Genomic DNA, 107349 nt, shown 5'->3' with positions numbered 1-107349 from the left:
GAACCAAGTTCCGTTTTCTCTGTATGTCTGGTTGCTTGGTCACTGTTCATATCTCACTTAAACCCCCACTGGCTTTAAGGCTAGAGAAGGCTAGTCCCACCCAGCAGACATCTTTTGCTGGTTAATACCTATTTTTTACATTTTTAAATGGCCTAAAAGCTAAATACTTTCTTTTATGTCTTATCAGTTGACAGAAGGACAGTCAAATAATTTTTGTTCAGTTTTGGCACTGAGCAGAATAAACATGGGCTAGGAAGATCTAACAGAGAGCAGACCAAAGTCCAACAACCTGAGTCCTAGAACACAGTGCCCATTTGTACCACGTGTCACGGTCCAAGTTGGAGACCTTAACAAGCTAACATATAACAGAGAATATTAATTACATATAGAATCATATATAATACACAATAAAGCACTTCTCTAGAAATAAAAATGTACTAGCCTCAGTCAATTTTATTTATGATTATAATATCATGTAATTTTTATTAATCATTTACTGTCAGAGTTTTTGCTAGACATTTTTTCAACAACCTAATGAAATTCTCATGATGCTAAGATCTTAATTATAACCATTTTGAGAACAGTCTTATTTATTTTACAAATAATTTATTAGCAACTGTTATGAAATAGTAGAAATGTATAAGTGCCATTCTTGAAGGTATAAAACTGAGACAGGTGAATATCTACTTACATTGAAAAGTATCCAAGCTGGGCAGTGGTGGCATGTGTCTTTAATCCCAGCACTTGGGAGGCAGAGGCAGGTGGACGTCTGTGAGTTTGAGGCCAGCGAGGACTACAAAGTGAGTTCCAGGACAGCCAGAATTGTTACACAGAGAAACCCTGTCTCCAAAAAGAAAGAAAAAAAAGAAAGAAAGAAAGAAAGAAAGAAGAAAGAAAGAAAGAAAGAAAGAAAGAAAGAAAGAAGGAAGGAAGGAAGGAAGGAAGGAAGGAAGGAAAGAAGAAAGAAAGAAAGAAAGAAAGAAAGAAAGAAAGAAAGAAAGAAAGAAAGAAAGAAAAGAAAGATCCAGGAGACATTTTAATTTGGAAAACAAAAAAGCTGTTGCTTAAGAGTTTTACTCCTAAAATTTTAGACATCTTCAAGGAATGATCTCTCTCTTCCCCAATCCCCTTTTTTATGGGCAGAGAAAATGTTAACCTACTCTTTATGGGGGAAAATATCTTTATATATAATGATTTGTTCATTAAATCGTTAAGGATGGATTTTCATGTACTTTATTCAAGCCTTTATGATTGTGATTTATTTTAATTATAAATACTACAGTCATTTTTATGATGTTCTTTAAACTTTTATTTTTTAATTTTTTTATTTTTTTGGTTTTCAAGACAGGGTTTCTCTGTGTAGCTTTGCACCTTTTCCTGGAACTCACTTGGTAGCCCAGGCTGGCCTCAAACTCACAGAGATCATCCTGGCTCTGCCTTCCGAGTGCTGGGATTAAAGGCGTGTGCCACCACCGCCCGGCATCTTTAAACTTTTATAATTTACTTATTGGGGTTTGTGTGCATGTGCCATGGTACACATGTGGAGGTCAGAGGACACCTTGAGAGAGTGAGTTCTTCCCTTCCAGCAAGTGGGTTCCTGGGATTGAGCTCAGCTTGTGCAGCCTGGCATCAATTGCTGCCACCTGCTAATCCATTGCTCCAGCCTTAGTAGTGACCATATTAAGGTAAGAGTAAATGAACGAAAGATGTCACAGTCTCATCAGGTTCTAACAATTTTCTTTGCACTGCTCAAAAGAGTGTCTTAGCTTTAAAGCTGATCAATGTAACGACACGCCTACAGGCATTCATGATTGATTAAAGCTAACCAAACCCTGAAAAAGTAAAGAAATCTGTATCCAATTTTCATTAAGTAGATTGATCACAGCAGATCACTGGCAGCTGGCCAACTACCAGCACCAATTTAATGAGGACAAGCAACATTTATACAGTGATTCTCAGATTCACAGATTAAAAAGTATGTCCGCTTACAGTTGTCACTTGACTCTGACAGTGACCTCTGAAGGTAATACTTCATGCTGGGTAACAGCAGCCATGTACGAAGCACCTGCATTTCTGTGTGCCAGACACAACAGGAAGTATTCTGCCTATGCTGGCCTGTTTAATTCTCAAAACTGTATTATGGATTACACACGTGTAGGCTTGAGTAAGTGAGTTACAAGAATAAATATCAGTAAGCAATCGAAGACAAAGGAAACTGTTTTTCTCTGAGAGCCCTGGTAGGTGGCCTAGGACTTTTGCATGGATTCTGTTCATGAGAGGCTCAGGCCTCTTCTCTTTCTGGTGTCCCATTTGCACCTTATAGCTCATGGTGGCTGCTCCAGCTCTACCTACAGGTCTGGATTGTGGCCACCAAAGAGGAAAGCACAGAAGAAATGGCACCCTCCCTTCTGTTCTAAGGCCACTTCTCAGACATTGCAGACACATTTCTATCATTTACTCTGTTGACTCCAAATCAACTCCGCAATGCACTGAGCTGCAAGGGAGTCCAGGGATGGAATTTCATTCTGGGCAGCATCTGGGCCTAGCTAGTTTGGGGGATTTTTTTTTATATATATATTGACAGAGAACAGGAAAAAATATATTTAGATTTAAATAAACAGTTGTGTTCACAATGTTATGGCTCCTGTTCTATAAATATGAAATTAATAAATATATTTAATGTTACTAGTAAGTAACAGAGTTTGTTTGATTAAAACTCATGGTTTCTCCACAATAGTCCACTCTCTGGACTCTTAATCAATTTTTTAAGATACTTGCAACTCAAGTAATCATACATAAAACATTTTTTAACCCAAAAGACAACTAACAAAGATTTGATTTTGGTCTAAACATTTGTTTCTTGCATTAACTATTCTACTTGACCCAGAGAAAACCAATACTCAATTTATTTATATTTGCAATCAGTGTGCGCTTAAAAAATGGGAGTTCCTAGGATAGATGTATTTCCACCTAATAGCTATAAAGTGACATTCAATAGAGAATAATAAGAAAAGCCTTAAAGACAGATGCAGTCATGATATCCCCTATGCCCACCAAGGTTAGCTCTCACCCCAGTATTAGGAACTATGACATGTAGGGTTGCATTAAATCAGACATGAGAACACAATAACAGTAGTCTAATGATGCCTCAGAGAACAAAGTAACACAGCTCACTGCTATATACTATGTACTGAGTGTTATATTCTATGATTGAAGTAGAGGAGATATGTGTATGGCTACCTGTGTACTGTCTACTGAGCACCTGATATATAGCTAGCCAAAACAGAGATATGCTAAAAGTATAAAATACATGTAAGATTCGAAGGACTGTGTGAAATTAATACTGTAAATGAATTTGTGAAATTTTGATTGAATTTTGAAATGGGAACTTGGATATACTGGACTAAATAAAATATATAATTAACTATTTTCACCAATTTCTGTTAACTTTTAAAATCCAGATACTAGAAAAATATAAACTTTATATATACTTGTATATAAGTATCAGATTATATTTTCTTTCACAAGCAACAAATGAAATTATATTGTATATTTCACAAGCAACAAATGAAAAACAAAACAAAAACAAAAAAACAAAGAAGGGGGAGCAGGGTCTTCAACCATTGCCCAAGGGAAAACAAACCAAACAAAAATAAAAACCTAGCTGTTTTTAGTCTCCGGCATCTCCCAGTGACAAATGAAAGGTGGCTTCTTCCTGGGTGTTTTCTAACAAGTTGTTAAAACTCTCTGGACACCCTCACCACTCACTTTTAAAGGACTCCACACCCAACTGGCTCAGAAGCATAATTTCTGATTACTGATAGAGTTTCCTAGATCTTTTAGTATGGTGGGGGATTGTCTAGGGGAAGAGACAAGCATATTGTGGTTATTGGAAAGAAAAATGCCCCACTCGAAGTAACTCCATCGATCTTGAATCAATTATAGTGCATTTAGCTGCAAATAACAGAAAGACAGACTTAAGCTCTAAGCTATAAGGCGTATTTTCTTACCACTAAGTCCAGCAATAATGGAAGCTTCTGCTTGACCCTCTGCGTGCTCATCAGGCTCCGCTTTCCCGGGCACGTTGGCTTTATGTTCAGATGGTACTTAAATCGTAATGAATTGGTTGCTACATGTCGTTTTATCATTATGTTTAATTACTACCCTCTCCTCATTAAAACTTCCCCAGTATCATCCCATGAATTGTTTCACAAGCTCTTGCTGTGCCGCCATCTATCTACACAGTCATTTAGTGACTGTATTTACCATCTATACTGTGGTGTCAGTCACAGCACGATCATCCTCCGTTCTTTCTCTTAGTGTGAGTTTCTGGTTTTTCACACAGTAGAGGAAACTGACAAATAAATGTACAGTAGTCACAACATCAAGTCTGTCAAACTGGTCAGACTTCCCACACTAGGCTTCAAAGTTTTCCATTCGCAAAACATGCCTTGAAAGTTTTCGTCTCTGAGATTCGGGAACTACATGGATAAGAAAGCGAGTCCGCCAGAGTTAGGCATTCCTGACATAAAGTCTTGTGTTGCCATCTTTTCTGTTTCTCAATAATTTGGATCCCAGCAAAACCAAGGCTCAGGACATTTCTTATCAAATGTTCTTATCAAAAGAGAAGGCCAGGCTTTGATTCTCTGTGAAATTCTGTGTTTCCTCCTGGCCAGCAGACACATTAAGGGGCTCTCTGGAGCACGACCCCAGGAAGAAGACTGATTGCTTTACCTGCAACAGCACCATTTCTCAAAACACATCTCACAGCCCCGAGGGGCCAGGTGTCTAGCAAATCAAATTCTCCTTTGAACCAATGAAGATTTTGTACCACAATATCAAACAGCATGTGGGTCCTTTGCACTGAACCAGCAGGTCTTTGCTTCAAGCTCCTACCTTAGCAATCTGAGACATTTCCTTTCAGGTAGAGTGATCGGGGTCTTCATAGAAGTTACTTCTTTAATATTTTGCAAAGTGGATTTTGTTTCATTTTTTAAATGTTCATTTGAAACCTGAGAAAAATGAAGCTCAGAGAGGGACTGACACTTGTCCCCGCAACTCTTAACAACCATGGGGAACTCTGTGACCTTGAGCTCCAGTTACTTCTTCCTGACATCTAGAGCCTGTCCATCTAGCACACAGTGAGTGTCCACACCTTGACTAGGGAACTCACTGAATAAGGAGACGTGGGTTTCTTTTTCTATTTCTCAGCCACAGGCATTGGGCTGTTACATGCCTTTGCTGGTTCAAGCCTCAGTAAGGCACAAGAGTGCTGTACCATCTAGGGCCAGTCATCAAACCCCACAGAAGGGATCCATGAATGAATGGGCTCAAGTTTTCTCATCATGGATCTTGCTAAGAAGTTCTCAGAATCTTTACAGAGCAGTCTCATAAAGAATAGTCAGATGGTATGATGAAGTTTTATGTACAGTTACTTTTCAGTAGCCACAGGCTGCTGTGGAATAATCCTTCTGTGCACTGTGAATATGTATTATTCTCATTGGTTAATAAAGAACTGACTGGCTTATAGCTGGGCAGGAAAAGATTAGGTGGAGAATCAAACTGAGAATGCTGGGAAGGAGAAGGACAGAGTCATGAGCAGAGAGAAGCAAGATGGGCATTCCTATACTGAGAAAAGGTACCAAACCACATGACAAAACATAGATGAGAAATATGGTTTAATTTAAATGTTAGTAACAAGCCTGAGGTATTGGCTAAGCATTTATAATTAATATTAAGCCTTTGTGTGGTTACTTGGGAGCAGCTTGTGGGATGAAACTTCTGCCTACAGTAGGCCATTAGTTCTAGAACCACTCAGATACTCGAGTCCCTGGATGATGATGACCTTTATATCTAATGGCACAGAATCTGCATATAACCTATGTCCTCCTGAATACTTTAAATCATCTCTACATTACTTATAATCCCAAATACAATGGACATGTATGAAAATATTTGTTACACTATATTATTTAGGGAATAATAATAATAATAATATATGTACAAGTTCAGACATAATTCTTCAAAAATATTCTGGAACTGTGGTTGTTTGACTCCAGGGATAAAGAGGTTATTGGTAAGGAGTGACAATTTCATTGGGTTTCATTCTAAAGTCCTTATTAAATTTTGTTACCATTACTCTGCAGGAGATACATTCATCCCAAGATCAAGAGAACACAAAATGTCTTAAGTACTGCTCAGTTTCCCCACATTATGATCAAGACATAAGAAAGAAAACAAGTGCTCTTGTGGTATGATTGAACATTCCTTGGGTATATGCCCAAGAGTGGTATAGATGGATCTTGGGGAAGACTGATTCCCAATTTTCTAAGAAAGCACCATAAGAAAACAAAATATAGCAAGAATAACCAGACCCTCTTAGTTAGTTCTTCTTAGGAAGAACCAAGGCATTTCCTGCATGTGGAAAACTGTTTTAATGTTGGGCTCTTCATGGGTAAGTGAACAGTGGAGAATTGTACATGGGTGTGTGGACATAGGTCTAAAGGTGCTGAATTTTGGGTGCATACTCAAATATTTGAATCCCACAACTGGGAATGGGTACATTATTAGAGGCAGATCCTTTGTTAATCATGAAGATTATGATTCTCTTGGCATACTATAATGGTGAATATATGACACACATATACACTTATTGCCAAGACATGGTGACACACATGCATGCATGTACATGGAGACTGGAGACTACAGTGAATGACTTCCCAGTTTAGCACTTAGAACAATCTAGACTCTCCAACAATTTTCCCATAGTATTCCTGATCCAGGAATGGAATCATCACAAAGCAAGTTGCCAAGAGAATAAGATTTTCTTTTCTCTAGCTGGTCTACCCAACATTCTGTCATCCTATCCCTGCTCTTTGCTGTGAAAAGGAGAAAAACACAGTCTCTAAAAATATTTTTCTGGAAACTGGAGAGATAGTTCAAGGGTTAAGAGCACCAGTTGCTCTTCCAGAGCACCCAGGTTTAATTAGTAGCACCCATATAGCAGCCCACAACTCTCTGTAACTCCAGTTTCAGAGGATCGTGTGCTCCCTTCTGCCCTTTTGGTCACTGCATACATGTGATACACAGGTGTACATGTAGGCAAAACATCTATATGCACATGAAATAAAAATGAATAAATCTCAATTTTAAAAGATATATTTTCCAATGATTAAAATCCCCTAGAAGTGGCACATATCCCATTAATATAATATGTTAATTCTTAACGGTGTGGGATAACCATGAAAAGAAGTCAATGTTTTGATCTGACTCTTTTAGCTTTTTAGAGTGAAGGAGAAAAATATAAAGATCATGGATATGATAAATGGGCTCTCTCAGTAGCACTGGTGATAAATAGGACTTCAACAGGGCTTTCCCCAATCTGTGATGTTTTGAAAAATGGTCCCCATAGCTCATAGGGAGTGGCACTATTAGGAGATGTGGCTTTGTTGGAGTAGGTGTGGTCTTGTTGGAGGAAGTGTGTCACTAGGGGAGTGCTTAGAGGTCTCAGATGCTTAAATCAGAGCCAGAGTGGCATTCTCTTCCTGCTGCCTCCAGATCCAGACACTCTAACTAAGATAGCCTCCTTACTGAACGTTTTAAGTAGTGTTAACACTAAGCTTTTATTCTTTTGTTGTGGCTACTGAGGAATATACAGGTGTTACATAATCGCATAAGCCACTTGGATTAGCACCTGCTACCATGGAACTTTGTGGAAACTTCACTGATCTAAATTCTGTACTCTCAGCCTAATTATTATAATATGTACAGCATGAGGATTTCACAAGAAAGTTTTGGAGTGAGATGCTGGTCGTACATAAGCTTTACCACTTGACAGTATAAATCTCAACTCTCAGACTCATATTTTCTGTTAAAATTAATTTTAGGGGGATAAAGAGATGGCTTCATGGGTAAAGCTCTTGTTGTACAAGCATGAGGACCTGAGCTTAGATCCCTATCACCCATTGAAAAAGCTGGGTGTGGTAACCCCAGTACTGGGGATTCCGAGAATAGTGAATCCCAGGGCTTGCTGGCCAGCTGGCTGATCCAAAACCTCAAGCTCCAGATTCAGTGATGGACTCCACCTTAAAAAATCTTTTAAAACATTAAAATGGAGAAATAATTGAGGAAGACATCCTGACATTGGCCTCTGGCCTCCTCATTCACACTTGTATGGAAGAGTATAACCCCCCATCCCCCCATCCTCCCATCCCCCCATCCTCCCATCCCCCCCCCACAAACACACAGAAACATACACAATTAATTAATATGTACTTTACAGTATTGCACAGAGCATAAGATAATGTGTATAGCTATTGAAAACAATGCAGATTGCCTAAGTAATAAACATAACAGTAATGATGATGACAAATGTAATGTCCACTAATGCTGCTAAAGGCATTGAAACACAAACCCTTGGGCTTCTTCTCAGTGAAAGCCCGTCAAAAGCAACCCATTGTCTCAACCACCTTCTGTAGCCTGAGAGCTTCTTGAATACCTCCTGGGCACTCTTCTAGTAGGTGCTCTATTTCCATCTCTAATTCATCTCGGACTTCCATATTACCAACTCCCAGTGAGTCCTTGCTCTGAGTCCACTGATGCTCCCTCCATCTGTTGTCTCCTCTGTGTATTCTCCTCGACCAAGTATAACTTCCTTCAGATCTGGGTTCAGGAATGAGTCCTCTAGAAACCCACCTTCTCACATGTGGCTAAGGACTTCCTCTTGTGAGCTCTTACCATACTGCATTACACAATTTCTTTAATGCGACTGCCATGTCATATACACTTAATGTATATTTAGAATACAGTGAGTGGTACTTCTGTCTCTCCTGCTTATATTCACACCCACATATTCTGCTTTCATATTGAGTATACCTCACACCATCTAATTGACTTACCAATGTTCAATGCACCTCTAGAGTTTCACTTATCCCCTGCTTTCTTCTCTAGTGGAATTAACTATTCTCTAATACAGAAAATACATTATTATACTTAATGTGGTTTTTTTTTTTTTTTTTTTTTTTTTGGTTTTTCGAGACAGGGTTTCTCTGTGTAGCTTTGCGCCTTTCCTGGAACTCACTTGGTAGTCCAGGCTGGCCTCGAACTCACAGGGATCCGCCTGGCTCTGCCTCCCAAGTGCTGGGATTAAAGGCGTGCGCCACCACCGCCCGGCTTCTACTTAATGTGTTTTATCATTCAGTACTAACAAGTTGAAATGTGATCTCTTTGTGGAAAAAGTAACTGAATTTTCTTAAATATTAGGACTTCTAATATAAAAGATAAAATAATCTGTTTAATTCTCAAGAGATGATCTACAAAAGTCAAGCCAAAGGTCATCTTGGTTAAGTGATTTATCCTCTTGAGGCACCAGCTTCTTCTGTTGCAAATATCAGGGATTATATCAGATACAGGTTCCACTTCTGGTTCCTTAGCAGAGAGCACAGAGTGAGCGGCTCTCAGGTCTGTGAATAGATGACAGGTGGTGGAAACACCCAGTAACCCTTCAGGCCATGCTCGAAGCCTTGGAGCACTCGCAGACTTGCGGTACATCAAGCTGTGCTCTTCCACAAAAGTTGGAAATTTGTTGACTCCCTGTTTAGGGCAATCAACCATCGTGCTTTGTTCAGGATTCCGGGAGATCTTGGAAATTCTACACTTGTGCAAGACAGAAGGCTTGCCACCCTACTTCTTATCCTTTTAATGCATTGGTTTCTCCTAATGTACAGAGGGATATAGACACATCCATGCAACATTTTGTCAATGTGACGTACATAATCTGAGAAGAGTGCTTAACAGTGATTTCACTGTGAAAGCCATTGTTAGTGAGCTTAGCCCAATCTAGTTTTAGGTTTTAGTATCTCCAATTGAGCTCAAACTTACCTTTTTCTTATCTTTTTTTTGTGGAAACTCATGGAAACTCTCAAAGAATGCAATTGATGCCTCTCAAAAATCACTGACTTTGCTGTATCAGTAATAGTTAATCAATGAGTATCATTTGATACCATCTAGCATTTGTGGGTCTGTAATGAAGGCAATAGCTGTGTTTCAGTGATTTTTAAAAGGGTGGTCCCAAGGCAATAGCAGCAGCAGCACCTGCAACCTTTCATGAAATGTAACTGCTCAGTCTCTAACCTAGATTTTCCTGTATCAAAAGCTGGTGGGAGCCAGACATCTGTGTCTCTTCGAGTTCTCCAGGGAATTCTGCTGTGTGGGAAAAGCTAAGCACCACAGCTCTCTTTGGAGCTTTGATCCACCACAGTCCACAGCCAAGTTCTCCTCCACACGCAGGTAATCCAATGAAACAGCAGCTATATTAGTATGGAGACAGAATACAATTTGTAAGGTATGAATCATATTTACCAAACAAATTTTCTGTAGTAGCTAGACTTTCCTCATCTTCCCTTTCTTAAACACAGCACTTAACTGCTGATATATCAATGAGCAGCCTGTGAATAATGTTGATAGTAGTTTCAATAAATAATCAATAAATATCTCCCACATAATTTACAAAGTACTTCACCATGCTCACTGTAACATTGTATAATTGGAACAGGTAAAATTTTCCATGCTAACCGACTATTATATTCATCTTAAACTAAGAGTTTTGAACATGTCAGGTAAATCAAGAGTAAAATTGCCAGTGAGTATAGCTGAAATTGCCAGTTACATTGTGAACGGCTGATAACATGATTTACAGTCCCTTAAGTGTCCCAGTTTGGATGCTTAGTTACTTTGTCCCCCATTTGAGCTCCTTGACCACTTTGCTTTTTTTTTTCCTTCTTTCCTCAAACTGATGACTTCTGTGAGTGAGGATTAATCTCATCTTCAGTGGTGAAAATAAAGCCAGCAATGTAATGTAAACAGTGTCTGCTGACTTGAAATAAATCTATCTTAGACACAAAGTCTCTGTCAAGATGTTCAAAGTCCAAAATTATCCTTCCCAGTGCGGCAGTTAGGCAATCGTTCAAACATGGAGGCCTTTAACAATCCTGCTGCATGTCATTAATGCAAAATTATCTGCTTCAAAAAGTCAAGCCTTCGTGAGTGTGGTCATGTCTTGTCACAGGATGAGGAGGAGTACTGTGAAATCCAGTCTCCTGGACCTGACATAGTCATCTAACTTGTGAGTCATACCAGGTGGAGTTACCTGCATAATGCACAAGATCAATCAAGCCAGCTAAAATTCTGGCACAGGATGATGTAGATGATAGCCACACCTTACCACTTATCAAAGAGCTATTGGTGCTGAGGCAGGGAAAATTACTTGTAGAATTCTCATGCTCCAGCGATGGCCCCACATTCATGAACATATGGGTAGCTTTAATTAGACTTGGGTTATTAAAAAAAAAAAAAAAAAGGATATGACGTTGGAAGAGAGGACATGCTGAGAGGAATGTGGGAAGAGTGGGAGAGGAATGTGGAGGGCTAGACATGATCATATTTCATTGTATACACATATGAAATTCTTAAGAATAAAAAAAATCTCTGTTTTAAAGGAATTACTTCAAGAGAGCTTCTTTGAAACTCTGTTTCTTTGCTCTTAAAATACTCTTGAGTTTATAAGGTTCTGTCTTTCCTAAAATTCTAACATAGGAGTCTAAAGTATCCTGACAGCATCCAATCAGCTTTTAGTTCCTTATCTTTAAATAAGAACACAGAACTGAAGATCACCAGTATTTAACATTGAAAAAAGTGTGAAACTAACAAAAAAACTCACAGGAAGTGCATTCGGTGTGACAAATATCATCAAGGCTTACTCTTTCCCTTTTCCCAGGTAGTGTGATGGTACACGTGAATTTCTCATGTATCCCCCAATATTTTATACAGTGATGACCGCTGTTCCATTTCACTGAGAAAAACAAAAGTCAGACCACTTGCCCAAAGTTAATGGCAGAAGACAATGCTGGTGCTAGCTTCTGAATGGCCCACAGAATCTGAGATCTTGACATTACATCAGACACTAGGATCCCTTCAGAGAGCAACAGGACAAATACCTGGAAGCAATGATTTCCGAGGCAAAAGTAGAGAATTTATCCATGAAAAACAACAGTATCCTTTCTGGAAAGAGCATTCAGAAAAACAGAGGCCTCTAAATCCAAAAAGAAAAAGAAAGAAAGAAAGAAAGAAAGAAAGAAAGAAAGAAAGAAAGAAAGAAAGAAAGAAAGGAAGGAAGGAAGGAAGGAAGAAAGAAAGAAAGAAAGAAAGAAAGAAAGAAAAAAGGAAGAAAAGAAAATACAGTAGTACTAAAAAGCTAGAAGAATTAAATATAAGAGTTGAGAAAACTTTCTGATAAATATAATTAAAAATAGAAACGTAAAATATGAAAAGAACAGACTTTGTGTCTAAGATAGTCTGTAAGTCAAGATGGACCAGACCTGTGACTTGAGAGATCCAATTAGCTGTTCAGAAACTAGACATCATCCTTGTCAGTAATAGTTCCACAAGAAAGAGCTAAAATGGAGGGAGCAGCATTTTCAAAGAACAAAGAGAAACTGTAAAATGCAACTGAAGGACACATTTACAAAATGGAAAGGCTGATGATCAGGAGCGTGTGAGGAAAGACCCAGACTGACTCATCATCCGAAAGCAGCTAGAGATAAAAGAACAACTCAAAACATGTTATCTCCTAGAATCAGGATCAGATTACACCGATCTCCTTCAAGAGCAACCCAGATCACATTCCTGCTAGAGCACTGCCTTTGGGATACTGGGGGAATGTGACTTCTAACCCGGAGTTTCTGGACCTGCCAAACCACAGCCAAGCTTAAGGGGAAATGCAGGTGCTTTTTGACAGGTAATTCCTCAAACAGGTTTGCTGCTTAGCTCCCCACAGTCAGAGACTGCTCAATAATTTGTTTCTTCAAAATGGTGAAGTGAATAAAAAAGAGGTGTGTGAAATCTGAACCACGAAAGGCTGATTACAGATAAGGAAAAGTGGAATATTTAGAATAAGAGCTGACGCCATTTACTGGAGTACAGCAAAATAGAAAGAATGAAAAGAAGGCCAGACAACTTTCAGGAAGATGGTCTTGGGAGAATGGGTAGCAGGGATAGTTCGCTGAAGTGGATCTGATCTTACCATCAGTTTAACAGGAGCATCGGAAAATCTGAGAGAAACTGACTGAAGGGTAGATAAAATAAGGAGACAAGACTACTTTAGAGTTATAACACACACACACACACACACACACACACAATACAATGCAATATTAATTACAAGACAGTATGGTTCAGGTGTAACTGATAGGCATAGGTATAACAATGGCAATTAGAATTTGACTTAACCCCCAAGTGTGCTGCTATAGAGAATGAGAAAGTCAGAAAAGCGTCTTCTATTTGTGTGTGGCAGGAAGAGTGTGGCAGGCTCCTGGATATATACATTGTTGCTGCTGTTCTCAACCATTCATAATGATGCCCCAAACTGGAAAATCAGTAGAATGAACAGGTAGTCGAGGCGTCTGGGGCTGAATATAAACAAATCAAGTGTTGGAGATCTTGCCTTTGGCTTGGGACACTGGAGCTGGGAAGTGATTTTCTTAAGAGTCTTCAAGTATTGGTTTAGTTTTTTGAAGCTTGCATGTGTGCATTGTGTTGATAAAAACAAACACACACACAAACGAACCTCAAATGGGAGTATTCACCACTGTATTCAGCAACGTTCATGACTGTGAGTAGGAGCCAAGTTTCCTTACAATTGTGGGCTTAACAGAACCACCTAGGCAGGCCTTCCTTCGTTGAGCTGGACAGCATAAGTTCTGTCTGACTCTTGGACCCTGCCTGGAAGTTCTGCCTGTGGGCACATACACAGACTGGAGAAAAGGACCTATGGTGTCACACTAGTGTCCTTGGGAATGGTGGGTCCCTGGGAAACAGTGCATAGTGGTGGGAAATAGTATCCACGGGGCTACATTTTTATTTACATCTTGACCAGGGGCTTATTTTGTAAAATAGCTGAATTACCTCTGTGATTTTAGCCATTGAACTAATACCTCTCGATTTAAATATCTATAGACTGTAAGAATTACTGTAATTCACTGTGGAAAGATGTCAAAACTTCTAAGTGTATTTGGTTTGAAAAGATACTGGTCAAACAGATCTAAGCCAGCAGGTCCTGGTCTAAATAAATAAACAAGGGAGAAGGAAAAAAGAAGAAGGAGTTGTTTTAAACTGTAGCAAAAAAGGGGGCTCTTATTTTCAGCCTATTGAGAAACTAGTAATATTGAAAGGAGATTTAGGCATGATCTTTTGCTATTTTATCCATTCTCCTGAACAAAACTGCTCAGCTACACTCACTCGTGCCAAAACTTCGAGGTTTTTCTCCAGCAGGCAACCAAACTCAGGGGTGTGCTCAACCACGGTTTTGACTTCCTGCAGCACACCACTTTTCTTTGTTGTATTTCTTAGTCTCAGCAGTTTGACTGTTTTTCTGATTTCTCTTTAAGTAGACACACCATCATCCTCATGTCTCCTCGCTGCTTCTTCCAACGAAAATGACTGTCTGAGTAACTTCGGTGTGAAATAATGAACCACTCTTTAATGATCTTAACATTTTAAAGTTGACAATCCACTGTAGACACCTTAAATATCTATAGCAAGTAACTTGTAGAAATGAAACCCAAAGAAGTGATCAGAAAAATGCACTTAGATGTTTGCAGTTGTGTTACCGAAGAACTGAATCAGAATTACTTAAATGATTGCCTACAGTAGTCAGTATAAGTGGGGAAGTGGAAATCAACAGCCAGTCTCTTTCTCTGATGGGCACGGTCTTCACTGAAAGAGCATGGCCCTGTAGTGTGGGCTAAGGGTCTAGTAGGAGCAGTAAGTTATAGGAAGGTGCTGAAGAAAAAAAAAAAAGAGAAACTGGGCTATAGCAGTGGATTTGGAAGGGAGCCCCTGCAGTCTCTGGAGGTCAGGACTTTGTTCTCCTTCTCATCAAAATGGTGTAGTCTATTTTTAAATAGAAAGGGGGAGGCCAGAAACCTCTCCCCACCCCTGCTGCTTCTCAAGTGATCTCACCTCAGAATAATCAACACACCAAAGGACAGCATGTCTCAGACTCCTTGTGGAGGGTCCTGTTTGTCTGGCAATGCTTTCCTAAGGTCTGCCATGCTGCTCTCTGTAGGAATACACTGGGGAATTTTAGCAGTAGTTTTCTTTGGGGGCTTAAGAATACAGGTAGGATATGGATCTGTTTTCAGTTAAATGCATATAAAATATATATTAGGAAAATTTTATATTGTTTTAAATTCCTTATACATTTTCCTTATTAAATTATTTCTTCGATATGTCAGTATATCAGACACAACAATTGGAGAGATCAGCTAAGCTAAATTTGAATTCTAAAACAACAATTGCAATTAAAAAAAAAAAACAGACTAACTAAAACCAGGTATAATGGCTCATGTCTGTAATCTTACCACTCAAGAAGCTGAAATCGAAGGATTGCTACAAGTTCCAAGCCAGGTTGGGCTATATAGTGAGTTCCAGACCAGCCTGGGATATCAAGTGAGAACTGAGCCCTTTTGTCACCCCCCAGACAGTGATAATAATTATGTTAAATGAGTTCATGCATATTCTATGGGAATCATTTAGGAACACCACTGAAAGTGTAATGAAGAGGTCCATCAAGAATCTTAACCAGAGCACCAACACTCTTTGAGAGAGACCATGCTTACTTCTCATAAACAGAGGGAGAATCACCCTCAGGTTTTGATACGTGGGCACCATGGAATCGAAAAGCTTGCTGCTCTGTGCACCAAGTGTGAATTAGTGAGTGATCAGCAGGAGCCCTAGAAACACAGCTGTGACTTTTAGGTTTCTTCCTCACATAGGGCTCTGTGCAAAACTTGTGCCTGGGTCACAAATGCTCTCTGCTTATTAGCAGAAGGCTGCACAGCTTGAGAAAGAGCATTACCCACAGAATCATCTGGAACATGAAGGAAGTGTCCACTGACCGGAGAAACTCAACGTCCCCAAAATGGGAATGTGACAGGCCCCAGGCCTCATGGAGTCCTGTGTCAGTTTCTAATTTTAAACACAGCTCCTTTGCCAGCAGCTCATAAGACTACCTCTATAAACTGTTGCATATATATATTTTTAACACTTTGGAGTAATCATTGCCGATTATTAATAAGAACAAGTAGCTCGGTTTAGGACCAATCTAAGATCTGTGGAAACTAGTTTGGTTTCCTTGCAGAATAAGCCAACGAAAATAACTGGCTCCATTCATTTATTAGTCCAGATAGACAAAGCCAGTTTTATTCTAGGCATAATGCTTATCTGTGTGCCTGACCTGAGCTGAAGCAGAGGGGAAGACAGACAGAGACCGTGAAAGGCAGAAACTAAAAACGCTGGCCTGTTGCCCCAAAAGCGAACTGTGCTCCAGAGCAAAGAGAAATATTACCCTCGTGAGCTGTAATGAAGAGCAGGGGGCTCTCCTGTGCTTCGGGCCTTTGAATATAGGGGAATTAAAGCAATTATACTGTGCTATAAAATACCCGTTGTTTTTATAGTTCCTGCTCAGTCTCTCTCTTTCCCCAAAGTGAAAGAAACATGTTTCCTTTGAAAACTAAGTTATCATTTAAGATGTTTTGTTATTTTTGAGATATTAGGAAATGGCCTTTTCACAAAACAAATGCTGAGAAATGTTGCTTTATTAATATGAACATCATGTCAAAGTTGCCTGTATTGAGTCTTCTATTGGCCACAGTGGAAATGACTCCAAAATGGCTTTTCTCCATTTGCTATGTTATTGCTTTAATTAAACATTTTAATAAAAAGACATTAGCGTGGTGAAAGTAGCAGGGTTATAAGGCTGGGAAGCTGCCTTAGCTGCATGCCCACCCATGAAGTGTGCACTTCCTTCCTATCTTCCCAGAAATTTCCTGGGCAAACACGGCCTTTAAAATGCAATGAATGCACATATGAAATGCCCAATGTAAGTATGTATATGTCTCACAAACCTTATGCCAATTTTCTTTTATTGTGCGGTTTTGTCCATTTGAATATCTGTCCAAGCTGTCATTTGCAATAAAACTACTCGAAGCCAAACCGTACAGTCTACTAAGTACCTTGTAATGATCTGTGTAGCTATGCCATAGTTTATTATATTAGTTCTGCACTGGAGGGTAGTTGGGCCATTTCTATGTCTCCTTTGTTTCAACAGCAACTCCTCAGTTAGCAGCAAACATGAGGATGTATGTTTGCACACACATGTGAGTGTGTGCCGTAGGATAAAGTTCTACAAATGAAACTGAAGTAGAAACTCTCCCTGGTTAGGCGATTTGACAAAACATTCTTCTCTGAATAATTTTATAATGAAAATATGAAGGGTCAGGATGTTCACTACATTAAATGTAAGTAGAGATGAGCATTGATTTAGAGTGAATAGAACATGCATTTTAATTTTTTTAGCGCATTAAAATATTAGCATACATTTGCTTTCCCACCATAAAAAAGGATCTTCACAAGTTTATGCTCCTTCAGAATAACATCACCTTACAGTATCTGGAAAAATTTGCCTGCATCATGATAGTTTTTAGAACACTGAAGTTCACAAGAAGACTCAGTTCACGTCTGTATTTATTGCTGTCTACCCTTCATCATGCTCACATGAGTTGAAAACAAGAACCCAGTGCTTCTAAGGACAGGGGGGTGAGAGAAGACAGCGGCACAGATGCTGTGTTTAATAAAATGGCCCACTTGGAGCCTAATTATACCTTAAGAAACATTAACAACATCATCTCACATGACAAAGTTGTATCGTGTGAGATGGGAAATGAAAGGAGTTCTCTTACGTCACTTTTCTCACAACAAAGCTGTGTCACATAGAAATGATGTAAGTGAAAGCACGTTTCTCTAGTGCATTGTAGCTCATAATGATTATGTTTTCCAGGAAGAAAGGAGAGAGGAAAGATAGAGAAGGCAAGCAGTACAAGACATTACAAACAAGTCTTTTGCAAGCCTCATCTAACAAGATTTCTTTCAGGTCTTATTCATCATTGTATCTCTGTCTGTCATGTGATGGCCACAAGAAGGCATCTTATGAGCTGGCTTTTTTGAATGAGTCACTTTCTTTGCTACACACACACACACACACACACACACACACACACACACACACGGAAAGAGAGGGAGAGAGAGACTGCTCATGCTTGTCTTGGACCCACTGTCAGTTTTGTCTGAGTCACCTTCCCTCTCTCAGTCCACCCAGCACTGGCCAACCTGTCCCCACACTGACTCAGGGTAGTTAATGATCTTGCCCAGAAGATGCCCAGTCCTTCCTCCAGAGTCCCATACCCAAGGGTGTGTCCAGTATAACTTTCATTATTTCTTGTTTTTCTGAACTACCAAAGGGCCAATATTTGTTCTTTCCTGCATATTTTATCACACATCACCTTTATTATGATTATGTGTTAATATTTCTTATGACTAGGCTATATGTTTTTATACTTCTTTAAAATGTAAGTTTATATTTCTCATAATTTTTAGCACAGTACTCTATAGTGAGTAAAACAAAAACTTACTGTGCCTCCACTCCTCATGTGCAACCTTTAATATTACATATTATATCATTAAATAATAGGATACTGTTGAAGGGATTACCAGGAACAGGCACTACTAAGTATTTTATTGAATGAACATGTTCTCCCAGCAACCATAAGAAATCAACTTGTGCTGTCATTTCCACTATCAGCTGGGGAAGCTGAGGCATGAACAATTCCAATAATTCTCCCCAGTTAATCAGTGTTGGCGTTAGGCTTCTTTGCTGGGCTTGAGCAGAGATGCTCATCAACACCGTGTGCTGATCTCTGATTCCTACTGCAGCCACAAGACTCAGAAGGAAAAATGAGTGTCCGAGGTCACATAACTGCTGGAAAAGGAATAGCTTCAAACCCATATTTAACTTGCCAAATCTACCCATTTTCTACAACCTAACTTGAATGCAAGTCTTCTCCCTTCCCAGGTCATGACTCTAGACTCTATTTGTACTTTGCTGTGGATGTTGCCTTCCCAGAACTCCATATTCCACAGCACACTTTTACTCTCTCTCTCTCTTCTCTCTCTCTCTCTCTCTCTCTCTCTCTCTCTCTCTCTCTCTCTCTCTCTCTCTCTCTCTTTCTTTCTCGGCAATACAAGACTTTGGTGGCCCTGGTCTTTAATTGTTTTTCCTCTAGAACATCTGAAGTTCCTGGAACAGGAATTTTCTCCTTCTACTCCTCCTTCCTCATGCATGATGCATAGTAGAACTGAGAATATTCATTGAGTAGATTTTACTTAAATAAAATTTAAGTAAAAACAAAATGCAATGAAGTAGATGTACGTGGCGCATGCTTAGTCAATATTTATGCAATGAATTGTTTGTGGACTAACAGAGCAAATACAATGGAACACGCTGATGTGTTAGAGTGTCAGGAGATGGAGAAAGGAGGAACATGTGTCCCCCTCATTCACTTGCTCATACTGGTAAAAGACAAGAGGATTTGAGCTGCTGGAGGGTCAGCTCTAATGTTAGAGCCCATGCCAGCTGTCTGAGTGTTGGCTAACATATTAGTCATCAGAGTCATGGCACTGACACATTCCACATCTTCCTGTCAGAAAAAAAAAGTCTACATAGAGGGAAAGAACTTAGAATACCTACCTCTGAGACAAAAGATACCTATCCCTAAGCAATGTTGGACTAGGAAGAATTAACACTCGTACAGTTTCTAAAAGTAAAGTGCAATTTCTATATTCACCTATCCTCTACTCTTCTAAAAACACATTTTAAAAAAAGGAAATAAAATTTAAGTAAAAACAAAATGCAATGAAGTTCTGTGAAACTACAATTTTTCCGTTTACGAAGTACTAGGACAGTGAGATGGCTTGTCAAGTCAAAGTCCCTCAAGGCACAAGCCTGACATCATGAGTTTGATCCCTAGGATCAAGAGTGGAATGAGAGAACTGCCTCCTGAAAGATGTCCTCTCTTCTTCTCATACATGCACACAGAAAACAACAAAGAAAACAATTTTTAACTAATTCAAATGTCAATTTCCTCTAGCGGTGTTAGGAGCTTTCTCCGTGGTGTCCTAAGCATCTACTTAGTGTTTCTCTTGGATACTGTGTCCTGCCCCTAAGGAGAAAGGCAGCTGGGTTGCAAGAGCTGTGCCCCGCCTGAGAGGGAGCCTCTTCATATTTCCCCTGGAGCGGCACAGTGACCTCAAGTGCAGCTTGCTTGTCTCATGGCTTCCCCTAGTCACTTCTTCATGTACTTGCTTGTTTGTGTCTGGGGGGTGGGGTGCATGTGTGTGAAAAAAACCAACCCACTCCTCATGTCTGTTACCTATCCCAACATTATCCTAAGGTTTTTTGTTTGTTCGTTTGTTTTTGTCAAGGAAATTATTCTAGTTAGCTGCAACACAAAAATATTCTATAAAGTTTCCTGTGACAGATCCATTTGTAATGTCGTAGCACATTGCCTATTATAACAAGATCAAAATGGACACATGGACCAAAGGAAAAATAAAAGGAGGAAGTTAGACAAGATACAAATCATTTAATTGCTGTTCTTAGTGCCACACTCTAGATCTTGTTTTTGACTTAGGGCAAAATGATTACAATGAGTTATTCTCCAGACTGCTATATTTTTTTTACTAGGCTCAGGCATGGAATTGTAGGCAAGTTGGGTGATAAGTACAGGGAGGGTGACAGGATCATAGAGGAAGTATTTGCCAGGAGTGACTCTAGCATAGGTTTGCATTACCTCATTACATAGATCTTGATACTTCTCTTATTATTTCTTACACAATTTTCCCATCGTCTGCTCCTCTCGATGAAAAAGACAGTATGAGAACCATGCCTTAAAAGAAACTAGTCCATTGAGAGTTTTAACAATGGCTGGTGTTTCCTCAGTACTGCCTGGACACCTCTTTATATCTAGTACAATATGTGATAGGCACCAATGCCAAACTAAATTTACCAAGGAGGAAATGGAAGCATAGGGTTGAAAAACCCTTGACCAAGGCTGCACAGCCCTGGTATAGCTAATAGTCTCAATAACAAATAACAGTGCCATTTAAGAACCCAAGAAAAAGCAATGGCTAAGTGAAGGCTCTTGCTCTTGGAATGAAAAGTTCCAGACGTAAGTTTCAAATTCTATGAAATGTTTTGAAATTAATTTCATCAGGCTAATTATGGGTACCATGGTTCATCTTGATCCCCAACTAGAGTATGTCTTGAACCAACTAAGAGATATGCCTCTGGCTGGGTCTGTGAGAGTATTTCCAGGAAGAGTTAACTGAGAGAGTTTGACTTTTTTTTCCCCCAGAGTGAGCAGCACTTAGGGGCAGTGCTGGGCTAACCAGAAGTCCAAGAGTGAAGCAGTGCTGGTTGCTGGCCCATCTCCCGTTCTTGCTGGTGAACCACCCCACTGTTTTTCCTACCGTCCTTTGCTGTCATCAGAACCCAGGTTCCTCAGCCTTCCAATGTGGACTGAAGACCAGATGCTCTCCAGGAACCCCCCAGGCCTCCAGTGCCAGATTGGTACTGCTGAGGAAATCAGCTTTGTGGACAGAGTAGTTGCAGGGCTCTCTGTCCACCCAGCATGAAAAAGTCACTGTTGACTACTGTGGTGGTGTGAATTGAAAATAACCCCAATAGGTTCATAGGGAGTGGCAGTATTGAGAGATTTGGCCTTTTTGGAGGAAGTGTGTCACTGGGGGTAGGCTTTGTGGTTTCAGAAACTCAAGCCAGGCCCCCAGTGGCACTCTCTCTTCCTTCTGCCTGCTGATCCATATGAGAACTCTAGGATACTTCTCCAGCGCCAAGTCTGCCTGCATGCCACCATGCTTCCTGCCATGACAATAATGGACTAAACCTCTGAACTGTAAGCCAGCCCCAATTAAATGTTTACCTTTATAAGAATTGCCATGGTCATGGTAGCTCTTCACAGCAATAGAAACCCTAAGACAGAAGTTGGTACCAGGGACTGGGGCATTGCTATGATAGGCCTGATCATGCTTTTGTTTGGAGGAATGCAGACTTTGGGACTTTGGATTAGAAAAGCAGTTGAATGATTTAAGTAAGGCTTAATAAGCCAAAGAAGTAGAAGCATGGAAGACAGCGGTGCTGAGTGTAAATTGAACTGTAGGGATCTGGCTCAAGAGGTTTCAGAGAAGAAGCATTTTAGTATGTGTCCTACGGACCCTTCTTGTGATATTTTTGTGAAGAATGTGGCTGTTTTCTGCCCTTTTCAAAAAAAAATCTGTCTGCAGCTAAATTGAAGAGTTATGGATTAACAGCCTCTGCAGATGAGATTTCAGAAGCGGCTAGCATTGACTGTCATGTGGTTATTGGTGGCCAGTCTTACTCAGATCTATAATGAAAAGGAGCAAGCTGAGCAAAGAAAACACAGTTTGAGGAGAAAAGGACACCAGGAAGTTTAATGGAGTTAAATCCTGTGTTCAAGGAGATAAAAAGATTAGAGAAAAGTTTGATGCTAGATGGGATAAAGGGAGTGGTGACCTGAAGGCAAGACCCTACCCAGCTAAGCTTCTAACTTGTGAAAAGGAACTAAAAAATGCTCAGGGCTGGACATGGTGGCACCCTTCTTTAATCCCAGCACTGGGAAAGCAGAGACAGGTAGATTTTAGAGTTCAAGGCCAGCCTGGTCTACAGAGTAAGTTCCAGGACAGCCAAGGTTAGGCAGTGAAGGAATCCATCAAAAACATAAAACTGGTGGCAATGTATTTAAATGAGGAGACCATGTTCCAGCCCCAGCAAGCAGCAGAACTTGACAGCTTCAGCCAAGTGGTTTTGGCTTAAAAGTTGAGGATACAAGAAAGGGGTTAAGGAATTTCTTCTGAGACTAAGGAAAGCTGCTGAGGCCAGGCATATGTCAGGGGTGTCCCTGCATAGAGGCCTAGGGAAGCCATTGCCTGAAGCTGTAAATGTAAATCCTGGATTGCCTTGGAGACCCCAAGATGCTGGAGATGCCAGAGTCATGGGATACCTGCTGAGGAAAGCTGCTAACAATGAGTGGTGCCAGCCCAAGAGAAAGAAGTGTGTTGCAGTCAACAAAGCTGAAAGGAGTTGGCGATATGAAGACTGTTTTGACATCAGACATGGAGATGTAGTTTGGAGTCTGCCCAGCTGGTTTTCTGTCTTGCTTTGGTCCGATATTTCCACACTATGTTCCCTTTCATCTCTTATGGAATGCTCATGTATATCCTGTCCCATTATATAGGGATTTCAGTTAAGAGATTGCCAAGAGCCTCAGAAGAGACTTCAGACTTTTAAACAGAATTGAGATGATAAATTATGGGGACTTTTGAAGTTGGACTGAATGCTTTTTGCATTTGATAGTGCTATAAAGCTATGGGGGCCAGGGAGTGGAATGTGGCAGTTTGAATGAAAATGGTCCCCATGGGGACATACAGAGTGGCACTATTGGGATGTGTGGCCTCATTGGAGTAGATTTGGCCTTGTTGGAAGAAGTATGTCATAGAGGGTAGGCTTTGAGGTTTCAAAAGCCCAAGCCAGGACTAATATTCATCCCTCTTCCTGCTGTCTGCTGTTTGGGACTCTCAGCCACCTCTCCAGCACCACGTCTGCTTGCATGCTGCCATGCTTCCCAACATAATGATGATGAACTAAACTTCTGAACTGTAAGCAAGCCCCAATTAAATGTTTCCTTTTGTAAGAGTTGCCGTGGTATCTTACAGCAATAAAACCCTAAGATAACTACCCAGTCCATGCCCTAATAAGCCAGTATAATAAATCTCCTTTTGTAATATATATTCATTCTGTCAGTTCTGTTCACCCGGGAAACTCTAATAAATGCAGTGGGTTATTGTGAAATGAAGATAGTATTTACTTCTGTACATGTACACACAGTACATAAACCCACTGTAATTCTGCCTCACAGAAGAACCAGGAAGGGTAGAGAATAGAAATTGAATGAATGCAGACTTTGCATGTAAGAAGAAAGATAGCTATGTGCTAAGGTATTCTGATATCTGTGAAGGAAAAGCAGACAGAGGAGGAAGTACCCCAGATGCTTTCTAGAAAGACTAAAGAAGAAAGACTAGATGAAGGATGGGTGGTTGGCATGGCGTGAGAATGTCTAGACAAGAGGAAGAGACAGGCCGGGCAGTGGGGGCGCACGCCTTTAATCCCAGCACTCAAGAGACAGAGGCAGGCGGATCTCTGTGAGCTCGAGGCCCACCTGGGCTACAGAGTGAGTTCCAGGAAAGGCACAAAGCTACACAGAGGAAGAGAAAAATGGAGAGGAGCAGGAAGCAGAGGAGGAGGCAGAGGAAGAAACAGAGGAGACAGTCTAAGCCAACTCAAAACTAGAGCAGAATCAGGGACATAGGGAAGTGGATTTCTCTTTGGCCACCAGATTGCCAATCTTTCTCTTGTAGCTGCTAAAGACAAAGGCTGACCCACTAAAGAAGAGAAACCTACATGCTTATTTTTCAGCATGCTTATTTTCAGTGCTTGAGGAATAATTTTTCTTATAATTTTCTTTCCTTGAAGGGAAGCTCATAAAGTCAAATTTGACGGTTTTTTTAATTTTAATTTTTTTTTTTGTCAAATATCTCAGGTCAGTGGTCTTCAAATTTAGGAAGATTAGAATCCCTAGGATTGGTCCACCAGATTTAGCAATTAAACTACAGCACTTGCTTATGTTTAAATGTCACATAAACAACGAATCATTTCTCACTATGTTCAAATATTGCATGGGACATAATAAATGTCATTTGTTGATTATCTAAAATTCAAATTAATCTGCAAGTCTTCTATTTTATCTGGCAATCCTATCTAGGGAACTTATTAAAATGTGTGATCAGCTTAGGTACTACTCATCAATGGCTGAATGGATAAAAAGAATGTAACATATACACAGTGAAGTTTTATTCACCATAAGGAAGAGTGAAATTAAGTTATTGGCGGGGAAATAGAAGTGAAAATCACCATGGTGAATGAAATAAGTTTATTTCACAAAGACAAGCATGTCACATGTTTTCTCTCATATTCAGAACGAGCAAAGGAAACAGGGACATGAAATTAAAAGTGTAGAGATTAGGATGTGGAAGGGAAATGAGTGGGATAGGGAGGAATAGCAGATGGGGAGTCAATAGGACCACAGTAAACGTATGAACATGTTCTAATGAAACCTCTTACTCTGTACAGTTAGTACATGCTTTACCAGTTCCACATTCTGACTCTGTTCTTGAAATGAGAGAGTACTGGGGTGGAGGCAGGGGGCGGGGCTAAGAACCTCCAGCTGATTGTGGTACATCTTATTCTCCGAAAATACTCAGAGATGCTGGGTAAGCTTGGATAATGCTGATGGCAGTGGGATTTCAGGAGAGCAGAATACCTGAAGGAGAAAGTCCACCTAGCTGCGAGAAACCTAAAGGAGTGCTAGAAAGTTTGATTTTCACTTGAAAGTAAAGAGAACTCTAGACCCCACACTGAAACAGAGAACACATTTGCCGAGTCCCATTGTCATTTAGTCCTTTCAATGAAGCCAGATAAAGACAACTCTCAGCTCTGTCTCCCTATGTACGGAAACTATTACTGTTACTCTCATTATAAGTTGAGATGGAGTAAGGTATGGTAAACCTTCCAGTGGTAAACTATGCTTCTCGCTAAGCATTCCTGTGGTGACCTGGGGTCTTTTTGCTTCCATATAAATTTTAGTATCATTTCCTTATTGCTGTGAAGAATGGCACAGGGATTTCGATTGGGATTGTCCTGAATCTGTAAATTGCTTTTGTTAAGATAGCCATTTTCACAATATTAATTCTTTCAACCCATAAGATTGGAAGTCTTTCTCAAGTTCTTTCTTCAGAGATTTCAAGTTTGCATTGCAGAGGGCTCTTGCCTCCTTAGTAAGAGTTATTCCTATTTGTTATTGTTTTATTTATTTTAGGTCTATTGTGAGTGGGGTCTATTGTGAGAAGTGAGAAGTTTCCCTGACTTCTTTCTCAACGTGTTTGTTATTGGTATACAGAAATTAAAGCAGAGGGGTTAATTGGCTTCTCTGAGGTCATATAGGTAACATTTAGAAGAATTAGGGTTTGAGATAAGACCATTCACTTTCAAAGCCCACATTCTCAATTAGTCCTATGCAATAAGAGAGTTAACATTTTTTCAATAAAATTTTTTCTATTCATAGCCATCTTTAAGTTGACAAATGAATGAAAACAGTCAGGGAATCTGACATAGGCCCTCCGGAAGTGTTCAAAGACCTCTAAATTCTGATGTGTGTAATAATAGGCAAAGAGACTGTAAGTTTGTGAGCACCATGACCATATGAGCTGCTGGGGAATTGGATGATGTACTAGGTAACATTACTTCTGGAAAGCCTTTTAATCTAGAAGACTGGTCCCAGCAAAAAAAGCCAACACCCTAAAACAACTATGTTAAGAGATAGCCTACTTTGGAGAACAAACCTGTCTTGTCCCCATGCACTAACTCAAAACAACTAGAAAGTGTATGAGGTAAAACCACTAAACACAGAGAATAAAGGTCTATAGAGGAAGAAGAGTCTCTTAGCTTAGAGGAGAGGGCTCAAAAAACAAAACAAAACAAAACAAAAACCAAAAACAAACAAAAAAGAACCCACAAAAAACATGGCTGGTGAGATTTCTTAATATTTTTAGAGTTGGTAAAAAGGTAATGGGTAGAAACCACAGGTTGAATATAGTTCAGTGAGAATTTTGGCTCGATAAAGGGGTTGAAGATTATGCTGTTCAAAACATCCTTGGTCTTTCTCTGGATTGCCCTGCCTCCTTTCTAGACTTCCTAGTGGCAGGATTCCATGTGTCTTGTGTTGGCCAATGAAAGATGGAAACTTAAATGGCCAGTATGTGACTTCTTAGTTACCTGACCTGCGACTGTGTATGTTCTGGAGAGGGACTTTCTACTCAGTCAGGATCATAGACCAGAGCCAATTGTATCTGTAATAGGCACATAACATTGCAAGAAAGCAGCTTTTCATTTTAGGTCACTGACATTTGAAGAACATTTGTTACTACAGAATGCCTGAACTAGCCTGAGTGGTCATTCGGAAAGGACTCGATAAATGTCAGAATGTACAGGGATGGAGAATAGTCTGAATCAGAGCTCGGAAACCAATTTAGGTCACGACTGTTTTTTTCTTTGTTTTAAGTGTGGAAGAAAAGTGGATTGAAATCATGTATGTTTGGACCTTACACTTTTTTCTATATAAGAGATTCTGTGCCATATAACAGGACCTGCATGTAGATACAAAATAAATTCAACTTTGAACATCTGTGCTTTATATTCACTGCAAGAGGAACAAGAGTGAAATTACAGTACATTCATCTCAGCCTGCTGTTTAAACTGAGAGTATTAACAACACCTGTTTGAAAGCAGGCTTCTGAACCACAACTCCGAGTTAAATATTTATATGGTTTGAGATTAACAACCAAAGGCCTTCAGGGCAGGATTAGAATGCAAGAACAGCTTGGAAAAGTAATTCAGTCACTGTTGTGACTCCCGGGGACTCTGCTAACTGTGATGGACTGTGGCAAACCACTTCCTTGGCTAGACACCAGAGATGACAGAGTCACAGCACAGGATGGTACTGTGCCAAAGGGTCCAGGGTACTGGAGACACACCACATGATCCTCCCTTCTTGTCTTTTCTGTCTCTTATTTTTAGTCTTCGATTTTTTTCCTTCTACTCTTTTATCTTAATCATCCTTCTCCATAACCTCACATGGATGTAAGCAGCACTTCAACTCCAGAACCATCACACACACACACACACACACACACACACGCACGCACGCACGCACGCACGCACACGCACACGCACACGCACACACACAAAGAAAAAGAAAAAAGCTTATTTTCTCTCTCAAGAATCTAATCTAATTTTGTTTCCTTCTACCCACTTACCAAAACCACCAGAGAGAAATCTAGGGATGGCGGGGTTAAAGTGAAGCAGGTATGTAAAATGCCCCCACAAACTGAATCCGTGAGTCTGTAGTAGTATGTGCTGTGTGTGAAAACATGAGTCATATTGAACACAGAGAAGTTCTAGTCCAAACTGGAGCTCTACTTTACTTGGTTTTGGCTTTTTCTCACTCTAGCTCAGGCTGGTTTGGGACTCACCATATAATACATATTGACCATGAACTCTGGCAATTCCTCTGCCTTGGCCTCCTAATGCTGAGACTCAGCTTTCAATTTTCTTATTCATAAAATAAGGATCAGCAGGGTGGTAGTGGCACCTTTAATCCCAGCACTAGGGAGGCAGAGGCAGGCAGATCTCTGTGAGTTCAAGGCCAGCCTGGGCTACAGAGTGAGTTCCAGGACAGGCACAAAGCTACACAGAGAAACCCTGTCTTGAAAAACCGGAAAAAAAACAAAAACAAAAACAAAAAACATATGGCTCATGGCTGGGTGAGTTGTTGGGAAAATTCAATAAAGTGGGTCATGTTGTCAGCATGTAAGAGTCATCAGATAAGAGATTAACAGCATGCAGATTGCATAAAAGTTCAGCACATCTTGAGTTGTAGCTACTTCTTCATCTCCACTTAAATTGCATTAAAATGAAAACCATTGTTTTCTGTTGTTATTTTTCCTGCATCTACAGCTTTGTTGCACACTGATAGATATGAGACACAGAACCCAAATGCACTCATGTATTTCCACAGCATTTTTCAGACATTCTACATTATGAACTATGGGTGGGGGTCTCTGGGAATTGATAAGGTTTAAACAATGAAATGAGATTGGAAACCCCATTACAGGGTTATTTTCTTTATAAAATGAGGAAGAGTATTATTCTTTCCAGGTCTGTGAAGAATTGTGTTGGTATTTTGATGGGGATTGCATTGAATCTGTAGATTGCTTTTGGTAAGATTGCCATTTTTACTATGTTAGTTCTGCCTATCCATGAGCATGGGAGATCTTTCCATTTTCTGACATCTTCTTCAATTTCTTTTTTCAGGGACTTAAAGTTCTTGTCATATAGGTCCTTCACTTGCTTGGTTAGTATTACCCCAAGGTATTTTATGTCATTTGTGGCTATAGTAAAGGGTGATGTATCTCTGATTTCCTTCTCCGCTTTTTTGTCCATTGTATATAGGAGGGCTACTGATTTTTTGGAGTTGATCTTGTATCCTGCTATGTTGCTGAAGGTGTTTATAAGTTGTATCAGTTCCTTGGTGAAATCTTTGGGGTTGCTCAAGTATACTATCATGTCATCTGCAAATAGGGAAAGCTTGACTTCATATCAGCGTTGTTTGTAATAGCCAGAACATGGAAACAACCTAGATGCCCTTCAACTGAAGAATGGATAAACAAAATGTGGTACATATACACAATGGAATACTACTCAGCAGAGAAAAACAATGACATCATGAGGTTTGCAGACAAATGGATGGATCTAGAAAAAATCATCCTGAGTGAGGTATCCCAGACTCAGAAAGACAAACATGGTATGTACTCACTCATAACAGGATACTAGATGTGGAACAAGGATGACTGGACTGCTACTCACATCACCAGGCAGGCTACCTGGAAAACAGGACCCCAAGAAAGACACAGGGATCGCCCAACGACAGAGAAATGGAATGAGATCTACATGAACAGCCTGGACATGAGTGGGGGTAGTGAAGGGCGAGGGTCGAGGGAAAGAGAGCTTGGGTGAGTGGGAGATCCCAGCTGGATCAACAACAGAGAGGGAGAACAAGGAATAGGAGACCATGGTAAATGAAGACCACATGAGAATAGGAAGAAACAAAGTGCTAGAGAGGCCCACAGAAATCCACAAAGATACCCCCACAACAGACTGCTGGCAATGGTCGAGAGACAGTCCGAACTGACCTACTCTGGTGATGGGATGGCCAAACACCCTAATTGTCGTGCTAGAAACCTCATCCAACTACTGAGGGATCTGGATGCAGAGATCCATGACTAGGCCCCAGGTGGATCTCTGGGAGTCCAATTAGCGAGAATGAGGAGGGTTTATATGAGCGAGAATTGTTGAGACCAAGGTTGGGTAAAGCACAGAGACAAATAGCCAAACAAACGGAAACACATGAAATATGAACCAATGGCTGAGGGGTCACCAACTGGATCAGGCCCTCTGAGTGGGTGAGACAGTTGATTGGCCTGATCTGTTTGGGAGGCATCCAGGCAGTGGGACCGGGTCCTGTGCTCATTGCATGAGTTGGCTGTTTGAAACCTGGGGCCTATGCAGGGTCCCTTGGCTCGGCATGGGAGGAGGGGACTGGACCTACCTGGACTGAGTCCACCAGGTTGATCTCAGTCTGTGGGGAAGGCTTTGCCCTGGAGGAGATTGGAATGGGGGGCGGGCTGGGGGGAAGGTGAGGGGGGTGGGAGGGGGGAGAACAAGGGAATCTGTGGCTGATATGTAGAATTGAATTATATTGCAAAATAAAAATTAAAAAAAAATAAAAAAAAAAAAATAAAAAAAAAAAAGAAAAGCCCATGGGGGGCGGGGAAAATGAGGAAGAGACATCAGATTACATTCTGCACCTTGTGTGAAAATAGTGGGAAGCATGATGCCAATCCAGACAAGGGCACCCATCAAAACCTGAAACTGCCTCTGGAATCTTGAAGTAAGTTTTGCTGTTCAAGTTATACAACCATGATGAGCTGAGTAATAATGAAAATATGTATAAAGATCTATCTATCTATCTATCTATCTATCTATCTATCTATCTATCTATCTATCATCTATCATTTATCTATCTGTCATCTATCTATCATCTACCTGTCTCTCTGTCATTTTCATCTATCTTTCTGTCTTTCTATCTATCTATCTGTCTGTCTGTCTGTCTGTCTGTCTGTCTATCTATCTATATCTATCTATCTATCTATCTATCTATCTATCTATCTATCTATCTATCCATCATCTATCATCTCTCTATCTGTAGCCATATAGAACCTCTCACATTTATATAACTGGGTGAAATTTGGGAATATTTCTCTGGTTACTACTCCAGTCCTGTATGTAAGAGAATAAACGCAATCCCAATCTTTAAAAAATATACACTTGTGAGGCAGAGGAAGGTAGATCTCTGAGTTTGAAGCCAGGTCTATAGAGCAAGTTCCAGGACAGCCAGGGCTTCACATAGAAACATTCTCCTCTCCGCTCCACCCCCACAAAAAAATTTTTTTTATTTTTATTTTTAATTGTTTGTTAAGTTAGTAAGTTACCACACCAAGCAATGGATTTCATCATACCATCCTCATAATTGTGACTTTATGCTTTGCTCTCATTCACACTCTACCCTCCCCCTCCTCCCTTGTGTGTCCTGTCCCCTCCATCTCGTTCTTTCCTATCTCCAGTTCGTCCTGTCTTCTGCTTTCCTATTGCATGTTACAGATCCTAGTAACATCTCTCTTTCTCCTCCTCTCTTTATAGTTTTGTCACACACACATATGTATATATTTAAATTTGGGTTCTGCGTATGAAAGAAAATAAACTTTCTGGGTCTTGTTTATTTCTTTTAACAAAATGCTTTCTTGCTGCATCTATTTTCCTGAAAATGCCATGATTTGACATTTTTTTAAAAAGACTGCACAGATTTTCATTGTGTATATGTGCCACGTCCTGACCCATATATCTGCTGATGGGCACGCAAACTGGAGAAACTTGTTTCTGCTTCCATAGTCTTTTCTGACGTTTGTGGTGGCCTTAGCGTAAGGATATCACTGAGGGAAAGTGGGAAGTGTTTTGTATTTATGGAATTAAAAGACAGAAGTGGCTAACAGCTTGACTACGCAGCTTCCCCTTGCTTAACAAGCAAGTATTGCTGCCTGCATTCTGTGTTTCTGATATGACAACCGGGGGCTGGAGATGTGGTCAGTGGTAGAATAGTTACAGAACACGCAGAAGGTTCTTGTTCAAGCCTCAGCGTGAGGAATTAAAGATGTCCCATACGACAAACATCTGGTAGGAAAACCAGAAGCACTATTAACAAAGATGGAAATACAGAAAATGAAAAGGATACAGCTCATACTGACACTGCCTAGTAACTGAACCAATGGCAGCGGCTACCTATTTCAGACTCCTTACATGAGAAAATGAACTTCTAGTTACGTTAATATTTGTACTCATTTTTTTTTCAAGTTGCAACCAAATACACTCTTAACAAACCCCAGGTAACAGAGTCACTAGAGCAGTGACATTTCAGAATTAAAAGGCACAGGGGGTAGGATATCACCGACATGGAGACAATAGAAAAGAGGGAGTTTCTCTCAGAAGGATTTTCTGATAAAAACAGAATTTATTTTATCCAATAAAACCCTCACAAAGGCAGCTGCAGGGCTGTTTACAGGAAAGAATCTTGACCATCTAGAATTCGCTTTTTGAGACAGGGTGTTACTACATAGACCATGGAGATAGATCTGCCTGCCTCTGCCTCTGTCTCCTGATTACTGAGATTAAATGTGTGCCACCACCATGGCCAGCTCAAAAGAACATACATTAGAAAACATAAAATCCTGTATTTTGATTTTAAAACAAGATACATTTTAAAAGACAAAACATAAAGTCATAGCTTTGTTTGGCTCTCTAATGAAAATCAAGTTATTTTGGGAAACTTTTACAGTAAATATTGGTTATGTGATGCAAGTGATTAGTGCGTACATCCTACCCACTGTCCCCACATCTTTCAATATCATGCATTGAGCTGCTAAAGCAAAGTAAGCATTAGTACATTGCACTTCATTTTTTTTTAATTGGCTGCAGTCTAATTTCTTCTTTCGGAGTAATTACTCTCTTCTTCCTGTGAGCTGTCTCCATGCTAATTGGATTGTTTTGAAGCACTTCCCTTACTGTTAATTTCTACCAAGACAATGGTACTCTCAGAAATACTAATTCAGTAGTCTAAATCTTTGGTTTCATAAACACCCATGCTTTATAATTCTAAGTCTATAGAAAACCATTAGCACAATCTTGCCAGTTTGCTTTTGTGATATGGGGGAGCTGCACAATCAAAGCTGGACAGTTCATAACTCTTTTCTTCGGATTTCCTTTTAGACTGCGCCTCCTACATTTCTAATACTCATTATCTGCTCACTAAAAAAAAAATTCTAACTCAAATAACATTCTGGTTTGTTATATTTGGAGATATCAGAGCCAAATTCAAAAGTACGAAAGACATCTCTCAATATGTGTGTCTGTTTAGTCACGGAACCAGTTTGGATTGTGCAACTAAATGTATAAATATGTTTGTTTTTCCAAAATTTGACTGACAAGAATTCTAACATAGAGGCATGCTCTAATAATCAAGCAGTAAAGATATTAAATTGATTCGTCTGTTAATTGTTTACATTATAGAGGATGTAGATTATTAGGAGAGAGTGGGAGGGGGTCTAAGGGAGAAATACTGATATTAATGTCTTTAGTCCTGAGGTTTGAACCCAGAGCCTTGTGCATGCCAAGTACATACTCTGACACTGACCTCAACTCCAGCCCCCAATTCTAATTGTGATTGGGATATATTATCTAAATTATCATTATTAGAAAACACTGTCAAGCTGGGCAGTGGTGGTGTACGTCTTTAATCCCAGCACTCAGGAGGCAGAGGCAGGTGGATTTCTGTGAGTTTGAGGCCAGCCTGGTCAGCAGAGTGAGCTCCAGGACAGCTAGGGCTACACAAAGAAACCCTGTCTCAAAAAACCAAAACCAACCAACCAACCAAACAAACAAACAAAAACACTGTTAAAAACGTTTTGAATATTGTAAAAATGAAAACATGACGAGGCTCAGAATCATGATAACATTCTCTGAATAAAAACACATTGTTCTTAAGTTTAAAATAGTAATAGAATCCAAAGTTATTCCAAAACAAAATACTTAGGATTATTTTGGGGATTAGAATTAGAACATTTCCCCCTTTCCTTTCCTCCCTCCAAACACCCCCACGGACCCCTCCTTGCTCTGCTTCAAATGTATGGCCTCTCTTTTCATTGATTGTTGTTAAATGTATATATGGGTATGCGTACGTATTCCTAAACATAACCTGCTCAGGCTGTTACTTGTGTGCATGTTTTCATGGCTGACCATTTGGTATTAGACAAGCAATTGGTGTGCTCTTCCCCGCGGAAGACTGCTTCTCCCACTCTTGGCCTTTCTTAGCTGCTCATAGTTCTCTGGGTAGGGCTGAAGCTTCATGGGTTTTTCCCCATCCACTTTGGCATGGTCGTTGATGTCTATCCCTAAATGCTTAGATTTTAAAGGAGGTTTATTTAAGAAACATTAAATAATGCACCAAAATGTTTCTTTGTTCTGAGTTTTGTCCCTGGTTGATATATAGCCATTACTATCTCAGTAAGAGAAAACCTGATTTCTTTTTCTATCATCAACCTATACTAGTTACAGAAAGAAACAGAATAGAGTGGCCTTGCTCACTCCAATTCCATGATTTATCACAATACCTGGCACAACAGGAACCACAAAATATGTGCTAAATGAGTGATACTGCTGTTTTCAAACCTACACTAATTTCTTACTCTCTCATATTTAACACAAATTCTTCCCTCTCACCTCTATACAAACCCTCCCTTAGCCCAATCGGAACTGTAAGAAAGGGCCATACCCATAACATACAAACTCTTCTTCTTCTTCTTCTTCTTCTTCTTCTTCTTCTTCTTCTTCTTCTTCTTCTTCTTCTTCTTCTTCTTCTTCTTCTCTTCCTCCTCCTCCTCCTCTTCCTCCTCCTCCTCCTTCTTCTTCCTCTTCCCCTTCCCCTCCTCCTCTTCTTCTCCTTCTTTAAATAAAAGGCATGCTTGCTACAAAATCATGATTATTTCTCCCTTCTCCCAAAAATCACACCCCTGTCTTTATAAAGTCTCATTCATCTCTTCAGCCACTGGGAGATTTGTCATTTGTACACTGATTTAGCATGTTATCTATGGCACTTGCCACATTTTGCTTTTGATTGCATATAATTGTCATCATGTATTGTCTTTTAATCTGCACTGTAAGCTTCTTGGGGAAAGGCATAGTGAATGCCACTGTGGCACAGTGAATACACTAGGCATTTATTGTTACTCATGAGTGTATATGTCTACTGCTTAGTGTTTGGACCATGTAAGATCATTGCTGTGAGAGGAAGGTACTAATATAGGCATATATTATTAAAGTTGCATTAAAATTTCATGTGATTATGGACACAGTCTTCTATAGTAGTCTGCATGGGGTGGATTCTCATTCATCTGTTCATTTGCTTTGCATCTTTGGGTAAGTTGTGTCATTTTCTAAACCTCATCTGTGACATAGTAAAATATTACCTACCTTCAAGAACTTTATGAAAATTATGGGATAACATATATAAAATTCTTAGTACCCATGAACAGTATTCCTTAATATTCATTCAACATCATTATTATTTGCATTTAATATGTTTGAAGTTTTAATGGCTGATATACTCACTGTGCAATATTGGATTGCAGAATCCATCTCTGCTTTGAGTAGCTCTCTAACAACAAATTAATAACAACCACCAAATAATTTAGGATCCAATATACTCTGCTTTGAAAATTCAGAAATGTTCTGTGATTCTCCATGTAATTAGTAGTAAAAGGTCTGTGATGTATTTCTAACTGTACTATCTAATACTCAATAAATTCCTCACAAAGCTAATAGCAATGATTGTTCAGAAGTATTTCTGGTTACTTGTTTGGTACTTAAAAAGTACATTAGTGAATGTACTACCCTGTTGAACTGAACATATGATGAAATACCTACTCTTAGTGCAGCAGACCGTAAAAGGCACAGACATTAATCAGAAAAACATTAGAGCTGGTATGACCCACTCAAGGAATTTTCAAGATACTATCATTTGCTTTGTTCTAATTAAATAGTTTGGAGTTCTTACAACATTGGGAAGCTTTGGAATAGTATGCTTACTCGAGGGGAACATAGTAGGAGCCCCTCCCCCATTTTGCATTTTGCCAAATGTTCTTTTTAAAATAATAACACTCTTCTTATGAGTGTGCACTGATTAAAGAAACTTAGCTATAAATAAGAAGCGTGTACTTCTGGTGGTACTGTACCCTGAGGGGTTTAGTTAAGTAAAGTCTAGAGGTTCAGGATAGTTGAATTATACTCAATAGCGCAGTTAGTGGGTCTCCATCAACTTAAAGCATGTAACAGTCATAGTAGAAAATTATCTGCCCAAAAAGCTATGGTCGAGATAAAAATATAATAAACTATCTTCCAGTGTTGTGACTCTGTTTTTTTTTTTTAAGGAGTTATGCCTGAAGAAGAACAATCCATTCCTGAAACTGGTTTCTTGTTTCACACATGGATTTGAAAGCCTCTAGTCAGCCTTTGAATCTTTAAAAGAGGACCAGGATCGAAACAGGAACAAATGCCTATTCTAGTTTCTGAAATGTAGGCATCTGCCGTGTGATGGAAGGCGAGTGAAAGATAGATGCATTTGTTTTTCCATCTGTTAAGGCACAATGAAAACATACTTGCCATTTTTTCCCTTAATGTTTTGTTTCCTGGCAACAAATGAAAAAAATTCTCAATCAACCACAGCTTTCACAATGTTTGGTAAAAGGCTGCTCTGGTGCTATTGTTCAGATTTCTGGAAAATACAACCGTTTTGTGCAAAAGGACCTATTTCTAATACACATATGTGGCTATACACATATACAATGTCTGTGTAACAAATTATTAAAGAATGTACACTTAAGACTGTAAGGACACACTATGCAACCTGATCATCTGATAAGTCAGTTATAACTCAGCATCTTTAATCCTAGGTATTTGTTCAAGAGGGGGCTTTCCCATGCTTTGTAACCAGAAGCCAAGCAGAAGCACAGCCTTAGTCTCCTACTTACAAACACATGTAACAAAAATTCTTCAATATCCATTAAAAGCAGAATGGTGCTGAAGAACACAAAATGGCAGAAGTTTAATTAGTCACAGCTACATACAACAGCATGTGTAAATTTTGAATAAATATAATGTATACATTTTTGAGGGAAAAATATGACATGCACCATGCATGTGACTGATGTACTAAGTTCAAATATGCACAAATTAACCCACATGTGTTAAGTACAAATGTGGCCAAATTCTGAAAGAAGGCAAAGAGAATGAAAAACACAAGACTCAGAACTGGGAATGGTGGGAACCTGAGCATCTCACAGGAGAGAGCAAAAGCAAAACTCGGTCTAACCAGGCTCATACTTCTTCATTTTTCCCATATTCTTTGCATAGTTCATGCGCTTAATGAATATTCCTTAGAAAATGCTCTATTTTTAGTAAAAGTATACAAGGGATATAAGGAAACCATTGCCACTCTTACATCTAAGGAACATGCTTTTAAGGTAATACAACCTTTAAATTACCAGGGCTGGAGAGATGACTGAGCAGTTAAGAGCACTGGCTGTTCTTCCAGAGGACCCGGGTTCAATTCCCAGCATCCACATGGCAGTTCATAACTGTCCGTAACTCCAGTTCCAGGGGATCTGACACCCTCTTACAGATATACATTCAGGCAAAACACCAGTGCACATGAAATAAAAATAAATTTTGGAAACCTTACCTAAGACATCATTTCCTGACTTCTATGAGATGATGGATAGGTTTAATTACTGTAAGAGAAAGGGAAAGGTCAGATGAAAACTAGTAAATCCAGTTTACTGTGGTTTCTGATGCCATAAGAGGTCACATTCCACAAAGAAAACTAACAAGTTGTCACCAGTCTTCAGTGCCTGACAATCTTCAGACATCAAATTTTGAAATCTTATGAAGTAGTGTGAGGATATTTTTTTCTAGTTTAGTCCACGTCATCATTTTTATATTATATACTTGTGGAATCATTCCACAAATGCAACCTAGCCTCTGAAATTTCACAAATCTAGTGTTTTTTTTTTATATGTGTTACAGTACAATTAAGCTCCAAAACCCACAATTTCTTTTTTATATTAATGGATTGTCTTATCTCACCTTAGTTTGGCTGCTGTCAAGAATACTTTAGTCTAACAGCTGTTCTTTTCAACCACAGTTTGTGTACATAAAGACTATTTTTACATCAAACTATGAGATGTAAATTTGTGTTTATATATTTTAATTATATCTAAATGGGCAAATTATGCTGTTAGACATTATAAAGCATTACTTTATAACATTATTATTTATGTGTTAAAAATACTACATACTGCCTTGCCAGATAGTTACATAAAAATACATGCTTAAATCCTCATTCTTCTTATAGTTTATGTGCATACACAAATATATACATACAAATATATATGTAACTATTGATACACACATGTTTGTGTGTTGTATGTCAGTGTGTGTTTGTGTGTGTATGTGAGTGTATGTAGCTAGTAGTCAAAGCCAGGTCCTTGTGTAGTTTAAGCAAGCACTCCACCACTGAGCTACATCTCCAGTCCTTCAGGTACATTTAATGTACCAAAAGAAACAAACTGTCAAATGGAACATTGTACTGACATAGTTTTCTACTTCCTTTTATATCTCTGGATCCTATATTTTTTAATACTTTCATTATGGAAATCAGTATATTTGGTTTTTTTATGCTATTACATTTGATCATATCTTATGCTTAAAGGAATGTCTATATGACAAAAATAATTTTGGCTTGATATAATTAAATGTACTGTAAAATGTGTATGTAAAAATAAACTTATATGGCTTTGCTTTCCAATATATTGTTACTGAATTAATAAAGTAGAAATTGGGGGAATCAGAAACTTCAGTGAATGTTGTGATAACTATTCTTGGTAGTCAGCTTGACACACCTATGAAGAGGGAACTAAAAATGAAGATTTGTCTCCATCAAACAAGCTTGTGGGCATGTTGTGAAGCATTACTTGATTGGAAATTAATGGAGGAGGACCCAGCCCACTATGGGTGGTGCCATCCCTTAAAATGTAGTGCAGAGTTGTATAAGAATGCAAGGCTGAGCAAGCCCGGAAAAGCAAACCAGTAAACAGCATTCCTCTTCAAGCTCCTGACTGGCCTTCCCTCAGTAACAGACTATAACCAATAAGGTGAAATAAATCTTTTCTTCCCCACAATGCTTTTGATCAGTGTTTTATCATGGCAACAGAAAGCACAGTGGGACAGAAATCTAGGGATAAATTCAAGGTTTCACTTTACCCCGCTGTTAGCTGTATGTCTCTGAGAATGGCCCTGCACCTCCTCACCAGAACAATTACACGAGAATTGCAAGGACCATGTAAGGTAATGGAGTGATAATCCCTGGCATGGTGTTAGTTGTCAGCAAATATTCTTCTTCTTCCCATGCCCTAGTTAAAAGTCAGAAGTAAAATTTTCTTGAAACACAAGACTATGGCGAAATATTATATGCTGCTTCTTTAGCCTCTAAGGCACTTAATGGTGTTTTTGTTTTTGTTTTTGTTTTTTAGCAACCAACCTCAGACGTCATGAGCCTTGCTCTACTGTTTCTTACTTTACAGTCGTCTTCTCATCCAGCAGTCTCTCTTAGCCTTGGCGTTTGAGAAACGAGAGAGGGAATAATTGCATGAAGAAAGGATAGAAACCCAAAAGTGTGCTGTCCCCTTCAGTCTCAGAACTTCGCTGGCGAAAGCTCACGCGCATGCTTGGAGTCCACCATCCAGTCTTTGCAAAACGCCAGTGCTCGCCTGCAGCATGGAGGCTAGATATTCCACATGCATTTCTTTTGCATTAATTTTTTTATTTCTCACAGTGAAAGTCAACAGGAGGCATGTGAGGTTCTGAAGACAGAATAACTTATAAGAAACTTAGCGGTAACATTATTTTTATGTCTGGTCGTGTATGCCTGTGTGCTGTGTGTGAACATGTGTGTACAGAGGCATGTGGAGGCCAAGGTTGATGTCAGATGTCTTACTCAGTTGTTTTCTATCTTATATTTTGACACAGAGTCTCATTCAGTGATTCAGCGACCCCAGAGGTCTTCTTGTCTCTGCCTCTCTGATAGTGGGATCACAAGTGCAAACAGAAGCACTGGACTTTTTTTTTTTAATGTGGACGTTGGGAATCTGCCTCAACTCTTCATGCTTGTCCAGTGCAGCAATCACTTCACTGGTTGATCCCTCTCTAAAGTCCTCTATGTCTATCCTTAAGTATGATTTTTTTCTCACATCCATCCCTGCTACACCATGTGGTAATCAAATCTTAGCAATTACATTTCATGGGGCTTTTAGCCGTCACAGACATTCAGGCTGTCATGTTCTGATGCTGGCTTCAGTGTGACTTTGGCCGTTATCGACCTGGTTTATTTTATTTAGTGTTGTCACACAAGATGCATGTTTTCTCAGTTTCTTGTGCTTCTTCTAAACCAAAGATTTCTCCAGGCACAGATAGCAAATATCTTAGTAGACTATGCAGACTATGTGGTCTCTGTCACAACTCCTTAAAACTGGCACTGTCACACCAAAGCAGCTGTTATATATATATATATATATATATATATATATATATATATATATATATATATATATATACATATATACGGCGAGGCCTCTCTTTCAATGAAAAATGATTTACAAAAATGATTTTGTCTGCAATTGGATATATTTGGGGAACTTGGTAGATCTTTCTGGGCACATTATGTGGTTATGTTATCCAAGATGCCTTCTGTTCTTAATCAACATTAGGCAATGTGTAGGATCAGGGGCTCACTTCTTGCCATGGTAGGGTCAATGAAACCAACTTTGCTTTTTGTTTCTGTTGGCATCCTCTTGCCAGTCTGATTTCAAAGATCATATTCATTTTACTGATTATCTTGGTCTATACAAGCAGTATCTTAGGTAGGTAAGCAATGGCGCTCTGAAATTGTGAGATATTACAGGTGTTCTTCTAGTGCCTGCCCTCCTCCCATTGTAATAAATCCAATCCTTTGCCTCTTAGAAGCCTTCTGTTTGTGTTTGTTGAGATATCAAACAAATACTTAAAATGAACCCCAAAATATACTGTCTTAAAACAGCAACAAATTAATGTTTCTCTTAACTGGCGAGCTGGTCAGTGGTTCTTTGGTGAGTCATTGTCTAGGGTTATCCATCAGGTTACACTCAGCTGGCACTTGGCAGAGAACTGTGCTCAAATGGAATTTCTAGGATCGAGGGGTCTTTCTCCCCCATCTCCCTTTCTCTTCTCTCCATCTCCTTCTCTATCTCTTTTATCTCCCTCCACACAAATATATACCCTTTCACCCCATGCTTTGTGGCACAGCCAACTCAGGAGTACATTGTTGGGGAATATTATTTTAAGGTGTGTTACTTTTGTTTATTGTGTTGTGTTTTATTTTATGTTGCATTTGTTTAATTCTGTGAAGCTGTGTTACTGTGTCTGTCTAAAACACCTGATGGTCTAATAAAGATCTGAACGGTCAAGGGCAAGGCAGGAGAAAGGACAGGTGGTGCTGACAGGCAGAGAGAATAAATAGAAGGAGAAATCTGGGAGAAAGGGGGAAGAGGAAGAAAAGAGATGAAGGAGTGAAGAAAGAAGAAGAACCAGAAAAGGAGGAGGACTCCAGGGACCAGGCACCTAGCTACACAGCCAGTCATGGAGAAAGAGTAAGATTCACAGAAGTAAGAGAAAAGGAAAAGTCCAGAGGTAAAAGATAAATGGGATAATTTAAAGTTAAGGAAAGCTGACAAGAAGCCAAGCCAAGCTAAGGCCGGGCAGTCATAAGTAGTAATAATAATAATAAGTGTGATTTATTAGAGAGCTGGGTGGCAGGCCCCCCAAAAAAGTAAAAAACATCAAGGGTACATTTCAAGGAAGGGAAAGAAAAAGGTAAAATGTTTCTCTTATGTTCTAGTTCAGCAATTCAGAACAGAACTTCCACCATATTTTACTTGTCGGAGTAAATTGTGCAACTACTAAAAGGTCAATAGTCAGGAAAACGACGCATACTTCTCCGTGGAAGGAAGAGCAAAGTCGAAGTAGGAAGACTGTGCTTACTTTTTGGAGTAGGGAGAATTTGTATCCAATATCTTCCACACATTCAAAGACAGAGCTGGAGGCTACTTTGTATTCCAGTGGTCATCTGAAGATTGCTGGCTGGCTATGAAAGGGGATAAATGCCTGCTGGGACAGGAGATTATTCTCTATGGGGAGAAAGTATCTTGTAAGAGGGAGAATGGGGCTGAGAGCAACCCAGCTTCCCTTCAGCCAGCTGAGCCTCACCAGGCCACCTCTAGTAAGGGAAAATGGTCATTCACTTGCCAAATCCTGAACCCCCATGTCAACTTTACAGGGTTTCATGATTTTTCTTGGGGATATCTATAGGTTGTCTATTCATTCCGGATAGGACACCAACAAACTAAAGAAGCAACTTCATAGAAGCCCAGCTTGGGAAAACCAGTGAGCTACGGGGGTTCCTTATAAAAGGATTAGTGAGAAATTACTTACAGGAGAATGGATAACTGACTCTTGATCAGATTCATGGCCAACATTCAACTTAGCATGGGGGAACACTCATAAAAGGTGAACCAGTAGAGTCTAGTCAGTATTCCATTTCCTGTATATTCTAGCACTTCTCAAGGCAATACAGGGTTATGTGCTGCTGGGAGAGAAGCTGAGAAATATTAATAGGCTGGGTCTTGAGAGGTTCTATTTCTGTGGTGATATTGTGTTCCCCAAATATTGTGCACCCTAATAAACTTATCTGGGGTTAGAGAACAGAACAGCCACTAGATAGACATAGAGGCCAGAAAATGGCAGCACACGCCCTTAATCCCAATCACATGACAGGTAGATCTCTGTTCAAGGATACAACCAGCATGGAGACATACACCTTTAATCTCAATACCAACCATAGAGACCTGGAGGTCTGTATAGACAGGCAGTGACAAGGAGGTCATGTGGTTGGGTTTACAACCAATAAGAAGGCCCAGCTCAGACCTGAGCTACACATTGCCGGTTGTGGTGGCACATGCTGGTTGGATTTACTATCAATAAGAAGGCAGAACAGAAAGTCAATAAAAAGGCAGACACACAGGAAGTAGGCCTCTACAGGGGAAGGACGGCAGTGGCAGCGAGGGGTAAGAAAGGGTTTTAGTCTCAGCTCTTAGCTACTGCTCTGACCTCTTGGGCTTTTAACTCTGCATTTGGCTCTGTGTTTCTTATTTAATAAGACTGTTACATCTACATATTTCTATTCTGATTTCAAGACAGTGATGGCCATACCCTTGGAGGATGGAGCTCCACCATACCCACTGATGACATTTTCTAAGGCACATATAGGGCAGTGAAAGCAATGGCATTGGTTACTTGTCGTGTTGCTGTGTTGTCAAAAGCTACTGGAGGAAAGAAGGAAGGGAGGAAGGAAGGAAGGAAGGAAGGAAGGAAGGAAGGAAGGAAGGAAGGAAGAAAGGAAGGAGGGAAAGAAGAAAAGAAGCGGAGAAGGGAGGGTGGGTGGATTTATTTTGGCTTACAGTTTTAGGGAGTATAGTCCACTCAGGCAGGGACAGCACAGCTGCAGAAACAGGAAGCAGAGAGCTGAGGAATGATAAGTATTGTTGCTCAGCTCCATTTCTTCTTTTTATTCACAAAAGTTCAGGACCCTAGCCCATAGATTGGCATTGCTCATGTCTAGGGTGGGTCTTTCTACTTCAGTCGAATCTAGAAAACCCCTCACAGACATTCCAAGGACTTGCTTCCGTGGTTATTATCAATTCCATCAAGTTGGCAACCAAAACTAACCATCAAAAACACACAGGCCTTGTTGGATACTGTCATGGTCATTGTTTGATTGCTGTGAAGAGACATCATAACCATGGCAACTCTTATAAAAGAAAGCATTTATTTGGGGCTTACTTACCATTTCAGTGGTTTAGTCCATTATCATCATGGCAGGAAGCATCGCAGCCTGCAGACAGACATGGTGCTAGAGAAGTAGCTGAGATTTCTACAGCCAGGCAGCAGGAAGAGACTCTGGGCTTGAAATGGGCTCTTTGAAACCTCAAGGTCCACCTCCAGTGACACACTTCTTCCAACAAGGCCACACCTACTAACCCTTCCCAGTAGTGCTATTCCCTGACCAAGTTTTAAAATCTATGAGCCGTTGGGGGCCATTCTCATTCAAACCACTACAGAAACTATCCTTTCATGAACCAAATACAGAGGATTCCAATGAAGCCTAAGATCCTAACTACAAAGTTGAGGCAATTATATCAAATCTGTGCAGAGTTGAAGAAATTTGATACCACTTCTGGTTTAGCTCTTTCTCTGTACACTTTCTGAAATGAAGCCTCCTTGACTAGACATTGGTGTGGAAAGTGTCCCAAAAGTCCCCTCCGGCCTTTGGAGAATAAACCACATGGCTGATTGGTTTGTGTTTTACTCTTCCACTTCTCATTTATAACCCAAGGTCCTCAGTGTCTTTCCTACTATACCATCCAACCCACACACTTCTTTTGTGGTATCCACCAGCTATCTTAAGAGAAATAAAGAAAATTATTATAAATGTTTCAGGAGATGAAGGCTGTGGTCGTTCCAGAACTGTCTGAAATGGCAAAGTTTGGAAGCAATCTTCACTGTCCAACAATAACTGACAAATGGATGGAACCAGACATCGGGATACCAGGCAGCCACTTGAAATAATATTGAAATGAATCTATTGACTGAGAAAGTTATGTTTAAAAAAAAAGAATTGTGGTTATGCAACAAGTCCCCCAAAATGATCTTGCCTTTTTATTGACATGCTCTTTTCTATATTCATTGTTCGACTTTCACAATGCCTTTAGTGATAAATATATCTGAAAATATATTTAACAGAAAATGTTTGAAGAGCCATGAGTGTAGCTAAGTGGTAGAGTGTTTGTTGCCTGACATGTGAAGAGATCCTGAACTCAATACTCAATATCCAGCAAGCACTTTGCATGCACACACACACACACACACACACACACACACACACACACACCTCGAATTCATGCATCTTTCTATGAACAAATCTTTCTGCAGTAAGTATAGATTCTTTTGCAATGAAACAAATAAACAAACAAAAAAACCTCACTGTCCAGAAAATGAAAGATCAGTCTAGAAAGAGTATAATCCAGGGAGGGATAGCTGGAGTAGATTGCAGAGGTCAACATCATGCAAGACCACTGTCATATTTTTTCCTATGAAATGTCCTTTTGTGCCACTGTCAGAATTCAGAGCTAGCTAGATCGAATATTAGTCTGACTCAGCATCACATTGCTTCTTGCTTTTATGCTAATGCTTAAAAGCCTGAAACTCTGCTCTCTATTCAATATATTTCATCAAATATTTATTGAGCACCTACTATGTGCCAATCATCAAGGAAACATAACTAGACAGTTCTACTGCAATTTAAGTCAATAAACAGCTTCACGAAAGTGTCTGTCTCTTTTCTAAATCCAGGATGGTCATTCTGATGATATTCAGAACCCCGCTCCCCCCCCCAAAAAAAGACAAGAAGTCCAAAACAATTCAAACATGAGTAATGTACTCTGATGATTTCATCATGCTGTCTATTTTTTAATAAATTTTTTAAATGGTCACTCATTGTGTCACCTCCCTGACATGCCACCACTGTTGTCCTCTTTGAATCAAAAGCATTTCAGATCTTTTGTTCCTTTTGGTAGAAATTGCTTCAATCTGTTTAGTCTTTGAGCCAAATCTCTCAGTTAGACTTTGAGCTCAGAAGGAGGATTCCATGAGGTAAAACTGTTCTAAAGTCTAAGCCAAGGCATATGCTTCAAACTACAGTGACTCGTCTTGTTGAATCAGCAATTAAACAATTAACAAGCTAAAAATACAGAATGCTGGGTTGAAGGTCACAATTTTATTTATTAAACTATACAATTTTTACAATCAATTTTTAGTACTTTATATTTATGTAAGTTATTTCAATTTTTCTTCCCTGTTATGTATATATATGTAGGGTTTTTTTAATTCATGACAATTCTCACAGTGTGGCATTTAGATGAATTTGACTGTAAAAGAATTTTGTGCATACTCATTTTACTTTGCAGAAATGAATGTGCCTCATGAGAATGGAAGGTGCTTTACATGGTGTCTTATAAAGGAGAGGTATCTGAAAATTGGTTGCTCTTTAAACCATGTCCTTTAGATTACCAACCCACCCACTACTTTTTCTTGCCCAAGATTATTTCCCTATATGTGTTCTCAAGTCAGCCATTCTTGACATCTACATTTTGGTAAAGATGCATACACACTGATTTTTTTTCATGGCATTTGATGGACTTACTTGGTTAGCACATATTTCCTGAGAAGCTACTACATATCAAGTCTTGATCTTGGTAATAGTTTAAATGTTAACAGAAATGATTAATCAGTAAGTGTCTCAAGTCTACGTAACTGAGCGGTTTGTGACTGGGTCTACATGTTTGAACATACATGTATGTGTTGAGGGGAGAAGAGATGTAGTGGGTAGCCATTCCAGCTCTGATCAGGAAGTTCCAACCCCCATTGAGACTTCCGCAACTGTCACGCCTACAAGGCGGGGCCAAGGGAGGCACCTGGGGACCCGAGATCTGGATCGGCAAGCGCTCTGTCCGTTCTGGGACCCTGGATGGTGGAGGTGGACCAAGCAGAGCTCCAGAGAACACCGCTGGACTGCCATACACCTTCCCCAGACCCCGCGACCTACCTACCCTTAATTTGTAAGTTACGCCATTAAATAAATCTCCTTTTAACTACGTGTGGCCTTAATAATTTTGTCAATAAGAGATGTTTGTGGCACTTCTTTCCTGTGTGAAATCTGCCCAGTTTCCTAACTTAAATGTATCATATGCCAAATACACACTATTAAGTAGGCTTGTTTCACAGACACATATATACACTAAGCCTCCTGGATTTTGTTTTATGATGAAATGTTAATTCTACTTCTATGAAATAAATGCTACATTTTGTAATTTTGAATAGGATGATACTTTCAAGATTCTTTATTTAATTAGACTGAGGATATTAAAGTTTTCAGTACAATAATTGTTTTTCTCAGCCTTTGGCGTTCTAATTTTAATGTGAAGCAGAATTTTTTAGATTAATTTTAAGACTTCGCTTTCAGAGTGATATGAAATAACAGTTCAGATACTGTGTGAAGGGGAACAAATGCTACATTCGGAAATACTGATAACTCAGGTACTGTCTCTGTCATTATGAAACCGGAAGTGAATTTTTCCAGTAACCCAGGAGCATCTTTCACATCTTTTCCGTCCACTCATCTTGCAGCTTTGGACCTATTATCTCACGTTCTCTTTCGGTCAGCCTGCCCTAGCTGCTCTTCCCAGTTGCTTCCTGGTGCGACCAGCCTTTACGTCACTGTATCTCCACCTGTGATTCTAGGATGCCATCCTTTACCACGTGCTTTGGCCCTGCTCTTATTAGTGGAAATTGTCACACTTAGCCTCCTGGTGAGGAGTAAAGCTTCTGACCATCTGTGCCTCCTGCCTCATTCAGGGTGGGTAGTGCACAGCAAAGAGGTGGGAATGTTGTGGTTATGCACTAGGATTTCTTCCAAATTCCCCCAAAGATGAGCACTAATCTCTCTCTACTTAAATGTAAACAGCAACAATAAAATAAATTGCAGAGCCAACAAAACAAAATGGATTCAGGAAATCAATGTTTTTAGTTCTGGGCCTATAGACACACAATAGAAAGTTATTATGGCAATACACACAATATACAAGTGTCTCTAAATCTTTATTTTTGGAGGAAAAAGGAAGAAAGAATTTTAAAATGTTAATGCTAAAATGTCACACGAAAGTTCCCGGATGGCTACAAAACCATCAGAAATGTGCAAAACAAAGAATGATCTGAGTTTTAAACCTAATTATAGGTGTTGGACTATAAAATGATGCTATGCTAAAACCGATGCTGCACACAATGAAATAAAACTAACACCTGCTGATAGTGTGCTAATGATTTTAAACCTTAGCTGCGGGCCACATAAAACTCATAAGCTAGTAAATAAGCAGCTGAGTGTGAGTGTCAAAACGTAGGGCGAAGGCCTTCACTATGCTTTATAAAAAAAACCTACCCCTGCGTGATCAAACACGATGCCCAAAGTCTTTAGCTGTTTTTCCACTTGCCCACCCACATACGTTTGAGAACGGTCAAATAACAAGTTCATAGAAATGTGTAAAAGCAATTTGAAGTCCTGGTTTTGGGTGTCAGCGTCCCAAGAAAGGAAGGTACAGTGAAAAAGAAAGGGGGAAACACGGTTTAAGTGTCTTAGACACACTGGCAAAACCTAACGCGTTTAAGAGTGTAGGTTCTCACCTTGCAGGACAGATGTTGGCCTTTTAAACCACTCTTCCATGAAAACAATCCCTCTCCAGGAAACCACAAATTCGTCCCAAAACCCTGACAGAGGGGATTCTCCCGAGGGCGCTGCTGTCCCTCTCCTGTGGATGTGGGTTTGCCTTGCAATAGATAGCAACCTTGGAAGGGGGAGGCGGTGGCCCTCACATCAGCTAAACTTGACCAAATACTAGACGCTCTACTTTGGAAGAGGGAGGCGCTTCCTCGGGACGCCAGGCTTCCCTACCCTAGCGCCCCGCGGCCAGAAACGGAAACCACTAGCTGCGCTCAAGTGAGTGGAGTGATGAAATCAAGGCTCCGAGGGAAGGAAGCTCACGGACCTAACTGGTGACAAGCTGCTGGGTCCCCTTGGGGGGGGGGGAGCCCCACGGTCCCAACAGCGGTCCCCGCGGCATCCCTGGGTTTGGACCACGCCAAGAGGAAGGGGAGTCGCGTGGAGGGGAGGAGGGGGGAGGAAAAGCGCGGATCAGATTTCGCCAGGTCCCCGCCCGAGGGCTCCGGGTACCAGGTGGCTGCCGCGCGGGACCGCGCCGCCCCGGACGCTGCTGCGGGGCTGGCCGGAGGCGCGCGGGCGGCCGAGGAGTTGCGGGGCGCGCGCCGCCGCCGCCGGGGCCCCGGCTCGCGGCTCACCTGGAGCGCTCAGGTAGGACCTGGGCGGGGCGCGGGGCTGGCGCGCAGGCGCGGGAGCCGGCCTCGCCCCTGCCGACGTCGCCGGCGGGAGCTCACCTGGGAGACTCGCCGAGGAAGAGGAGGCTCGCCGCGGCCTCGCCTGGCAACGCGGGCGGCCCGGCGGCGCGGCAGGAAGCGGCGGCGGAGGAGGAGTTGAAGCGAACGGCTCACGGGCGCCCGCAGCCACCCGAGTCGCCGGCGCCGCCACCTGCCCTTGGCCCCGGGCCCCGCGGGCAGCGCCCCCGACCGGCCACCGCTTCCCGCCGCCTGCCCTGCCCACCTGCCAGGTAAGCCGGCTCGCAGCCGGCGGGGGGTAGAGGGGGGCAACCCCGCGATCCGGGCCAGGGACAGGGTGCGGGACGGCCCCGAAGCTGCCCGCGGCCGGTTGGACGCGGTCTCGAGAGCGGGTTTCAGTTGCCCCCCCCTCGGGAGAAGCCGGCGGGGACGCGGGTCACGCCTGTCGCCCATGTCCCTCGGCAGCCCCCGGGGCAAGGGTCTAGCCCGAGTGATCTCCCCTCACCCCGGGCCGAAAGTCCGGCTGATCCCCGGCTGGTCCTCGGGAAGGCGGGTCTCCCGCCCAGGCGCTGCGCGAGGCTCGCCAACTTGGGCTAGCAGGTTGCCTGCCGGCTCCCGGGTACCTAGTGGGGCCAAACCCGCGACGGGGAGGGCTGTGGCTGGGCCGGGCAACTTTCCCCGCCAACCCCAGACAGTCCTAGACTGGAAACCGCGGCAACTCCGAGCCATCTCGAAGCTTTCCGACTGGTTTGGAAAGGCGTTCGGTGGTCGGGACGCCGGCATCCGCGCTCTGCGCTTTTCCGGGTGCACTCCCCGAGCCAGCGCTGCGCCCACTTTCCGGTTGAAGGTGGTAGAGTCCAGGTCTTCGTGGCAGGAGGAAATAGAGCTGCGGTTCACCAACTGCACGCCCTCCTCTTAGAGGACCTGTTGACTTAAGGACCAGTGTATCTCGGATCTGGTGTGCCTGTGGCATATGACTCAAAGTTCAAAAAAAAAAAAAAAAAAAAATTGGTTTCAGCATCCTGCCACGTCTGAACCTGGGAGTGCCAAGCCCAAATTCCTGTCTACCTAATTAGGATTTTCAGAAGCCTAAACATTAAGGTTGAAACAACTCTTACCATAGACTTAATTCCTTCCTTCTGTTTTGGGGACTGCATCAAGTTACCCCCCCCCTTTTCTGATTTTTTTTAAAGAACATGCTACTAATATGACTTGCTGTTGAAGTTACACTACACAATGAACATCTGAATTCGAATCCTTTTGTTAAAATCCAGAAAGTTACATTTGAATTTGAGAGTTTCTAGTTGTGAGAAAAATCTGTAGTCTAATCAACTAACTTTGAGTTTGTTGCTTAGGCATATAAGTTTAAGGCTGAACCCTATAATTATTTCTTTTTAACCTTTACCATTAACTGAACCTAACATACTTCTTAGTTGAAACATTCTGGGCAGTGTGTTAATACCAAGCATTTTTTAAAATACATTGTTTTAACCAACATTTTTTTCACAGAAAAATTTTAATAATAAATAGTAATTCCACTCCCTAGGAATGTTTAGTTCTGCCTTTACTAATTTTTAAAACACATATTTAGATTGTACATTTAACTTAAAACGCTTTAGGCTGTTCATATGGGTTTTTTTATGAGGTGCAATTAAAATCTAAAAAAAAAAAACCTTCATAACAGTACATAGTTGTTAATTCAACCATGGCTTTTTAAGAGCCTCACATACCTTCTTAGTCTTGTCTCCATAGTGAGAAATGGATGTGCTAAGTACTGTCTGAACGCTGAACAGGTATTGCCCCCTGCATTTTGAATATTAGTTTTCACTGGGCTATTGGGCAGGTATTATCAGACTAGCTTGGCTCTAACCTTGAAGGGGGGGGGGATGTAGCATGTTCTTGTTAGTTTCTATCTGTAAAGGACTGGGGGGAAATGTTTTCCTGCACTAAGCTAATGAAGGCTTTAAGGACATTAGAATATCTTGTATGATAACGTTCTTGAACTTCCTTTCTGACCTGGCTGTCTGGTCAAGGCTTCCCAGTTGTGTTCTAACTATTTCACGCTGCAAGTGCACGAGAGATCACTGTTCTGGTGGCTGGACTGAGGACCTCTCCTATCATTCTTTCTCACCACTCACATACTCACTTATCACAGCTTGCTGATCTTTTCTTTCATGCCGTTTGTAAGGGCTTTGTAATGATAAGATAGTCAGTTGTTCTCTGTCCAGCTCTGATTTCCTCTGATCTCCACCTTGCTCTGTAGCATCTCCAGGAGGCCATCGTGCTTTACCCTGGCTGAGAATTTCACACACACATGTATTGATGGTGCCATATGGACTGGGATTTTTAATCCCTTTTTGGTATTTCAGAGACACAGTTATTTTTTTGAGCCAGTTTGGACGACATTAGCCAGTTCTGATCTTTTATTATATTGGCTTACACCGTATTTTGTAAGGCATAGACCCAATGTCTTCCATCCCCTTGCAATAATCTAGACGTTTGGTTTCAAGCACACTTCCTTAATACCAGTGCTGCAAAAACATTTTTTTTAAACCCACAGTCCTCTAATTCGAAATATTCTGTTTCAACTCAATGCATTGGCAAGGGTATATGTACATACATGAAATGAGTTTCACAAAACAATATCTAGCCTTGGGAAACAGATGCCTTTTTTTAAAATTTGCCTTAATATACTAGATTGATTTCATGTCAGCTAATGGCTGGACCTGTAATGGTAAAATGGTGTTCTCCTTTGAATGTATATGCTGTTAAGGCTCACTGTTCTAATAATAAGCTTATTCCCCCCCACACACACACACATACACATTTCATAAAATCATATTGCACTCCTAGTTATTTGATGGAGAGTTTGAGGCTCTAGGATATTGACACTAGATAATCTCTCAAATATCAGGGGCTACAGAAAATCTCATTGTATATTATTATATTTTAAAAGGGGTCTCAGGCTGTGGTATATTTAGAGGCAGGGAAGAAAACTAGAAAGGTTTTCTGAGGGCATTTTGATGGTAACAGTTATCAAGTGAAAGTCTGAGAAGAGTAATTCTGTCCTTCTCCCACCAGCAGTGCTAATTTTATTCTAAGTTTTATGGTTGAGTTATGGTTGGGATTATGAAAAATATTTACTAGGGAATGTCCAGTCTAATTTATATATATATATATATATATATATATATATATATATATTCTGTTAATATTTTAACCTTTATTCTGAAACAGGTATCAGAGATGAATTACAAGAAATCACCCCCTCTCCTCCATAAAAGACTAGATTCAGAAATTAGACTAAAGGACTGGAGGTATGACTCAATGGAGAAGAGCATGGTCTGCTCTTCAATAAAACCGTCCGTTCCTAGCACCCATGTGGCTGCTCACAACAAACTTACACCAATTACAAGGGATTTCACACCCTCTTCTGGCCTCTGAGGGGACTGTACACATGTGGTGCACACACACACTCAGGCAAAACGTCTATACACATAAAAATAAACAAATAGCCGGGCGGTGGTGGCGCACGCCTTTAGTCCCAGCACTTGGGAGGCAGAGGCAGGCGGATCTCTGTGAGTTCGAGGCCAGCCTGGTCTCCAAAGCGAGTTCCAGGAAAGGCGCAAAACTACACAGAGAAACCCTGTCTCGGAAAACCAAAAAAAATAAAAAAAATAAAAAAACCAAATACATCGAAATAAATCAATTAATTAGATTAAGACTGGGGGTGTTGTATACACCTTTGAATGTAGCACTCGGGAGGCAGAGGTATGTTTGAGGCCAATCTAGGCTACATAGTGAGTTCCTGACCAGCCAGAGCTATATAGCTGAGACCTTATATTTAAAAAAATAAAAATAGAGTAGATCCCTAATCTTGGGAAGTCTGATTGGGAATAATTAATGCTTTCAAAGACACTTTTAACTTTAACCCACCTTCACATTCTTGGTGGAAGGAACTTTTCTTCTGAAGAAAATATTGTTGTATTTTATATTTTGGGAATGGCCAATACCAAAATCATTCAGATACATTCAGTTCTCTAGTCCATAAAGTATAGTAATACATTTGGAATAAGCAGCTCAATTATTAGTCTAAAAGCTGATCAAGAAGAAAGGAGTATTTTCTGTTACCTATCCAATTATGCATCTGGTTGATACAGGATAATTAGTACTATATAACTTGGGTAATTTTAACATAATTAGCGTAGTGTCAATGACAGCGTTGAATTTAATCAATTCCAGCAATGTCTGGAGACCGTTATTTATGGTAACACATAGGCAAGTAAGACTCAGAATTCTGGGTCGTTGGTGGCTACTAACCACTTGACAAAAGCCTTGAGTCATTCTCTGAACTGGACTTATAATTCTGTAACCTTTTCCCTATACATGTTTGGTTTTCAAACTATGTAAACTAATTTGCTCATCTGTATGATTGCCTGCTGGGTGTCTTTAACTTACCATCATAATAGCTGGAGATTACCCATGTGTAAACCAGGACCTTCATCACATCTCAAGGCAAAAAAAAAAAAAAAAAGTTTCACCCTCTGTAGTTCATCTACAGATGTTAGAAATCTTATCATGTCTTAGCCACAAAAAATTTGTGTGAATCATTTGTTAACAAAATTTGAGCGAGTGAACTGTCAGGAAACCACCTTTTATACCACTGGCAGACTGTGTCTTGCTACAGAAATAGTACTGACTTTTTTTATTAGATAATACTGCCTAGGCCCCATGAGGAACAGCATTACATTAGGTATATGACCCATGTCACTGTCCTAACATTCCAAAACATTCTGAATTTTGAAACACATCTGGCTCAAGAAATTGGGAGGAATAGACTCTGAATCTATAGTACTGTCTGAGAATCTGGGCCACAAATACAGAGGTTATTTTTAACCTTATCAGCCTCTACAATAATTATCATCTGAGTATTTGTGTCCCTCCAAAATACATATATAGAAATCTAATTCCATATGTATTGGCGTCAGTATACAAGAGCTGCCAGCTATGATGCCGTACCCATTTAGTCCTAGTACCCTTGGAGCAGAGACAGGCAGATCTCTGTGAGTTTAAGGTCAGGCTGTCTTACACAGCAAGCTACAGGTTAGCCAAGGCTGGACAGTTCAGACCATCTCAAAACAAAACCCAACTTTGGAAGGTATTGGGGATGCTGTGAATGTGTTGCTCTGATTGATGGATAAAGAAAATGCTGATTGGCCAGTAGCCAGGCAGGAAGTATAGTATAGGCAGGATAAGGAAAGAGGAAAATTCTGGGAGGTGGAAGGCTGAGTCAGGAGACGCTGCCAGCTGCCGCCATGAGAAACAAGATGTAAGGTACCGATAAGCCACAAGCCAAGTGGCAACTTACAGATCAATAGAAATGGGTTAATTTAAGATATAAGAACTAGATAGCAAGAAGCCTGCCACAACTATACAGTTTATAAGTAATATAAGTCTCTCTGTGTTTACTTGGCTGCGGGACTGGCAGGTGAGAGAGATTTGTCCTGACCGTGGGCCAGGCAGGACCAGGAAAACTCCAGCTACAGGAAGGTGATTGGGTCATGAGGGCTCTGCCTTCACTGGGGCTAGGAAAGTTGGAGTTGTGAGCTTTATGTAATTCAACTAAGTGGGTACACATAGGACAAGTATGTTGGAATGGTCTATCTCTGTGCATTGATCTGCCAGCAACTCAACCTTGAACTTCCTAGCCTCCAGAATGTGGGAAGTTAATTTTGTGTATGAATTAGCTTGAGTGGAGTACTTTGTCATGGCCGACTCCGACTAACACAGCAATCATCAGCTCACTCGGTCTGCTCAACATTTTACTGTTTCCTCACCACTAAAACTCCTCCCCTTCTTCTCCCCTTTAGCAGAGAGTTAACAGCTCTTGTCTAGGATATATACTTACTTCCTATCTGAATTCTTAATGTGTCTTCTTGCCATCTTCAAACTCATCCTCAGCAGAACCCCTCAGGCGACGGTCCAAAACAAACGAAAACCATGAACTGGAACTACTTCCTTCTCTGAGTAGAGCTCATCCAAAGCTTTCTGGAGCTCTCAGGTCTCATGTGATTGGAGCCTTTTGGAAGGTCTGCTTCTGCACCTGTCTGTGTGGACAGGCACAAACACCATTGGATGGTTTGCAAAGCACGGAACCATTTTCTGCAAGCCAAGTGTGGAGTACGAAGGAGTGAATTGAGGTGGCTGGGAGGGTAGCCTAGTGGTAGAGCACTTTCTTCTCATGCTGGAGGCCTGGGATTGGATCCCCAACACCACTTTAAAGAACAAAAAGGTGTCCCAGGGTGGGGAAAGCTGAAATGACCAAGGACATGGGAGAAGCGGTCCATTGAACCTGCCTGTTGAACATAGACTGCTGTTATGTTCATCTCATTCCTTGGAATTCTGTTATTTTGAGGATTTTTTCGTGTTTGATGAAGATTCATTTTTCAGAATTGAGAAATGTGGTTTGTGGTTGAAAGACCCCGCAGCCTTTGTTTGTAAATACTCCCCAACTGAAGACGTTAGTCCCGGTGAGAAAGTGAGTGTAGGAGGGCAGGTTTTACTTGTTTTTAGACTAAAACGTGGGGGTGCAGACAGAAAATAGAGAAAGAGTCCTTGATATTGGCTGTTTCCTTTCAAATGTCTTGCAATGGCCAAACTCTCTTAATTTTATCTCTTAAATAAGCATCTCCCAAATAAATGCATTTTTCTCTAGGCCCATTAAGACTACCATCTCTCTGCTAGACTTTTGTGATGGCTAGGCTTTCTCAACTACTTCTGATGTCTTTCTGGTTTGTTCTTCACACTGCATCCAGAATGAGAGTTTTCAAAATACTTGGCCACAGTGACCCCTTCTCAAAGCCCTTCCACGCCCTTAGGGTAAGACAAACCCTTTAATGTGGCCTAAAGCCTGAGCATGACTCAGCTGCTGCCACCCCACACCCCTCCTGCCTGAGCTCTGGCAGCCTCTTCTACTGCCAGGTTCTTCTTGCCTGCAGGTCATTGCCAAGTGCCATGCTTTCTGCCTGTAATAGGCACCTCCCTACCTTTGGGCCTGTAGGGCTAATACTCAACCTTCAAGTTCCGATCTGAGCTCCTTCGTTTTCACCTCTAACTATAGCTGGGACTTTCTCTCTCTCTCTCTCTCTCTCTCTCTCTCTCTCTCTCTCTCTCTCTCTCTCTCTCTCTCTCTCTCTCTCTCTGGAATTTGCACTCTCTCCACTCCCCTTACTTCCAACCACACACTAAACTTCAGCCTAAAGAAATAACCAGCTACTTGGTACTCAGGAATTTATCAACCTTTAAAATGAATTTCCTCCCAGAAGAGGGTGGCCAACTTTAATATTTACCCCGCAGGTTAAACCATGTTTTCAGTCACCAATAACTAATGTGTTTTTAGCATGTAATAATTCGTGTTTATCACCTTAGTAATGATTGATCCTTGTTCACTGCTGCTCATTTGTCCAACACATTTTAAGCAATTTGCATGTAACTCATTAAATTTTCACAGGAACTTGTGAAGTATATCCTGGTTTTCTCCCTTTTTTTAGAGAAAAGGAAAATAAAAAACGAGAGATTAGTTCACTCACTTCCACCTAGTAGGTTCTTGACATCTCAGATAACAGAGCCATTTAAGTCTGATTATAAATCAGTACTTCCATCCACCTTATGTGTGAATAAAGCTAAGTGGGACTACTGTAACAGCTGTAACTAGAACTCTCCAGTCACTAGTCCACTCTCTCGTTAGCTGCCTCTCCCAGTGTTCTCCTCTGGAATAATACGCTTCTGGTTCTGTTTCTCATGTCGGTGTTTGACGTTGTCTGCTGACTTCTCATTATAGCGGACAAATATTTATCTCTTTCACTCACACATACACCTCTGCTACTCCTTCCTCAGCATGGAAGTCTCATTCTTTGTTTGCATTTTCATATTTATTTGTTATGAATATGTAGATATTGTTCGCTACAAATCCAAACAAGCCTATTGAGGTTATTTGGTTTGGCGTTTGAAGCACACTTTCATGTATAAGCCCAGCTTGGCCTAGCGTTCTCTGTGTAGTCCAGGGCATTCTCAATGTTCTCTTGCCTCAGGCTGGAGTGTTCTGATTGCAACTGGGTACCGCCACACTCAGCTAGGCATTAGTCTTGATTTGTAGTTTTTCTTTTATCTGATATAGAGTCAGGTTTGGTCTATAATAGACCAGGCTGGTCTCAAACGCTTCTGATGTAAGTTACCCTTCAGCCTCCAAATAGTTGAGGCTACCAGCATGTGTCCCGTGGCTAGCTTGGAGATTGCTTTTTTAACACTTCGTTAGTTAATTTAAGAAAAACAGCCTGCCTAAGTTTTCCATATATTAGTTGGAGTCTGACTTCTTTGTATTCCAAGATCTCCCTAGTTTTACATAATCGAAACATCAGATGATTGATTGGCTCCCTCTATCTTGTCCTCTGGTTCTACTTTGATTTTTTTTTTTTTTAGCTGATGTGACCCTTCCTGTTTATTCCCTCTATTATTTTGTATAATGTATCTTCCTGAGTAATGGTTTGTGGAATTAAGAAAATTAAGAGACCGCAGTAGGAAAACCATTATTACCTTCACACATATTTTTCTTTTTCTTTTTTTTTTTTTTTTTTTTTTTGGTTTTTCGAGACAAGGTTTCTCTGTGTAGCTTTGCGCCTTTCCTGGAACTCACTTGGTAGCCCAGGCTGGCCTCGAACTCACAAAGATCCGCCTGGCTCTGCCTCCCGAGTGCTGGGATTAAAGGCGTGCGCCACCACCGCCCGGCCACACATATTTTTCATGATCTATTTTTGTCATTAGTCTTTTCATGACGGTCAATCGTTTTCAAAGGTAGCATGCAACAGGCTTTTCTCTCGTTGTTGTTGTCTGACGCAGTGTTCCTTATGAGAACAGAGAGTTCATCAGCAAGTTTCTTCCACCAAGCAGCGTCATCCTCAACTCATCGACTCTCACAGCCTCCCTGGCTGAATTCAGCAGACCCTTGGGTCTCATTTCCAAACTTCCATTTCTCTTTTATTCATCTCTTGCTCTAATTATTTTTAATAATCCTATAATTGCCTCTGCCCCCCTATCTGACCTCCTCTTTCTCCAAAAATAATGTATATCCTGTACAGCTTTCAAGGGCAATCATTTTAATTTTCAGTTTTAGTTATCATACTGCTTAAAATCCGCCAGGGCCTCACCCATTGCTTAAGGAATTAAGTTTAAATCCCATAGGATTATGGACCCATCCCTTCCCTGTTTGGAACTTGTCATTCAGCACAGGGATGCTCAGCCTCACTCTGTGACAACTGGCTGCCTGTATGTGGCCTTAAGGAAAATTAGCCTATCTGAGGTCAGCTGTTGAAGGAACGTTTTAGGCTGAGACTGGTTTATGTCCAATGTAAACTTATAACGAAGGAAGTTTTTGATTGCTTAACCACCAGGAGAGGGTGATGCAGAGGTACCAGAGATAATTGGAGCAGTCAAAGCTATTTTACGTTTCATATTAGGCACATTTGCCACCTGATCTTAAGAATGCTACGAACAATTTGAAGTTTGGATTTGATCATGTTACCGCTATGTTGATAGAACTAGAGAGGGAGTAATAGGGAGATTTACGGTGTTGAAATTCAAGTCTTTTAGTATTTTTAGAGTAAGAGTTGGCAAAATACAGCCCCTGGACCGAATTTGGTACACAGCCTGTTTTTGTAAAAAAACAAACAGTTTAGTAGGAACACAGATATGCTTCTTTATGTATGCATTGTCTTTTTTTCCCTCCAGCATTGAGTAGTTGCAATAGAGGCCTTGTGCTCTTCAAACCAAAAGAAAGGAAGGAAATGGGGAGGGAGGGAGGGACTGACTCTTTATGAAAAGTTGCCTGTCACTTCTACAGGCTGGTGGGCACTGAGCGGTCCAGCATGTGACCCAGGAAGGAGTGGAGGTTAAGCCTGTAGAGAGGTGAAAGGAGCTGGGCAAGAAGTCTTACTGTTTTGTCCTCTCTATCCCCATCCTTTAATACTCTTGGGCCTTCAAAGGAAGAATGAGTGGACTGAAGTGACCTTCTGCTTAGGAGTTTGTGTGCCCCTCCATAACTGAGCTGGCAGATGAGACTTACCAAGTGCGTCTTGAACACTCACCCTCCAGCTCCATTCCATAGGGTCAGTCAGCATTCCTTCCCCTAGGTGTTGTGAGCTCCATCTCTGAGTGGGCCCTTTGCACCTTTGAAAAAGCAGCCTGTGATTGCTCTCTTTAGGCCTTTTGAGATGAGCGTCCTGGTGTCAGTGGAGTTAATGGGATCCTGTAGCAACTGAAGCAAAGAGGCAGCCAGTATTAGCCACCAAAGACAGAGTAGATAGATCTTCCATAGTGGAAGGTAGGGGGTATAGAATCATCAGCAAGCCTTGCCTTCTGTATCACTTCTGGTAGCTGAGATGTTCTTGGCAGATCCCTAGTGGTCACTATAATGAATGAAACAGATAAGCAACGTTTAATTGTCAGAACTAAGAGCTTTAGTCTCAACTATTTTCCAAATCTACGTCAATTCACAGATCCAGAACCCTTCCCCAGCCGGACCCACAGCCATTTACTAGAGAGTATTCTTCGGAGAAAAGGAAGTACTCAGACTTCTGCATCAGTTCCTAGAAACTGAAAATATCAAATTAGCAGCTTACTGGGGTCAGGTAACAGATGGAATTGCACTCACATTAGGCTTCACTTCTTCACGTGCTCCCTCCTCTGAGTAGGGGTGAGGGCAGGCAAGCCGTTAACACATGGCTCTTTGGGTGACACTTTCCCAAACCATAGCACTTTGTCCCTTCCAGCTCATATCTATGACGTCTTGGGTGGACTTTCTTTAGTCCAAATGATAAGAACACTCAAACCTGATTGACAGATGAGTTTGCACAGTTACCTGATAACACCTGTAGAATTTAGCCCTGCCCATTGTTAGTTGTAAAAGATGCCCTCCCCCCAAAGGAAATTCTTCTTATAGGTAGAAATTGTGTTTTTCCACTGTGTTTAGAATGAGAGATAGCCAGAGGTACAGATCTTTATTGGTTGAATGGAAGTTACAGTGGTTGTATGGCCATGGCCTTGAAAGCCTTGAGCCTTGAAAACTAGTGATGCTGGAATTTGAGGATATGTGTGTAAGCCTTTCAGAAGGGGCAGACCCTGAAGAGGTGTATCTCATCTAAATATACCGAAGGATTTTGACTTCAAGAGAAAGCTTTTAATGATCAAATGGAGAAAGTAACACACCCCATGGACCATGGACCTCAGCCAGAACCCCTCCCCAGCTACCCGAGTGCTTTTTCCACGGCTGCCAATAGTGGGCCTGGTGTGTCAAAGTGGAGGCCTGGCCAGATCTGCGGCTGTGTTCCTCACCTGCAGAGAACACCATCAACCCCAGAATAGCCCAAAGGATAGCCTTCACCGCTTCCCAGTTTGCTATTTGTGTGCTTCAGTTATTAGCCTGCTGTGCAGGATTGGAGCAGAACCGCGTAAGTATTTCCCCTGTGCCAACTGGGGCAGTGTTCAGCCCTGTCAGCAAAGGGCTTCAAGGACACTGAGCATAATGGGGGCTTCCCTTCCTGGCTTCAGGGCTCTTAATGAGCATACTTGTACCATTGTGCAGCACCTTCCATGGCTTTCTCCAGTGGTAGCTGTAATACAGGGAACAGCTTTCCTAGAGTTGACCTCCCCTACTCCATCCTTTTTCCAGGACTTGACTTGGGCAGTAAGGCTGTGTGTGTCCTTCCAGCCTACGTCGCTGCTCCGCAAACGCTTTCCCAGACTTACACAAGGGTCTGAAACAATAGGTCATTTGTAGAGGTAGCTATCCACCCTCTATCCCAGGCAACCAGCCCAAAGTCATCTTGGCCTCAGCTACACATTGAAAAGTGAGCTTGACTTCAGAAGACAGCACTGTTCCTGAGCACCTACCCAGTACCGGGAACCTGTTCGTCTCTGTGAATAGCCTCTTCCAGGACTCCCAAAGGCAAGCTTCTGGCGGGTCTCAGAACTGTTACCTGCCTCTATCGACTCTATTACTATAGCCATCCAGCTCATATTCCTCCCTTCAGTGCTCTTGAGTAATTCTTTTGCTGGACTCTCAACGTTCCTCTCTACCCTCTAGTGCCCCTGTTGCCTTTACTAGGGCTGATTTTCCTAATACATAAGATTGATTATGATCCTGCCTTAAAGTCGTCAGCCCCGAAAATAAGGATAAAAGGGTGTGTTCCAGACTCCCCAGATGCGAGGCTGCTTGTGGGTTGCTTTCCACCTGGCCTCCCTGTGACATTTCCTGCTGTTTCCGCTCTGTACTTGGATCAGGCCGTGGCCTTTTTTACCCCTAAGCCTTTAAATACGCCATCCTATCTCTCATCTCTGTCTTGGCAATCTGCCTGAAAGTTTCTTATCTTTCAAGAGTCTGTTCAGCCTCGTCAGTCACTCCTGGGCACTTTCCCCGACGACCTGTGCAAGCATCCTGCCTTCCCAGTCTCCTCATAGCACATGGGCTCCTGCTTTCTCTGTTGGCTTGCCCTGTGTCACCCCGACCCCTCAGACTCTGTTCCCTGCACGTGGGGGGGAGTGGGGGGGGGAGTTATCTGGAATGCTGTGGCCAAACCTAGAACAGTATTTGACACATAGGAAATTACACAACTACATGAAGTTTTTAAAGCAAGGTGAAAACCTAGCAGGTAACTTTAGTCTCACATGAAGCTCCTAAAGCTAGAAATGCCCAGACATACTGGAATCTCACTTTTATGGGCAACAGACATCATAATGGAGGCATCTCCTGGGGCCAAAGTTAACTTTGTTTTTCTTATTTTAAATTTCATAATAACATTGGAACATGTGCTAAGTAAAGTGTCCAAGTTAGTTTTCACTGTCACAAATGACATTGTCTTTAATTATTTTGTAGACTGGGGGACAACAGGCAATTTTCCTTTCCTCCCCACTGTTAATAATGGGGAATGGCATGGACTCATATACTGAGCCCTTTTACGTTATTATTTTATTTATTTATTTATTTATTTTGGTTTCTCAGGACAGGGCTTCTTTGTGTAGTCCTGGCTATCCTGGAACTCGCTCTGTAGACCAGGCTGGCCTTGAACTCACAGAAATTCCCGTGCCTCTGACACCCCCCCCCCTCCCCTCAGCGCTGGAATTGAAAGTGTGCGCCGCTGCCGCCTCCTCCTCCTCCGCCGCCTCCTCCGCCGCCGCCTCCTCCGCCGCCGCCGCCACTGCCACCACCACCACCCAGTTTACATTACGTATTTTAAAGGCTCATGAAGAAAAACAACTTCTGCCTGATTCAGGCTGTCATCCACTCACACGGGTTCACATTAGGACCTAACGAACACAGTGTTCTCTTCTCATGCTCGATTGCAAGCAGCCCTCCATCAAAGCCAACTTCTGCCCTTAAATGCTGGAGGCCCAGAGACACCCCCAGTAAAGCTAATGCAGTTTTCATTGTGCTCTTAGATTGTGCGTTTGTGCAAGTTATTGAAATGGCTTCTGAAGAGAATGACTTAAATTGATTGTAAATTGTAAATTACTTGCTCGTCTTACTGTAGAGATTCTGTCATGACTCACAGTCATGTCATGTGAGCAGATCTGGGAGAGAATGCCAGCTGACTTACTGGTAAAGCTTCTTGATCAGCTTGCTTAACTGGAGCGGTGCTTCTCTGGTTAATGGCTAAGCACATGGAAAGACGGTCACTGTTGAGGATGTTTGGCAGGGCATGCCAGCATACCTTTACTTCCCTGTGAATCTGCCCTGTTTTTAACCCACTGAATGAAGTCCTTTGACCCCTGGGTTATGATGTTCTGAGAATTCTTTTTTTAAATCTGAAAATATATCTGCCATGCAGTATTTTGTGTATATCATATAGTAGTTATTGACAGAGTTAACAAAATGTGTGGTTTCGTTTGTTTTGTTTTTTTTTCCTGGCAAGAAAGTTTTATTCTTTCATAAGCACAGTAGATCATAGTCAATTACCGTAACTATTTTCTTCTTAAAGTGTAATTTTCTTGAGGGTAAAATGTCTGTATATTCTTTAGTCCATAAGAGTACGTTGCAGCTCACGTTCAGTTAGTTGTTGGTTGAAGTGATGAACTGTACCCTGACGGTCGGAAAGAATCACTACTAATATCATCTATCATCTCTGTTTGTAGGTATTACTATTTAAAGAAATCTTTTTACCAGCACATCTATGATAAAAAGTACAAGTAACAAAGGACACCGCAACTGCTCTCTGTCAAGTAACAAGCATTTAATGCCAGAATGGCTCACGTAAAGCGACTGGTAAAATTGCACATTAAAAGATATTACCATAAAAAGTTCTGGAAGCTTGGCGCAGTCATCTTTTTCTTTTTAGTAGTTTTGATTTTAATGCAAAGGGAAGTCAGTGTTCAGTATTCCAAGGAGGAATCCAAGATGGAGAGGAACTTGAAAAACAAGAACAAAATGTTTGACTTTATGCTCGAAGCTGTAAACAACATTAAAGACGCAATGCCAAAGATGCAAATCGGAGCGCCTGTCAAGCAGAGCGTCGCCATCCCCGAGAGACCCTGTTTGCAGGGGTACTACACGGCGGCAGAGCTGAAGCCCGTTCTGGACCGCCCGCCTCAGGATCCCAATGCACCTGGTGCTTCTGGCAGGCCTTTCAAGATCACCCACCTCAGCCCAGAGGAGCAGAAGGAGAAAGAGCGCGGGGAAACAAAGCACTGTTTCAACGCCTTTGTGAGTGACAGGATTTCTTTACACCGTGACCTTGGACCTGACACCCGCCCACCTGAGTATGTTGAAGAATATTCACTTACCGTTTGTCAGAAGGGTTTTCAAGGAAGAGGCGTTAACTCAGGCTCCTTCTTTAGGCACCCTGAAGCAAAATATTACCAGCCACTGCCGTTCATTCAATGTTTCCTTTCATCCTGTTTATAGTTATTGAGGCAGAGTATCCATAGCTCTTACTAGCTTGGTGATGGAAACACAAAATGTACCTTCTGAATTAGAAAACTGAATTCTAGATCTGATGGAAACTCAGGGGGAAAAAAACCTCTTTTTTTTTTTTTTTTTTTTTTTTTTACCTCAAATGCTATAATTTCCTCATCTATTTAGGAACATTTGGACAGTTTTTATAGAAAATGTAGGAGGTGAAGGGATTGTTTTCATTGCTCTGATTTGCTATGGAATAGAAATGTTTTTTAAACTGTGCCAAGATTTTGGAGCTATTAGGTAGTTTATTGGTTTGTAAAATGTGTCACACACTTTGTGAGTACTGCCAAGATGTGATGCTATCTCAGAATGCTCAGAATGCCCTGTGTTTTGTACAATTTCTTTGAAGAGTAGATATTGTTACAACTAACCTCCGTTCACTCAGAAGCTCTGCTGATGGGTTCTCATGTCTGTAGAATTAGAGGCAGATATTCCTTATTAAGTAGTGTCATGTACATACTTATCTCAACTGTACAGAATCCTTCTCTGTGCCTTTAATTAGCCATTTTGTTACCTGTATGTGAATTGCAAAAGGTGAGATGAATTCCTGCACTCTTGACCCATCCATAAATATTTGAGAGCACAAGACAGGCAAACAGTAAGCAACTACTATATATTTTGTTTCCTGGTTCTAACAAATTACATTTGCTATTGACTATATATATGTATATATAATCTATATCTATATCTATATCTATCTATATCTATCTATCTATCTATATCTATATCTATCTATATCTATATCTATCTATATATCTATATATCTATATATAGATATATAGATATACTTCTGTAGATGGACATATTCTTTTTCTCAGATTTTGCTAGATTTGGGATTGTGAACTGCTGCTCTGGCATCCCTGTTGAATGTTGAAGTTGCACAGGTAGATTGATGTACCTCTATTCTAATCAGTATGGCTCAAGGTTAAGTTGCCCATCACTTCAAAGTAAATGTGGGAAGAAATGGTTGCTTTATAAAATATCCTAGTGTTTCAGAGGGTCCTCTCTCTTATCAGTCATTCATATGCAGTATTACATTCTACTAATTCTGGGAGAATTCGTGACTGAAAAGCAGTCCACCTAAAAACTTATTAAACATAATTTTTATTCATTGGGATGTCAGTTACTATCAGTTTAAGATGACCATTTTAATTCTAACATTAGCAAACTTCAATAATGTTCAGTAATTTAATTTTTGAAGAAGAGAAAAATCAGCTGAGCACATTAACAGCCAATATTCATTTGGAGTTGGAGATCTGCATCTCAATTACTCTCTTGATAACAATTTGTGGGGGTGCTAAAGGCCAGTTGTTTCTTACTTTGAATATAACCAGTATCAACAGGACCCCATTTTCTGAAGACCTTACTAGGGTTTTTTTTTCCTGAGGCTCATCAGTCATGTGGGTCTAGTGTCTCCTAAAACTAGGTGATGACCTGATTTATAGTTTAAGCAATTTCTAAATGCTGAATTTCACAAATTGCCTTACAGTAAATATAGAGCCTATGTGGCAGGTTATTTGATTGCACTATTTTAAATGATATGAAATGGTTTTTTAGCATAAATTTACTATGTACGTTATTTCAAATTGATTGCAGTTTATAAAGTCTTATTGGGAAATTTTATCTCTTGCATCAATATTATAACCAACACTTTGCTGTGACCCTATTGCTATCATTTTTTTTTACTAATTCTCATTAATGTTAGGCAAATAAATCCTACCTTACTTAAACAGGAGGAATGAATGCCTTGCACAATTTAATTGATACCATTTTACTAGTGATACGTATGTGTGTTTGTGTGTGTGCAGTTTTGTCCATTGCATCTTTAATATTATATAATTCTTAATTGATATTGTATTAATTGACTACATAGCAAATAAAGGTAGGTGAAAATTCTTAATCCCAAAATTCTCTTCTCTCCATATAGCAGGAGAAAATGCCATACCATGGGGTTTTTCCGGAAGTCTTACTTAGAGTTTGTGTTGGTTTATAAACCATTATGTATTAAAATGTGAACTTGTATTTAGTAATTTATTTCTATGTCATTATGGTAAAGTGTATCTATGTGTTTACACTTTATTTTTAGTCAGTTTATTCAAAATTCAATTTTCAAAAGGTACCTTGCTGTAATTCTGTGTGACATTCTACCTCCAGAGGTACATTTTCATTGCTCCCCATTTCGCTGTCAGCTTTACCACCATGTCCTGTTCACAGCTACCTCTGATCTAATTCCTTTTCTCTTCCATAAACGTTTCCCCCTACTGACCTGCTTTTGGGAAAGAATCCCAAACCCATTTCTACCAAGGTATGGTTGTAAAGCCTTTTCATGAGAGAACTTGCTGAATTGTTTGTAGGCTCAGCTGCCACACTGGAGATGGCCTACTGGCCACTCCAAGCAACCGGAGTGCATTGGGTCTTGTTTCTACAAGTGAATGATTTACTTCCTTACCTTTGAGTTTGAACAGCAATCTTTGATTGTTCGTGTACTGTTTTTTATAGGGTGGGTGGGGGGATGATATGGTCTGCTGCCCAAAATGATACAGTCATGTATGGCATTTAAATGACCTTATAGACACTGCTGCCTTGCCAGCTTATCTTGTGCACAGACCACACACAGTTAATTTCATACCCTGGTTGTAAACGCTCACTTCTTCCTTGCCTCAGCTCCAAAGGCTGGTGACTGTTCATCATGGCATCTCATCTCAAGGGCTGGAGGCTGTACTGAGCCACCGTTAGCTTGCTGTCGAATTACTTTATAAATAGTGTTTTCTTTGAGGAAGACAATGTTACAAAAGTGAATTTGATAACAATCTGTAATTAATGCTTCTAGGTAATTGATAGTAACACTAATTAATCAAACCAAGACCACTTAGGAGTCCTTTCCCTGTGTACATCAATAGAACAGATGGTTATATGCTCAAAACTTGTTTTTTTCTAAAGTCAGGGTCTCACTATGTAGCCTTGACTGGCCTGGAATTTGCTCTGTAGACCAGATTCGCCTCAAGATTCACCTGCCTCTCCTCCAAGTGCTGGTATTGAAGTCATATACCATCATGGCTGGCCCAGTACAAACCTTTTACCATGGATATATAGATCTCTAAATTTCTAAATATATCGTGTTAAAAGACAATTTGAAAATGAGAAGTCTTAATCAAAGAGCAAAACAGATGATCAGGGTAAATTCCTTAATGGGTAAATTCCTTAACGCAGATGGTTAAATGGTGCTAAGCATTGATGATCATAAGAACCTAGGTTTTATGGTGCACTTCCTGACCATTTCAATTCCATACATAAAGTAAATTAATTAAGTCAACTTGGAAAATACTTAGGAAACACACATCCTGTACTTACAAACACGTCTAACGTAACTTCTACCAAAGTGCCTATTCAATGAATGAAGTTAGTTTAAATCAAATAAGAAAAATGGGTGACTTGAGTAAGAAAAGACAATTTTGTTTTTTATTGAAGAGTGGTTAGACATTTTGCTTTTTGCATGTTGCTTCCTTTATAGGTTGTATTTACTTCTGAAATCAGATAGTTTGGAAAGCTTGACTCTGGTCATCTGTGTCAGTGAACGTGATTAGGATGAATGAGCTGCTTGCAGAACTTTCCTTTAACCTAGTTATATCTGTACACCATTAAGATACTTTCATGTGCAAATAAACATTGCTGTTTATTTGGGTTTATTTATTTATTTATGTGAGTTGCTGTTGTTTGAGGCAATAATGATTAAATATTGACAGGTTAGCAGTGGGATAGAAATGGTGCGATGCTGATGAAATTAAACAGAATGAGTCATACTGGTTCTGCTTCTTTAACTTCCTCTAGATGCATTGAACAGAAATTTAAGCGCTGCCCTCCCCTGCCTACCACCAGTGTCATAATAGTCTTTCACAATGAAGCGTGGTCCACGCTGCTTAGAACTGTCCACAGTGTGCTGTATTCTTCACCTGCAATACTGCTGAAGGAAATCATCTTGGTGGATGACGCTAGTGTAGACGGTAAGAAAGCATATGCTTATCAATAAATCCTTGTGATCATGTCCAAAGTCGGCCTGGTTTTATATTGTACTCCCTGTGTGCCGTCTCAGAACCTGAAGGGGTTGGGTGTGATGAGTGGTAAAGTCTGAATCCTAGGATGCCATATTTCAACATTTTGGATTGTAGGACTTTCTGAACACCATTATTCAGAACTGTAGTTCTAGAGGGTGTGGCTTTTACTCTAGAACACAGTGGCTAATAGCAGAGATGTGGGCATGAAGAAAAGCTGTCTGGACTGGAACCTCAGCTGTGGTCCTATCCAGCTATGTGAATTTGTTAAGTTACTCTTTGGCCTCAGTTTCTTTATTGATAAAATGGAGATAATGTCATGCTGTATCAAATTTAAATGATGTTAATTACCTTAAACCACTGAAAAAGAAAACTATGCTGAGTTTAATTAATATGCTATTGATTATATAAAGCATCCCATTTCATGATTTAGAACTGGAGCATAACTGGATTTTTAAATATGAAGGAGTTCTTGTAAGTATTATAATTAATAGGTAGTGTTCATAAGTACCTGATGCCACACTGTCATTCCATTCTGTTTTATTTGGGTGTTTTCTCCCATTGCAGTGATGAGGATCTAATACAGGCCTCATGCACAGCAGCCAACTGCTATATCTGAAGTATGACCTGGGCTTTTAAAAAATAATTCAGTGTTGTTTTCAAAATTAGCAATGTTTTTTAAATGTTTGTTTCTACTTAAAATCATAAGTCAAATACTAAGTTAGATACTTTAAATTGGAATCATAAATCTATAAATAAATTCTGATTCTAATTTTTCAAAATTAACGTTACTGTAAGTACAGAACAATTTATTTCATTGATTACAAAATTTACTCTTGTACAAACACAAGTTTGGAGTTAGATTCCATGTAAAACATGTCCTCACCAAATCCAAAATATTGTTATGTATACCATCATTTTATATACATGAGAAAAGAAAAAGGCAGGTATTCATTAGGTTACATTACTTGTATCCTTAGCCCAAACATGGTAATAAGTGACCATAAAATAAAATATTAGCCTTACTACATCTATCTACAATTCTATGTATTTTCATGGCTTCCAGTTAAACATACTGTAAATAAAGTGAGGTTGTGTTCTCAATATTTGGGCAGAAAAACAACATTTCTCCTATTCCAGAGATTTTTGACATGAATGTGAGACCTAGTCTCCAAGTGAGGACGTTTTATAATTCATGCCTCCTGCATTCAAGTTAGGTTCCATAACTTAGATGTGGTGTTGCATGCCTATAATACCAGCTGATGTCTGGGGCTACAGCAACCAAACAAATGGAAAAAGGCAGAATGGACCAAGAGAAGGAAGAGGAAATGAAGTGCACACTCTGGAGATCTTTGAATTTCTAATACCCTTTCCTATTACTTTACCACTTAATTGTAACTAACTGGTATTTTGCTGATAATCCGATTTTGTGGTTCTTCCTGTCTGGTTGGACAGCAGCCAATGGGTTTTAAGTCATGCTTGATTAAGATCTACATCCCCTATAAGTTTACCTGAAGAAGTAGGAAAAAAACAAAAAAAAAACCCAAAAAACAAAAAACCACTAACATAGTCGTGGAAATATTTTCCCCCTTTGATGTTTAGAATGTCTTTTCATAGATGATTTTTATTTTGCTTGATTGTCCCAAGTAGTGAGACAGTGGAGGCATGGCAAATTTGCTTCTAGTAGGCCTTCAGTTGAAAAATACATCTTTGCTTAAAAGCTCAAACAACACTGAAGTGAAGGACATGAGAATGAAGACATACCCATTCACTGTCTTCCTGTTTCAACCATTTTGTTTTCTTTCCCAATCACTTTCAAAATAAGCGTAAGGCTTCCCTAATTACATTAGAGTCATACCAATTTAAAAGTTAATGTTCTCACATAACACCATGATTACCCCCTTTGTTTTATCTTAAAAAAAAAAAAAAAGTCTATTTGATGAGCCAGACACATTTTTCCCATGGCTTCTTGTATCTTTTCTCCACAGCATCATCACATGTCCTGTAACAGTGACTTCAGGAGCTTGAGTCACTCAGCTAGATAAGGGTAGAGAAGGAGGACTACTTAGCTAAAAGACCTGCTCCCTTTTGTAATTGTCATAAGTACTTGACGATGAATTTGAGCTGCTTTCCTAACAAAATTTATGCTTGAATGCTTGTGCAGTTTGTCTCACTGAATTCATCTGAAACAGCCAGTGAGCACCCGTGTGGCTGAAAGGAGACTGAAAAGCCGGGGGTGGTAGTGCATGCCTGGGATCCCAGCACTCAGAGGCTGAGGCAAGAGGCTCGGGAGTTCAAGCTAGCCTAGGGTGCACACCTGTCTTTAAAAAAGAAAATACACACACACATATGCACACACATACTTGCACACCTACCCCCACCCCACCCCCATACATCTGTGAAGTGAAAACTAGTCCCTGACCGCAGTTTGTTTAGGAAATGTGGAGTGAAGATGAGGATAGCTGGGTACCAAAAAGGTAATTAAATCCTAGTGAAGGCAAAAACCAGAGATAACATTTTTAGAGTGCTGCCACCTGGTAGGCCCTGTGTTCTGCTGTCCAGTATTGCCCCAGCTCATTCTCCCAGTAGTCATCTGTGCCACTTGTGATGTCATGTCTTCCCTATAGATAAGGGATCTAAAGTATAGAAAAGGTAAAACAACTTTGCTGAGGTCAAACCGTTCATTATGAGGAATGGTTCTATAATCTAGGACCTCTGATTTGATGAAATTTTGTACTTCCCAAAAAGGAATATGGGTTGGATAAAATTTAGGGAGCAGATAAGAATTTGAACATATTCCAGATTTTTTTTTTAAATTTTCCCATTTTTTTGAGTGGGGGTGTTTTACCTGCATGTCTGTCTGTCTGTCTGTACATCACCTGCATTCAGTGCAAGGAAGCCAGAAAAGAGTGTCCAATCCCCCTGACAGTGAAGATATAGACAGTTGTAATGCAGCATGTGGATGCTGGGAATTGAACTTGGGTCCTCCATAAATTCCCGTTGTATTTGAGGCTGTGCTCTGGGCCTGACATGGTCGCTTAAACTGAGTTATATATTCACAAGAATTCAAGAATTTAAGTTAGATGCATTGGCATAAGTCTGTAATCCCAGCACTCTGCAAGCTGAGGCAGGAGGATCACACATTCCAGGCCAGCCATGTCTGGCAAGACCATGCCTGAAAGAAACAAAGCAAAACACCCACCATGACCAAAAGAATCTAATGGTGATAGAGTGGACTGAAGATGCCTGACCATCTGAACAGTACCAGATTGATTTGTCTCAACCCTTGCTTCTCACCCAGCTTATCCAACCTCAGCTGTTTAGTATCCTGAAGTATGTGTTACTATAGCTCTGTCTGTTTTTTAACTGCCTGATTCACACACCCCTTTTTAGTTCTGTATTTTATTGGAAAAGAATTCAAGAGACACCAAGGTTTTCTGCTGACGGTGGGAATGTCCCCAACCCGCCACAACTCTGGGCATCCCCTACTTGCCTTTTTCTTGACATTTGATTATTAAGCTATTTTGACCACTGCCTAACAAACAGCTAGTGAGCCATATTAAATGCCTGGCATTTCTTGTCATAGTTCTCAAATTTTAGTACCAGTTTAAAAATGTGTTGAATTTTATTTTTATTGAGACCTGTTTTTCTGACTCCTACAGTCACTCAGCTCAGCTCTCTGTGAGCTTTCTAAACTCCTGGGGTCCACCCCATGTAGGCCTCTCACATGCCTCTAACATATTGCATGTATTTGTATGACGTGAACAGAAGTTCTAACATGAGGTATTACAGGAGTTACAGTTTGTGTACATAGTCTCATTTTCCTCAAAGAGTTAAAGGTAATGTCATGTTACTTCTACTGGCAGAATGAGCAAATGTTGACATGAATTTAGAAGGGTCAACGGCCTATGATTTCATTAGCTTTCAGAAGTTATATATAAAACTAAATTTTTTTTTTAAAAAGTTAACTCTAATTTTTTTTTCTTCTTTACAGACTACTTGCATGAAAAGCTAGAGGAATACATAAAACAATTTTCTATAGTGAAAATAGTGAGGCAGCGAGAAAGAAAGGGCCTCATCACTGCTCGGTTGCTAGGGGCAGCCGTAGCAACCGCGGAGACGCTCACGTTTCTGGATGCTCACTGTAAGTGCGTGTGTAGAGATGGCTTGTAACTTCCCCCTCCCCCCTGCATTTCAAAGTTAATTGTCTTTAGATGTCTCACTGCGTTCTTCTGAAGAGCATGTTTAACCCATGGTAGCCATGGCCGGCCTGGCAGCCCTGGCCTCCTCAGTGTTTTCAATTCCCAGCTTTATCTGTGGGTGATTCTTGCTTAGGACACCTCCCCTACCCTAGATGTTCATTCTATCATAAGACAAAGGAAGAGCAAAAAGCATTTTTCCTTGCAATTTTTCACTCCTACACTGTGAGATTACATTTTTATCTAAGTATGATCAGCACTATCACTGAGCTTTGTCTCAATACTGCCACTGAAGATCTGTTGAATCTATTCTGTCTAGTAATCGGTACCCTGCTATATTGTCCCATGAATATCACAGTTTTGGCTAATTTTGTCCCTCTTGGGCAGTTGTTGCTCTCTGTGTTTTCATGGTTCCCGTGGCACTGTTTTATAGTTTTAGAAAGTCCTTCGGAGTCACTGTTCAGTGGATATGCTAGGCTTGAACAAAATAGTGCTTGCTTTGTCCCTGGAGCTGTAAGTTTGGGGAGATTTCCTCTTCGTATGAATGCTTGGACGTGAGCTGCCTCGCTCTTAGGTTACACTTCACCCAAGAGCTGGCTGAAACCCATACTGGTTATCACAGAAAGGCTTTGGGCTTTGGGTTGTGTTGAGAGCCATTGCATTTGGTAGTCTCTTAATCTAGCATTTGAAAAATGAATAGAGGTCTGGAATGTTTTTCAAACGATATTATCACTCTCTAGTATTGCTTTTCCTGATCCAAAATGTAGTAAGATCTTCCTCCATGCTAGACAATGATCCTTCCAGGCCATGACTGACAAATTTAACTATGAGGCCCTCACCTGTGTGACATGGTATGATGTGGCCCAAGACCATGGTTCTGACCTTCATGGGACTCTCTGCTCCTATGCCATCAGGACTATAGCAGCTTTGAATGGTTTTTCTGTAGCCACTAAATTCAGAATATTCTAACTAGCTGACTTACTTTCTCCTAAGACCCAGGAATTAGAATTAAGCTTTCAATTACTGTACCTTAGTGGGTGGAAGAGACACAAATTTAAATAAGTTAGAACAATTTTAGGGTTAAGTGGAAAGTTTACCTTGATTCATAGCGCATTCCTTTTTTTTTGTTTGTTTGGTTTTTGGTTTTTTTTGGTTTTTTTTCAAGACAGGATTTTTCTGTGTAGTTTTAGTACCTGTCCTGGATCTCGCCCTGTAGACCAGGCTGGCCTTGAACTTGCAGATCTCTGCCTGGCTCTGCCTCCCGAGTGCTGAGATTAAAGGCCTGCACGCCACCGCCGCCCAGCATCATAGCCCATTCTTAAAGGAAAGGGCTCCCATAACAAGGATGGTAAATGCATTAGTGCCGTCTGCCATGCTAGGAGAAAAAAGTCATCTCTTAGAAGAATTTTCCTGATTTTACTTTTTCTTTTTCATCCTACTCTCATCACAAGAGCCCTTGAAAATTCCCTTCTTGTAGAGGTCTGTTATACAGCATGGTGGCTATAGGTAATAATGTGTTGTATACTTTCAAATGGCTAGAAGTAGATTTCATGTATCCCCCATCCCCACATAAGGTGATGGATATCTTAATTAGCCTGAACATAACAGTATGTTAGTGTATGTGTGTATGTATCAAAACACATTGTATACTCTTAAATACATCATTTTTGCCTATTATAATTAAGATGAAAGAAATCACCCATGTATGTATATTCAAAACACAGATAATCTTTTCTTTCTAATTTCCTATAAACTTTCCTGTAATATCAAAGAAAACCTTTTCAGTGTTTCCATTAAATTGACCATAGCTTCTGTTTGGGGCAGGTGAGTGCTTCTATGGTTGGTTGGAACCTCTGCTGGCCAGAATAGCTGAGAACCACACGGCAGTGGTGAGTCCAGATATTGCATCCATAGATCTGAATACATTTGAGTTCAGCAAGCCTTCTCCATATGGAAGCAACCATAACCGTGGAAATTTTGACTGGAGCCTCTCCTTTGGCTGGGAATCACTTCCTGATCATGAGAAGCAAAGAAGGAAAGATGAAACCTACCCAATTAAGTAAGATGCTTGCTCCCATGTCTTACATTCTCACCGTAAGCACCAAATGCTACATATGTATATTCATTTTCACAGTAGTTGCTTGTGTGATAATTCTTAATAACAGAAAAAAATCCATACCATTCTATATGTAGGCTAGTAATGTACAAGGCTCTTTTGCATGATATTATGAGCAGCCAGTAGGATTAGGTGAATTCTCATGTCTTCATAAATCGTAGTTTAAGAATATTAAGGCAGGTTAAGGAGAGAAACAAGAATATAGAAGATGATGTTTTGTAAAGTACTTATTTCTCCCAAAACCTTAACTTTGAAGAAAGAATTTTTAGTTCTTCTTTGTCTGCGTACAAATTTTAAATGTAACCTAATATCTCTTTACCTGTAATGTCTTTCAATGTTCTTTCAATGACCCCTTTCAGCTTGTTGGATTTCTTCTATATCAAACTTCAGTAATGTATTTCTTTTCAGGACTCCTACCTTTGCAGGAGGCCTTTTTTCTATATCTAAAGAATATTTTGAGCACATTGGAAGTTACGATGAAGAAATGGAAATCTGGGGAGGAGAAAATATAGAAATGTCATTCAGAGTAAGTTTATGGAGATTAAACATAGCATGCATGTCAAACAGGGTGATGTATTGTGTTCTGATCAGCTCATACAGGCTGTTGCAGATGTATGCTGTCTTTATGTATTTAGAGCTTTCTATAATGTAATTGCTGGAAAATTGGCAATGAGGCTATTTCCATTTAAGTTGTAACTTGATATATTTATTCATGGTTGCCAATGTAACAAGAGGAATCAGTTAAACTCCTGTGTCCAGGCAATAACACCAATTAATGCACTTGTAGCTACTGAATTCCAGCCAAGATAAATATAATTAAACCTAGTGCTTCAGGAAATGAGTTGATTATCAAGGGAGTCAGTATGGAAAACATTTATTTATAACTGTAAAGGACACTAGACTTAACTCTTTGTAGCATATGAGCTGTTCCCCTTCTTTTCATAATGCATGTTTTAAGTTAATATAAACAAAACAGGCTTTTAGTAGTCATGACATGTGCTTAATATATTCAACTTCATGACCTCATTTTTGTGGTAACCATGTCACTCACTTTTTGTCCTTTAGATTGGAATGTGGTGGGGAAAGACCTGGGAGTTAGGCTTATGTGTTGGCTCTGGCTCCATCGTATAGGACAGTAGTGGCCTTGCCACATCTAAACTGCTGAAGGGCAGGGGTCTTTTTAAACTTAACTCCGTGTTTCCAGCCCTAGCGCATGCTGAAGCTCAATGCAGTTTGTTGAACTGAACTTGTCACTGAGCCATCTGATTTGTTTAAATGAGAAGAAGAGGAGGTTTTGGCCACTCGCCTCAGCATCCACTGTTAAGCATGACTTCATTTTAGGTTTTTTGCTTACCTATTGTTAATGGCAGAACTAATCCTTAAGACATTTTATTTAGTACTACTGCAAACTTTTAGACACATTCCATGTAGATGTGGACTTTTTAATATGATGACCAACTCCTTTGTAAATATAATGGTTTATGTTTTGGCAATAATGGCTTTCTTGAATGGTTTTCTTTAATGCCAAATTGAATATCCAAGGAGTAAATAGAGTCTGGGTTCTTTTGTGCCCAGACAGCTACTTCATTTCTTAGGGAAAAAAAAAAGTGTGTAGTTTCAGTAAGTGACCATGTTCTTAAGGGGAAGTAGCTACACCGGAGAGAGCCTTGTTTTTCTCTGCATATTAGAACACTTGCATAATTATTGGCCAAAAAGAAAACTTGGAATTAGTTTTTATGAAGGACTCAGAACTCATGATCTTGTAAACCTACTTTCTGAAGATGTGCATTTGTTCTCTGTATTTCTCATTTCATTTAATAAAGCCATTGTTTACATTTATAAGACATAAGTTGAACTAGCATGGAGACTGTTTATAACACGATAATAACTCTCTACATTTTGTATGTATGGGTATCTTAAAGGTAAACTTAAAGCAGCAGTTTTTTTTCCCCAAAATCCTGTGAATTTAAACAAATATCGTTAATTATCAGGTGTGGCAATGTGGTGGGCAGTTGGAGATTATGCCTTGCTCTGTTGTTGGACATGTTTTCCGCAGCAAAAGCCCTCATACCTTCCCAAAAGGCACGCAGGTGATTGCTCGCAACCAAGTTCGCCTTGCGGAAGTCTGGATGGACGAATACAAGGAAATATTTTATAGGAGAAACACAGATGCAGCAAAAATCGTTAAACAAGTAAGTGAGGGCTAAATTATGAAAGGACACTTCAACTATTCCAAGCCGTAGGCCTTTTTTTTTGCTTGAATCACTTCACAAAAAAAAAAAAAAAAAAAACTAAAAAGTATTTTTGAAAGGTAGGCTTTTAAATTTTAAGCCTTAAAATAAATAACTTGGGGCCATCAAGATCACCGGTGTGGTGGGTAAAGCAGCCTGTCACCAAGCCTAATGACCTGAGTTCAATTCCTGGGACCCATACCTTGGAAGGAGAGAACTGATTCCTGTAACTTGTCCTTTGACTTCCCACATGTGTGTACCCAGACACACACACACACACACAAATAATAATAATAATAATGATAAAATAGTGTATGTATATATAACTTATTGATGATGCTAGTTTGCTCTCTTAAGAGAAAAAAAATTAAACAGCTTTATAAAATTCAGGCATTTTTAATTGTTTTCCTTGCCCTTTAGAATAAAGGAAAATAAAATACAATTAACTCACAATTGCCTTTTTTCAACTCAAGTTCCAATTGGGAATTGTGTTAAGATTAAAACACTTAAATTAGAAAAGAAAACACCCAACTGTGCAGTTTGGGAGAATATTTTTTGTCATTTGACTGCAAAAAGATAATGAGCTCATTGGGTCTTAGCACCCAGTCCGAATGTGGTTCCTCTCCTCTTGCTTTATAGGTCATTTTAACGTGAAGAGTTGGGATGAATTCTGAATGCTCCCACAATCAGCCCCGTGTTCACAGTATTTTGGTCCGCAAAGGTCTAGAGGCCTTTGCCCTGTAGAAGGTCTGTCCATAAGTAAAGTGTATTACAGCGCTCCAGTGTGACCAGGCGGGCCGCACACTTGGTGCGTGAATGAATGGTCCATTTAAGGTCCACCTTGCATTCAGAACTTTGTCCAGTACATGTAGATATAACTACAGATAGTACCATTTGAAGCATCTATCAGTCCTGATTTGACTAAACACTCCTTTCATTCCCTCATTTATTTCTAGAAATCATTTGGTGATCTTTCAAAAAGATTTGAAATAAAGAAACGCCTTCAGTGTAAAAATTTTACATGGTACCTGAATACTGTTTATCCAGAAGTGTATGTACCAGACCTTAATCCTGTTATATCTGGATATGTAAGTATTTTTATGTTCCCCCTTTTCCTTGAGAGATTCCCTCCCATACCTTTTAATTTATTGCTTTTGGAGTTTTACATTATTAATGCCATCTCCCTGAAATTAATTGAAAAACAGAAACTGTGCAATTGATTTTTTTTTTTTTATACTTTCAATCATTGACTTAGATTAAGAGCATTGGTCAACCTCAGTGTCTGGATGTTGGTGAAAATAACCAGGGAGGGAAACCGTTGATCCTGTACACGTGCCATGGACTCGGCGGAAACCAGGTGAGCACTGCCTAGGACGTCTCTCCTTTGAGCACTTCCAGACGACGTCAGGTGCTGGGTGGTTTTCAGAAGTCACGCTCGGCTCGATGCTAAGGTAAAGTGGTGTGCAGGGGTTTCTAAGCTAAACATGAGGTTGCAGAGTGGTTACTTTCGCGTCCACTTGGGCTCTGAAAGGAATCTGAAGTTACTCACTTGATCCACAGAAAGGAGAAGGATTAAAAATAAAAGGAATAATACCATTTGATGGTGTGTGTGTGGGGGTTGGTGGGTGGGTGGGTGTGTGTGTGGGTGTGTGGGTGTGTGTGGGTGTGATATAGTTTTGACACTTGTGTGACTGTTGGTATGGCGGCGGCTTTGTGAGCCGACAGGTGAAGACTGTATGAAATGTCGTAGCAGATTACCGCCAGTGATAATGCTGACACAGCCGCATTGTAAGGTTGTTTGAGGACAGAGACGCTGCTTCAGTTCCCTGCATCGAAACGCTGTGTTTTTCTTTTCTTCTTGTTTTGTTTTTCTTTGATTGCTGACCTCCTTGTTTCCACTCTATTTTTCCAATTAAGAACAAATGTGAAATGTTCCTACCTAGCCTACTAAAGCTGTAGAGAAAATATGAATTTTCTGGCTTTTTGCTTATTTTGACCTTATCATGTGCAAGCTAACTCAGAGAAGGATTAGACTTTCTCCACGGTCAGTCCGCAAGTTCCCCGACTGACCTCTGGGTGGGTTTCATCTCTCTGCTTCTAGCTCCCTTAGGAACCTGTACTATAAGCCCAGCATCTGCAGCCAGTAACATTAGGTCTGGAGTAAGGACTCCAGGGTGCTTGGTGGGTATATAAAACCACATCAGAATTAGGGGAGATACCCATGGATTTTTCTGAGAAAGATAACATTTTAGACTTTATATTGAGAGGTGAGTACAACCTAGAGATGTGTTTAGTAGGAATGGAAAGGAAATGGAAAGAGTGTGAGGAAAAATATACAAAGAAAAACATTTGGAACTTTTTACTTTCTGGGAATTGCCTGTATTTTGGAACAGGATTTTCATAGCAGTACATGTTTGTACTACTTTGTACATACTTTGATAGGACTTTGAAAGTATCAGTGTTAGGAAAAAAGGGTCAATGTGTCTCCTCTCCAATCTACTTCTATACATCTTCCTATTCATTAAACTCAGCTTAATTCAGTTTCAGTCTTTGTTTGACTATATATAATCTTTTAATTTTTCCTTTTTTTCTACATAAGAATAGTTATAGAAATAATTATGTTATTTTGTAAATAACAATATGCTTATTTCCTCATTTGTAAATATGTTACCAATGATTGTTAATACTTAGACATTTTTCTCAAGCTCTCTCCAGAATTATATTTATCTTAAAATATACTATTACTACTATTTTTGTAGTAATTTACTACAGGTACTATATTAAAAATATAGTATATGTGTTATTTTGTATGCTTTTCTATTGTCTTTTCCAAGTTAATATTTTTACAGAGAATTATAAAATAAAATTTAAATTACCAATAGAATAGGCTGTCTTTAAGAGATTTGGGGAGAAAATTCAGTTATTAAAAATATTTGTTTAAATACATGATACAACTTGTACTGTTGCAAGAACTGACCTTATGAAGCCTATGTCACAGAAGCATTTTTTTTCCCCCATAGGAAGTAAAAATATAATTTGAGGTGCTAAAAGAGATAGAGCAGATTGAGACAATGTGAGTGATGGATTCAGAGGTTGGACTTGAAGTTAAAGAAGATCTTTCTGGGACAGTCATCTTAAATGGAGCCTAGCATTGGGAGAGAAGAGCATTCTGAAGGAAGTCTGGGTGAGAGCAGCCGAGTAGAGAGGTTCAGAGAACACAGAAGGCCAGTGCGGCCAGCGCAGAGTGGTCTAGGCAAGGAGCGAAGGAAATGAGGTCAGAGATTTTGATAAGGAACCTGCTTGTATAGAGCTCTGCAGACCTATTAAGGAAGATGGATTCAATTCTGAATTCGACAGAAGCTATCAAGAGGTTTTTTGAGCAGGAGGATAATCTTGTCTGGTTTGTATTTTAAGATGACTCTGGCTTCTGTCATCTGAATACAATCACTTATTATATCTCTTACTTGTTAGTTTTTTATTTTTGAGAGTTAATATAATTTTAACATTTTTCCCCTTCCCTTTCTACCCTCCAATATACCCCTGCCCACTCTCCTTCAAATTCATGGCCTCTTTTTTTCACTAATTGTTATTACATGCACATATATATGTACATGTATATTCCTAAATATAACATGTTTAGTCTGTATAATGTTACTTATGTGGATGTTTGGCACTGGACAACTAATTGGTGTGCTGTTCCCTGGGAAGGACCTCTTCTCCTGCTCCCAGCTTTCTCAGTTGCCTGTAGTTCTTTGTGTAGGGTTGAGGCCTTAATGGGCTTTTCGCTGGGTACTTTGGCCTATCCATTGGTGTCATCCATATTCAGCTCACTTTCAGGCAGTCCTGTTCTTTTTAATAAATTATTTCCCCCAGCTACTTTTCAAATTTTAGTTCCTTGGGAACTCAAATTCAGATGTCTCATTTAATTTGAGCATTTTCTCTCCTTTTAATAATTTAATGGTGTTTTATGACATATAATCCTTTTATAATAGTACTTCTAAATGCAAGGCAAAGTAACTATTTTTGTTATGTGGCTGGATTGGAGAATGTTCTGGTCCAATGCAGTTATGTCATTACAGCCTATGACAGCTAATATTTCATGCACATTCTCCTCTAGTGCATGTGTGCAGGTTCTGAGTGACGTGTCTCTCCCATAATTTCAGCTAATTAGTTATTTACTTCGTGTTGGTACCAAAGTATTTTCAGCTATTTTCCTTTCCTTCATCTTAGTGACTCTTTGATAACAGTGATGTGAACTGCCGGCTAGCCTTTTTTATTAAATCTTTGAGTTCTTAAGGTTTATCTTAGTTTAAATTACTTAGTTAGGGATAATTAGAATATTGTTTCTTTCTCCTTCTTAAACTACTTTTTACACTGCTTTCACCTAAATGGTTGGTTACAAAATCAATTAATAGTTTCCATGCAGGAGAAGAGAAATTAAGCATGAGACTGAGAAAAGGAGCTTGGGATGGAGGCTCTGAATTCTGTTAAAGTCTGTGCAGTGTTTACTTTAGCACAGTGCCTACCTAGCACATAATAAGGGCTCAATAAATATTAGTGCTAACAGGCATTATTGCATTATTGAAAATCAATTATGTTAACTCATTTTATCCTTAGACTGCCAACATTATTACATATTTGATTTATAATGCCTGTTATTATATGGCTGGGACAATAGTTCAGTCAGTAAAGTACCTGTCACGACAGTGAATATTATTTGTTGATACAGTGCTTAGCTTTGGCTCACAGAGAATCCAACTAACTACACATACAGTTCTAGTAGTATAGAATATGCTATCTCTGATGTCCTATGGAAGCCTTGAAAGTTATAGTTTTCCACCAAGTTAAAAAAAAAAAAAAACTGGAGAGATAAAGAGGTAAAACAATGTTTGATCTAGTTCTTAAAGAATGAGAAGGAGTTAGCAAAGCAGGAAAGGGTCACAGGATTTCCAGGCAACAGCCTGCCCATAGAGCGAACTCTTAGGTTATTCTTTAGTGGTAGATTCATACAAAGTGAGCATGCTCTACTACAGCTGAGGCCGTGGCTGCGGTAGGAGTGAGTCCTGAACACTGCGTGCCTCAGATAGGGGGATAGCCTTGAGCAACAGAGGGGATGTTTGTTAAGCAAACTTGTTAGCATTTCAAACCAAAGCTTATAGGGCTCCCAAGCAGCTGACAGGATTGATGCATCATAGGGTCAGAGGTTGGCCTTACAGTATAAACTAAGGGGGAGTCTGAGTCAGAGAAGTGGGGGTGGAGGAGAAAGTGTGAATGAAGTGCCACCAGAGAAGAAAATTCAGCGGAACTAAGAGACTCCTTCATTGGATATGGAGAGATACATTAGTAAAGAGCTACCGTGGACCAAGTGCTGACCAGGCGCTGGTCTTTGCTGCAAGTGCTCTCCACCTATCAAACTGTTCACTTAGTGATTTGAGTAACCCTGTGGGCAGGGACCACTACTACCCATCTCACGGGGGCAGAAACAGACTCTGAAAGTCCTTTATAGTTCGTAGACTAGTGAAAATGACTTAGTTGGGATGAATGAGAGAAGGATTATTATGGGGGAGAGAGAAGCAGCCAGTTAACTGTTTATTAGAACTTTGCAGGCTGCTCTCTGCAGTACACTTGTGCGGGCCTCCATTCTACCTCGTAATTTCCAACTTCCAGTTTGGAAAGGATGGAACACCATATTTAGGAAGTAATCCCTGCTGGTAATGGACAAAAGCATAACGACCCTGCTTACATTTCTGATATTTTTATTGTGTTTGTTGAAGAACTCCTGAGTTTACTATTTAGTGGGTAGCTGGTTGGTTTTCATCTTGTCTTATTTTGCAACTGGGCACATGGGTGCCTTTGTCGATCACAACACTCTCTTTCCCACAGTACTTTGAGTATTCTGCTCAGCGTGAAATCCGGCACAACATCCAGAAGGAGTTATGTCTTCATGCTACTCAGGGTGTCGTCCAGCTGAAGGCCTGTGTCTATAAAGGTCACAGGACAATCGCCCCCGGAGAACAGATATGGGAGATTCAGAAGGTGACTGGCTGCAGCTAATTTATCTGTTCACTTTGAATAGCTCTAATTGTTTTACTGTGCTATATATCAGGATTTCTTTACTTTGAATAACTCCACTATTATTATGTATCTGCCTATGTGATAAGAGAATACCTAGGGATTAAGTACCCATAGGAACAACTAATCATAAAGTTGACGCTTGGCTTATGCAGGTGATAAATTATTAATTAGTACCTTATTCTTGACTTTTTAAGAGTTTTTTTTTATAATAGATATTGAAAACCATGTTTATTCCTTAAAGGGGCAAAAAGAGTGTTTTTCACATAAAAATGCTAATTATGTCTTCCTTCATTTTAGTACATTTTAAATTAATCTAGAATCGAAAGAATATATGGCAGATTGCCTGTTCTTAAAAATGTTTAAGATTTAGCTTGATCATAGTAATTTTTATCTAAAACTAGTTTTGTGTAATAGTAGCATATCATGAGACTGGCTTTGCTAATTTTGAAGTTGGTCATTTGAATACCAGTGGAATGCTTCCTGTTTGAAAATGTGTTTCAGATTTTGCTCTCTATTTCCCTCTTCATTTTTGAAATGTCTTGCATTGACTAGATAGCAGTAAAGTGAATTATATTATTATAAGCAAATTCATCAATATTTTATGAGCTTTAGTTGTTCTTAGATTTAAAGTTAAAAATCGGATACATTTGTTATGCAGATCTTCCTTTACCTTTAGAGAAACCATAAAGTCATTTTCATATTTATCTTTTAACTGTGAATCCTGAAACTTAATGTATGTTGTGTGTTTTCTTTTTTCCTAGGATCAACTTCTATATAATCCATTATTTAAAATGTGCCTTTCAGCAAGTGGAGAGCATCCACACTTAGTGCCATGTGACCCATCAGACGTACTCCAAAAATGGATTTTTAGCCAAAACAATTAAGTGTTCCTTAAAGTTAAGGAGTTGAAAAGGACATACTCTTCCTCATAAAACTGTGACTAGGCATACACTGTAGTTGTTGAAAATTATGCAAAAGCAGCTAATTGTAACTTATTCCAAGTGCATTTTCCTTATTTATGTCTTAAGATGTCTATGTAGTACTGCTGCAGAAATCCTGGGGGTTTCTGTCTGGAAACAGAGCAACTAGAAATACCAAAGACTATTCTGAAATGTCCAGATGTAGAAGAGAGATGTTTACAGTATGAAGAAAATAATTTTCCTAGTAAAGTGATGTGTGTTTGTACACTTGAGGATATGCATAGCTACATCCGCACATTCACAGCTTAATATGTTTCCCTGAATTTTAGGGGGAATAGAAAAAGATTTGATACTGTATTTTTATAACTATATAGAAATGGATCAATGAAGGTCAGCCATTGGCCTTTCTGTACACACCAGGAAATTTTTATAGATCTAGAATTTATTGTTTTAAAATCCAGGTAAACTTTTGTTGTCTTCTGTTTACTTGTCTGTTGAATATTTCCTTGAACATGAAGTTGAATATGGAGAGGACTATTTTTAACATTGAAATTTTTAGAAAATTTACAGATCTTTTTTTAATCTGAAGCCCACTCCTCCTGATGCACAGGTGTCTTCCCCAAACGGCTTTTCTGAAGTGGCTACATTGTGTGTTTTCCCAGAGCACTTTAAAAAAAAAAAAAAGACAAAAAAACTTTATAAATTATTAGCTATGGCTACAAGGGTTCCCTTTTTCCTTTCTAGTAGTCTTATTTTCTTAGCAAAATTCACTAATCTTGAATATTTATAATACTGAATTTCAATATACTTGACTCAATTCTAGATGTCGTTATTGATTCATTATATAGAATGTCTTTACAAGGATTTTTCTCATAAAAAAAAATAGCCTTACTTTTATCTACGTGGAAAACACAATAAAAAAGAACCCTGAACACTATTGCAAACTTTTGTTTCAATTTTGTCCAGTTTGGGGTAAAGTCTGTAATTGATCATGGGTAGAGGAAGCATCCGGGTTTTGTACTAGGTTTCAGTTGCTTGCTGTTTGTGGAACCCCAGATTCTTGGAAGGAAAATGCGAACCGTGACAGTGGTATGAAAAGAGGAACAAAGGTACTGGTAGTTACATGAATTCCTGATAACTTTCTTTAATAATCTCATAAAATTATGTTTTGAAGTCACTGTTTCCTCTTTGGCCATCTTATAGAGAGAGGTCTTGTATTATTTCAGAAGCAAAATAGAATTTGCTTTAACTTTTAAAACCAGTAAGGTCTCGGTTGTACAAAAGAAAACATTTCCTAGTATTAGAGCTTTAATTAAATAATAAAGCATCAATTAAATTTTAAAAAGTTGAATTAAAAATTTCACATTTTCTAAGCAGTTACTTTGCAGAGTTTTCAGTTTAAGGAACATCTATCACGTTTCTAACTTTATATTAAAGTTACAGAGGGTGTAAGACTTTGCCATTCAACTGTCTCTTTTAGGGTAGAGACAAAGATACACAATTTTGAAACAGTATGCCACCATGTTACATTGTATGACTGAGATGACTTCCTACCTTTTAATTTTGGTAGTCCATTAGTAATAAATGTTTCTCTATTATGATAGCTAATAATGACATGTAAGCATACTGTGTTTTGCCACTTAGAAGTGCAATTTCGGTTCCTTGGTTTGTTCCACTAGACTTAAATAATCATGAGCAAAACCTGCTCTCAACACTTATTTTATCTCTAAAAACAATACAAAACAGAGCAAATTTTCAATGATATTTTATGAATGAACTGGAATAAAACATGTTTTTAAAAAATGAAACCAATATGCAGACCCTCACAAAGAGCCGTATGTTGGTACCTTGTGGTCCAAATAATGTCTCTTAAATTAGGTTATGTTGTGGCCATGTTAAATATATCCACCAGAATATTCTTACCTGATACAACCACCTCAGGCTGTTACTCAAATGTCATACTAGCAATTTGATTGGGGATTGGCCCTTTGTGGGGAGATTCCCTCTTAAACTACCTTGAGTTCTGGAACAGTGTTAACCGTAAATCATAGAGTCTGGCTATCATCCACTTGCATGATTTGCCTGCACTCAAGTGTAAAATTATGGAACTCTTGCTCAATTTGAAGCTGACAGGGCAAATGGTCTGGTTTCTGCTGAAGACCTGGCATGCTGCCTTCATTCCAGAGGACCATTCCAGAGGCCATCAGAACTGAGTCCAGTACCTTGTGCTGCTCAAGGTCAATTCCATGATCAAGTGCACCAAAAGTTGAGAAGTGCCTACTTAGTTAGCCATGGGAGAAAATAATGCACCAAAACTCCTGGTTATGATGAATTTTACATCACTGTATTACCGGAGAATGCACATATATATTCATCAAAACATATATGAAGGGCTAGGGATGTAGCTCAGGTAGAAGAATGCTTACCTAGCATGCTTTGTATTAAATCCCAGCACCACATTAAAAACAGGCATGGTAGCACCTGCCTATAATCCCAGCACTTTGGAGATAGAAGCAGGATGATCAAAAGTTTCAAGTCAACCTCAGCTACATATAGAATTTAAGGATAGGCTATGCCAAGGGAGAGACCCTGCTCAATAAAACAAAATAAATACCAATGTAAAAAAAAAAAGTCATTATTTCTGGGAAAACAAGTTTGAATTCTTAGAAGGAATTCAGTTTTGTTCCCTTTAAAGTGAGTTGTGAGCCTACAATTCATTTTAATGACAACAGAAATAAATAAGACACTATGGTTGTAGTGTGGCTTGTGTGAACGATACTCAGAGCTCTTGGAAACTTACTCATACTCTGATAAATGCCTTGGCCCTACAGCAGCATGTGTGTAAGGGGATTGGTATGAAGAAAATGAAAGGTATATGTATATGCATGCATGTTTTCAATTAAATTGAAAAATCATATAGTTTTTTAAATGAATTTATATATTAACTAATATCTATTGTCGACACAGTTGCCCTGAGGAAGTGATTCCCCTTCACTTGCACACAGAGTAGTAGGGTTTGGGTTGGAAGCCCCCTAGTGTCATCACGGACCTGTACCATTATTAGAAGGTAGTTTGAACTGTTTAGAGGTGTGGTGTAATGAGAGGAAGTGATGTTACTAGGGTTGTGTGTGCCCTTGGAAGGAGTGTTGGTCCCCTTAGCTCCTCCTGTTTCCTGGGTGCTTTGAGGTATCTATGTTCCAACATGTGGTTACTACACACCCAAAGCGATGGAGCCAACACCTATGATCTGAAACCTCTGAAGTGTGAGTCAGAATAGGGATTTCTGTCTTTAAGTTGTTCTTCTCGGGACTTTGCTGCAGAGAAATATATTGTCACAATGCTCTCTAGTTTTTAATAATACTCATGAGACATCTTTTCTGTTTTATTGTCCATATTAAGCATTAGTTACTAGTGATGTACAATATAATAATCCCTGTCTCATGAAGATCATAAACTAGTAATGTGGACATAATTATGGCATCACAGGACAATGATGTTTCAGAGCAAAAAAAGTTCTATGAGAAGCTGATGGCTCCATCAGCCAAATACAGAAAATTGGCTCCAAATTTTAATGATAATTAAATGGCATTAGTTTAGTTGCCAACTTGATACAACGTAGAATTACCTAGGAAGATAGCCTCAATGAGGGATTGTCTACTGGGTTGGCCTGTAGGCGTGTGCTGTGGTTACTTTTTCTGTTGTTGTGATAAATCATTCTGACCAAAAGCAGTGAGAGTAGGAAAGGGTTGGTTTGGTTTACACTTCCAGATTGCAGTCCATCATTGAGGGAAGATTGAGTAGGAACTCAAGGCAGGGATTTGTAGACAGGAACCACAGAACTCTGCTGGTGACTCACTCCCTGGCTTGCTCAGAGAGCTTTCTTATACAGGCCTGCCTGCGTAGGAATGTGCTACCCACAATGGGCTCTGCCCTCCCCTCTTAATCATCAGTCAAGGTAATCTCTTCACATCCTTATTACTTCAGACATCACCAGACATTAATCTCTGTCTACCTCTTTTACTACCACCATGGCTTCCTGGCAGTTCCTACCTCTGTTTTCTGTACTGAGTTGATAAATTCACTCCCTCCATGGACCCTTTACTCTGCCAACTCTTGCTCTTATTCCTTGTTCAGGAAACTCACTTTACATGAAAACTATTCCTTATCTTACCTTGAACATCTGCTAAGGATGCACCTTTAACTTCTAGAAAGGAAGGAGTATTTTATTTCTGGTTACTGCCATTCTCTTTTGGTTTTTATGGCTAGGCTTGGGAATAACTTGATTCTGTAACAAGTCTTTTTCTGAACTGCCAGCCAGTTCCCAAATGATGACACAGAGACTTCTTATTAATGACGAAAGCTGGCCTATAGCTTAGGCTTGTTCCTAACTAGCTTTTATAACTTAAATTAACCCATTTATATTAATCTATGTTCTATCATGTGGTGTTACCTCTCTTCCATCTTGCACCTCCTGCTTCCTCTCTGTGTCTCTTGGCGTCTCCTGTGCACCTAATACCTCCTCCTCTTCCTTTCTTTCCCCAGAAATCCTGCCTATAACTCCTGCCTAGCTATTGGCTGTTTAGCTTTTCATTACAACAATCACAATACATCTTTACACAGTGGACAAATATGCCGCAACATCATTCTTTAATTGAAGCCGTGCCTTTGGATATTTCACCCTTTCCTCCTCTGTGCTACTATCAGTTGTGAATTCATGCTATCCATCAGTTGAATATTCTGGTTCTTATTTCCTTGTTTTAGTTTCATTTGTTTGTTTTTGCTTTGCTTCACACCTATTTCTTCTTCTTCGTGGACAACTTCATAACCCATTTCCATGGCTCCCGTATCGAGTTCTCAGTGCTAGACTACCACATTTTCTCCCCTCAGCCACACACCCCCTAATTGCTAGTGACCATTCTTCTCTAATTCTCAAATGTTGTGTGGTATCTACCAGAGAAGGCTGCTCAGACATGGATTTAAGCCAGTAGGACATCTTATTAGGTGGCTGGCAACTACACTGGGTGTTCAGTGTAGCCCTGAGTCTTTCTCAAGGTGAAAGCTAAAAACCATATTCTGGTTGATACACTTCAGTTAACAAGAACAGCTAGCCAGAAATAAAACTACAGAAGCCAAAAAGCAAGGTTAGTACATTTACAGACTTTCTCAGAACTATGGACTTTGATGGTGGAATGGTTTAAAAAAAAATGTCCCGCGAAGGGAGTGACACTATTAGGAGGTGTGGCCTTGTTGGAGTAGGTGTGGTCTTGTTGGAGGAAGTATGTCACTGTGGGGGTGGGCTTTGAGGTCTCATCTATGCTCAAGATACCACCCAGTATCTCAGACCACTTCCTGTTGTCTGCAAGCCAAGGTGTAGGACACCTGGCTACTTCTCCAGCACCATGTCTGCCTTCATGCCACCATGTCTCACCATTATGATACTGGACTAAACCTCTGAAAATGTAAGCCAGCCCAATTAAATGTTTTTCCTTTATAAGAGTTGCAGTGGCCATGATGTCTCTTCACAGCAATAGAAACCCTAACTAACACAGGTGGATTAGGTCTTTTTTTTGTTTTGGCAAGTGGTACTGTACACATGCTGAGTTTAATGACCTGAATGGCACTTCTACCATGAAGTCAGTTGTGCTATGATCTGGGGCCTACTAAGGTCTAGGGCCCTGTTACATTGAAGAGCATAGTTTCTGGCTACCGGCTCTACCTAGTTCACTTATACAACTTGCAACCTCCTGCCTACCTCTCCTCTAGTCTACATTTTAGTCTGGTTTATTTATTTATTTAAATTAATTCTTTATTCTGAGACAAGGTCTTAGTTATCACAGTCAGGCTTGGAACTTGCTATGTCGCCGAGGCTAGCCTTGAAATCCTGATCCTAAGTGCTGGGATGGCATGTATATACATCTGTGCCTGGCCATACTTTTCATTCTTATACAGAATAATTTCAGTATTTCATTATAATAATTCTCTTCCCTCAATTCCCATGTTTGTTTTTCCATCACAGAATATTATGGGATGCAGAAATTAATGCAGAAATACTGAACCCTTGATATATAAAAAATACATTCACTTCCTATCCCTGCACACAGATAGCTGCTTTCCTTGGATGACACACTTATCTTTGTCTTGGCATTGTAAGTTTCCTTTTCTCTCTTGTTTCATGAGTTTTATCTCTTCACCCTTTGACTTACTTTCTCAGTTCAGAAGAGTGTGTCTTACAGTCACTTTGGAGGAAAAGACCAAGATGCATACTTTGTTTGATAACTGATGTTTAAAATACCTTTAGTTGTTAGATTTCTTGGTTAGAAATCTTTTATATCATGCTGAAGGTTTCATTTCATCTTCTAAATTCCAATATTAAAAATCGAATGTGTCTTGATCCTTGATCATTTGTTGCAATCTTATTTTTCTCCTCTTCGAAGACATACAGATTTTTTTTTTATTTGCCCCAGTGTCCTGAAGGAATTCTCATATGACCATGCATTTTGCTGTACTCTTTAAATACATACCTTCTGGAAAGTTTTCAAAATATTTAATTACAATCTCTTTTGTATTCTTGGTTTCTTTCTGGAAATATTATTTGAGAGTCCTCATTTGTTGATTCACTAATCTCTTTGGGCAACCTTTTTCACTGACATCCCACATCATCAAAGGAATAGGATATAGAGTATTTTAATTTTGTTTTCCAGTATGCGTTTTACAGAGTACTTCATTTCTGTCTTAACATTTCAAATGCTGCTTGTATATGACTCCGTCATTTTTGGAAATGTGACTTTGTTTGTTTTTTTTTTTTTTTTGGTGTGTGTGTGTGTGTGTGTGTGTGTGTGTGTGTGTATACTGGGGATCAAACCTGGGTCTTCAGACATGCTAGGCAAATATCACATCCCCTGTATTTATTTTTCTTTGTAAGGATATTAATAGTGGCGGATTTTTAAAGTTCCCATCTACTTCCACAATCTCTGTTCTCCTCCCTACATTTCAGAGTAATTGCTTTTCTCAAACGTTTAGTGATTTTGAATTGTCTATCTCAATACAAAGTACTGGAAGGTTCTGCAATGTGAGAAGAGCTCGTTGACTAGTCAAATTCCCAAGGAGAGTCTTCTAGTACTTTATCTAGAGGGTGTAAACATGCCTGCATCCAAGAAAAAAGACTACATGGTTCCTGTCCTCCACTGTCCTAGACACCCTCTGCTTACCTCAAACCAAGTACATCTCTAAGTGAGTACTTCGGTGTGGGAAAGTGTCCAGGTGGGTACTTGGGTGTGGGAGAGGATCCGGGGTGGCTGCTTGAGTCTGAGAGAGGACCCAGGGGAGGGTCTACCAGTCAACGCACCTGTATCTCATCTTCTTCCCTGTGCTGTGTCTTCCACGGGTACTAGTTATCACAGGGTTCCTCTGTGGTCTTGCAGTAGCTGTGGACTGACCTCCTTAGGTCCCTTGATGGTCTGCTTTGCCTTCTGTTTTCCCAGGGTGCTGTCACTGAGACGCTCCCTCTCTTGCTCTTGCTTGCTATGGATTTGATTTTTATAAATCTTCACTGTCATTTTCTGGGGGTTTTGGAATAAATCAGAAGGAAGGAAAAGTAGAATTTGATATTCTTAATGAAAACACCCATTCTTCCTTAGCCTCTTGCCAAACTGAAAACCCAGCTCCTCCTTCGTTTACTTAGAAGAATCGGCACAACCTCATTATGAAACTCATCTCTGGTGTCTACAGCACCAGGAGCTTCTCGATGTATCCCTAATGCCCTGCTTCATACTGTACATGGAGATGATCTCCAGCGGTTTTGTAATTATTTTCCTGGCCATCCTCTACACTTGAGTTACCTTTTAAAGACAAAGGCATTGGTCTGCTGCTTTTGAAACCTTCTGGTGGCTCCCGAATGTTCTAAGAGACATTTGAGTGTCCTGGCTACCTTAGCCTCCCTGGCCTGTGTGTGGCCAGTCCATGCTTGGTATGACCCTGCCTGCTTCCTCTCCAGCCACTTTTCTCAGCTTGTGCTCCAGGCTCAGCAGTGGCTGTATTTATAACAGCGTCCTGTGCATCTTTCGGTTCTAAAACAACACACATCAGGACAGATTACTCTGTGGTACTCTAGTGGTATTTGCTCTGCCCATGACCTTGGGCTATACAGGGCCCTACGTGACCTCTGATAAGGAAAGGGAGAGGAGTCACATAGGTCTTTTTTCTTTTCTTTTTTTTTTTTTTTTTTTTTTTTTAATCCTGGCTTGATCAGACACTGGACAGCCTGGGAACTGAACCTGGGTCCTCTGGAACATCAGTCAGTGCTCTTAACTGCTGAACCACCTTTCTCCTCTTTTTTTGTTTTTAATCGGTAGCAGAATTTATTAAGATATAAATTGAGGAAATACACTCATAATTACAGAATGGAGTAGATAGCAGAAGTCATTCTCTAATCTGACTGTGAGAGAATCCACCTCGCAGGCAGGAGCAGGGAGCAAAGAGGGCACGTGACCCTTCTCCAACTTCTTATCAGAGTTACCACAACAGCAGGAAGCACCGCCTCCTTTGCCCCCCCCATAGCCCAAGGTCATGGGTGGAGCAAATACCACTGCATGGTACAAACATTTGCTTACCATGCTTAGGCCTATATTAACCTTGCTGCCACCTGGAATCATGGCCTTACTCTATATGGCAACCTGCCTCTGTATTAACGGAAAAGTCATCTCCATGAAGGTCAGGTAAGAAAAAATGTGGTCCCACCTAGAAAGATGGCTCAGCCAGTAAAGGCACCCACCACCAAGCCTAAAAACTTGAATTTGCTCTCCCATGCCCCCCGCATGGTAGAAAGAGAGAACTGACTCCCAGTTGTCTTCTGGCCCCCAACACCAGCACCATGCCCTGCACACACACACCCCCGACACACACACACACACACACAATAAATAAGTAGTAAAACGTTCTAAAGAGAAAAAGTTGGGACATTGAGCATGTCTTCACACTTTTCAAAGAGCGACATAGCAAATACTGTGATTTCCTCAGTTTACTACATCTGTCTTAGTCACAGTATGCTCTTGGATGCTTAGTCACGAAGGCCTATCTCCAGTTTGTAATGTTGTGATTTAAGGTATCCCTTTAAAATCTCAGCCATCTATTATGTAAATGAGTATTAAATCCAATTTTCCAGTAAGTCTTTCAAAAATACACCCTCATTAAAATATGATGTTAATCATAAAAGTGTCCTTCTTTCAAAGGGTGAATAGAATCCAGGATGTTACAAAAGAGTTGCTTCTCCTCCCCCACCCCACCCTCCAGGAAATCCAGAACCTTCTACTTAGCCCTAAGTCTGGTGAACAAAGATGAGGGACATCAGGCCTGTTTCTAGGCGTGCATGCAGTAACTAACACGCAGTAACAAGTTAGTGAGCTTGTTATTGTAGTTTTCCGTCAGAGTTCTTAAGCGCCAGCCTCAAAATGAACTCTGGATGATTTACATGGAAAAAGAGTCTGCTGAAAGAATATTGAGTTGTTCACAGAACAATTTGGAACACCTTCCCCCCGAGGGCAGGGGGGGGAGAACAAAAAGAATGGGCAGGCAGGATAGAACAGAGAGAGTACTCCACTTTGAATCTTAACTGGTGAGGGTGTTGCTACAGCCGCCATCAATTGCTAGACGGATGTTCTGCACCTGGCTCATTCCTGGGCGTGGCCCAGTTGTCACTGGCTCCTGAGTGTTGTCTCCAAGCTGTTGGACTGAGACTGGATCCCGGAGTTAACTGTTGCCAGAATGTATTCCCTGCGGCCTCCTTGTTTTCTCGATAGGTTCCAGATGAATATAAAGGCTGAACGTAGATCAGCCATCAGTTCAACCACCAATGAGGTTCCCTGTAGCTGGGTCACAACATGGGGAAAAAAAATGAGAAGGAACTTCTGGGTGCAGGAGAGAACACAGGATGAGACAGGAATCCTGGGTGGGATTCAGGGACCTGTCTTGTCCTCAAGTCAACAGTTCATTCTCATGATCACTAACTCTACGGAGCCAATGTCACTCATACCAGAAAGCTGCTCCCAGCATCTAGCCAATTTCCACCTTGCACTCTGAAACATGACAGGTCCTGCACAACTTACCATTGCCATGTTGGGGACATGAGTGCTTAGCAGCACCTGAGAGTACTCCCTCCCTGCAGATGTCTGTGCTTTCATAAAACTGATGTCTGTAACAATGAGTCATGCTTGCTAAAATGCACAGGTTTTAAGGATTCAACTTGATGAGCTTGAGCTTATAGATATTTGTAACTGTCACGCAAGTTGAAATAAATTCTGTTAGAAAATGTTCAGTGTTTCTTTGGACTTTCCACCCAGAAAGACACTACTTTTGACACCCCTGAGCATACATTTGTGTTTGTTAAGTATAATCATATCTGTTTTTGTTATAAGTTATAATGCATTTGAGATTAAACCATGAGGTTTTGCCTACTTACAGTCTTTCTTGTTTTTCACTGCTGAGTAATATTCCATTACAGTTGTTCCAAAGCCTCTCAACTTTAATAATCCCTCCTTCCATTGATAGATATTTCAAGGTTTTTTGATTGTTTGTATTATTTTTCTTTTTAAAGTTTTTTTGATGTTTTGAGGATAGGGACTATAAGTAGTTGAGGACAAACCTTATTGTGAATGTGTTTTCACATTTTTGTTTGTCATTTGTGAAACAGACTCCTATAGCCAGGATGGCCTTGAGTGTACTGCTGACCTTGATCTTAAATTCCCAATTTTCCTCCTCCCACCTCTGAAGCACAGGGACTACAGTGCATGCCTAGCTTGTTTTCACTTTTTTTTTTTAAAGGTACACACCTCAGAACAGGCTCTTGGATCCCATGTACACAACTTTTAAAAAGTCCTTTCAATTTTTTAATGATATTTCACATTCCTGCCACCAACCCATGGCAGCTTCTAGGGATCCAAGACCCTTGCTAACATTCAATATTTTCAGGTTTTGGTTTTAGATATTCTAGTGAGTGTGGAATGGTATTTATGGTGGTTTTAATTTTTACTTATCTGACAATGATTTTGAGTACATTTTCATGTTTAAGTTGGATTTCTGTAAGTACTTATTGGGGAAATTTCTTTATTATTATACATGTTTATATATCCTAAATACAGGCATATGAATTGCATATTGGCATAGAATTTGCCTGCTTATTTCACAGTGCCCTTCCATGTCTGAAATGTCTTAATTTCCATAAAAAGTCATCGCATTTCTTTAATGTTCTGTGCTTTAGGTACTCTTCCTAGCACATCTTTGTCCTCATGCAGCAAGTGCGACACTTTCCTGTGTTGCCCTGAGATGTTTTACTGTTCTCACCTTCGTTTGAAGTCAGCAAAACGTGTTGAAATAACTTTTACATGGAATGCTCAAGGGTGTTGAGATTTCCTTATTTAATTTTTCATGAAGGTATCTCACTTCCCGACGCCGTTTGTGAACTTCTCCAGCGGGGCTACCTCTGAGAGCCAGTGGCCTCTGCTCTGTGACTGGGCAGGTCTCATTACTCAGTGTCACAGCGTCTTGACTGCCACAGTTCCACGGGAAATCCTCCGATGGGTAATGGCGCACACTCTTCCACTTACTGTGGTATCCGGTGTCTTTCAACAATGGCATAGAATTTGCAGATGATAAATTTTGCACTTCTTTTCTTTAAAATGACCAGCTCTAATAGTTTCAGTCATAAATACGAATGAAATTTTCTTTCATTTTTGGAGTTTTCATTGCCTATGTATAGAAAGGAAAATAATTTTTACATGCTGGCCAAACTTTTCCAACCTTGCTGAACTTATTAGTCCTGAGACTTCATTAATAGAGGTTTCAGAATTTTCTTTTATATAAAAGGCCACGACTTTGTTGAGTAGAAACAGCTTTAGTTCTGGTAATGGGCTGGTATTTTCCTCCTTGCCCAGTTTCCTTGGTTACATCTCTTCTAGTGTCTTTTCAATATTGTGGTTGATGGTTCTCGTATATGCCAGATAAGCAAGTACTTCTGACTCCCTCGTCTCTGGAGTCTCCAGTTCAGCTCTGTTGTGGTCAGGTGCCATACTTGTCATGATTTTAGCATTATGAGATTTACTGAGGCATCTCACAGTCCAGCATGGGATCGGTTTTGCTCAGTGTTTCGTGAAGACTCAATGCAGAGTTCTATAATGTTAGTTGGGTAAAGATGTTTGATATTGTTGTTCAGACATGCTATTGATATCACCTATTGCTACTGATATCGTGTGTGTGTGTGTGTGTGTGTGTGTGTGTTTCTATGTGCACATCTATCATTAGTGAAATTCTCTATTTTGGATGCTGAATTTTTTCATGTCCAGCCTTTTCACTTGAATTTTAATAAAGTTTACTTCCTCTTGCTCAAATTTTCAGTTGTCCACATTTTTTTTGGTCTGTTTTCAAGTCCCTCTCCATCATTTCCAATATAAATACATCCTGTGTCTGCTTCTATTTCCTGTGGGTAATATTTCTCTGCTTCCTTCGTGTTATTTCTTATTATTTTACTGTTTTGTAGTGAGCATTGTACCTAAATTATATATAGACATAAGCACACTTAGTATTTCCCACAGAGAACAGGGGTCTCCTATCAAGCTGCTGGAGATGAAGGTTGGCTCAATCTAGTTGGTCCCCATACTGCACCTGAAGTTTGTTGTGTTTCACTGAGATTCAATTACTGACTGTCTGAAAGCATTCTGAGGTCCTAATTGGTGTCTTTTCTTCAGAAGAACCTGGAGTTTGAGTATCCTTGAGGTTTCGCTGTCCTTTTCTGGCTGTATGATATCATGCATGCTTTTCGAATCATTCACGGAGCTCTTTCTCATTCACAGTCTGTCCATCCAGCTCTTTGAGTCACTTCAGAATTCTGTTTTCCTGGTACATATTCTCTGTCCCCATTTTAGAAACCTCGGGTGTTCCTTTCGGCAGCATATAGAACACAACATGTGAGTTCTCAGTGGGCAGCCAGTGAAGGTTGCACCTCAGAGGAACATCCTCAGCTTGTCTGCCCAAACCTGCCTGATGGAGAATCTCATTCAGACTTTTGGCCCCACCTTCTAGTCATGGGGAGAGTACAGGATGCTGGTAGGCACTGAGGGGAGCATCTTGTTCCACAGAGTAAGGGGGTGCATCTCAGCTACTCACTGTTGTACCACACACTATCAATTGTAAGACAATTCCAAGTACTGATTTTGCATCTGTGCACAGTCGGGTCAAATTCTTCCCTCCTGTGCACGTCATCCACTCTCTGTCAGTGTCCTCCAGGTGGAAGCAACATTGCAGTTTGAAGGAAAGAATTGTGTACTTTGTCAGATAAAAAGACACCAACAAATTAACTTTTTAGTGTTTTGTGGTACGTACTGCAGGCTTCCTTACCACGTTTTAAAACGCCATGGATTTTACACATCTGTGATTCGGCAGACGCTGAGTGTGAAGAACTTCCCATTTTACTTATGAACATTTTGTAAAATGACATTATTTAATTGAACATGATTTATTTGAAAGCTTCTCCCAATAATTTTTGACTAATGACTCATATTAGAGCTTCTCTATTCAAACTATGTTTGATTACCAACTTACAGACGAATATCCCATCTACCTGGGAAAAGCTTACAAAGGTTTCCCACTATCTCCAGATAATATCCAAAGACTCCATTATGGAATGTAAATGCCTATGACTTGGGCTTGGAATATTTTTCTGGATCATTCTGGGGTCAAATAACAGACGTGATGTCCTATAACTTCTAAATATTCCACGATAAATTTCACAGAAAGGCATCCCCACACATAATAAGGATTCAGCCATATATAATCAGATGATAAAATCTGACCTAGCACTAGCATCTAACCCATCCCAACTACCTCATCAACACGTCTCTAAGTAGGTGGGAGATGGCTCAGAACATAAAGCTGCCTGCCACCAAGACTGAAGGCCCGAGTTTCATCCTTGGGACCCCCATGGTAAAAAGAGAAATGATTCCTAAAAATTACCCTCTACTACTACACAGTGGCATGTGACCCCAAAAGTATTTTTTAATTTTTTTTGACTGTCCCAGTGATGTCACTTTTCCCTTCTCAGTCCAGGACTCAGTTCAGAATCATGTGTTGTGTTTGGTGGTCATGGCTTTTCAGTTCCCTTCAGCCTGGAGCTGCTTGCTAGTCCTTCACTGGTAGTCATGCAGTTCGTGGCTTTGGAGTGTTAGTAATGCCAAACTGACTTTCAATATAGTTGATGCTTGGATGTGAATGTGGGGCTACCCCATTTTCCTCCTGTACAGACTCAGGCAATGCATTCTTGTCAGAGAGCTCAGAGATGATGTAACATTCAGAACATGCCCTATCAATAGACCCCACCACTCGAAATGTTAACTTCAATAACCTGCTTGGGTCTGGTACCTCTCAGGTTCTTGCTCTGGAAAACCATTTCTCCTTTGTAGTTGACAGTATTTTCTGAAGAGATACTCCACAACCATGAAAACATTTGATTATTCATCAAGTTTCTGCCAAGGCATCTGAAAGCCACTGATGGCTCCTACCTGGGTCAACTGCCATTCTCACTTGTGTGTCCTTTCCAGCCATGGTTATTCATTGGCATTATACTCCAAGAGAAACATTTTCTTCATTCACTAGCTCGCTGTGGCCTGATGAATTTCTACTTTCATTCCATCGGTGATGGTCTGGCTACTATTATTGCTTATGCAGATTGAGCCATGTAGGTTTACTTCCCCATGTATCCATCACTCTCCGGGTAATTCCATATCCTGGCTCATTTTTTAGTTATTCATTTCTAGCCTTGGAGTCATCTGGTTCTTCACAGAGCCTGCTTGTGTTTAGTAGAAGCATCTAGAAGTCAAGATCTGAAAGGCCAGCATGCTCCTTGCCACTACAGTACCATAATTTCTTGTCTCTCTTGTATGACAGGACTGTGTTTGAACAGTTATAATCAGGAACGTATATCTTAACTATGGGTCTATACACACATCTGTAGTTCGCTTCATTCCCCCTTTCATAGTTGAATATTTTAGCCTTTCTGTTTCTATTTATAAACACCTTTTCTGTATTAGAGAACTAGACTCCCAGTCTTCAGTTTAGTTCCTTGTTTGCTTACAGTCCTGCATATAGCTGGTCTTCTGACTCTCCCACCAGCAATCTCTCTACAGTATCTCTTTCCTCTAAAAGTGCCGTGACTATCACCATCTTGCAGCAGAGTAGCTGTGACGGCATGTGACTCTCCAGAGGTCAGGCCTATTAGCTTTCTATTATGAGGGAAGTGAGGGCTGTGACATTCCGGAGGCTCGCGAGACTTTTATGAGTCCTTCATGAGCTTCTCATGAGATGCTTCTCTCTCTGAGAATCTAATCGCCACCATAGAAGCCATAAACCAATAGCTTGGGTAAACCAATGCTATTGTCAGGAGCCACGCTTACCTTTTTGGTTCACCAAACTAGACATTTCTTTATATCTCCCCAGGAAAAATCATGAGATGACCCTGGTCCTAGCATCTCCTCAGTCTTTATTTAGCCATTCTTTCTTTCTTCATACATAGCTTTCCTCATGTCACTTTTTTTAAATTGCACTGGTGTACATGCACAAGAGTGCAGGTGCCCATAGAGGCCAGAAGAGGGCACTAGATCCAGTAGAGTCGAAGTTTCAGGCAGTTGCGAGCCTCCCTGATGCGTGTACCGGAAACCGAATCCAGTCCTCTGCAAGAGCAGTGAGTGCTCTTAACCACTGAGCTATCTCTCCAAACCCCATTTTCTTGTCTTTTTAGCCTTAACTACCAGCCACCTCCAAAGAAAGATTAGTTAAAAAACAGAAAAGAGAAAACATAATAATGTTCTTTTTTTCCTCCCTAAATAAATACATCCAACCTTTATCTGTGTCTCTGTAGTAGAGAGCAAAAGAGCTTTGTAAAGCTTCTATGTATAAAAACTGGGGGAAAACACCCTTGCAACATGTGAGCAGTTTCCCACCGTGGTTGTAAGCATCATACACCTGACAGTTTAGGGTAGAGCATACCTGTTACTATACACTGCTGAAGGTCAGAAGTCTGACATGGTCCTCACTGGGCAAGCACCAATGTATTGGCAAAGCTGTGCTGCTGCTTAAAATGCTAAAGGAAAATCTGACCCCTTGCTTTTCCCAGCTTCCAGCCACCAGAATTCCTCGCTTTGTGCTTCTTTCCTGTCTCCAAAGCCAGCAAAGGCAGTGTTTTCCAGTTTCTCTCGTTCTAAATTTTATTCTGTCTCTCTTCAGCTTCCAAAGCTCTTATGACATACACACCAACATCTCTTCTATGATTACTTCCCCGTTTTCAAGCCAGTTTATTAGCAACCTTAACTCTCCTTTGCTGTGGATTAAAAGAAGTTCAGAGGTTGGCAGGGCAGTAGGATGCAGACATCTGGGGAAGCAATTATTCTGCTTCTCATGAGACAAAGACTGGCATCGTAAGCACATGAGTACTTTACACACCAGTAAAACTAACCATTTATCAGAAAAGTGAGCAAAGAACTTAAATAAAAATGAAAGGGAAACAAATAACGGCTACATGAAAATGAAATGAAAGGGTAAGTAGATGGTGGCTGTAAAGCATTTCAAAGACTACTCAGTCTACCAATTAAATAGTCAAACTAGAGCAAATATAGAAGACGAGTATCTCCTAATCAAATTGGCAGACACATTTTCCCTCAGTGTTAGTGGGGACTGAGAGGAAAAGGCTCATATAGTGCAGGTGGAACCAGAAACCAAAACTACGCTTCTGGGCTGCTGCTTATCAATATGTATTTATGGCCTCAAAATTGGACAAGCCATTTGTCTCATCAAGTCTATAACTAGAAGTTTATCCCAGAGTAAAAAGAAGAGTAGAGATGTAGCTGTAGCACCATGGGAGAGGAGCTGAGTTCCAGTCCAGCATCATGTACACACAGAAGGGAAACAAAACACATAAAGTGTTTGTGGTGGGGGCTAGAGAAATGGCTCAGCAGTTAAGAGCATTTGCTGCTCTTTCAGAGGACCCAGGTTTAGTTCCCAGCAACCACAGGGCAGCTCACAACCATCTGGAACTCCAGTTCCAGAAAATCCAACACCCTCTTCTGTATACATGTGATGCACATACAGGCAGACAAAACACCCATAGGCATAAAATAAAAACAAAAGCTTTTCTATGTCTTTTGAGACAGAGTCTCATTATTTCACCCAGGCTGACCTCTGACTCAGAGAGATCCACTTGCCCCTGCCAGCCAAATTCTGGTGTGAAATGCATGTACCATTGTACCTTGCCCTAAAAATCATAAAAATATTTGAGAATCTTTTTATTTAACAATTGGAATAACTGAGAATGCTTGTTGGAATAGAATTGCTTTAACATACATTTATATATTATAAAAATATTCTCAGGAAATTTTGGTGTATGAAACATATATATGAGGAAAGGTGATGTTTTAGAAAATGTGGCTGGACTCAGCAAACCTAATTCTCTCCTGTAAAAATCTTTTTTAAAATTTGGTGTGTTTTTTTTTCTTTTGTATTTCAATTTTACTGTATGGGTAAAGGTTAAACTACAGAGATTTAAAGATGTATTTATTGAGATGGGAAGATACTCGGGAAACACTACATGAAAATATCTTGTTAAGAAGTCATATGGCAGGTAGAGAGGTGTCTCTGTTGCTATGGACACTGGCTACTCTTTCAGAGGACCCAGGTTTAATTCTCAGCACCCACTTATTGGGTCATGACCATCTGTAACTCCAGTTCCAGGGCATCCAATGCCCTCTTCCTGGGCTCTGCAGCACCAGGCACACAGTAGTGCATAGACATGGATGCTGTCAAAGCATCCATACACGTAAATATTTGAATAAATAAAAAGAAGAAGAAGCGAAATATGGCTAGGACCGTTGCTCGGCCATAGAGCACATACTTCACGGTCCAGACTCTCGGGGCCAAAGCCCAGACCCAAATCCGTCACTTCCATAATGATTCCATCCATCACTGAGAGAATGCAAGACAAGGCAATATCCTTCATCTGAACAGTGGGGTAAAGTCTGATATTTTAATATATATTTTATTAACTTTTACTTTAAGGATACCTTAAATCAGCAAAGTTTTTTTTTCTTAAGAAAGCTAAGGCTGAAAAGTTTAATTGAAATATAGTAGCTTCTCCTGTTAATTCTTAGTTCCGTGGCTGCTTATTTCCTAATTATGAAAGCAAAAACAATATCTAGTCTTATAATAAAGAGTAGAAGAAAAATTATTAAAGCATAATATGTCGTGCGCAATATACATAAATGAAAGTGAAAATTTTCATTTCCCTCGCCATTTATTTTCCATGCACTGTTATGTAAAGGTCTCCCTGGTTGTGGAATGACACAGGAACTGAACTGTGAGATGTGCTGGGCCAAAAGCACAGAGGGTGCCAGGGGGACTCAGGGCATCAACTTGACACACGAGAGATTCAGAACGATCTATTCCTAATAAAGTCGGAGAACCAAAAAACACAAATTTCACCCCATAAATTTTCAAATTTTACATTTCAAGGGACTGGGGTTTGTACAAATTTGTGCACTAAAACAAACATTAACTGACCTATTAAAAATGAATAAGATAATCCACCCCCTCAGAAACCACCCAGTTTAATAAGGAAGAGATCATCTAGCTGGGTTAAGAGCAACGAATGAGGTAAGCACAGAGTGCAGAGGGAGGGAAGAGTTGACCCTGGGGCACGGCGTCTCCTGTGGGGGGTGTCCGAGTTGTAGTGGCAGATGACACCTGCTGGATCCCATTTTTAAGAGCAGGATGGAGTCAGCCTGCTTGGCTGTCCTTCCGGTTCCCAGCTGTTATCTAACGCTTCAGCATCTCACAGGGTAATCCGGTGATCTTGCACCTGCCCTCACTCAGAAGAAGGAGCCCTGTGGCATCCTGACCTTGCAGCCACCGGGCCTCCAGCTCCAGCCCCGCCCCCTGCCCTGGCCTGGTTGTGTCTCCTTCCGTCTTCATCTCCTCTGACTTCCCTACCACAGACTGAAGCAAATTCCCAGGGACCATGAAACCATACCAAGCTGAAGCACCTCTGTCAGCTCGTTTGTCTCTGAGGACATGCCTCCTCTCAGGGGGAAGAATTGACTTTTCCTTCCCTAGGCTTGTGGTTGTGCTGAGCGGCAAAAACTACATTATGTATTGTCACGGTTAAGCACTGGCCGGGGAACTCTCGTAGAGGAGTAACAGTTGAGGTGAGTACAACACAGATGTAGAGCTCACGATTAGCTGGGCATGTGAAAGAGTGGACACAGGCTTGGGAACAGACACCCGAAGACCTGCGATTCTGTTTCTTTAAATAATTGTGTGGCTTTTTTTTAAAAGTTTTGTTTTAATTATGCATATGGGTGTGTCTGAGTGTGAGTTTGCACACTTGAAGAAGGCAGAGCTTCAGACCCATGCAGGTAGAGTCACACACAGAGTCACCTGGGAGGTGTGAGGAACCAAACCCAGGCCTCCTAGAAGAGCAGTAAGTGCTCTTAACTGCCAAACTACCTCTCTAGCCCTTGGTTCTCTTTCTCAAAGTGCGTGTATATATATATATATATATATATATATATATATATATATATATATATATATGTGTGTATATATGTATATATATTATATATATAATTGTTTAAAACACAGGTGTATTTCATATTGTCCCCCATGTACATGAAACATGCCATGATTTATTGGTGAAATTATTAAGGAATTAATTAATTAGGGAATGGAACCCTGTAGGCGTTCCCTGGTTATATGGAACTTTGCAGGCAAGTTTAGGTACCCGCTAGCCGGGGAGGAGGCTGAGGATGGGAGCCACCAAGGCCTTTGGAATTTGCCCCACGAGAGCGCCAGATATTGGTGAAATTATTAAGGCCACTCCACGTAGTTAAAAGGAGATTTATTTAATGGCGTAACTTACAAATTAAGGGATAGGTAGGTCGCGGGGTCTGGGGAAGGTGTATCGCAGTCCAGCGGTGTTCTCTGGAGCTCTGCTTGGCCCACCTCCACCGTCCAGGGTCCAGGAACGGAGTGAGCACTGGCCCATCCAGATCTCCGGTCTCCAGGCGCCTCCCTTGGCCCCGACTTGTAGGCGTGACAGTTGCTGAAGTCTCAATGGGGGTTGGAACTTCCAGATCAAAGCTGGAATGGCTACCCACTACAGTGGTTAGACGTGAAAGAGCAGATAAAGAAGACAGAACACGTCCTGTAAGAGGAACAGGTATTATCTGGATTGCTGAGGCTGGCCCCATGTGTGACCGAAGTGTCTGAGAGAAGATAACCAAGGAAAAGCGGGCAAGCATACACACGAAAAGGACACTTCCTTTATTCGCCATGACTTTCTCCTTCTTTTCTCTAAAGTGATCAGGTAGTCTCTAATTCATCTTAGTGTATCACCGACAAACCTTTCTCTACTAGGACGGGAAGTTTTGGCTAAGTAGCAACAGGCCTTTGAGTCTGATGTGGAATTTACATTTCCAAGTGAGAAGAGCCTGCTGGACATGAAGATGAGGAGTGGCCAACACAGCAAGCCTCAAACAAACCCAGCACAGGAGGGTGTGCATTGTGCTTCAACAGAGGGGGCATTGGTGGAGTCACAGGGGAACCACGGGAATTGTGTGTTTCTATCACACAGAGCAAAGGCAGCTGTCACTGCTTTAGCAAAGGAAAGCTTTGAAGAGGAGGGAGGACTGTCTGAGCCATTTGAGAGAAACAGAGAGAACCAGTTTGAACTGGTGGGGGAAAAAATGGTTCCGGCTTTGAATTATTTGTGGTCATGTTGCTATTTTGACTATGATGGCACAAGAAGCGCCTGCATGGTCATCTCCAGAGGCTTGCAACAGATTGCCCAGGAATTCTCCACCGTGGCTTCCACCTCCTCCCGGCCAGCCTTTTCCCAAACCACGAAACCCAAATGAATGTGTTTTGTTCTAAATGGGCATGGCCTTAAATATGAAACCAGAAATTTGGGTTTGAGAATAGTCAACTGTCCATGGCATTTATATTTTCTGGTCTTTGTTTTTTGAAGCAAAGATAAACTAAACATCCTCCATCTGTGCTTGCCTCTTTCCAGTTAACCTAAAAGTGGATCACTTCATGCTGGTCCTTCTCATCCGCTTGCTGCTTATTTTTAGATCTGTTTCTTCAACAGTGGAAGTGGGCCTGCCTTTTTGGCATTCGAATTGATTTCATAACGGATGGGAGAAGAGAACAAGTTACCAACGCCCCTGGGCCCATGTTCAGCGGGGACAAGTTCAACAGCTCCCTTCTGTTTTCCTCTTCTCGTTTCTTTTCACTGCTCTCCTTCATTTTTGTTGTCTTTCCCTGACATCCTAGGATCCTCTGGCTCGTCTCTAGAGCAGAGTCCAGATTGGGAAGGATTCATGATTAACTATCTGATAAGGTAATGGGGAATTTTTGCCTGCAGTGTCGAAGGATGAGGGTGATGACAAAAAGGGGGAGTATGAAGGAATTGCTTAAAATTCACCCTAAAAGAGGAATTGGACTGTTGATTAAATATTAGTGAAGATGCTAGACATGCTTGGTCCTGCCTCAACTGAATGTACCAGGCTTTGTTGACTCCCCATGGGAGGCCTTACCCTTTTGGAGGAGTGGATAGGGGCTGGGTTAGAGGGGTGGTGGGGGGAGGTGGGGGTGGAGAGCGGGAGGATGGATGAGAGGGGGATCTGTGGTTGGTATGTAAAAATGAAAAAAAAAATAAATAAAAAAACATGGTAGACATAGGATGGAATTATTTTTCTATACTCTGCTTTAAGTCACTCAGATTTGTTCAAATGCAGAGTACAACACTCGTTTGTCAGGTATACTGAAGAAAACTCATTTTGTTGATTTTGTGTTCTATTTTTAGCATTCAAAATTCACTTAGATTTAAGTATTCATCATACATAAGTATCTGGTTTTCTTCTTGATTTTGTGTTCGTCATTTTGTTCTACTTCCCTCCTGAGACACTCTCAGATTAGATGAGTGCGAGCTTCCACTCTCAGACCTGCACTTAGCTGACGGAAGGAAGAAACAGCTGTACATGTGAGCACGAGTGACAAAGTGACAAGGTGCTGCTGGTTCAACGCCGGGTGGATCATTCCTCTGATTTCCCAGTTTAACCCGTCCCTCTACACCTCGTGCTACAGCAGACAGCGCCGTCTTTCCAAAGAGTCAAGTTCATGTTGCACTTTCCCCTTTCCGAGCATCAGCTCCCCTCCTCATGCAAAGATATAATTCTTTATGAACTGGAAACCTGCCCATTGAGCATTACCCTTGTAGACCCATTTGATGTAGTGCTTCCATGAACTGATGCTTAATAAATATTTGATAGAGTGTGCTCTGCTGAATTAGGTCAGCAACTAAGATGAGAGGGAAACATTTTTTTTTCCCACAGTGGAACAACTTTGAATGATGAAAAGTACCAGGAAAAAAGAAACACCTGACAGGCTTACAATTGTTACTGCTTTTTCTGCTTTTTTGTTTGTTTGTTTGTTTAGGTGAGCTCCATAAACTGTGCTTCAAAGTCTTAAAAAGATCTTCCAACCAGTAGAAACCCGAAGCCAATGTTGATTTGAAAGCTCGAGGTGTTTATGAGTCTTCATCTGCTTCTCTTTCTTTTCCTGTTGATGCAATAAAAGACTCTGGGGAAAGCAACTTACAGGGGAAAGGATTTATTTCAGTGCTCTCTCTCAGGCTCTCATTGCATGGGGAAGTCACAGCAGCAGGAGCTTGAGGCAGCAAGTCACACTGCATGCCCGGTTGAGAAGCAGAGGGCAAGGAATGCACACATAAACCATCGATTCTAGTGTGCAGCTCAGTTCCTCTACTCTGACACAGCCCAGAATCTGCTGCCTAGGGAATGGTGCCACCCACAGTAGGTGGGTCTTCCCATTTCAATTAATGTAATCAAGATAATCCCCCACAGCCATACCCAGAGGCTCATCTTCCAGGTGATTCTAACGTATATCACGTTGTTGACATGAACTATCACATCATGCTTCCTATTTCAGAGTTTTGAGGTGCAGCCAGGTAGCAGAACGGATTGAAGCAGCAGTGAAGAATTTAGTGATGAGTGGGCATCATTCTGCTACTTACATTCCAATGAGTCAGGGAAAAAGTGTTTGAGAGATAAAGCAAATGTAAAAATGTAATCTCATGGGAGTATGGGGGAAGTCCGTGATATTTACTTATTGACTCGAGGCATTTGTGGGTAACAGGAATTCATCTTTCACAGTTCTAGCAGCTGGAATTTTAAGACCAGAGTGCAAACATGGTCAAGTTCTGGCAAAGGCTGTCTCCTGTGTTGCTAACTTTTACCTTCCCATTTTTTTTTGATGTGGTATAAAAGGTCAGGAGAACTCTCTTGAGTCCCTTTTTAAGGCAATGATCTCACTCATGAGGATTTCACCCTTCTGCCCTAATCACCTCCCAATGGCCCCATCTCTTAATCCTATAACAAGACACAATAAAAGAACAAAATTTTCTATCAATAACTCAGCAATTTAACTGAACAGAGACTTGTTAAATGATGAATTATAAATAGCCAATAAATACGTGAAAAAAATATTCAACACTCTTAGTCATCAAGAAACTGCAAACGACCACTACATTAGAATACCACCCCATCCCCAAATGACTACCACTGAGAAAAAGACAACAAACATTGATGAAGATGTGAAGGAAAAAGGAAACTTATTCTTTGCTGCTGATAATATAAACTGTTACAGTTGTTAGGGAAGT

At 40.4% G+C, this 107349-nt stretch overlaps 1 protein-coding gene and 1 long non-coding RNA gene across 3 annotated transcripts; both read left to right on the top strand.

Annotated features, from left to right (window-relative positions):
* Nucleotides 1-49149: 49149 nt before the first annotated feature.
* On the top strand, nt 49150-84519 carry Galnt3 (polypeptide N-acetylgalactosaminyltransferase 3). Of its 2 annotated transcripts, none has more exons than XM_059260584.1 (11): nt 49150-49260; nt 63170-63793; nt 67821-67993; nt 72036-72185; nt 74065-74299; nt 74765-74882; nt 76348-76548; nt 77544-77675; nt 77843-77944; nt 82471-82623; nt 83424-84519. In XM_059260584.1, the coding sequence occupies exons 2-11, from the start codon at nt 63279-63281 to the stop codon at nt 83544-83546; spliced, it is 1902 nt and encodes a 633-aa protein (XP_059116567.1). In that variant the 5' UTR covers nt 49150-49260; nt 63170-63278; the 3' UTR covers nt 83547-84519. The 2 variants fall into 2 exon arrangements, with proteins under 2 accessions (XP_059116567.1, XP_059116568.1); XM_059260585.1 differs by lacking the exon at nt 49150-49260 and adding an exon at nt 49443-49607.
* Nucleotides 84520-103527: 19008 nt separating this feature from the next.
* On the top strand, nt 103528-105944 carry LOC131908099 (uncharacterized). Its single transcript, XR_009378543.1, has 3 exons — nt 103528-104341; nt 104943-105009; nt 105583-105944. It is a non-coding gene; the product is annotated as an uncharacterized LOC131908099 (long non-coding RNA).
* Nucleotides 105945-107349: the final 1405 nt, after the last annotated feature.

The sequence above is a fragment of the Peromyscus eremicus genome, chromosome 4, assembly GCF_949786415.1.
Source record: "Peromyscus eremicus chromosome 4, PerEre_H2_v1, whole genome shotgun sequence".
Lineage (NCBI taxonomy): Eukaryota > Metazoa > Chordata > Mammalia > Rodentia > Cricetidae > Peromyscus > Peromyscus eremicus.
Note: the sequence above shows the minus strand (reverse complement) of the source record. Positions and strands in the feature narration are given on the sequence as shown.

Excerpts from the sequence above, each read along its gene's own strand:
- Galnt3 (XM_059260584.1), top strand. The coding sequence starts at position 63,279 with ATGGCTCACGTAAAGCGACTGGTAAAATTGCACATTAAAAGATATTAC. Across the intron at positions 63,794-67,820 it reads CCTGACACCCGCCCACCTGA|ATGCATTGAACAGAAATTTA; the intron begins GTATGTTGAAGA and ends AACTTCCTCTAG. Across the intron at positions 76,549-77,543 it reads CAGCAAAAATCGTTAAACAA|AAATCATTTGGTGATCTTTC; the intron begins GTAAGTGAGGGC and ends ATTTATTTCTAG.